This window comes from Hemiscyllium ocellatum (assembly GCF_020745735.1).
Source record: "Hemiscyllium ocellatum isolate sHemOce1 chromosome 27 unlocalized genomic scaffold, sHemOce1.pat.X.cur. SUPER_27_unloc_1, whole genome shotgun sequence".
Lineage (NCBI taxonomy): Eukaryota > Metazoa > Chordata > Chondrichthyes > Orectolobiformes > Hemiscylliidae > Hemiscyllium > Hemiscyllium ocellatum.
In genome coordinates this window covers 920386-1064564 of record NW_026867476.1, presented here as the reverse complement: position 1 = coordinate 1064564, position 144179 = coordinate 920386, and the positions used below count along the sequence as shown (strand labels likewise).

Genomic DNA, 144179 nt, shown 5'->3' with positions numbered 1-144179 from the left:
CCTGCACGCTGTCCAATCGGAGTCAATGAGGGGGCGTGGCTGGAAGGCAGGCCAGTCCTATTGTCCAATCGGAGTCAATGAGGAGGCGTGGCTGGAAGGCAGGCCAGTCCTCTTGTCCAATCGGAGTCAATGAGGGGGCGCGGTTGGAAGGCAGCTGAATCCTCCGTCCAATCGGAATCAATGAGGAGGCGTGGCTGGAGGACTCACCGAACGGAAGTCAGTAAGAGGCGTAGCTGGAGGACCGAGCAGGTCCTCCAACCACCCCAGGTGAATCATCCTGTTGTCTTTCAGAAGGCCAGAGGTGACAGACAAGCCCCCTAATTCAATAGGCCCATGCCACCCATTGTGTAAGTGCTGACCCTATTTGTTTCACCAAAATGCAACACATTGTATTCATCCAAATTCTTACTGGAGATGGTCATTGCCTGGCCATTTGTGTGGCATGAATGTTCCCCAGCCATTTATTGGCGGAAGCCAGTGTTTTGTCTAGATCTTGTTGCATTTGGACGTCTCACTTTGAGCCACTTTTTAAAACACCACGCGCGGGCCTTCACATCATTCAGTACAAAGCGAGCCAATGGCTTGGCGGCACATCCACCGTCACCGCCACCAATTCCAGTCGTTATGGGGGATTTCAATGTGCAGATGGATTGGGAGAATCAGGATGGTATTGGACCTCAAGAAAGAGACTTTGTGGAGTGCCTCAGAGATGGATTCTTAGAACAGCTGGTGCTGGAGCCGACCAGGGCGAAAGGCAATTCTGGATCTGATAGATTAGATTAGACTTTTAGATTAGACTTACAGTGTGGAAACAGGCCCTTCAGCCCAACAAGTCCACACCGACCCGCCGAAGCGAAACCCACCCATACCCCTACATTTACCCCTTACCTAACACTACGGGCAATTTAGCATGGCCAATTCACCTGACCCGCACATCTTTGGACTGTGGGAGGAAACCGGAGCACCCGGAGGAAACCCACGCAAACACGGGGAGAACGTGCAAACTCCACACAGTCAGCCGCCTGAGTCGGGAATTGAACCCGGGTCTCAGGCGCTGTGAGGCAGCAGTGCTAACCACTGTGCCACCGTGCCGCCCACAACGGTGCAACGGTGATATTGTGCAACGAACCAGAATTGGTCAGGGACCTCGAAGTGAAGAAGTGAAGTGACCATAATACAATAAGCTTCAATCTGCAATTTGAGAGGGAGAGGGTACAATTGGAAGTGACAATTTTTCAGTTGATTAAAGGGAACTATTGGAGCTATGAGGGAGGAGGAGCTGGCCAAAGTTCAATGGTGCAAGACCTTAGCAGGGATGACCGTGGAGGAACAATGGCGGATATTTCTGTGTATAATGCAGAAGTTGCAGGATCAGTTCATTCCAAAAAGGAAGAAAGATCCCAGGAGGAGGCATGGGTGGCCGTGGCTGACGAGGGAAGTTAAGAAACATATAAAGTTAAAAGAGAAAAAGTATAATATAGCAAAGATAAGTGGGAAAACAGAGGACTGGGAAGCTTTTAAAGAACAACAGAGGATTACTAAGAAGGAAATATGCAGAGAAAAAATGAGGTACGAAGGTAAACTGGCCAATGATATAAAGGAGGATAGTAAATGTTTTTTAGGTATGTGAAAGGCAAAAAAATGGTTAAGACTAAAATTGGGCCCTTGAAGACAGAAACAGGGGAATATATTACAGGGAACAAAGAAATGGCAGAAGAATTGAATTGGTACTTCAGATCTGTGTTCACTGGGGAAGACACAAGCAATCGCCCTGAGGTAACAGTGGCTGAAGGACCTGAACTGAAGGGAATCTATATTTGCTAGGAATTGGTGTTGGAGAGACTGTTAGGTCTGAAGGTTGATAAGTCCCCGGGGCCTGATGGTCCACATCCCAGGGTACTGAAGGAGGTGGCTCGGGAAATCGTGGATGCGTTGGTGATTATTTTCCAGAGTTTGATAGATTCGGGATCAGTCCCTGCGGATTGGAGGGTGGCTAATGTTGTACCACTTTTTAAGAAAGGTGGGAGAGAGAAAGCAGGAAATTATAGACAGTTAGTCTGACCTCAGTGATGGGAAAGATGCTGGAGTCTATTATAAAGGATGAAATTACCACACATCTGGATAGCAGTAACAGGATAGGTCAGAGTCAGCATGGATTTATGAAGGGGAAATCATGCTTGACTAATCTTCTGGAATTTTTTGGTCCATATCCGGCCATTCCTTGCAAGATCATGCGCTTCTGTAAAAGTCCCTTAAAGGCGCCCATCGTATCTGCCTGTACCACCTTCCCCCTGCAGTGCATTCCAGACCCTTACCACACTTTGTGGAATCCAAACACTGCTCCTTTGAATGCCCCACTCCACCTTTTAAATATGCACGTAGGAGATATTTCAAATCTAGGGAGGAAAGATTCCAATCTTTGACCTTATCTCTGCGTCTCATAATTTTATTGACTTCTTTCAACTCTCTCCCCTCTTCTTCTGACACTCCGGAGAAAACAACCTGAGTTTTTTTTTCCCCTAGCCTCTCCTTACAGCTCGTACCCTCAAATCCAGGCAGTACCTCTGCACCCTCTCCAAAGCCTTCACATCCTTCCTGGAATGGGGCTGACCGGAATTGAATGCAATACGCTAATGTGCGGCCTAACCAAAGTCTTATCAACCTGCACTCGGCCACTGCGGAGATTGCAAAAATACACTAGACTTCCCGTATTTCCGGTACGGAGGAACCTCGGTTATCTGAAGGCTGAGGCGGGGAGGGGAGTACTTTGTTCAGAAAACCGATGGATCGGATAACCCATCGCTGGATAACACATTTAGCCAATCATCAGGACCTTGCAATCTTGTCCAGATAAACCGAAATTTGGATAACCGAATCCCGCATAATCGAAGTTCCTCTGTACATAATTTTTACTGGTTTACTCAGAGTGCATGTTCAATAAGATATCAGTTAAAACAGAGTTCCCACACTCGAAGGTGTGTAACGAAGCAGATCAATGGCAAAAGATGGTCCTCAGTATTTGGCACTATTTACAACGAGATAAAACCAATCTCTCCTGAATTTCTATTCTGTAATTAGGATGATGATTTTTGTAAACTGTGTTTAAAAAGGATCAGAGCAAGACGATTTGCAGATTTTCCTAAATCCCTTCACGAGATCTGGGTGTTACCTGACAAAGAAAGGACACAGCTCCTACACACCACATTAACACACTGACACAGAAAGGACACAGCTCCTACACACCACATTAACACACTGACACAGAAAGGACACAGCTCTTACACACCACATTAACACACTGACACAGAAAGGACACAGCTCCTCCACACCACATTAACACACTGACACAGAAAGGACACAGCTCCTACACATCACATTAACACACTGACACAGAAAGGACACTGCCCCTACACACCACATTAACACACTGACACAGAAAGGACACAGCTCCTACACACCACGTTAACACACTGACACAGAAAGGACACAGCTCCTACACACCACATTAACACACTGACAAAGAAAGGACACAGCTCCTACCCACCACATTAACACACTGACACAGAAAGGACACAGCCCCTACACACCACATTAACACACTGACACAGAAAGGACACAGCTCCTACACACCACATTAACACACTGACCCAGAAAGGGCACGGCTCCTACACACCACATTAACACACTGACACAGAAAGGACACAGCACCTACACACCACATTAACACACGGACACAGAAAGGACACGGCTCCTACACACCACATTAACACACTGACACAGAAAGGACACAGCTCCTACACACCACATTAACACACTGACACAGAAAGGACACAGCTCCTACACACCACATTAACACACTGACACAGAAAGGACACAGCACCTACACACCACATTAACACACTGACACAGAAAGGACGCAGCTCCTACACACCACATTAACACACTGACACAGAAAGGACACGGCTCCTACACACCACACTAACACACTGACACAGAAAGGACACGGCTCCTACACACCACATTAACACACTGACACAGAAAGGTCACGGCTCCTACACACCACATTAACACACTGACACAGAAAGGACACAGCTCCTACACACCACATTAACACACTGACACAGAAAGGACACAGCTCCTACACACCACACGAACACACTGACACAGAAAGGACACAGCTCCTCCACACAACATTAACACACTGACACAGAAAGGACACAGCTCCTACACACCACATTAACACACTGACACAGAAAGGACACGGCTCCTACACACCACATTAACACACTGACACAGAAAGGACACAGCTCCTACACACCACACTAACACACTGACACAGAAAGGACACAGCTCCTACACACCACATTAACACACTGACACAGAAAGGACACAGCTCCGACACACCACATTAACACACTGACACAGAAAGGACACAGCTCCTACACACCACATTAACACACTGACACAGAAAGGACACAGCTCCTACACACCACACTAACACACTGACACAGAAAGGACACAGCTCCTACACACCACATTAACACACTGACACAGAAAGGACACGGCTCCTACACACCACATTAACACACTGACACAGAAAGGACACAGCTCCTACACACCACATTAACACACTGACACGGAAAGGACACAGCTCCTACACATCACATTAACACACTGACACAGAAAGGACACAGCTCCTACACACCACATTAACACACTGACACAGAAAGGACACGGCTCCTACACACCACATTAACACACTGACAAAGAAAGGACACGGCTCCTACACACCACATTAACGCACTGACACAGATAGGACACAGCTCCTACACGCCACATTAACACACAGACACAGAAAAGACACGGCTCCTACACAACACATTAACACACTGACACAGAAAGGACACAGCTCCGACACACCACATTAACACACTGACACAGAAAGGACACAGCACCTACACACCACATTAACACACTGACACAGAAAGGACACAGCTCCTACACACCACATTAACACACTGACAAAGAATGGACACGGCTCCTACACACCACATTAACACACTGACACAGAAAGGACACGGCTCCTATACACCACGTTAACACATTGACAAAGAAAGGACACGGTTCCTACACACCACGTTAACACACTGACACAGAAAGGACACGGCTCCTACACACCACATTAACACACTGACACAGAAAGGACACGGCTCCTATACACCACGTTAACACACTGACAAAGAAAGGACACGGTTCCTACACACCACGTTAACACACTGACACAGAAAGGACACAGCTCCTACACAACACGTTAACACACTGACACAGAAAGGACACAGCTCCTACACACCACATTAACACACTGACACAGAAAGGACACGGCTCCTACACACCACATTAACACACTGACAAATAAAGGACACAGCTCCTACACACCACATTAACACACTGACACAGAAAGGACACAGCTCCTACACACCACACTAACACACTGACACAGAAAGGACACAGCTCCTACACACCACATTAACACACTGACACAGAAAGGACACGGCTCCTACACACCACATTAACACACTGACACAGAAAGGACACAGCTCCTACACACCACATTAACACACTGACACGGAAAGGACACAGCTCCTACACATCACATTAACACACTGACACAGAAAGGACACAGCTCCTACACACCACATTAACACACTGACACAGAAAGGACACGGCTCCTACACACCACATTAACACACTGACAAAGAAAGGACACGGCTCCTACACACCACATTAACGCACTGACACAGATAGGACACAGCTCCTACACGCCACATTAACACACAGACACAGAAAAGACACGGCTCCTACACAACACATTAACACACTGACACAGAAAGGACACAGCTCCGACACACCACATTAACACACTGACACAGAAAGGACACAGCACCTACACACCACATTAACACACTGACACAGAAAGGACACAGCTCCTACACACCACATTAACACACTGACAAAGAATGGACACGGCTCCTACACACCACATTAACACACTGACACAGAAAGGACACGGCTCCTATACACCACGTTAACACATTGACAAAGAAAGGACACGGTTCCTACACACCACGTTAACACACTGACACAGAAAGGACACGGCTCCTACACACCACATTAACACACTGACACAGAAAGGACACGGCTCCTACACACCACGTTAACACACTGACAAAGAAAGGACACGGTTCCTACACACCACGTTAACACACTGACACAGAAAGGACACAGCTCCTACACAACACGTTAACACACTGACACAGAAAGGACACAGCTCCTACACACCACATTAACACACTGACACAGAAAGGACACGGCTCCTACACACCACATTAACACACTGACAAATAAAGGACACAGCTCCTACACACCACATTAACACACTGACACAGAAAGGGCACAGCACCTACACACCACGTTAACACACTGACACAGAAAGGACACAGCTCCTACACACCACATTAACACACTGACAAAGAAAGGACACAGCTCCTACACACCACATTAACACACTGACACAGAAAGGACACAGCTCCTACACACCACATTAACACACTGACCCAGAAAGGGCACGGCTCCTACACACCACATTAACACACTGACACAGAAAGGACACAGCACCTACACACCACATTAACACACGGACACAGAAAGGACACGGCTCCTACACACCACATTAACACACTGACACAGAAAGGACACAGCTCCTACACACCACATTAACACACTGACACAGAAAGGACACAGCTCCTACACACCACATTAACACACTGACACAGAAAGGACACAGCACCTACACACCACATTAACACACTGACACAGAAAGGACGCAGCTCCTACACACCACATTAACACACTGACACAGAAAGGACACGGCTCCTACACACCACACTAACACACTGACACAGAAAGGACACGGCTCCTACACACCACATTAACACACTGACACAGAAAGGTCACGGCTCCTACACACCACATTAACACACTGACACAGAAAGGACACGGCTCCTACACACCACATTAACACACTGACACAGAAAGGACACGGCTCCTACACACCACATTAACACACTGACACAGAAAGGACACGGCTCCTACACACCACATTAACGCACTGACACAGAAAGGACACAGCTCCTACACACCACATTAACACACTGACAAAGAAAGGACACGGCTCCTACACACCACATTAACGCACTGACACAGAAAGGACACAGCTCCTACACACCACATTAACACACTGACAAAGAAAGGACACGGCTCCTACACGCCACATTAACACACAGACACAGAAAAGACACGGCTCCTACACAACACATTAACACACTGACACAGAAAGGACACAGCTCCGACATACCACATTAACACACTGACACAGAAAGGACACAGCTCCTACACACCACATTAACACACTGACACAGAAAGGACACGGCTCCTATACACCACGTTAACACATTGACAAAGAAAGGACACGGTTCCTACACACCACGTTAACACACTGACACAGAAAGGACACGGCTCCTACACACCACATTAACACACTGACACAGAAAGGACACGGCTCCTATACACCACGTTAACACACTGACAAAGAAAGGACACGGTTCCTACACACCACGTTAACACACTGACACAGAAAGGACACAGCTCCTACACAACACGTTAACACACTGACACAGAAAGGACACGGCTCCTACACACCACGTTAACACACTGACACAGAAAGGACACAGCTCCTACACACCACATTAACACACTGACACAGAAAGGACACGGCTCCTACACACCACATTAACACACTGACAAATAAAGGACACGGCTCCTACACACCACATTAACACACTGACACAGAAAGAACACGGCTCCTACACACCACATTAACACACTGACACAGAAAGGACACAGCTCCTACACACCACATTAACACACTGACACAGAAAGGACACAGCTCCTACACACCACATTAACACACTGACAAAGAAATGACACAGCTCCTACACACCACATTAACACACTGACACAGAAAGGACACAGCTCCTACACACCACGTTAACACACTGACACAGAAAGGACACAGCTCCTACACACCACGTTAACACACTTACACAGAAAGGACACGGCTCCTACACACCACGTTAACACACTGACACAGAAAGGACACGGCTCCTACACACCACGTTAACACACTGACACAGAAAGGACACGGCTCCTACACACCACATTAACGCACTGACACAGAAAGGACACGGCTCCTACACACCACATTAACACACTGACACAGAAAGGACACGGCTCCTACACACCACATTAACACACTGACACAGAAAGGACACAGCTCCTACACACCACATTAACACACTGACACAGAAAGGACACGGCTCCTACACACCACATTAACACACTGACACAGAAAGGACACAGCTCCTACACACCACATTAACACACTGACACAGAAAGGACACGGCTCCTACACACCACATTAACACACTGACACAGAAAGGACACAGCTCCTACACACCACACTAACACACTGACACAGAAAGGACACAGCTCCTACACACCACATTAACACACTGACACAGAAAGGACACAGCTCCGACACACCACACTAACACACTGACACAGAAAGGACACAGCTCCTACACACCACCTTAACGCACTGACACAGAAAGGACACGGCTCCTACACACCACATTAACACACTGACACAGAAAGGACACAGCTCCTACACACCACATTAACCCACTGACATAGACAGGACCCAGCTCCTACACACCACATTAAAACACTGACACAGAAAGGACACGGCTCCTACACACCACATTAACACACTGACACAGAAAGAACACAGCTCCTACACACCAAATTAACACACTGACAACACATTAACACACTGACACAGAAAGGACACAGCTCCTACACACCACATTAACACACTGACACGGAAAGCACACAGCTCCTACACACCACATTAACACACTGACACAGAAAGGACACGGCTCCTACACACCACATTAACACACTGACATAGAAAGGACACAGCACCTACACACCACATTAACACACTGACACAGAAAGGACACAGCTCCTGCACACCACATTAACACACTGACACAGAAAGGACACGGCTCCTACACACCACATTAACACACTGACACAGAAAGGACACGGCTCCTACACACCACATTAACACACTGACACAGAAAGGACACAGCTCCTACACACCACATTAACACACTGACACAGAAAGGACACGGCTCCCACACACCACATTAACACACTGACACAGAAAGGACACGGCTCCTACACACCAAATTAACACACTGACACAGAAAGGACACGGCTCCTACACACCACATTAACACACTGACACAGAAAGGACACAGCTCCTACACACCACATTAACACACTGACACAGAAAGGACACAGCTCCTACACACCACATTAACACACTGACACAGAATGGACACAGCTCCTACACACCACATTAACACACTGACACAGAAAGGACACAGCCCCTACACACCACATTAACACACTGACACAGAAAGGACACAGCTCCTACACACCACATTAACACACTGACACAGAAAGGACACGGCTCCTACACACCACATTAACACACTGACAGAGAAAGGACACAGCTCCTACACACCACATTAACACACTGACACAGAAAGGACACGGCTCCTACACACCACATTAACACACTGACACAGAAAGGACACGGCTCCTACACACCACATTAACACACTGACACAGAAAGGACACAGCTCCTACACACCACATTAACACACTGACAGAGAAAGGACACAGCTCCTACACACCACATTAACCCACTGACACAGAAATGACACGGCTCCTACACACCACATTAACCCACTGACACAGAAATGACACGGCTCCTACACACCACATTAACACACTGACAAAGAAAGGACACAGATCCTACACACCACATTAACACACTGACACAGAAAGGACACAGCTCCTACACACCACATTAACACACTGACACAGAAAGGACACAGCTCCTACACACCACATTAACACACTGACACAGAAAGGACACAGCTCCTACACACCACATTAACACACTGACAAAGAAAGGACACGGCTCCTACACACCACATTAACACACTGACACAGAAAGGACACAGCTCCTACACACCACATTAACACACTGACACAGAAAGGACACGGCTCCTACACACCACATTAACACACTGACACAGAAAGGACACAGCTCCTACACACCACATTAACACACTGACACAGAAAGGACACAGCTCCTACACACCACATTAACACACTGACACAGAAAGGACACGGCTCCTACACACCACATTAACATACTGACACAGAAAGGACACAGCTCCTACACACCACATTAACACACTGACACAGAAAGGACACAGCTCCTACACACCACATTAACACACTGACACAGAAAGGACACAGCTCCTACACAACACATTAACACACTAACACAGAAAGGACACGGCTCCTACACACCACATTAACGCACTGACACAGAAAGGACACAGCTCCTACACACCACATTAACACACTGACAAGAAAGGACACGGCTCCTACACGCCACATTAACACACAGACACAGAAAAGACACGGCTCCTACACAACACATTAACACACTGACACAGAAAGGACACAGCTCCGACATACCACATTAACACACTGACACAGAAAGGACACAGCTCCTACACACCACATTAACACACTGACACAGAAAGGACACGGCTCCTATACACCACGTTAACACATTGACAAAGAAAGGACACGGTTCCTACACACCACGTTAACACACTGACACAGAAAGGACACGGCTCCTACACACCACATTAACACACTGACACAGAAAGGACACGGCTCCTATACACCACGTTAACACACTGACAAAGAAAGGACACGGTTCCTACACACCACGTTAACACACTGACACAGAAAGGACACAGCTCCTACACACCACGTTAACACACTGACACAGAAAGGACACGGCTCCTACACACCACGTTAACACACTGACACAGAAAGGACACAGCTCCTACACACCACATTAACACACTGACACAGAAAGGACACGGCTCCTACACACCACATTAACACACTGACAAATAAAGGACACGGCTCCTACACACCACATTAACACACTGACACAGAAAGAACACGGCTCCTACACACCACATTAACACACTGACACAGAAAGGACACAGCTCCTACACACCACATTAACACACTGACACAGAAAGGACACAGCTCCTACACACCACATTAACACACTGACAAAGAAAGGACACAGCTCCTACACACCACATTAACACACTGACACAGAAAGGACACAGCTCCTACACACCACGTTAACACACTGACACAGAAAGGACACAGCTCCTACACACCACGTTAACACACTTACACAGAAAGGACACGGCTCCTACACACCACGTTAACACACTGACACAGAAAGGACACGGCTCCTACACACCACGTTAACACACTGACACAGAAAGGACACGGCTCCTACACACCACATTAACGCACTGACACAGAAAGGACACGGCTCCTACACACCACATTAACACACTGACACAGAAAGGACACGGCTCCTACACACCACATTAACACACTGACACAGAAAGGACACAGCTCCTACACACCACATTAACACACTGACACAGAAAGGACACGGCTCCTACACACCACATTAACACACTGACACAGAAAGGACACAGCTCCTACACACCACATTTACACACTGACACAGAAAGGACACGGCTCCTACACACCACATTAACACACTGACACAGAAAGGACACAGCTCCGACACACCACACTAACACACTGACACAGAAAGGACACAGCTCCTACACACCACATTAACACACTGACACAGAAAGGACACAGCTCCGACACACCACACTAACACACTGACACAGAAAGGACACAGCTCCTACACACCACCTTAACGCACTGACACAGAAAGGACACGGCTCCTACACACCACATTAACACACTGACACAGAAAGGACACAGCTCCTACACACCACATTAACCCACTGACATAGACAGGACCCAGCTCCTACACACCACATTAAAACACTGACACAGAAAGGACACGGCTCCTACACACCACATTAACACACTGACACAGAAAGAACACAGCTCCTACACACCAAATTAACACACTGACAACACATTAACACACTGACACAGAAAGGACACAGCTCCTACACACCACATTAACACACTGACACAGAAAGCACACAGCTCCTACACACCACGTTAACACACTGACACAGAAAGGACACAGCTCCTACACACCACATTAACACACTGACACAGAAAGGACACGGCTCCTACACACCACATTAACACACTGACAAATAAAGGACACGGCTCCTACACACCACATTAACACACTGACACAGAAAGAACACGGCTCCTACACACCACATTAACACACTGACACAGAAAGGACACAGCTCCTACACACCACATTAACACACTGACACAGAAAGGACACAGCTCCTACACACCACATTAACACACTGACAAAGAAATGACACAGCTCCTACACACCACATTAACACACTGACACAGAAAGGACACAGCTCCTACACACCACGTTAACACACTGACACAGAAAGGACACAGCTCCTACACACCACGTTAACACACTTACACAGAAAGGACACGGCTCCTACACACCACGTTAACACACTGACACAGAAAGGACACGGCTCCTACACACCACGTTAACACACTGACACAGAAAGGACACGGCTCCTACACACCACATTAACGCACTGACACAGAAAGGACACGGCTCCTACACACCACATTAACACACTGACACAGAAAGGACACGGCTCCTACACACCACATTAACACACTGACACAGAAAGGACACAGCTCCTACACACCACATTAACACACTGACACAGAAAGGACACGGCTCCTACACACCACATTAACACACTGACACAGAAAGGACACAGCTCCTACACACCACATTTACACACTGACACAGAAAGGACACGGCTCCTACACACCACATTAACACACTGACACAGAAAGGACACAGCTCCGACACACCACACTAACACACTGACACAGAAAGGACACAGCTCCTACACACCACATTAACACACTGACACAGAAAGGACACAGCTCCGACACACCACACTAACACACTGACACAGAAAGGACACAGCTCCTACACACCACCTTAACGCACTGACACAGAAAGGACACGGCTCCTACACACCACATTAACACACTGACACAGAAAGGACACAGCTCCTACACACCACATTAACCCACTGACATAGACAGGACCCAGCTCCTACACACCACATTAAAACACTGACACAGAAAGGACACGGCTCCTACACACCACATTAACACACTGACACAGAAAGAACACAGCTCCTACACACCAAATTAACACACTGACAACACATTAACACACTGACACAGAAAGGACACAGCTCCTACACACCACATTAACACACTGACACGGAAAGCACACAGCTCCTACACACCACATTAACACACTGACACAGAAAGGACACGGCTCCTACACACCAAATTAACACACTGACATAGAAAGGACACAGCACCTACACACCACATTAACACACTGACACAGAAAGGACACAGCTCCTGCACACCACATTAACACACTGACACAGAAAGGACACGGCTCCTACACACCACATTAACACACTGACACAGAAAGGACACGGCTCCTACACACCACATTAACACACTGACACAGAAAGGACACAGCTCCTACACACCACATTAACACACTGACACAGAAAGGACACGGCTCCCACACACCACATTAACACACTGACACAGAAAGGACACGGCTCCTACACACCAAATTAACACACTGACACAGAAAGGACACGGCTCCTACACACCACATTAACACACTGACACAGAAAGGACACAGCTCCTACACACCACATTAACACACTGACACAGAAAGGACACAGCTCCTACACACCACATTAACACACTGACACAGAAAGGACACAGCTCCTACACACCACATTAATACACTGACACAGAAATGACACAGCCCCTACACACCACATTAACACACTGACACAGAAAGGACACAGCTCCTACACACCACATTAACACACTGACACAGAAAGGACACAGCTCCTACACACCACATTAACACACTGACACAGAAAGGACACGGCTCCTACACACCACATTAACACACTGACAGAGAAAGGTCACAGCTCCTACACACCACATTAACACACTGACACAGAAATGACACGGCTCCTACACACCACATTAACACACTGACACAGAAAGGACACGGCTCCTACACACCACATTAACACACTGACACAGAAAGGACACAGCTCCTACACACCACATTAACACACTGACACAGAAAGGACACAGCTCCTACACACCACATTAACCCACTGACACAGAAATGACACGGCTCCTACACACCACATTAACCCACTGACACAGAAATGACACGGCTCCTACACACCACATTAACACACTGACAAAGAAAGGACACAGATCCTACACACCACATTAACACACTGACACAGAAAGGACACAGCTCCTACACACCACATTAACACACTGACACAGAAAGGACACAGCTCCTACACACCACATTAACACACTGACACAGAAAGGACACAGCTCCTACACACCACATTAACACACTGACAAGAAAGGACACGGCTCCTACACACCACATTAACACACTGACACAGAAAGGACACAGCTCCTACACACCACATTAACACACTGACACAGAAAGGACACGGCTCCTACACACCACATTAACACACTGACACAGAAAGGACACAGCTCCTACACACCACATTAACACACTGACACAGAAAGGACACAGCTCCTACACACCACATTAACACACTGACACAGAAATGACACGGCTCCTACACACCACATTAACATACTGACACAGAAAGGACACAGCTCCTACACACCACATTAACACACTGACACAGAAAGGACACAGCTCCTACACACCACATTAACACACTGACACAGAAAGGACACGGCTCCTACACACCACATTAACACACTGACACAGAAATGACACGGCTCCTACACACCACATTAACACACTGACACAGAAAGGACACAGCTCCTACACACCACATTAACACACTGACACAGAAAGGACACAGATCCTACACACCACATTAACACACTGACACAGAAAGGACACAGCTCCTACACACCACATTAACACACTGACACAGAAAGGACACAGCTCCTACACACCACATTAACACACTGACAAAGAAAGGACACGGCTCCTACACACCACATTAACACACTGACACAGAAAGGACACAGCTCCTACACACCACATTAACACACTGACACAGAAATGACACGGCTCCTACACACCAAATTAACACACTGACACAGAAAGGACACGGCTCCTACACACCACATTAACACACTGACACAGAAAGGACACAGCTCCTACACACCACATTAACACACTGACACAGAAAGGACACGGCTCCTACACACCACATTAAACACTGACACAGAAAGGACACGGCTCCTACACACCACATTAACACACTGACACAGAAAGGACACAGCTCCTACACACCACATTAACACACTGACACAGAAATGACACGGCTCCTACACACCACATTAACACACTGACACAGAAAGGACACGGCTCCTACACACCACATTAACACACTGACACAGAAAGGACACAGCTCCTACACACCACATTAACACACTGACACAGAAAGGACACAGCTCCTACACACCACATTAACACACTGACACAGAAAGGACACGGCTCCTACACACCACATTAACACACTGACACAGAAAGGACACAGCTCCTACACACCACATTAACACACTGACACAGAAAGGACACAGCTCCAACACACCACATTAACACACTGACACAGAAACGACACAGGTCCTACACACCACATTAACACACTGACACAGAAAGGACACAGCTCCTACACACCACATTAACACACTGACACAGAAAGGACACAGCTCCTACACACCACATTAACACACTGACACAGAAAGGACACGGGTCCTACACACCACATTAACCCACTGACACAGAAAGGACACAGCTCCTACACACCACATTAACACACTGACACAGAAAGGACACAGCTCCTACACACCACATTAACACACTGACACAGAAAGGACACGGCTCCTACACACCACATTAAACACTGACACAGAAAGGACACGGCTCCTACACACCACATTAACACACTGACAAAGAAAGGACACAGCTCCTACACACCACATTAACACACTGACACAGAAATGACACGGCTCCTACACACCACATTAACACACTGACACAGAAAGGACACGGCTCCTACACACCACATTAACACACTGACACAGAAAGGACACAGCTCCTACACACCACATTAACACACTGACACAGAAAGGACACAGCTCCTACACACCACATTAACACACTGACACAGAAAGGACACGGCTCCTACACACCACATTAACACACTGACACAGAAAGGACACAGCTCCTACACACCACATTAACACACTGACACAGAAAGGACACAGCTCCAACACACCACATTAACACACTGACACAGAAACGACACAGGTCCTACACACCACATTAACACACTGACACAGAAAGGACACAGCTCCTACACACCACATTAACACACTGACACAGAAAGGACACAGCTCCTACACACCACATTAACACACTGACACAGAAAGGACACGGGTCCTACACACCACATTAACCCACTGACACAGAAAGGACACAGCTCCTACACACCACATTAACACACTGACACAGAAAGGACACAGCTCCTACACACCACATTAACACACTGACACAGAAAGGACACAGCTCCTACACACCACATTAACACACTGACACAGAAAGGACACAGCCCCTACACACCACATTAACACACTGACACAGAAAGGACACAGCTCCTACACACCACATTAACACACTGACACAGAAAGGACACAGCTCCTACACACCACATTAACGCACTGACACAGAAATGACACAGCTCCTACACATCACATTAACACACTGACAAAGAAAGGACACGGCTCCTACACACCACATTAACACACTGACACAGAAATGACACGGCTCCTACACACCACATTAACACACTGACACAGAAAGGACACGGCTCCTACACACCACATTAACACACTGACACAGAAAGGACACAGCTCCTACACACCACATTAACACACTGACACAGAAAGGACACAGCTCCTACACACCACATTAACACACTGACACAGAAAGGACACAGCTCCTACACACCACATTAACACACTGACACAGAAATGACACGGCTCCTACACACCAAATTAACACACTGACACAGAAAGGACACGGCTCCTACACACCACATTAACACACTGACAAAGAAAGGACACAGCTCCTACACACCACATTAACACACTGACACAGAAATGACACGGCTCCTACACACCACATTAACACACTGACACAGAAAGGACACGGCTCCTACACACCACATTAACCCACTGATACAGAAAGGACACAGCTCCTACACACCACATTAACACACTGACACAGAAAGGACACAATGCCTTCAGGCTATGTTAACACTGACAAAGAACACAGCACCTACAGTCTATGTTAACATTGACAAAGAAAGAACACACCTCCTACAGGCTATGATAATACTGACAAAGAACACAGCACCTACAGGCTATGTTAACATTGAAGAAGAAACAGCACTGACAGGCTGTTAATACTGACAAAGAACACAGAACTGACAGGCTATGTTAACACTGACAAAGAACACAGCACCTACAGGCTATGTTAACACTGACAAAGAAAGAACACAGCACCTACAGGCTATGTTAGCACTGACAAAGAAAGGACATAACTCCTACCGACTATATTAGCACATGAAGAAGCAGCAGTATTTTACACACCCGGAACTTGATGCTCCCTTATCCACCTCCACCTCAGCGCCATTGACGTGCCCTCCACTCCGCTCCCTGAAGTCGATGACCAGCTCATTTGTTTTCCTGAGGATGAGAAGAGGTTCTTGGGTTTGAGGCTGAGCATCAGGTCAGCTATACTTTTTGCTGCATACGTCCATCTCCACTGAGGGGCTTTCAAACCAGTCCATGTCATGCAATCCGTCCCTCCCCAAATGTTGCTGCTGCTCTGTCAGAAATAGTTGAACACAGTGACTTCCAAACCCTTCATCACCATCACATTTCACAATGTCACACTCCTCGATAATTTAGTTTCAGAATGTAGTGGTCACAGTGGAAAATGCGCGAGAATTTGGTCTATCATTTTATTGCACTTTGGGGCCAGTGGCCATACTTCTATTAGTCTTAAATAGTGATGCTAAAGGATCGACCAGATCTAAAATTTGAAGTTCTAAATTGGAGGAAGGCTAATTTTGATGGGATTAGACAAGGACTTTCGAAAGCTGATTGGAGGGGGCAGATGTTCACAGGTAAAGGGACGGCTGGAAAGTGGGAAGCCTTCAGAAATGAGATAACGAGAGTCCAGAGAAAGTATATTCCTGTCAAGATGAAAGGCTGTTAGCTCGAGGGAATGCTGAATGACTAGAGAAATTGAGGTTTGGATTCAGAAAAAGAAGGAAGCATATGTCAGGTACAGACAGAAGAGAGCAAATGATTCCTTAGAAGAATATAAAGGCAAAAGGGGTATATCTAAGAGGGAAATCAGAAGAGCAAAAAGGGGACATGAGATAGCTTTGGCAAATAGGATTAAGGAGAATCCAAAGGATTTTTATAAATAAATAAAGGACAGAAGGGTAACAATCGAGAGAAAAGGGGCCCCTCAAACATCAGCAAGGCAGCTGAGACGTGGAGCCACAGGAGATGGGAGAGATACTAATTGAGTATTTTACAGCAGTGTTTACTGTGGAGAAAGACATGGAAGATACAGAATGTGCAAAAATAGATGGTGACATCTTGAAAAATGTCCATATTACAGGGGAGGTGGTGCTGAATGTCTTGAAATAGATTAAAATGAATAAATCCCCAGGACTTGATCAGGTATACCCTCGAACTCTGTGGGAAGCTAGAGAAGTGATTGCTGGGCCTCTTGCTGAGATATTTGTATCATCAATAGTCACAGGTGAGGTGCCGGACAACTGGAAGTTGGCTAACGTGGTGCCACGGTTTAAGAAAGGTGGTAAGGAAAATCCAGGGAACAATAGACCTGTGAGCCTGACATCAGTGGTGGGCAAGTTGTTGGAGGGAATCCTGAGGGACAGGATGTACATGTATTTGGAAAGGCAAGGACTGATTAGGGATAATCAACATGGCTTTGTGGTTGGGGAATCATGTCTCATGAACTTGATTGAGTTTTCAAAAGAAGCAACAATGAGGATTGATGAGGGCAGAGCGGTAGATGTGATCTATATGGACTTCAGTAAGGTGTTCGACAAGGTTCCTCATGGTAGACTGGTGAGCAAGGTTAGATCTCATGGAATACAGGGAGAACTAGCCATTTGGATACAGAACTGGCTCAAAAGTATGAGGTGGTGGTGGAGGGTTGTTTTTCAGACTGGAGGCCTGTGACCAATGGAGTGCCATAAGGATCGGTGCTGGGTCCTCTATTTTTTGTCATTTATGTAAATGATTTGGATGTGAACATAAGACATATAGTTAGTAAATTAGCAGTTGATACCAAAATTGGAGGTGTAGTGGACAGCGAAGAAGGTTACCTCAGATTACAACAGGATCTTGATCAGATGGGCCAATGGGCTGAGGAGTGGCAGGTGGAGTTTAATTCAGATAAATGCGAGGTGCCGGATTTTGGGAAAGCAAATCTTAGCAGGATGCACTTAATGGTAAGGTCCTAGGGAGTGTTGCTGAACAAAGAGACCTTGGAGTGCAGGTTCATAGTTTCTTGAGAGTCACAGATAGATAGGGTAGTGAAGAAGGTGTTTCGTATGTTTTCCTTTATTGGTCAGAGCATTGAGTACAGGAGTTGGGAGGTCATGCTGCGGCCACTGTTGGAATATTGCGAGCAGTTCTGGTCTCCTTCCTATCGGAAAGATGTTGTGAAACTTGAAAGGGTTCCGAAAAGATTTACAAGGATGTTGCCAGGGTTGGAGGGTTTGAGCTATTGGGAGAGGCTGCACAGGCTGGGGCTGTTTTCCCTGGAGTGTTGGAGGCTGAGGGGTGATGTTATACAGGTCTATCAAATCATGAGGGGCATGGATAGGATAAATAGGCAAAGTATTTTCCTGGCATGGGGGAGTCCAGAACTAGAGGTCATAAGTTTTGAGTGAGAGGGTAAAGATTTAAAAGGGACCTAAGGGGCAACTCTTTCACACAGAGGGTGGTGCGTGTATGGAATGAGCTGCCAGAGGAAGTGGTGGAGGCTGGTACAACACTTAAAAGACATCTGGACGGGTATATGAATAGGAACAGTTCGAGGGATGGGGGTCAAATGGGACTAGATTGGGTTAGGATAACTGGTCAGCATGGACGAGTTAGACCAAATTGTCTGTTTCTGTGCTCTACATCTCTCTGACTCGACGATTCTAATTGCCGGTGAGAATTCAAATGATATGTTCATTGGTGGAACTGAATTTTTCACCCAAGATCCATTCAGGTTTGAGGTAAATGGTCTTCATTTTATTGCAAATGAGTTCCTGGTGACAGCTCTTCAGTGAAGGAAACAAATTGCACTTTTACAAAATAAAACACTGCAGCCCCGAGCAATGGACAGAACATTAAACCCTGGCTTGTTATTGGGACTGTTAATGACTGGACCTCGTCTATCTGATCGAACCTCTCCCCGCACACGAAGCAGGCGAACGGCTTCTGCCCCGTGTGAATCCGCTGGTGCTCGGTGAGCAGGGAGGAAGACTTGAACCCGTGCCCGCAGGTCGTGCAGCTGAACGGCTTCTCCACGGTGTGAACCCGCTGGTGCAGGGAAAGCCCGGACGACTGAGTGAACCTCCTCCCGCACTCGGAGCAGGTGAACGGCCTCTCCCCGGTGTGACTGCGCCGGTGTATATCCAGCCGGGACGAACAAGTGAACATTTTACCGCAGCCCTCACACCTCCACGGTGCGCGTGGCCCGTTAGACCAACGGTTGAAGCCACCCTCAATCTCTATCCTCTGTGACTGATGCGTTGCTGTGTCACTGGTCAGAGCTTTTTCCAGGAGAAAGTGAGGACTGCAGGTGCTGTAGATCAGAGCTGAAAATGTGTTGCTGGAAAAGCGCAGCGGGTCGGGCAGCATCCAAGGAGCAGGAGAATCGACGTTTCGGGCATAAGCCTTTCTTCAGGGCTTTTGCCCGAAACATCGCTTCTCCTGCTCCTTGGATGCTGCCCGACCTGCTGCGCTTTTCCAGCGACACATTTTCAGCTCGGAGCTTTTTCCAGACTGGAATACGCTCACTCAGGTCATGTATTTTCAGTCTCAGCGAAGTTTGAAATCATTTCCCCCGCAGGCAGAACCGAGAAATGATTCTCTTTCCACGTTCCGAAGCCTTTGACCTTCACCTCTTGATGAATGCAGCCACTCTGAAAGGTGTTAATGTGGACGATGGGGGTTGACCTCCCCATCTCCAGTGCCCTGCCAAAGGAGTTTATAAACAGTCCTCACTTCCAGCACAAATCTTACTCTTACACACTCGCCCTTGCCCTCTGGGGTGGATTGAAGACAACAAAGTGTTGGATAATTCCTCTGCTTTGAACAGACTGGTGCACTTGGAAGACAATAAAGATGGTGTTGGTACCATAACATCCATCAACACAAGGATGGGGATCGCGCATGCGCCCTGTGGGGCAGCCTTCGCATTGCTTCTGCTCCCGCGTCGTACGGGGACATCACAATCGGTGGGTGCGGCTCCCCACAGCCCCCAACCAATCAGAGTGAATGGAGGCGGCCGAAAGTTGGGGGGGGGGGGGGGGAGGTCCTCCAACCAATGAGAATAAAGGTGGGCCGGTCCTCCAACCAATCGAAGCAAAGCGGCGGGATAAAAGGAGAGGGGCGGGGTGGGAAGAAACTGGTCCGCCAACCAATCCAAGTAAATCGGGCTGGTCCTCCAGCCAGTAGCAGGCAACGGGGCGGGGCTGGATGACAGCGCGGGGCTGGTCCTCCAACCAATGGGAATGAATCAGGAAGCAAAGCCGGAAGTTACAAATCACCCAACACCAGGCCATAGTCCAACAGGTTTATTTGGAAGCGCTAGCTTTCGGAGCGCTGCCCCTTCATCAGGTGGTTGTGGAGGACACATTTATAAGACACAGAATTTATAGCAAGTTTACAGTGTGATGCAAGCGAAATTATACATTGAAAAATACCTTGATTGTTTGTTAAGTCCCTCATCTGTTAGAATGACCATGATAGTTTCACTTCTTTGATATGTATATCACAAAATTTTTTTTAGAAGTTACATTCTCAGGTAAACTTTAACAATTGGTGTCAGCCCAGATAAGATCTTAGGGTGTTGAAGGTGTCTGTCCCCTGTGTTTTGTTGTCTGTGCCGTAATGTTTAGACTGATTCTAATCTAGGAAGTGAGTTGATGGAGTCTGACATGGATTCATGCAGTTTTTGAGCAAAGTACAATGTAACTCTGCAAGCACAAATTCACCCCACAAACGTATATGTGTACATGTGGGTTTTTAGGTTTTCTTTTCAACCAAACCCATACTCGCTGATCAGAACTCTAAATTAACCGAGCCCCATCTGCCAGCACTTGGCTCACGTCTCCCTCAACCCTTCCCATTCATATAGCCATCCAGCTGCCTTTTAAACAGGGGAGGCTATAGCCAGGTGGTATTATCATTGGACTGTTTATCCAGAGACCCAGCTAATGTTCTGGGGAATCCAGGTTCAAATCCCGCTAGGGCAGGTGGTGGAATTTGAATTCAATGAAACAAGATCTGGAATTAAGGGTCTAACAATGACCATGAATCCAACGTCGATTGTCAGGAAAACCCATTTGGTTCACTCATGTCCTTAAGGGAAGGAAACTGCCAACCTTACCTTGTCTGACCTACATGTGACTCCAGACCCAAAGCAATGTGGTTGACTCTTCACTGCCCTCTGGGCAATTAGGGATGGGCAGTAAATGCTGTGCCCAGCCAGTAGTGCCCTCATCCCATGAATGAATAAAGAAAGCAGAAATAATTGTAATTGTATCAGCCTCCACCACTTTTTCTGGCAGTCCATTCCATACATGCACCACTCTCTGCATGAAAGAGTCACTCCTCATGTCCCTTTTATATCTTTCCCCTCTCACCCTGAACTTATAGCCCTCTAGCTCTGGACTCCCCCACCCCAGGGAAAAGACCTTGTCTATTTACCCTATCCATGCCCCCTCATGATTTTACAAACCTCTATAAGGTCACCGCTCAGCCTCCGATGCTCCAGGGAAAACAGCGCCAGCCTCTCCCCGTAGCTCAAACCCTCCAACCTTGGCAACATCCTTGTAAATCTTTTCTGAACCCTTTCAAGTTTCACAACATCATTCGGAGAGAAGGGAGACCAGAATTGCACACAGTGTTCCGGAAGTGGCTTAACCAATGTCCTATACAGCCGCAATATGACCTCCCAACTTCTATACTCAGTGCGCTGACTAATAAAGACAAGCGTACCAAATGCCTTCTTGACTATGCTGTATACCTGTGACTCCACTTTCAAGGAACTACGGTCTCGCGCTCCAAGATCTTTTCGTTTCAGATGTACCTTAAATGACGATTGAGCAATTAAGGACTGACAATAATACGAGCCAGCAATGCCCTTCAGAATCTGATCCCAGTTGTCTCAGCCTGTGGATCCATAGCAATGTGCTTGAATCTGAATCTACGGTCTGCCCCAATTAGAGAAGGGCAATGAATCCCATGAACGAATAAAAATCAAGTCATCATAACACAAATTCCTCAACCACTTCACAATCCACTGCTCTGTCTCTGATCTCCCGACGTCATTCCAAAATCCTAAAACATTTGATCACCTCACAACACTAGCTCGGGTACTAGTTTTGCTGCCTCAGCGCCAGGGACCCGGGTTTGATTCCAGCCTCGGGCAACTGTCTGTATGGAGTTTGCATATTCGCCCCACGTCTGCGTGGGTTTCCTCCGGGTGCTCTGGTACCCTCCCACAATCCAAAGAGGTGCAGGTTAGGGTGGAATGGCCGTGCTAAATTACCCATAGTGCCCAGGGATGTGCAGGTTAGAGTGGATTGGCCATGCTAAATTGCCCATAGTGCCCAGGGATGTGTAGGTTCGGGTGGATTGGCTGCGCTAAATTACCCATAGTGCCCAGGGATGTGCAGGTTAGGGTGGATTGGCTGCGCTAAATTACCCATAGTGCCCAGGGATGTGCAGGTTAGGGTGGATTGGCCATGCTAAATTACCCATAGTGCCCAGGGATGTGCAGGTTAGGGTGGATTGGCCACGGTAAATTACCCATAGTGCCCAGGGATGTGCAGGTTAGGGTGGATTGGCCACGGTAAATTACCCATAGTGCCCAGGGATGTGCAGGTGAGGTGCATTTGTCAGGGATAAATGTAGAGTAATGGGGAATGGGTCTGGGTGGGTTACTCTTCGGAGGGTCAGTGTGGACTTGTTGGGCTGAAGGGCAGGTTTCCACATGGTAGGGATTCTAAGATCATAAGAATGACTGTCTGACCGAATGAATACAACAGTTGATTCATTGAATGAATGAATGAATGAATTAATTAATTAATAAATACCATGAAACTCCTAAATGCATAGCCATCTTTCCTTAGAATGCCTCCAATCCGCCCCGCGACAGTTCTCCAACCGATGTCTTGTCGTGAGTGACATTCTCCGGGACGGTGACACAGGTAAAGCCCCCCTCCCCGTTCTTCCCGATGTCTCTGCAGCCTTCGATGAGGTTGAGCGCACCACCCACCCAATGCACCTCATCCAGTGGCTCCCACTTCAGCATTCTCGACAATGGCGCTCCGTTTTGAATCAACTTTAACGAGGCCAAGTCACAGAGCACAGAAACCAGTCCGTGCTGACCCTAATCCCACCTAAACTAGTCCCACCTGCTTGCTCCGGGTCCATATCCCTTTGAAATGTTGTAAGTCTACCCGCATCCACCACTTCCTCCGGCAGATCGTTCCACATGCAAACCACTCTATGTTAAAAAAAAAGTTGCCTCACGTCTTTTTGAAATCTCTCTCCTCTCGCCATCTAAATATACCCCTCTGTCTTGAAAGCCCCCAACCTCAGGAATTCATTCACCTTATCTGCACCCCTCATGACTTTATAAACCTCTGCTCTCCGGTGAAAAAACTCCCAGCCTCTCCTTATAACTCAAACCCCAGCAATATCCCGGTAACTCTCTTCTGAACCCTCTCCAGCTTAATAATATCCTCCCTATAACATGCACACAGTACTCCAGGAGCGGCCTCACCAGTTGTCCGGTACAAGTCAGGACAAGCTTATCGACCCTGAAGCAAACGACAGCAACAAACCCAGGCAATTGATTTACAGATTAACCCAGTCTATATTGACTTTCCTTTGCTACCGGTGAGGAGAACGAGAGCAGGACTTCCATCAGTTTTCACAGCATCAACCCCTGGTCTTTAATCTCTGTCTGGTTCCTGACCATCGCGTAACCTCACGCTGTGTCCTCGTGAACAATGCTCACCTCACTGAACAGTGAGTTCTCTCGCCCGTTTCCCCTTTTTAGCCCAAAGCTGCGACATTCAGTTCGGAATTCTTTCGAACAGAGGCTCCGGCGCGAGCAGTTTCGAGGCTTCCCTCGGCTGCGACGAGCCTTTCGTAGCAGACTTGATTAACTCCCCACGTTACCCGGGGGGGGGGGGGCAGAAGCCATTCGCCGCTTCACTCGTGAACCTGTTGGTGTTTCCGCAGGTGGGAGAGCTGAGCGAATCCCTTCCTGCACACGGCACAGGTGAACGGCCGCTCCCCGGTGTGGAGCCGCTGGTGGATCAGCAGGTTGCACGACTGCGAGAATCCCTTCCCGCACACGGAGCAGGCGAACGGCCTCTCGCCGGTGTGAGTGCGCCCGTGTGCCTCGAGGTGCTGCGAGCGGGTGAACCCCTTCCCACACTCGGGGCAGACGAAGGGACTTTCCCGGGCGTGGGTCCGCTGGTGTCTGTGCAGGTGGGATGAATCGGCGAACCCTTTGCCACACTCGGCGCAGGTGAACGGCCTCTCCCCGGTGTGACTGCGTCGATGGATCTCAACCTCAGATGGAGTTCTGAACCCCATGCCACAGTCCCCACATTTCCACGGTTTCTCCATGGTGTGAGGACTGGGCAGTCGGCTGATGCTGGTCGTCTACATAAAGAACACACACATCAGTTCCCCCCCCCCACACTATGAATGATACAAATATTCTTCAGCCTGGGTAAGCCTTTTCATCCAGTTCCCTCTCACTCAGGATTGTAACTGGTTCAAAGGCCCTTCCACAGTCAGTGTGCTGAAACATGCTTACTCCTGAGTGTACGGGCATCTTGGTACTCTTTCAGTCTCATCAATGTTTGAAATCTTTCCCACAAACAGTACAGACAAAGGTACTCCTCCCAAAGACTGATGATACTCAGGTCCGTCTCAACCGAGTGACTCCGCCAGATCTTAAAGTGATGTTCAACTTGCATTTCCAGTCTGGGAATACTCTCATTTTAAGATTCTGCAAATGGAGATTACAAACCCTGTCAGTACAGGATAGAAATGCGTGAACAGACATCTCGTGTTTCTGCAGAACGTGGTTTCCCCTTCTACCCGAGAGCTGAAAATGTCCCGTCCCACACACCCACTCCCTCTGCCTCCACCCATCGCTTTCCATCAGTCCATTTCCCCATCTCTCTCTCTCTCTCTCTTTCTATCTCTCTCTCTCTACTTGGGATGGGTTCAACTCTCCAGCCCTTCTTATGCTGAATGGAAGTTAAACCAATCATTTTCCCTTCTGATTCCAGTGACCCTAAAACTCACAGTGAATCAAAATGGGTCATTTTATGTGTCTTGGGAACTGACTTGCTCACAAATGCTATCATAGAATCCCTACAGTGTGGAAGCGGGCTATTTGACCCATCAAGTCTACACCGCCCCTCTACCTATCTCCTGTAACCTTGCACTTCCCATGGCTAATACACCTAATCTACACATCTTTCCACTGTGGGGGGAACATGGAAAATAGACTTCACACCTAATGTTTAAAAACCTGAGCTACCTTGAGAATGTAATTTAAAAACAGTTCTGGGATTTATATATCAAAGAACAGAAACCAGCAGATCCCATTATAAAAGATGAAATTAGGAGAAAGTGAGGTCTTGCAGATGCTGGAGATCAGAGCTGAAAAATGTGTTGCTGGAAAAGCGTAGCAGGTCAGGCAGCATCCAAGGAGCAGGAGAATCGATGTTTCGGGCATAAGCCCTTTTTCAGGGCTTATGTTTGAAACATCGATTCTCGTGCTCTTTGGATGCTGCCTGACCTGCTGCGCTTTTCCAGCAACACATTTTTCAGTAAAAGATGAAATTCTCAATCTAAGATTGTTTATAGTACATGACCCTGGACTCCTTTGGCTATATATTCTGTGATCATGATCTTAACCTCCATAACCACCCGATGAAGGAGCAGTGCTCTGAAAGCTAGTGCTTCCAAATAATCCGGTTGGACTATAACCCGATGTCGTGTGATTTTTAACATAGAACATTGCAGCACAGTACAGGACCTTCGGCCCTTGATATGGTACTGACTCAGTGAAAAGGGGGAGAACGTGCAAACTCCACCCAGACAGTCGCCCGAGGGTGAGATCAAACCCAAGTCCCCAGCTCTGCAAAGCAGCTGTGCTAACCACTGTGCTGCAATGTTATTGCCCACCTCTGGACCAGGTGGGATTTGAACCCCAGGTCTTCCTACCCTAGAGGTAGAGACATTATCACCGCAGAAGCCTACCTGTAGCTTTGGGGCCTCCAACTTGCAGGGGAATCTTCCCCATCCACCTTCCAGGGTTTCCGTCCTGATCAGAGCTTTCCTGATTCCCACACCCCTCCCAAAGTGTTACTCCTTATTTATTATTTCCCTCTCCCCTCCCTCCTCGAATTGCACGGCTGGAGTTGACTGCAGTGTCTCTCTCTGCCCCTACTCCCCCAACATCCCAGCGCCTCTGACTCCAGTAGCCATCACTCCCTGTACCATCTCAGCACAGCTTCCGGGAACAGTGTCGCGCACGCTCAGTCAGGCCTCCTGGGACCCGGGGATTGACGCACTTGCGCGGCACAACCGCAGCGATGGAGATAGGCCGTATTCGCGCGCGCGGGGCGTGCTGGGTAACCTTCCCTCCATGCGTTACATTAGAAATGCAACAATCTCTGGCCGGGCTGGGGAGCAAGAGATTCCTGAATTTTTTTTAAACCAGTTCCGAAGTTCGAGGGTGTGGAGTTTGAGACGATCAATCAGCACAGCCCGTGCGAAACCCGCAGCAAATAATTTATCTCTTGGCAAACATTTTGTGTCGTCCTCTGAATCGTTCAACAGTGTCAGCGTTTTGGTTCAAAGACAGAATTAGCTGGAGAAACGCAGACGGTCTGCCAACATCTGTGTAGAGGAAGCAGAGTTAACGTTTCGAGTTCAGTGACCCTTCTTCAGAACTTCATCCACAGATGATGCCAGAACCCCCCCCCCCCCCCCCCCCCCCGAGTTCCTCCAGCAATTTCTATTTTGCTTTCAAATCTTCAGCAGCCAAAGTTCTTTGTTTTACTTCAGTATTTTGGTTTCCTGGAGCCGCTATCACGCAGTTCATGGATCAGTTGTTCAAAAGGTTATACATTATCACGGACACTGAATTAACCACAAGGACAAATACAAAATGGAGAACCATGGGTCCGTAACATGTGATAAAATTCTTGTGAAGTTATCACCATCACTCCTCCTAATTGACCTGTCCCTCAATTTACCCCGAGGTATACTTCTTACAAAGATTTCTGACACCATTTAGCTAGAACAGGAATAAATATCCATTACTGGCTGGACTCAAGAGTATTTGAATCTCAGACTAACAGATTGTGTTACACCACTCTGAGCAGTTCTCTGACAGTTTGGTGAGAAAAACACACTGAAAACGTTGAACACTGAGTTGGGTTGGATGCTTCTTGTGGGCAGTTTCCTCATGGATTTTATAGTTTAACTGACTTTATATATACTTTGCTTTACGACCTGTGCGGAGGACTAGGTGAAAGACTTCTATCAGTTTCCATAACATTCACTTTAGATTCTCTAAACTCTGTCTGGGTCCTTAGGTTCTAATTCTGGCTCCTCCCCACGGCACAACCTGTCTCTGTGTCCATGAAAACAATGCTTACCTCATTGAACAATGCATCCATCACTGAAGGCGCCACTGAATGGTCTATTCTGACTCCTATTTTCTATGCTAACATGTAAGGGGCTCTTCTGCTAACAAAAATATATAAGTTCAAAAAATCACACAGCACCAGGTTACAGTCCAACAGGTTTATTTGAAAATACAAGCTTTTGGAGCGTTGCTCCTTTGTCAGGTAGCTAGTGGGGCAAGATCATAGGACAAAGAGTTTACAGTAAAAGATCAAAGTGTCATACAACTGATACGACGGAATGAACAAACCAAGATTACTGTTAAGTCTTCAATCACTTAGAATGGGGACGCAGGATTCAATGGACTAATATGTAAATCCCAAAACTTGTGGGTGGCACGATGGCATGGTGGTTAGCACTGCTGCCTCACAGCGCCAGAGACCCGGGTTCAATTCCCAACTCAGGCGACTGACTGTGTGGAGTTTGCACATTCTCCCCATGTCTGCTGTGGGTTTCCTCCCACAGTCCAAAGATGTTAAGGTCAGGTGAATTGACCATGGTAAATTGCCTGAAGTGTTAGATAAGGGGTAAATGTAGGGGCATGGGTCGGTGTGGACTTGTTGGGCCAAAGGGCCTGTTTCCACATTGTAAGTAATCTAATCTTAAAAAAAACTTCTTCTGACTCAGCGACACTGAAGGAACAGCCGATATATTTCCAAGTCGGCTCAGGGGGAAACTTGTATTTGCTGCCCTTTGTCCTAAATGCAAAAGGTCATGCATTTGAAAGGTGGTGTCTAAGATCTTTAGTGGATTTCCGAAGTGGGTCTTGTTGTCACTGCTGCCTTCCAGCGTCAGGGAAACCTTAAGTTATCTCGGCACTGTGATTTGGAAGTGTCAGTTGTCTGACACGATGATCTTTTACTTATAAATTCTGTGTCCTATGATCCTACCCCTCTAGCTAACTGACGGAGGAGCGGTGCTCCGAAAGCTTGCAGTTTCAAATAAACCTGTTGGACTATAACCCAGACCAGGACACCCGCGCCAATCAACCCACCGCCCAACATTTCAACTCCTCCTCCCACTCTGCCAAGAACATGCAGGCCCTGGGCCTCCTCCATTGCCACTCCCTCACCACCCGATGCCTGGAGGAAGAACGCCTCATCTTCCGCCTTGGGTCCTTCCAACCCCAGGGCATCAATGTGGACTTGGCCAGTTTCCTCATTTCCCCTCCGCCTCGCTTTACCCCAGTTCCAACCTTCCACCTCATGACCTGGCCCACCTGTCAATCTTCCTTCCCACCTATTCACTCGGCCCGATCATCTTCACCCCCACCTCTATCCACCTACTGCTCTGTCTCAGCTACCTTCTCCCTAGCCCCACCCCCACCCCCTCTCATTTATCTCTCCACTCCGCAGGCACCCTGTCTTTATTGCTGATGAAGGGCTTTTGCCCGAAATGTCAATTTTCCTGCTCCTCCGATACTACCTGACCTGCTGTACTTTTCCAGCGCCACTCTAATCTTGACTGTTAGGGAAGGCAGTTCCAAGATTCTGACCCAGAGACAGCCGGTATACTTCCAAGTCGGGACAGTGAGTGGTCCGGATGGGGAGCTTGCGTGGGCTGGCGTTCTCATCTGTCTGCTGCCCCCCCCGTCTTTCTAAATGCAAGCAGTCAGCAGGTTGGAAGGCGCCGCTTAAGATCTTCAGTGAATTTCCAGAGTGTGTTTTGTTAGCGCCTGACAGCGCCAGGGACCCCCCCCCCCCCAGTTCGATGCCAGCCTTGGGCAACTGTCAGTGCGGAGTTTACACGTTCTCCCACAGAGTCCAGACACGTGCCGGCTCAGCGGAGTAGGCAATGCGGGCAGGGTGTGGGTCTGGATCGGATGCCTCCCGAGTCTGTGCAGACTGTAAGGGCCGAATGGCCTTTATCTGGACAGTAGGCATCCTCGGATCCTAGATAGCATATATTGCTGTTTCAAGGCATCAGTGGTTGAGAGATTGCATTGCATGTGCATGTTATTTTGTCCTGGATGGTTATAGAGTGACAGAGGTCTCCAGCACGAGAAGGAGGCCTTTTGGCCCATTGAGTCAAAAACAAGCAACTATTCTTCTCCTATTTACCTGCACTTGGCTCACAGCCTTGTTTGGCTTGACATTGTTAGTGCATATCTAAATACTTCTTAAATGTGACAAGGATTTCTGCCTCTACCCCCCTTAGAAGCAGTGGGAGCTGAGACGACTGGGCTCCAACAACCAACTTAATTCGGGCCAAGTTTGAGTCCTACAAGTGAAGCGTTTTCATTCCCCAATTCCTCAGTTTTGACAGGGATCCTTGATGCTGCACTCAGTCATTCCCACCTCACCTCTGGAATTCAGCTCTCTTGGCCCTGTTCGAACTGAGCTCGTAATGAAGTCAGGAACTGAGTGGCCCTGGCAGAGTCCAAACTGGTTGTCACTGAGCAGGTTATTGCTGAGCCAGAGCTGCTTGATAGCACTGTTGGTAACAACTTCCGTCACTTTCCTGATGGTGGAGGGTAGGCTGATGGAGTGTCCAGTTTAGTTTGTCCTGCTGTTTGTGTACAGGACACATTTGGAGCAGAGATATATCTGGGGGCAGAATCCTTCAGCGTTGGGTAAATTCCTTTTACCAAGCGGAAAGGGGGAGGAATGGAGGATTTGTAAACACCAAACTCACACCCACAAAAAGGTCTTTGTCTCTTTTTGAATTTCTAACCTAAATTTGTCTGCAATCTTACGGCAGAGTGGAACCCGAAGATTGACAGATGGGAAGGTGAAGTCAAACACCACATTGAGATTTGACTGGGATTTCTTCAGGATCTGAATGTCATCAGTCTTGGAACATTTAAGGACAAAAAGGTTTGTCTGTTCTGCCTACGGGGTGGGGATTTCAAGTCTTAGTTTGAATGGAAAAGCGCTGTGATTCACAAACGTGGTTAGGTCAACTCCTGTTCGATTCTGAGCAATCAGCCTCAGTCGAGGTCACTTTAGAGGGAGTGTAACAGGTTCACCTGGTGACCTCCCAACTGCAAGTGCTAAAATACAAAGGGACTTTTCACAAACATGTCGTTGCGGCACAGAAGGGGTTTACCTTAAAACATGCATACCAACAGATTCCAGAACAGCTTCTTCCCTGCTCTTGTTGGACTTCTGAATGGACCTCTCAAATTACAAGCGTACTGCTGACCTTACTCTTTATGCACCGCCTCTGAAGCTGTAATATCGTATTCCTCCCTCTGATCTATTACTCTAATTATCTCTGTATGGTATAATCTGCCTGTACTATATGCAAAACAAAACATTTCACTGTACCTAGGTATGTGGGGCAACACTGCATCAAATTAAAAGTTCAGCCCAAGTACTGGGGACAGAGAGACTGAGTGTGATGGGGTTTTACAGCTTTGGGAGGGGATAAATATTCATAACAATTAGATTGGTTGGTAAATTACTAACTCGGTCTGACCGTGATGATTTCTGTAATGTCCTTCTACAGGGAATTCAAAAGGTGACATTCAGAAAGCTCGAATCAAACAACCCAGCAAGTCACTTGAGACATTAGGACCTGAATATCATCAGTCATTGCTTATGGAAGGGGAAGTGTGTTATCTCTTTGTCCTGACTTTGAGGATGCATTTTAAGGGTCAGTGTACTGAGGGACGGTCTCACACACACACACACACACATGTGAGAGTGTTCCAGTGCAGCAGTGAACATGGAAGGACCTTTAACCGGATTCAGTTATCACTACCTGCTGGAAACCCATCAACGCAGTCACACTGGGGAAGAGGCCGGACGCGTGCTCCGGGTGCGGGAAGGCATTCGCTCAGTCGGCCTGCCTGATGTCAGCCGCACCCTTCTGAAAGCAGCTCTCAAATTTCAAACCTGTTGTTGAGCGCGCCCCCTGTGTGTGCACCTTCTCCACTGCTGTAACATGGCCTCCCTCGCTCTGTTCTATCACCCTCTGATCTCTGTGCAGCACGGTCCGCCTGGACTGAAAACCTTTCACTGGCCTCTCAGGTGTCTTGATCATTAAGCAACAGGACTCAGATTATGCATATAACAGGGAGCTGGTTATTAATGTAATTGGCCTCTGGGCACTGGCGTGACAGGATCCTCCATTAATGGCGACACAAAAGTGGTTGGAAAGGCTAGACCTAGCTAGGGTTAACCCAAGGAGTCCACAGAGGGTAGAGACAGTGGATGTGGGAATACTGCGTGCGAAAACAGGCTTTGGCTATACACAGAGAGGAAAGAAAATGGGGTATTTTACCATGGAAGCCAAAGGAGTGCAGAGGAGTCGTGATAAGAATTCAAAGTCATAAACGATTCCGAGCAGAGGCTGATAGCTAAGTTCGGTCCCCACAGGGAGGGCCTCAACCGGGACCTTGGGTTCATGTCACATTACAGGTGATCACCATCGCACTACACACACACATTCTCACATACACACGGACACAGGTACACACAGATGCGCACACACACACCCACACACACCCTTATAGACATACACACTCACACATGCGCCCCCTCACAGACTTAAGACACTCTGCACTCACTACACACACACTTTCTCACACTCACAACCCCCACCCCGGACAGACAGACACACACACAGACAGACAAAGACCCACATGCACACATATATTTTGTGGGGTGAATTTGTACTTGCAGAGTTATATTGCACTTTGCTCAAAAGCTGCATACATTCACGTTGAACTCTGAGCTCAAAAACTGCATGAATCTATGTAAAACTCTGTTATCTCACTTTTTGGATTAGAATCAATCTAAACATCAGGTCATAGACAGAGAACACAGGGGGCTAACACCTTCAACATATTGTCCAGCTATCACCATTGTTAACAGCTAACCCGAGAATGCAACTTTAAAAAATGGGTTTTGTGATTTACACATGAAAGAAGTGAAACTATCACTTATTCTAACAGATGAAAGGCTTAACAGACTGTCAATTTTTCAATGTATCATTTCAGTTACATCACACTGCAAATTTTTGCTATAAATTCTGTGTTACGATCAAGCCCTCCATATCCCCTGATGAAGGAGCGTCGCTCCGAAAGCTGGTGTGCTTCCAGTTAAACCTGTTGGATTATAACCTGGTGTTGTGTGATTTTTAACTATACACGATTCCGACAGAGTAAGTGAGGAGAAAGTGTCTCCGGTGTGACACCGAGGTATCGAAGGCTATAGGCTAAGTGCTGGAACTTGGGATTAGAATACAGAGGAATCTCGATATTCTGAATATTAATTGCCCGAATTTTGGATTATCTGAGGAAGATCTCAAGGTCCCATAAAAGCGTTTCACCAAGGAGGTGTCACCAACACTGGTGCGACAATCACGTCTTCCGTTGACAATGATTAAAAGTGAAGTCGGCTTACCGAAATGCTGCCAAGAAAAGTCCTGGACATTGTTGGGAGCCCAGGCACCACTTCCAAATGACTGACCTCCCTCCCCTTCCCCTCCCCCCCCCCCCCCCACCCCCCCCCACCCCCCTCTCTCTCTCTCCAAACAAAGACAGACAGAATGACGATCTGGGCAAATTCAGAGCACTGAATATTCTCAAATACAGACCCCTGACCATCTCCCCAACAATTGTCCTGTACAAGGCAGAGAGGGACCTTGTTGACTGGCCCGCTGTGCTGCTGCCTACTCTCCTGAATGGGGAGCGGACTTGCTCTGTCAATCCCATTGACGGGAAGCAGCAGTGCTGCAGGTCCCTTGCACACGTGTGTGTGTGTGTGTGTGTGTGTCTGTCTGCTCAGGAACAAACCCTGAGATGGGGGGGGGGGGAAGCAAGGCAAGGTGGAGTGAGGAAAAAGGAGACTTCAGAAAACTCCCGAGTCCCAGTCATCTGGATAATAGTGCCCACCCATCTCGTGCAGATAATCGAGCTTCCTCTGCAGTTAGGTGCTTGCTTTTGACTGGCACGGACCCCCCCAATGGGCTGAAGAGCCTTTATCTGTGCTGTAGATCTCCATGGCTCTGAATAGGAGGGGACTTTGCAGAAGAAAGGAAGATGAGAGAAAGGGGCAGTATTTGTGTAACAGTGGGGTTGACAGTTTTGTTTTTCACCCCCCACCACCCTCCCTCCTCAGGTCAGGGGGGAAGACGGTGAATGTGAAGATGAAAGAGCGAGACAACCACAAACATTGCCTGTGAGTGTGGGGGTTCACACAGTCATTGGTTCTGTAGGAGTAAGGTTGGATGGCCTCAAGGTAGTCTTAGTGACACATTTCATGAGCTCCTGACACCTGTGATAGGGACCAGCCCACCCCCTCAAAACATATTAAGAAGACAGCCTAGACCCAAACCTTTTCTTATTTTAAAGGCATCGCATTCCAGATGCATTTCGATTGGTCAAACTACCAGGCTTGATGCGAAACACATTTTATTCTTATACTATAAGAAAACATTGGAATAACGTAACTCAATTAGAAAACTCAACAGAATAATGGAGTACTTTACAACTGAATAGTCACGGTTCCAGGATAGTATAACGTTTCATAAACACACCCTTGGCAACTTAGTAAAATAGATTGTCTTGATTAGATTAGCTTAGAATCCCTGCGGTGTGGAAACAGGCCCCTCGGCCTGACCAGTCCACACCGACCCTCCGAAGAGTAACCCACCCCGACCCATTTCCCTCTGACTAATGCAACTAACACTACGGGCAAATTAACGTGACCAATTCACCTGACCTGCACACCTTGGGACTGTGGGAGGAAACCGGAGCACCCGGAGGAAACCCACACAGACACGGGGAAAATGAGCAAACTCCACACGGACCGTCGCCCTTGGCTAGATTTGAACCTGGGTCCCTGGTGCTGTGAGGCAGCAGTGCTAACCACTGAGCCACCATGCCGCCCCAAGTGTGTAGTGCAGTGTATTATCTCCCCCTCCAACTCTATTTTGATTGAATCCCTGCCCTCCCCTTCACTGTTTGATCACCCAGCACTGCCCTTTGATGTGAAGGGCACCGCTGGTCACTGGCCACTCTTTTCACAGTGGTGGAAGTTGAAGAAAGATTTGTATACCCGTTGTCTTTTCCCTGTGTCTCTCTCACTCCTGCGTACACACAACATGGGTGCTGGGGGAAAAAAAATAGAAACAACAACAAAAAAAATTCCCAAAGCTTCCTGAACAGCAAGGTTACTAATTGCTCGTTCTCATTACATAATATGAAATCCAAAATGCTCGACTCCAGAAACCTATCTCACACAAACTGCAGAAATTTGCCCTGCGCGGTATTGGGACTGGATAGGTTTACCCAGTCTATCGGGAAACTGAAGTCAGCCCTTGTTACCAATGGGACAGGCACAGCAGTTCAGATTAGGCGTTCAGACAATCTACGCTAGGTTGTCACATCTCCCTGAGTGCAACTGTCTCATTCTCAACCTGGACTTTAATTTTTGTTGTTGTCAATGATTTTAAAAACCGTGTTCTGTGGTTAGAGGACAACTTGAGAAACTGATGAGAGGAGACAGAGGAGTCCAGCCTACGATGGTTTATTTCTTGCATGTGCAGCGAGACCTGGTCTTATTACAGTGAAGTGTAAAACCTCTTCGGGTGGGTTACAGGAACCTCAGATTCTTACACAGAACATCACAACGTTCATACACTACTCACCACACTGCTCTGCCTGGGTGTCTCACATTATCTGCTGTTTTATACAAGGTCAACGCTCTGCTAGTATGGCTTCTAGTCTACGCGTCTCGACTGTCTGTGTGACCTGGTTGTTATGTACATTTGTTACGGGTCCCAGTTGCTTTGCTATTACTAACGACAGGACGAAAGCTTTAACCCTTGGCTCATTCAACCCCTTCGGCGTCCCCCACTCGGCCTAGCCCAAGGGCGCGAACTTACTGGTCATGCATTTCCCTTTCCGTTGCCCATTGGCCAGCTATCAAGTGTAGGGGCTCTTCGGTATGCCATCTGTACAGAATGGACCAGTGCGATAAGCCCCTGCGTTCTCCAACTCTCAACTCCTTGCCATTCTCCTGTGTGTCCTGTCGGTGCTTCCGCCCAAGTAGTTCAGGTATACGACCAATACCAGCTGAGCAGGAATCAGAACAGGCGATCCTAACACATGGATAGATCTGTCCATTTGATCCCCAGTGACAGAGCAGTATGGCAGGGGAAACAGACCCTTGGGTCCAACCAGTCTAGGCTGAGCATAATCCCAAAGTAAAGTAGTCCCATCTGCTTGCCTATCTCCCTCCAAACGTTTCTGCTGTCAATGGCTTTTATATCGTTGTAACTGCGCACACATCCACTTCCTCTGGACTCGCAATCCATTTTCCATGTGAAAAACAATTGCTCTCGTGTCTTTTTAAAAAATGTCTCCCCTCACCTTAAACAATGTCCCCCCCCCAATCTTGAAATGCCCCACCCTAGGGAAAAGACTCTTGAGATTCACCTCCCACGCTGCAGTGAAAAAGATCCCAGCTCATTCAGCGTCTCCTTATAGCTCAAAACTCTCTGTCCCCGGCAACATCCTGACACATCTCTTCAACTGAATAATATCCTTCCGATAACAGGGGCGATAACTGGACACAGTACGGCAGAGGAGACCTCACCAACGTCCTGTACAACTGCAACGTGACGTTCCCAACTCCTACACTCAAAGGAGTGCTAAGTGCCTTCTTAACCACCCTGTCTATGTGTGATGCAAAGAGTTATGTACCTGAACCCCTCGGTCTCTCAGTTCTACAACACCACCCAGTCCCTCCCTGCCAAATGGGGATATTATCCATTTGCTCTCACTTGATGCTGCAGGCTGGTCTTACTGGAAGGCTGTCGTCACTTGTGTTTCATCGCAAATACCCACACACTGCTCAGGCAGCAGTGGGATTACACAGGGAGAACGGGCTCACACACTCTGTCAGGTTATATGCCATCACCTGAAGTGTCAATTGTTTCTCAACTTGAACCTAGCCCCCCTCTGGCTGTAAGGCAGGACTGAAGAGGCTTCTACACTGCATCTGCTAGTAGTTCCTGAGTAGTCTGACCTCTCTGCCCTTATTTTCTGGCTTTTTTCTCCTCCTACCTCACCAGCAGGTTCCACACCTGGTTCCTCCTGCCTGAGTCCTTCAGGTCCTCGAGCCTCATCCACACCTGTCCCACACTGCTCTGACCACAGTTGGGAAAGTAAAATGTGACTCGTTTGTTGCCGTATCCCATTAACACGACATTACAGCAAGGACGACAGTTATAGAGTCACAGAGAGGTACAGCATGGAAACAGACCTTTCGGTCCAACCCGTCCATGCTGACCCAGATATCCCAACCCAATCTAGTCCCACCTGCCAGCACCCGACCCATATCCCTCCAACCCCTTCCTATTCAAAAACCACATTCAGATGCCTTTTAAATGTTGCAGCCTCCACCACTTCCTCTGGCGGCTCACTCCACCACCCTCTGTGTGAAAAAGTTCCCCCTTGGGTCCCTTTTATATCTTTCCCTCTCTCACCCTAAACCTATGCCCCTCTAGTTCTGGACTCCCCCACCCCAAGGAAAAGACTTTTGACTATTTATCCTATCCATGCCCCTCATAATTTTGTAAACCTCTACAAGGTCATCCCTCAGCCTCCGACGCTCCAGTTGCTCCACTCAAATACACAACGTACAAGTTGGAAACAGTCGTCACACTTAATACACGGCAACATTTTAATCATAGCGGTGATTAACCGTCGAAGGAACAGGCCCCATAGTCCAGTCTTGAATACCATTGATAGGAAGAATCACTCGTGAACTTGCTGGTGTCTCAGCAGATGAGAGGACTGAGTGAATCCCTTCCCACACTCAGAGCAGATAAAAGGCCTCTCCCCGGTGTGAACCCGTCGGTGTCTCAGCAGTTCAAACGACTGAATGAATCCCTTCCCGCATTCCGAACAGATGAACGGCCTCGCGGCCGTGTGAATTCGCTGGTGCCTCAGCAGTTGGAACAGCTCAGTGAACCCCTTCCCGCACTCCGAGCAGACAAACGGGTTCCGCGCGGTGTGAATTTGTTGGTGTCTCTGCAGGGTACAGGACCGGGTGAACCTTTTCCCACACGTCACGCAGGGGAAAGGCCGCTCCTCGGTGTGGACCCGCTGGTGTCTGACCAGGCTGGACGACCGAGTAAAGCCCTTCCCGCAGACGGAGCAGCAGAACGGCCTCTGACTGGAGTGGACGTACCGATGTCTCAGGAGGTCCCTCGTGCTCTTGAAGCTCTTCTCACAGTCAGGACATTTATAAAGCCTCGTCTCGGTGTGAACCAGTTGGTGCGAAGTGAGGTTACTCAAACAAGTGAATCCCTTCCCACAGCCGGTGCAGGTGAATGGCTTCTCCCCAGTGTGAACCCGCTGGTGTTCAGTCAGTTGAGATAACCGGGAGAATCCCTTCCCACACTCAAAGCAGGCGAATGGCTTCTCGCCGGTGTGACTGCGCCGATGAATCTCCAGCTCGGACGGAGTTCGGAATCCCTTCCCACAGTCCCCACATTTCCACGGTTTCTCCAGGATGGGGGCGCCCTCGGGTCTCTCCATGCTGGAGCAGTTGAGAGTCCTCGCCCAGGCACACGGGATAGTTCTCTTCACGGGGAATGGTGTGATGTATTTTTCAGACTAGTTGAAGCTAGTCCATCGGAACAGTCTCAGCGGAACGTGCATGTCTCGGTGCTTTTCCAATCATACTGACGTTTGAAATGCTCCCACGGGGAAGACAAATGGTCCCCCTTCCATGTTCAAAAGCTGACGATATTCGGTAACTGATGAACTGAATGACTCTCCAAGATCTTGGCTCGATGTTTGGGTTGTATTTTGTGATAAGATTTTGAAATATCACCACTGTGAACACAGGATAGAATTTCAGAATGGGCAATTCAAATTACTATTAAAATATTTTTCTCCTCTGGCCCCACGAAAGCTGTAAATTCCCATCTCACTGTGGCCTAGAGGTATCATCACGAGACTATTGATCCAGAGACCCAAGTCGTGAGCCAGGGACCAAGGATTGAATCAGCCATGGCAAATAGTCAAACTCTGAATTCAGTAATGAAAATAAGCTGCAATTAATGAGTCAAGTGGTGACCATTTGTCAGAAAAATGCATGTAGTTCACTAATCTCCTTAAGGGAAGGAGATCGCTGTTCTTACTTGGAATGGGCTACATGTGAGGAAAGATTCTACAGCAATAATGATTGACTCAGAGTCACCCAGCATGGAAATACACCCTTTGGTCTAACCAGTCCATGCCAATCATAACCTCAAACTAAACTGGTCCCACCTGCCTGCTCCTAGTCCATATCCCTCCAAACCTTGCCTATCCATGTACTAATCCAAATGTCTTTTAAAAGTTGGAATTGTAACCACACCCACCCACTGCCTCAGGAAGGTCATACCACACACGAACCACCCTCTGTCTTTTTTTCAATCTCTCTCCTCTCACCTTACAAACGTGCCTCTTGGTCTTCAAACCCCCTGTCCTAACTATTAGACGTTCGCAATACATGATGGACTGGCCAGAGAAAACCTCGTCCCAGGCGTGATGAAGGAAAGAAAAGGCACTCGCCTTTCTGTTTGTACCAAAAGTTTTGCCGAAGCACACTCCAGGCACGCTTCCGCTATTTCTTAATAATCTGGTTACTAACTTTACTGATTGCGAAGCCCGTCCCGCTCTCTGAACCATAAATTTCGTTTTTTCAAGGGTGTGTGTGTGTGTGTGTGTGTGTGGTTGTGGGGGTGTGTGTGTGTGTGTGTGGGGGGGGGTGGGGGTGTGGGGTGTGGGGTGTGTGTGTGTGTGTGTGTGTGTGGGTGTGGGTGTGGGTGTGGGTGTGGGTGTGGGGGTGTGTGTGGGTGTGTGTGTCTCTCTCAGGCGAGAGCAATGGCAGCGCCTTTACCCACCATCCCTCGCGGTGGGGAAAGCCCCCTATTCAGTCCACGGGAGAGCAGGTGCGCAGGCGCGGTACCACCCAAGCGGTCGGAGCATGCGCACTGACCGCCCAGCACCACGGGGGCAGAGACGCCGTGTTTTCTTCCCCCTCTTCCCTCTCATCCGCCGGCGGTGAGGATGCGGGACCGCGGGGGGGAGGGCGGAGGGACCGGAAGGGTTTATAAACACTTACTGAGCGCCCCGAGCCTCGATTGGCCGCTTGCGGGTTGGGGGAGGGGGGCGGCGGCCGCGGGGCCTTTTCACGGGATCAGCTCCCGCCGATCGTCCGCCATCTTGGATCCGTTGGGGGAGTGGGAGCGGTGCGCATGCGCGGCCGGGCGGGTGACGTAACAGATAGGGGGCGGGGACTCCGGCCGAGTCCTGCTGCCCCGCGTTGGGTCCTAGTGCCCGCCCTCATCCTCCTCCTATTGTCCCCAGAGGAGAACGTGAGGTCTGCAGATGCTGGAGATCAGAGCTGAAAATGTGTTGCTGGAAAAGCGCAGCAGGTCAGGCAGCATCCAAGGAGCAGGAGAATCGACGTTTCGGGCATGAGCCCCTCTTCAGGAATCTCCTGTTCCTTGGATGCTGCCTGACCTGCTGCGCTTTTCCAGCAACACATTTTCAGCTGGGGATCAGAGTCAAGCTTAAAAAGTGGTGCTGGAAAAGCGCAGCAGGTCAGGCAGCATCGGAGGAGCAGGAAAATCGACGTTTTTGGGCAAAAGCCCCTCACCCTTCCCCATTCCTTTATCTCCAGGATTTGGAGACGCCGGTGTTGGACTGGGGCGTACAAAGTTAAAAACCACACAACACCTGGTTATCGTCCGACAGGTTTAATTGGAAGCACACTAGCTTACGGAGCGACGCTCCTTCATCAGGTGACAGTGAAGGGCTCAGTTGTAAGACAAGATGACAATGACATTTTGATCGATAGATTCGATGGGCTCTAAGGTGGCAGATGGAGTTTAATTTGGGTAAATGGGAGATATTGAACTTTGCCGAAACCAACAAGGGCAAGGCTGATACCATTAAAAGCAGGGCCTTGGTTAGTGTTGTAGAACAGAGAGAGACCTAGCGGTTCAGGGACATACTGTACTTAATCGAGTTAAAAATCACACAACACCAGGTTATAGTCCAACAGGTTTAATTGGAAGCACACTAGCTTTCGGAGCGACGATCACCTGATGGAGGAGCATCGCTCCGAAAGCTAGTGTGCTTCCAGTCAAACCTGTTGGACTGTAACCTGGTGTTGTGTGATTTTTAACTTTTATCGGCCAGGGCATTGAATACAGGAGTTGGGAGGTTGTGTTGCGGCCAAATGGGACGGCGCTTAGGCCACTTCGAGAACGGTCGGGTCGTCACTGATGGACCTGGAGAGATCCAGGAAGGGGGAGGGAGGTGTCAGCGATGGTCCAGGTGAACTTAAGGTCGGGGTGGAACGTGTTGGTGAAGTTGATGAACTGCTCAACCTCCTCGCGGGAGCACGAGGTGGCGCCGACACAGTCATCAGCGTAGCGGAGGAAGGGGAGGGGGAGTGGTGCTGGTGTAATGTAACCTTCCCATCTCCGTCTATAACGACCCGACTAAACACAGACTTTTTTTTTAATAAAGCCACCGACTCCCACAGCTACCTGGATTACACCTCTTCCCACCCTACCTCCTGCACAAATGCCACCCCGTACTCCCAATTCCTCCGTATCTGCTTCCAGGAGGACCAGTTCCACCACAGAACACACCAGATGGCCTCCTTCTTTTAAAGGCCATAATTTCCCTCCCCACGTGCCCTCCAATGCATCTCATCCACGTCCCGCACCTCCACCCTCGAACCTTACCCCTCCAACTGCAATAAAGACAGAAACCATCCCCACCCCAGTCCTCACTTTCCACCCTACCAACCGCCACATAAACTGTGGGCGGCACTGTGGCACAGTGGTTAGCACTGCTGCCTCACAGCGCCAGAGACCCAGGTTCAATTCCCGCCTCAGGCGACTGTCTGTGTGGAGTTTGCACATTTTTTCCCCCAGGTGCTCCGGTTTCCTCCCACAGTCCAATAGCGTGCGGGTTAGGTGAATTGGCCACGCTAAATTGCCCGTAGTGTTAGGTGAAGGGGTAAATGTAGGAGAATGCTTATGGGTGGGTTGCTCTTCGGAGGGTGGGTGTGGACTTGTTGGGCCGAAGGGCCTCTTTCCACACTGTAAGTAAGCTAATCTAATCTGAACCGCATCATCCGCTGATGTTTCCGCCACCTACAAACGGACCCCACCACCAGAGATATCGTTCCCTCCCCACCCCTATCTGCCTTCCGCAAAGACCGTTCCCTCCTGGTCAGGTCCACCCCCCCACCAAACAACACCTTCCCCGACCCATTCCCCAGTGGTAGTTGTGCCCTCTAGTGGATTCAGGGAGGCGTCAATACGGCCAGTTCTGTGACAACGCAGTAGTCCCGCTCTCGTGGTTATCAGAAACTCGTGTAATAACAGAACATCGAAACTAATGGGGCTGGAATCGCATTATAACCCACACGCACTTTAAAACTCACGTTATAGCGAATTTGTGGTACCGAGGCGTGCGTTATAGCAAGACGACCCGCGTAATGCATTCACTGCGACAGTCCCAGTGGAGGCCTCCCCTCCATATTTGACTATAAGGCCCTTAAGCGAGCGATGACAAAGTTTAAAAGACACTTGGATCTGGACGTGAATGGGAAAGGCTTGGAGGGGTGCGGGCCAGGAGCCGCCAAGCAGCTGGGCATAACTTAGTTTGGGATTATGTTTGGCGTGGGAGAGAGTGAAGGCCGCGGCTGCTGGAGGGTCAAGAGTTGAAAGGTGGGGCGCTGGAAAAAGCTGAACAAAGCCAGGCAGCATCCGAGGAGCGGGAGAGTCGACGTTTCGGGATTCCGGGTCATCCAAGATGGAGGAACGGGAAAAACATTGTGGCTGTAAGAGCTGCTCCCTTTTCCTTTCCGTTTGAGGTATTTTAGGTGATTTCCTTGGATTCCAGGGGTTACAGTTTTAGATGCAGAACTCTGGGGAGAAAAGGGTCAAAAACGACACTTTTAAAAGCAGGGAGACAGACAAAAGGCAGCGACCGCACGGTCCGTGAGGGGGAGAGAGAAGAAAGCTTACACTTTTAACGGGCACGACAGTGAATCTTCACTGTCACTGCCTTTGCTGTTTGAGTTCATGTATCTCTGGTTGTTGGAGTGTGAAAAGGAGGAATTACCAAACAGCAAAATTCATAGCTGACCTTGGAGGAGCCTGTGTGGGAGGGCTCGCAGCAGAGGAACAGATAAGTGCATCGTTTTTTGATGTGTAACCTTGTTTAAGTCTGCAGTAGTGAGTAGGGTGGGTTCTTTCTTGATTGTGTGTTTTATTGAGACCTGTCTCTTCGAGTCGTAGAGAGGTACAGCACGGAAACAGACCCTTCGGTCCAACCCGTCCACGCCGACCAGATATCCCAACCCCAATTCTAGTCCCCCCTGCCAGCACCCGGCCCATATCCCTCCAAACGCTTTCTATTCATATACCCATCCAAATGCCTCTTAAATGTTGCATTTGTACCAGCCTCCACCACTTCCTCTGGCAGCTCATTCCATACACATACCACCCTCTGCGTGAAAAAGTTGCCCAGCCAGTGGTGCCCTCATCCCATGAATGAATAAAGAAAGCAGAAATAATTGTAATTGTATCAGCCTCCACCATGTTTTCTGGCAATCCATTCCATACATGCACCACTCTCTGCATGAAAGAGTCACTCCTCATGTCCCTTTTATATTTTTCCCCTCTCACCCTAAACCTATGCCCCTTTCGTTCTGGACTCCCCCAGCCCAGGGAAAAGACCTTGTCTATTTATCCTATCCATGACTCTCATAATTTTGTAAACCTCTATAAGGTCACCCCTCAGCCTCCGACGCCCCAGGGAAAACAGCCCCAGCCTGTTCAGCCTCTCCCTGTAGCTCAAACCCTCCCACATCCTTGTAAATCTTTTCTAAACCCTTTCACAACATCTTTCCGATAGGAAGGAGACCAGAACTGCACGTAATGTTCCAACGGTGGCCTTAACCAATGTCCTGTACAGCCGCAACATGACCTCCCAACTCCTGTACTCAATACTCTGACCAGTAAAGGAAAGCATACCAAACGCCTTCTTCACTATCCTATCTACCTGCGAGTCTACTTTCAATTTGATTAAATTTTAAAAATACAGTGGCCCCCTGTATCTGCAGAACCTCGAAACAGCGGAGAGGTGCGATCCCCTTAACCTAAATGGGAAACTTAACTTCCCGGCAGCCTCATGGTCCCTGGTTCTGGAACCTTCCTTGTAATATGTTTGGGCTGCAGTAAGCCGCAAGTAACTGAAACCATGGTAACTGGACTCGCGGATACAGTGGGTGTGTGGGGGGAGGGGGGGGGCGGGGTCGCCCTATATAAACCATATGTGCTAAGTTAGCCCTGGAGCACAGTTTATTTTGAGCAAACAGGCAGGGCTATATTTTGGGTCTGTAGACTGGGAAGGAGCAGAGATGGCCTTGAATAGAGTGATATGCTCTTCCTGTGGTCATTTAGGGAGAGTTTTCACATTTCTGACGCTCATGTCTGCAGGATTCTGTCCGTTGGTTGTGAATCCTATCGGATTGCAGGGATAGCTTGGAGCGGCAGTGCTCAGTTTACGGGAGCCGGGGGATGTGGTGGATGGCAGTTATAGCAAGGGAGAAGAGCGGCAGATAAAGCCCGATAGATGGGTTGGTTCCAGGAAAGGTAGGAGATGGAGGTAGGTAGTGCAGGGGTCTTCTGTGGCTGTCCCCATTTCAAACAAGTGTGCTGTTTTGGAAAATGTTGGGGGTGATGGACTCTCAGGGGAATTCAAAGCTTGGGAGAAGATTTGTAGCTCGGGTGCTCGTTGTTGTGGTTCTGTTCGCCGAGCTGGGAGTTTTTGTTGCAAACGTTTCGTCCCCCTGTCTAGGTGACGTCCTCAGTGCTTGGGAGCCTCCTGTGAAGTGCTTCTGTGATGTTTTCTCCGGCATTTATAGTGGCTTGTCTCTGCCGCTTCCGGTTGTCAGTTGCTGTCCGCTGCAGTGGCCGGTATATTGGGTCCAGGTCGATGTGTTTGTTGATAGAATCTGTGGATGAGTGCCATGCCTCTAGGAATTCCCTGGCTGTTCTCTGTTTGGTTTGTCCTATAATAGTAGTGTTGTCCCAGTCGAATTCATGTTGTTTGTCGTCTGTGTGTGTGGCTACTAAGGATAGCTGGTCGTGTCGTTTTGTGGCTAGTTGGTGTTCATGGATGCGGATCGTTAGCTGTCTTCCTGTTTGTCCTATGTAGTGTTTTGTGCAGTCCTTGCATGGGATTTTGTACACTACGTTGGTTTTGCTCATGAGAAGACAGCTAACAACCCGCATCCACGAACACCAACTAGCCACGAAACGACACGACCAGCTATCCTTAGTAGCCACACACACACAGACGACAAACAACATGAATTCAACTGGGACATCACTACTATTATAGGACAAGCCAAACAAAGAACAGCCAGGGAATTCCTAGAAGCATGGCACTCATCCACAGATTCTATCAACAAACACATCGAGCTGGACCCAATATACCGGCCACTGCAGCGGACAGCAACTGACAACCGGAAGCGGCAGAGACACAAGCCACTATAAATGCCGAAAGAAACATGACAGAAGCGCTTCACAGGAGGCTCCCAAGCACTGAGGATGTCACCTAGACAGGGGACGAAACGTTTGCAACAAAAACTCCCAGCTCGGCGAACAGAATCTCAGGGGAATGCAGCACAAACAGCCAGGTTTCTGGTATCGAGACAGGCTGTAATGCAGTGAGGGGTTCCAAGTGATTGATTGATTGTAATAGGGGACTCTCTAGCCAGAGGCACGGACAGCCAGCAGCGAAAAATCAGAATGACGTGATGCCTGCCCGGTGCCAGGATTAAGGAGGGTGCAGAATGTTCTCAAGGGGGAGAGGGACCAACAGGAGGTCATTGTACACGTTGGAACTAACGACATAGGAAGGGAAAAGGATGAGATTCTGAAGGGAGAATATAGAAAAGTAGGCAGGAATTTAAAAAGGAACTCCTGGAGGATTGTAACATCTGGATTACTCCCGGTGCTACGAGCTAGTGAGGCTAGGAATGGGATGATAGAGCAGGTGAATGTCAAAGGGTGAGGTGCTGGAAGAGCACGGCCTGTCAGTCAGCGTCCGAGGAGCAGGGGAATCGACGTTTCGAGTTTAAACCCTTCATCAGGAATGTTGAGGGGTGCCCAAGGGGGCTGAGGGATAAATGGGAGGGGGGGGGGGGCACAGAGGCTGGGGCGAAGGTGGCCAGGAATGTGATGGCTGGATAGAGGTCGGGCGGTGATGGTGATAAGTCAGAGCGGAGAGCTGGGAAGGAAGATGGGCAGGTGGGCTAGTTCAAGAGGGCGGTGCCGAGTTGGAGGTCGGATCTGAGATAACGTGGGGGGGAGGGGATCCGAAAGTGGATAAATCCCCAGGACCTGATCAGGTGTACCCGAGAACTCTGTGGGAAGCTAGAGAAGTGATTGCTGGGCCTCTTCCTGAGATATTTGGATCATCGATAGTCACAGGTGAGGTGCCGGAAGACTGGAGGTTGGCTAACGTGGTGCCACTGTTTAAGAAGGGTGGTAACGACAAGCCAGGGAACTATAGACCGGTGAGCCTGACCTCGGTGGGCAAGTTGTTGGAGGGAATCCTGAGGGACAGGATGTACATGTATTTGGAAAGGCAAGGACTGATTCGGGATAGTCAACATGGCTTTGTGTGTGGGAAATCATGTCTCACAAACTTGATTGAGTTTTTAAAAGAAGCAACAATGAGGATTGATGAGGGCAGAGCGGTAGATGTGATCGATATGGACTTCAGTAAGGCGTTAAACAAGGTTCCCCATGGGAGACTGATTAGCAAGGTCAGATCTCATGGAATACAGGGAGAACTAGCCATTTGGATACAGAACTGGCTCAAAGGTAGAAGACAGAGGGTGGTAGTGGAGGGTAGTTTTTCAGACTGGAGGCCTGTGACCAGTGGAGTGCCACAAGGATCGGTGCTGGGTCCTCTACTTTTTGTCATTTACATAAATGATTTGGATGCGAGCATAAGAGGTACAGTTAGTAAGTTTGCAGATGACCCTAAAATTGGAGGTGTAGTGGACAGCGAAGAGGGTTACCTCAGATTACTACAGGATCTTGACCAGATGGGCCAATGGGCTGAGAAGTGACAGATGGAGTTTAATTCAGATAAATGCGAGGTGCTGCATTTTGGAAAAGCAAATCTTAGCAGGACGTATACACTTAATGGTAAGGTCCTAGGGTGTGTTGCTGAACAAAGAGACCTTGGAGTGCAGGTTCATAGCTCCTTGAAAGTGGAGTCGCAGGTAGATAGGATAGTGAAGGAGGCGTTTGGTATGCTTTCCTTTATTGGTCAGAGTATTGAGTACAGGAGTTGGGAGGTCATGTTGCGGCTGGACAGGACATTGGTTAGGGCCACTGTTGGGATATTGCGTGCAATTCTGGTCTCCTTCCTATCGGAAGGATGTTGTGAAACTTGAAAGGGTTCAGAAAAGATTTACAAGGATGTTGTCAGGTTTGGAGGATTTGAGTTACTGGAAGAGGCTGAACAGGCTGGGGCTGTTTTCCCTGGAGCGTCGGAGGCTGAGGGGTGACATTATAGAGGTTTATAAAATCATGAGGGGCATGGATAGGGTAAATCGACAAGGTCTTTACCCTGGAGTGGGGGAGTCCAGAACTAGAGGGGCATAGATTTAGGGTGAGAGGGGAAAGATAGTGGTTGGCACTGCTGCCTCACAGCGCCAGAGACCCGGGTTCAATTCCTGCCTCAGGCGACTGACTGTGTTTGCATATTCTCCCCGTGTCTGCGTGGATTTCCTCCTGGTGCTCCGGTTTCCTCCCACAATCCAAAGATGTGCAGGTGAATTGGCCGTGCTAAATTGCCCGTAGTGTTAGGTATGGGGTAAATGTAGGGGTATGGGTGGGTTGCGCTTCAGCGGGTCGGTGTGGACTTGTTGAGCTGAAGGGCCTGTTTCCACACTGTAAGTAATCTAATCTTAAAAAAAGTACATAAAAGGGAGCTAAGGGGCAACTTATTCACCCAGAGGGTGGTGCGTGTATGGAATGAGCTGCCAGAGGAAGTGGTGGAGGCCGGTACAATTGCAACATCTAAAACGCAACTAAATGGGGACATGAATAGGAAGGGTTTGGAGGGATATGGGACAAGTGCTGGCAAATGGGACTAGATTCAGTTCGGGATAAGTGGGTGGGCACGGATGATTTGGATCAAAGGGTTTGTTTCCATGCTGTATGAACCCATCAGGAATGGTAAAGAGCCCGCAACATCGACTCTCCTGCTTCTAGGATGCTGCCTGACCTCCCTCCTGTGCTCTTTCCAGCTCTTTCGACTCCGTTCCGGTTTGGCACAGACCGGTTGGACCGAAGGGTCTTTCTCCGCGCTGTCTGACTCTGCGGCGATTTTAACCCGAGGGTCGCCACACCTCGGGGGAGGGGAAGAGTCCTTGGTGGGACGTTGTCCTCTGCCCGTTCGAGTGTGGCTGGGAGGAGCCCCTTTGGGGTTCGGCGCTCACCGAAGCGCTGGTTTCTGGGACCTGGGTGAGTGGGCGAATGCTGGGTGGGGGGGCGTTGAGAATGCGGCGCGAGGTGGGTCACTCCGGCTGGAGTAGGGTTTGGTTGGTGCGCTTAATTCCAGGATCCCTGTCCTGTGTGCGTGTGTGTCGGGTTTGGTGCGGAGGTGTTCGACTGAGGTGTGTAAAGTCAGAAATCACACGACAGCAGGTTACCGTCCAACAGGTTTATTTGAATCCGTCAGAGTTTGGTAGCCCCGCCCCACCCCACCCCACCCCCCCACCCAGCTCCTTCCTCAGACAGCTGACAGAGGCTCGGAAAACTTGCAGTTTCAAATGACCGTGTTGGAGTGTAACTCAGTGTCATATGGTTTGTGACCTTGTATCGAGATTGCAATTTCTCCCCAAGTTTGCGTGGGTTTCCTCGGGTGACTCCCACAACCCAAAGATGCGTAGGTTCAGGTGGATTGGCCATGCTAAATTACCCATAGTGCTCAGGGATGTGCAGGTTCGGGTGGATTGGCTGTGCTAAATTACCCATAGTGCCCAGGGATGTGCAGGTTAGGGTGGATTGGCCGTGCTACATTACCCACAGTGCCCAGGGATGTGCAGGTTAGGGTGGATTGGCCATGCTAAATTACCCATAGTGCCCAGGGATGTGCAGGTTAGGGTGGATTTGCCGTGCTACATTACCCATAGTGCCCAGGGATGTGCAGGTTAGGGTGGAATGGCCGTTCTAAATTACCCATAGTGCCCAGGGATGTGCAGGTTAGGGTGGAATGGCCGTGCTAAATTACCCATAGTGCCCAGGGATGTGCAGGTTAGGGTGGAATGGCCGTGCTAAATTACCCATAGTGCACAGGGATGTGCAGGTTAGGGTGGATTGGCCGTGCTAAATTACCCATAGTGCCCAGGGATTTGCAGGTCAGGGTGGGTTAACCATGGGAAATGCAGGGCTAGGATGGGGTGGCGGGTCGCTCTCCGCAGGGTCAGTGTTGACTCAATGGAGCGAATGGCCTGTTTCCGCCCACACAGCGTTCCGTGATAATGCCTCCTGGATTCCCGACCGGTGCTGGCAGTGATCTTGACCCTTCCGTCTCCTTTTGCAGGTTGAGAAGGAGCTGGGGACCTTGACCAGGAAAGTGAAGCCACACCAGATGAAGAGCTGACGGTGACGGGGGGGTGGGGTGGGGGCGGTCAGAGCACCGTTGACCCGCGGCAGGCGGCTGCACCAGCGCGAGAAGCCATCGCCGGGCACGGTCCCAGCCCGCCCGGCCCCTGGCCATGGAGAAGCCCTGGAAGTGCGGCGACTGCGGCAAGGGCTTCAGCTACCCGTCGCTGCTGGAGATCCACCGGCGCAGCCACACCGGGGAGCGGCCATTCACCTGCGGCGCCTGCGGCAAGGGCTTCAGCCAGTCCTCCCACCTGCTGACCCACCAGCGGGTCCACGCCGGGGAGCGGCTGCCGGACGGCGAGGCCGGAGGTCCGGACGAGCCGCCCCAGGCTGAGAGCCAGTTCTGCTGCTCCCACTGCGGCAAGGTGTTCAGGCGCTCGCAGAACCTGGTCGAGCACGAGCGCACGCACACGGGCGAGCGGCCGTTCGTCTGCTCGGCCTGCGGCAAGGGCTTCACCCGGTCCTCGCACCTGGCCACCCACCGGCTGGTGCACACCGACCGGCGGCCCTTCCGGTGCTCCCAGTGCGAGAAGAGCTACAAGACCACCAGCGACCTGCTGATCCACCAGCGGGTCCACAACGAGGAGCGGCCCTTCCGCTGCGCCGCCTGCGGGAAAGGGTTCACCCTGCTGTCCAGCCTCCAGAAGCACCAGCGCTCGCACACCGGCGAGCGGCCCTTCTCCTGCCCGCTGTGCGGCAAGTCCTTCATCTACCTGACCAGCCTCAGCTCGCACCAGCTCGTCCACTCGGACCGGCGGCCCTTCCGGTGCCCGGAGTGCGGCAAGGGCTTCAAGACCACCAGCGACCTGCTGCGGCACCAGCGGGTGCACACCGGCGAGAAGCCCTTCGCCTGCGCCGACTGCGGCAAGCGCTTCACCCGCTCGTCCCACCTGCTGGCCCACCGCCACACCCACACCGGGGAGCGGCCCTTCGCCTGCCCGGAGTGCGGCCGGGGCTTCGCCCACTCCGCCCACCTGCTGCGGCACCGGCAGCTCCACAGGCAGGGGCCGGGCCCCGGCCTGGCACCCCCTGCCCGTCCTGCCCAGGACTGAGCCCGGGCAAGAAGAGAAAGCAGAACAGATTCAACCTGATGATTTACTGGACCCCTCCACCCTTCCCTCATCTACTCTTAGCCCATCTACAAACCGATGGAAGGGATCAGCAATAGCGCTACCTAGCTGTATGTCGTAACGGAGGGATGCGCTCTTGACGTCTTTATGGCCCCCGTCCAAGCCCGGACAAAAGGGCTGCACTCCCGTGGTTTGCCAAGTGACCGCCTTAGCCCCAGGGCGAGGACTCTGAGCAAAACCAGAGTGAATGGAATTCCGAGCGGTGGGTGGGGAGGAGGGGGCAGAAGAAAACACTCCACTGGAGTTGAAGTCGCACCTGACAACGTAGGCAGATGGGCGTGGTTGCTGGAGGTCAGTCAAGCTCAACTCCAGGACATCTCCGCAGGGGTTCCTCGGGGTCATAGAGTCATGGAGACGGACAGCGCGGAAACAGACCCTTCGGTCTCACCCGTCCATGCCAACCCAATCTAGTCCCACCTGCCAGCACCCGGCCCATATCCCTCCAAACCCTTCCTACTCATGTACCCATCCAAATGCCTCTCAAATGTTACAATTGTACCAGCCTCCACCACTTCCTGTGGCAGCTCATTCCATACACGTACCACCCTCTGCGTGAAAAAGTTGCCCCTTAGGTCTCTCTTACATCTTTCCCCTCTTACCCCAAACCTCTAGTTCTGGACTCCCCGACCCCAGGGAAAAGTCTTTGTCTATTTATCCTGTCCATGCCCCCTCATAATTTTGTAAACCTCTATAAGGTCGCCCCCTCAGCCTCCGACGCTCCGGGGAAAACAGTCCCAGCCTGTCCAGCCTCTCCCTGTAGCTCAAACCCTCCAACATCCTTGTAACTCTTTTCTGAATCCTTCCACAACATCTTTCCGATAGGAAGGAGACCAGACGTTCCAATAGTGGACCTAACCAATGTCCTGTGCAGCCGCAACGCAACCTTCCAACTCCTGTGCTCAGTACTCTGACCGGTAAAGGAAAGCATACCAAACGCCTCCTTCACTATCCTATCCACCTGCGACTCCACTTTCAAGAAGCCCCAGGCCCGACCATCCTCAACTGCTTCACTGCTGACCTTCCCACCATCAGAAGGTTCGAAGTGGGGATTTGACTGCACAATGTTCAGCACCATTCTTGAATCCTGAAGTGGTTGTGTGTAACGTCTTTAGCTTGAGCAGATAATTGCAAAATAAACATTCTCACCACACAAAATGCGGGCAGTTGGCCGTCATCAATAAGCGAGAATCTAACCAGCATCGCTTGATGTTTAATGGCGTTTCTATCGCTGAATTCCCCCTCCCCCACTACCAACGTCCTGGGGTTTACCATTGACCAGAACCTGAAATGGGCCATCTCCAATAAGAGAGAATCTAACTACTCCCCCTTGATGTTCAATGGTGTTACCGTCACTGAACCCTCACACTATCCAACATCCAGGGGGTTCCCATTCAGAGAGAATCTAACTACTGCTCCTTGATGTTCAATGGTGTTACCGTCACTGAACCCTCACACTATCCACCATCCAGGGGGTTCCCATTCAGAGAGAATCTAACTACTGCTCCTTGATGTTCAATGGTGTTACCGTCACTGAACCCTCACACTATCCACCATCCTGGGGGTTCCCATTCAGAGAGAATCTAACTACTGCTCCTTGATGTTCAATGGCGTTACCGTCACTGAATCCCCCTTCCCCCCTCCAACTATCAACATCCTGGGGGTTACCATTGACCAGAAACTGAACACGGACCAGCCCCACATAAACACACAGCGGCTACAAGAGCAGGTCCGAGGCTGGGAATCCTGCAGCGAGTCGCTCCCCTCCTGACTCTTGACCCCTCCCCCCCCCCCCCCCCAAAAAACCCTGTCACACCATCGACAAAGCACAAGTCAGGAGGGTGAGGGAATACTCCCCATTTGCCCTGGACGTGTGCAGCTCTGACAACAAAGCTCGACACCATCCAGGGACAAAGCAGCTCCCCCCCCCTCCCCCTCCCACTTTGATTGGACCCCATCACCTATCCACCTTCACCACTGACACACAGTGGTAGCAGTGTGTACCATCCACAATAGGCACTGTGTAACTCAGCAAGGCCTATTTGGCTTCACCCTTAAGTGCTGGGGTGAAGGATTGGGGCACTAAGTAGACGGGAATGCCAATCCCTGCGAATCTCCCTCCCAGCCACGTCCCGTCCCGATTTGGAAATATGTCAGCTGTTCCCTCAGTGTTGCTGGTTCAGAATCCTGGAATTCCCTCCCTAAGGGATATTGTGAGTCTACCTTCAGCACCTGGCTAAGGAGGCAGTTCACCCCCATCTTCTCAAGGAGGGGCGGTTCAATAACTGCTGGGCCCAGCCAGATTCCAGGGATTAACTTATTAAAAGGACCTGGTACTACGAAAGCATCAGCGGGTTGCTTGATACTCGGTTCCCCCGTCTCCTGAGAGACGGACAGCCAACTTCCATGTCCGTTAGATAGACCTGCACTGCAAACAGTGTGAAAAGACACTCGCTTCTTCGTTCCAAGGCTGGAGCTCGGGTCAGGTTTAATCTCCGTTCGAGCGATCTCGCCCTGGCGTGAAACTAGTGGAAGAAACCGGAGTGGCCCTTGTGCTGAGGAGGTATTGGCAAGTAAGGAGAACAAGGGAGTGCGGTACCCACAGTCTCAAGACGGAAAATAAGCCTTCATCTCTGGAAAGAATTGGACCTGGAGATACTCGGTCTCCAAAGACTGCAGCAGGCACAAGGGTTATCCCTGCAGAAAGTAAATAATTTGTAGCGGTCGACGTGTTTTGTAAGAAAATGTTTGGGGAAAGTAAGGAGTAAATCTGAGTACGTGCGTTGTTCCCAAACTGTGTTATTTAATCGTGCTTGCTTTGCTTAATTCACTTGTGTGCAATCATTTTTTTGTGTGTGTTTAAAAAAATGTGTAATCTTGTGCTGTAGTCCGAATGGTTGCAATAGCTGCCATGTGTTAAGTGTCACAGATTCCCGACAGTCTGCAATCAGGTCATTTGGACCTTTCAGTCCACCCCAACCCACCAAAGAGCATCCCACCCAGACCCACCCTACCCCGTGACCCTGCATTTCCCTTTGGCTAACCCAGCTTGATCAGCTGCTACTCCGAAACTCGTGGTGGTGAACATTCAAGGCCCCCTACCACTGTGCCCTTGCCAGCACCAGTTGGCGTCCAATAACCATGAGCGCACACAAGTATGGGCTCATCAACTGATGGGAGGCAGTTGTGGCTAAACAGTAGATTTCCTGACCCATTTTTCACCTGATGGCACAGGGTCAGAGGTTGATGTCGAGAACTTCCAGGGGCAACTCTCCCTTTGACTGGATAACGCCGTGCCAATGCCCTCCAGTGGGTCAGTCTTGTCGACAGCAGGGGCGATGAAGTAGACGTAATTATCAGGTAAGACTGCTTGAGCTGAAAATGTGTTGCTGGTTAAAGCACAGCAGGTTAGGCAGCATCCCAGGAATAGGAAATTCGATGTTTCGGGCATAAGCCCTTCATCAGGAATGAGAGAGAGTAGCCAAGCAGGCTAAGATAAAAGGTAGGGAGGAGGGACTTGGGGGAAAGGCGATGGAGATGTGATAGGTGGAAGGAGGTCAAGGTGAGGGTGATAGGCCGGAGTGGGGTGGGGGCGGAGAGGTCAGGAAGAAGATTGCAGGTTAGGAAGGCGGTGCTGAGTTGAGGGAACCGACTGAGACAAGGTGGGGGATGGGGAAATGAGGAAACTGGAGAAATCTGAGTTCATTCCTTGTGGTTGGAGGGTTCCCAGGCGGAAGATGAGGCGCTCCTCCTCCAGCCATCGTGTTGTTATGTTCTGCCGGTGGAGGAGTCCAAGGACCTGCATGTCCTCGGTGGAGTGGGAGGGAGAGTTAAAGTGTTGAGCCACGGGGTGGTTGGGTTGGTTGGTCCGGGCGTCCCAGAGGTGTTCTCTGAAGCGTTCTGCAAGTAAGCGGCCCGTCTCCCCAATATAGAGGAGGCCACATTGGGTGCAGCAGATGCAATAGATGATGTGTGTGGAGGTGCAGGTGAACTTGTGGCGGATATGGAAGGATCCCTTGGGGCCTTGGAGGGAAGTGAGGGAGGAGGTGTGGGCGCAAGTTTTACATTTCCTGCGGTTGCAGGGGAAGGTGCCGGGAGTGGAGGTTGGGTTGGTGGGAGGTGTGCACCTGATGAGGGAATGAACTCAGATTTCTCCAGTTTCCTCATTTCCCCTCCCCCCACCTTGTCTCAGTCCAATCCCTCGAACTCAGCACCGCCCTCCTAACCTGCAATCTCCTTCCTAACCTCTCCGCCCCCACCCCACTCCGGCCTATCACCCTCACCTTGACCTCCTTCCACCTATCACATCGCCATCGCCCCTCCCCCAAGTCCCTCCTCCCTACCTTTTATCTTAGCCTGCCTGGCACCCTCTCCTCATTCCTGATGAAGGGCTTATGCCCAAAACGTCGAATTTCCTGCTCCTTGGATGCTGCCTGACCTGCTGTGCTTTAACCAGCAACACATTTTCAGCTGTGATCTCCAGCATCTGCAGACCTCACTTTTTACCCTAAGATTGCTTGAGTACAATTGGTGCTCAACTCATCTGCGGGACAGTGTTCCCAGTTTTACAACAAGCCCACATGAGTGAGTTGCCTGGCCATTGCAGAGAGCAGTTAGGAATCAACGGCGTTATTGTGATTCAGGGATCACACCTTGGCCAGAAGGATGGTGCATTTCCTTCTCTAAAGGTTATTAGTGAACTAGATGGATTTTTGCAAAACCCAAATAGACTAGTCGTGTCACTGAGATTCCATTAGATTCCCTACAGTATGGAAACAGGCCCCTTCAGCCAACACTCCGAAGAGTAACCCACCCAGACCCATTTCCCTCTGACGAATGCACCCAGCACGATGGGCAATTTAGCACGGCCAATCCACCTGACCTGCACACCTTTGGACTGTGGGAGGAAACCGGAGCGCACACCCACGCAGACACGGGGAGAATGTGCAAACTCCACACGGGCAGTCACCGGAGGCTGGAATCGAACCTGCTGTGAGGCAGCGGTGCTAACCACTGAGCCACCAAGGAGGCCTTGCCAGAGTTGACTGGGACTGTGCCATCGTCGTTTTGGGGACCTGGGTTACGGCAGAGTTCATCTGCGCAAACGTGTTCCCAGAAGAGGGTGTGATTGTCATCACAGCAGAAAGAAACATCAACTGCAAAGTGGAGAGAGGTGGTTCACCTGACTCCTGTGTGGAAGCAGGGGACCTGGGAGCCCTGGCGAATCATTACAAGCGGTTGCCGCGAGAAAGCTGAACGTACTCGTCATTTTAATGGAACTTTCTGCACCCTGGCCATTTGTAAACAAGCTGAGATACCAGGACACAATGAGACATCGGCTAATGTGTTTTTAATTCTATCACACGACCCACGGTAAACGGGGACCATTGGATTACCGGAGCAATTGACTTCAGTTGCTGGAATCTGAACGGAAGACTGAACAAACGCTGGAGGTCACAGCGGGTCGGGCAGCATCCATAGAAAGAGACGGCAACATTTCCGGGCTGGGTGACTCTTCATCAGAGCTGAATGAAGTGCACAGAGGCAGCCCCCACTACAGGGGAACCTCAATCATCTGGACGAGATGGGCAGGCACTATTTTGTTCGGATAATTGGTATTTGGATAATCGAGGTTCCTCTGTGTAGCATGAATGCCAACCCCTCCATGGCAGCTCGGATAAAAGATTCATCCCGACTTGAGACCTCAGCTTGCTGCCTGACCCGCTGCGATCTCCAGCATTTGTTGTTTCCATCAGTTCGTAGAATGATCAGGGGAGAACGCATGGGACAAGAGTTTTGAGTGCATAGTTCTAACGTCAAACTCAAAGGCCAGCGAGGGTTTGGGGTTTATTTTTGGTTTGAGCTACGTGTTGCTAACGTAATAGCATGTTGGCAAGTTTCTTTTATTCAAAGTGGAACGCATTAAACCACGAACTAATTTTGTAAATTACGCTGGAAAGTGACTCTGTGTTGTACCGATGTTGTTTCTCCAGTGGCTGGGTATCTGAATATTTCATCCCGATGGGAAAGATTGGAAACGTCGTTCTTTTCAGTTCATGGGCCGGACCTTCTGCTAAGAGCGAGCCATTGTCCTTTCGGATCATGAAGATATGGTGTCCGGTCACGGGCACTAATCGTCAAGCTCTAATTACTTACCACAGGGCCTTTGTTTTACAATCAGGATAGGTGCCGATCTGGGAAACCCGACACCATCCAGGAGAAAGCAGCCCCCCCTCCCCGCACTCGTTGGCACTGTGAGAAACGAACCCCCCCACTTAATTGATAATTTTCAGTCCGAGTCAAAGAGTTCCAAAGCAGCACATTTATTCGAACATCTTTAAAGATGGATGGCTGTACGAGGAGAGACACAGCCGACAGTAGAATACAGAGCTTTTTATACTTTTCTGAAGGGTCTCTCTCGACACCCCTACACTGAGCAATAAACCGATCATTCGTGTCTATTTCATTCTATCCCCTTATTTGATTATTACTTGCGCCCGTTATTCCTTCATTTGGTAATTCCCTGCACCCAAGCCTAAGCCGATCATACTTATTAATTACCCTCACTTGTTTTTCTTTAAATCTGCCTTATTTGGCTGTCCTTGTTCGTGTAAAAAATGAGGTCTGCAGATGCTGGAGATCAGAGCTAAAAATGTGTTGCTGGTCAAAGCACAGCAGGCCAGGCAGCATCTCAGGAATAGGGAATTCGACGTTTCGAGCATAAGCCCTTCATGAAGGGCTTATGCTCGAAACGTCGAATTCCCTATTCCTGAGATGCTGCCTGGCCTGCTGTGCTTTGACCAGCAACACATTTTCAGCTCTGTCCGTGTTCGTTACAGCCCTCCTGTTATTTTGTCCAGTTCCTCTTATCTAACCTTCTGAGATCATCCTTTCCTATCTTGGTAGTCCAAATAACAGACCTACAAACTATGCGCTGATTGCAAAATCCCCCTCCTGCTTCATTTTTTTCTTTTGTGGTCAGCTGCAACACTCAAACTAATTTCTTAGCTTCAAACTATTTCTGAAAAGACCCTCTATATTCGCTAAAATCAACATACACCTGACAACCTGAAATTTCTCTCTCTCAGCACCACATCCGCTCCCTCCACCTCCAAGTCGCAGCAGTGTGTACCGTCCACAAGATGCATTGCGGGAATTCACCAAACCCACACCCTCTACCATCTAGAAGGATAAAGGGCAGCAGGTACCCGTCTGGGAGCACTATCTCCCTGCAAGATCCCCTTCGAAGCCCCAACCACTCAGATAGTAATCCACCTTCTTGTTTTTACCACCAACCCCAATATCTATCCAGTCTACACTTTATCACTCACTAAATTTAGCAAATCACGCTGAAGCATTGCTACTCCATTCTAACAGGACAGCCTCCCATCCAACTTAGAGATATTACGACACAAAAGCTTGATGGAAGGCTTGTGCACAGAACTTCTGAACGTTCCGCAAGTTGGCATCCCGTCTCCCCAGTGTAGAGGAGACCACCTCGGGAGCAACAGGCCACACGTAGATGGTGTGTTTGGAGTTACAGGTGAATCTCTGACGGATGTGGAAGGATTCCGAAGGGACATCTCCGGGACACGTGCACGAAACAACCTCAACGCCCCATGGCCAAACACTCTTCACACCCCAGCCGCTCTGCCAAGGACGTGCAAGCCCTGGGCCTCCTCCGCAGCTTGAACCCGAAGCACATGACGTCTGGAGGAAGGACGCCTTTCTCATCTTCTGCCTTTGGGGTCCTCCAACCCGCATTAATGTGGATTTCACCAGTTTCCTCCCCACCCACCCCGAAGCTGGTTCCAGAGCCAACCGCCCTCTTGACCTGTCCTACCTGTCTACCTTCCTTCCCATCTATCTGCTCCACAACCCAACCCCCTCCCCCCCAAACTCATCTGCCTGTTGCATTCCTGGCTACCTACCCTCCCCATTTGTCTCTCAGCAGCCCCTTGGGGGCCAACAAGCCTCATTTCCTGATGTATGCCCGAAACGTCGGCTCTCCTGCCCCTCGGATGCTGCCCTGACCTGCTGTGCTTTTGCAGCCCCACACTCTGGACCCTTGATCTCCAGCATCTGCAGTGGGTCCTGTTGGAGGACCACCCTGGCTCGCGAGGTCCTCCAGCCCCGCCCCGCAGCCCCAACTCCGCCCCCCCGTTTGACTCCGATTGGTTGGAGGATCGCCCAGCCCCGCCGTTTGGCTCCGATTGGTTGGAGGACCGCTCAGCCCCGCCGTTTGACTCCGATTGGTTGGAGGACCACCCAACCTCGCCCTCTGTTTGACTCCGATTGGTTGGAGGACCACCCAACCTCGCCCTCTGTTTGACTCCGATTGGTTGGAGGACCGCCCAGCCCCGCCCCCCTGTTTGACTCCGATTGGTTGGAGGACCGTCCAGCTCCGCCCCCTGTTTGACTCCGATTGGTTGGAGGACCGTCCAGCTTCCAAGGGTGGTGCTGGTAGGGGACGAGGCGCGCGCGCGGCGACACCTCCTCTTCCTATTGGTCGGGGCCGACGTCAATCACGCTCCTCACATCCGGTGGCTCACGGCGGCAGCGCGGGCGGGACGGAAGCGGAGCGCAGTGGCGCCGAAACACGTCGGCGGGTGAGTGAAACGGTTTCCGCGGAGAAATAAACAGAAGTCCGGCGCGGAGCGGTAAACCCCGAGTTACCCCCTCACCCCCATCCCCTCCCCCTCCTCCTTCCCAAAGCTCGCAGCGATGCCGCGTTTCCCTTCGGGTTTGCCCGCTACGTTAAAATGGCCGCCGTCGGCCTCAGCGGCCGTTGGCGCCGCGCCCTCCGATTGGTGGGAGGACCGGGTGACGTCGGCCTCGCTTGACGTTGGCGCCGCGCCCTCTGATTGGTGGGAGGACCGAGTGACGTCGGGCGGGCGGTGGGTCGGTCAAAGACTCCTCCAAGCCCGCCCCCGCCTCGTCCCGATTGGCCCGAACGCGCGTCTGTCGCGACCCGACAATGGAATGACGTGTCTTGACCTCCAGGTGACCTTTCCTGGCGCTTGGCCCCATGTCTCCTATCAGCCTGCCCTTATTCCTGTCCCATAGAGCCATGAGAGATGGGGGAAGCATGGAAACAGACCCTTCGGTCCAACCCGTCCGTGCTGACCCAGATATCCCAACCCAATCCAGTCCTACCTGCCAGCACCCAAGCCCACACCCCTCCAAACCCCCCCCACTCCACCATTCATACACCCATCCAAATACCTCCCAAATGCTGCAACTGTACCAGCCTCCACCACTACCCCCCCCCCCCCTCCGGGCAGCCCACTCCACACACGCACCACCCTCTGTGTGAAAAAGCTGCCCGCCCCTCCCCCCGGTCCTTCCCCTCTCACCCCAAACCCATGCCTTCCAGCTCTGGAGCCTCCCCTCTCCTCCCTCCAAGGAAAAGACCCCATCCACTTATCCCATCCATGCCCCTCACAAACCTCTGTAAGGTCATCCCTCGCCCAACTCCCCCACCCTCCCTTCCCCGACGCTCCAGGGAAACCAGCCCCCCGCCACCCGGATCCTCCAACCCTGGCAACATCCATGCAGATCTTCTCCGAGCCCTCTCGAGTCTCACGTCGTCTTTCCGTGTCAATGCTGTCCTGGCACCAGCCCCCACCACTTCCACTGGCACTTCATTCCGCAAGATGCTTGCGTGAAAAGTGCTACCCCTCAGGTCCCCCTTTCCCCACTCACCTCAAACCTATGCCTCTCCAGTTTTCACCCTATCCATGCCCCCTTGTGATTTGACACGCCTCACAGAGTCATAATTGGTATGATATTCCCCCGGTCCCAAGTTCCTAACCATGCCCTGAGTTCATCTGCCTCACCTGTTAGGCACCTTGCATTGAAGTAAACGCAGAGTTGAAAAGCGTGGTGCTGGAAAAGCGCAGCGGGCCAGGCAGCATCCAAGGAGCAGGAGGGTCGACGTTTCGGGCATGAGCCCTTCTTCAGGAATGAGGCTGGTGTGCCCAGCGGGCTGAGATTAAAAAGTGGGGGGAGGGGTGCTGGGAATACGATAGGTGGAAGGAGGTGAGGGTGATAGGCCGGAGAGGGGTTGGGGGCAGAGAGGTAGGGAAGAAGATTGCAGGTCAAGAGGGCGGTGCTGAATCTGGGGGTTGGGGCTGAGATAAGGTGGGGGGAGGGGTTCAGCCCCTCTTGACCTGCAATCATCTTCTCCTCCCCCCCCCCCTCCCTGGCCTATCGCCCTCACCTCGTTCCACCTATCGTATTCCCAGCGCCCCTCCCCCAAATTTCCCCCCACCCCCCAACCTTTTATCTCAGCCCGCTTGGCACACCAGCCTCATTCCTGAAGAAGGGCTTATTTCCGAAACGTCAATTCTCCTGCTGCTCGGATGCTGCCTGGCCTGCTGTGCGTTTCCAGCACCGCACCTTTCAACTCTGGTCCTCCAACATCTGCACTCCTCACTTTCTCCTTTAGTTTACTTTGTCCCTGCCTGCCCTGACTGTGTGACTCGATAAGGTCATCCCCTCTACCTCTGACACTCCAGGCTAAATACCCCTCAGCCTTGCCCTGTAGCTCTGTTAAAGCTCTCTTGGCTTTCCTACTAATAACCAGAAACAAGCAAAATATACTAAAGCATGAACTTTGAGACAAAGTAATTAAGTAAGTTCGTGAGTTAGACACAGTAAGTTTAGGTTTAAACCGAGGCTGCTTATGTCAATGGAGTGAAATGTGTCACTCTGGAAGTCTGTTACTGTCCGCACTACTGTCTGAGATGACCACACGTGCAGGAAGTGCTTCCAGCTGCAGAAATTTGAGCTTTAAGATTCAGAGTTTGAGCAATGGCTGGACACTGGTACCTTCTCAATGCTGATGGTTGCATGCTTTCCTTTATTGGTCAGAGTATTGAGTACAGGAGTTGGGAGGTCATGTTGCGGCTGGACAGGACATTGGTTAGGGCCACTGTTGGAATATTGCATGTAATTCTGGTCTCCTTCCTATCGGAAAGACGTTGTGAAACTTGAAAGGGTTCAGAAAAGATTTACAAGGATGTTGCCAGGGTTGGAGGATTTGAGCTACAGGGAGAGGCTGAACAGGCTGGGGCTGTTTTCCCTGGCGTGTCGGAGGCTGAGGGGTGACATTATAGAGGTTTACAAAATTATGAGGGGGCATGGATAGGATAAATAGGCAAAGTCTTTTCCCTGGGGTTGGGAGTCAGAACTAGAGGGTATAGGTTTAGGGTGAGAGGGGAAAGATTTAAAAGAGACCTAAGGGGCAGCTTTTTCACGCAGAGGGTGGTACATGTATGGAATGAGCTGCCAGAGGATGTGGTGGAGGCTGGTACAGTTGCAACATTTAAAAGGTATCTGGGTGGGGTCGTGAATAGGAAGGGTTTGGAGGGATATGGGCCGGGAGCTGGCAGGTGGGACTAGATCGGGTTGGGATATCTGGGTCAGCATGGACGGGTTGGATTGAAGGGTCTGTTTCCGTGCTGTACGTCTCTGTGACTCTATTAACGACCCTTTATTGGTTGCTGCTCACCGTGTGGCAGGAGAGCCCAGCTATCCTGAGTGTGTGCTTGCACACTGAGGCAGTGCTGCAAACGCTCTCCCACGTGTTAGAAACAAAATAAAATTTAGCTGAGACCACCAAAAGCTGGAAACAAGGCAATTTATTGATGAACTTGCAAGTAAGGGCATCAAATGCATTAAGCAAATGAGCATTGGAACATGTACACAGTTATATCCCTGGTGCTGCATGAGATCACCTCTCCCACCCCCTTACCCTACCTAACAGCTTAATGGCCGCTACGTGACTCCTCTTTATCTAAATTAAAACCCCCTTCCGTTTCCTGGAACAGAGGCTGTAACCGCCTTGCAAAACCACGATCATGTGTCTGCAGGTGCAAGAAGCCAGTTTTAACTATCACTCATGTTAGCACATCTGAATTTTTATAGCGCCCATATCCAGCAACTCCATTCTTTGCAGAAACAACACTTTTTACAGACATCTCTCACAACTTCCCCTTTTTCTTTTTCTTTAACTGTTGTTTCTGCACTTATTAAGTACCCTTTTAATTCATTTTTCCAGGCTCTGCCCTCTTACGCCTTTTGGCGATGAGGTTCACAATCTTATCCGTTTTTCAAACTCCTGGAGCAGTCTTTGACTTTCCCTTCGCTCCCCATCCTCCACATCCTTAGTTATTATAGCCTGTTCTTTAAGGGGGCCCATTCCCTTGCCGTTCGGGAGATGGAGTCCCTCAACTTGCTTTCCTCTCAGGGTCATTTGTTTAGCTAAGGCCGTTGGGTTAATCCTCGTATACAAGGTATAACACAACAACCAACTACAGTTAGTAGCCCTGCCACTATTACCAAGGGTGTGAGAACGGAGACTACCACCCCAAACCACACTACCACCCTGTGAGTGACGTGTCCACTCCTGAATTCCTCCGAGAGGGTGGTCAATCCTCACAATGCGCGAGTGATTGACCCATCAGGTGCTGTGGTATTCGGAATAAAGGTACAGCAGCTTTCCCCCCTAACATCACACATACGCCACCTTTTTCAACTAGAATCATGTCCAGGGCTAGTCTGTTTTCCCCAGCCATCCTGCTAGTGGCATCAAGCTGTTCAGCAGCTCCCTTGACTGCATCTCTAGTATAGTTTATAAATCTTTGTTGGTTATATAAAAATGTAGTTTACCCAAGCTACATTTTTTGTTAGTTGTGACCCACCAAAATAGGGATGATTCAAAACCTGCTGCAATCTGGTTGCCGTCCTTAAACTCGTCAGGCACCCCTCTCGGAACCCCTATGGAGTCAAAATAAATCCTGTCATCAAAGGAAGTCCCCAGTACCGATCTCTTACTTCGCTCATCCGCCTTCCTTACTCCCTTCTCCTCTTTCTCAAATGCCAAGGTAAATGGAATTGCCAATTGTACACGTGCCTGGCCAGCTCGAGGGCATAGCGGGTCTTCAGATCTTCCCGCCACAGTACCACCACAAATCCGCTCGGGGTACCTTTTAAGGCTGAATAGTTCCTTCCCCACTCTGTCCCGGAAACGGATTCAATTTCCGAGCATAGCGTCGGGTCTCCTAGAAACCGGGACTGGTCTGTTCCATTCCTCTGCACACAGGAGGTATGATTCCCAACCACATTCGCAAACATACGGGGAGTATTTAATTCTCCCCCCTCTCTTTAGGGAAGGAAACATTGACAGCAATGACCGGGGTTTCCCCCGCGCCGTCTCATCCTGGTACAGGGCTATCATACCGGCCCTGTCTTGCTTCCACCTGAGCGGAAAGGGAACCACCCATGCCACCGGTCTACCTGAGGCACATGCATCACAATTGTTTTTATTTATGCTTTTTACCGTGTATTTTACCCATTCCACCCAGGCTTTTGTGTCCCTGTTTCCAGTTTCTATTTCAAGGGTCTGTCTTAAGTCTTTGACCTCGATACCTTTTACCAGTTTCGGGTCACTGTCAGGGATATACGGTTCTTGCTCTTCTCGCTTTCCCTTTTCTCCCATTATTCGAAAACAGCAGCCTACAGAACACTTCCCAGGGTATCTCCCAGTCACCACACCCCTACGTATTTTCCGGGGGTCCTCAGGAGCTTCCATTAAGATCATAAAGTTGCTGCTGAGGGGGTCGACTCCCACCTTCACGGGGAGGGAGAAAGCGAGCAGGAAAGGAGTCTTCAGAGGAGGTATTTTTAACAGTGGGATATATCGGGTTGCATTTCTCATCAGTACATTCCAGGGACGGGCGGAAGGGATCTCTGTGAATAGCGATGCCGGGTGGCAACCCTTGTACACCAAATGTTTCCTGCATCTGCGTCGGGAGACTGATTGTAAAGGAACTATATTCTCTCTGATCCTTTACATCTCCGCAATCTACCAGGCTGCAAACATTGCTCTTTATTACCTGCGGGTATCCAGATTCGGGGACTTTTAACAGTTTCGAACGTGCCACCCCTATTTCGTAAAGTCTTAACACCAAGAGGATGAAGTTGGTCACTCTATTCATGGTACCTATTTTATATTATTATCCCCGTCCTCACCCACCCCTTTCTCTCGTGTCTGGGAAAGGTGAGCCCACACAGCACTTACAGTCAATGGCAGCGGTTATCTTTAAACCAATAGCAGCAGCTTTAAAAGTCTCTTATTTCAGTTCAGTCTTCCTGCTCAGCTTGATTTTCAGAGGGTCCTCTGTAGGATTAGCCTGCCACTCCGCCGAGAAAGAAGGAGCGCCTGAGCACGAGCGTGATGGCTCCACCCTTTTCCTGCAGTCCGTACTGCCGTTTCGATCGTCAGGAGGGTGAGGAACGGCCCCTCCCAGTCTGGGTGCAGTCTAGTATCTTTCCAGGTTTTCACCAGAACCCAATTTCCCGGTTTTATCTGGTGTGCCGTGAACTCCGAAGGTGGTGTCTGCGCCAGGAGACCCTTATTCCTAAGAAAAGACAACGAAGAGCCGAGAGCCGCAATATAATTTTTCAGAAACCTATCAGTAAGTTCGGCCGTCGGTACTTCCCCTCTTCCTCCCAGGATGGGTAGTCCAAACATCGTTTCGTAAGGCGAGAGACTTCTGTCACGCCTAGGTGCAGTCCAAATTCTTGGCAATGCTATTGGCAGACATTTTGTCCATGGTAATCGAGTCTCTAATATTAGTTTAGACGACCCCGTTTTTAAGGTTTGGTTCATTTGTTCCACCCGTCCTGAAGAGGGAGGAGTGTGAAATCCCCATGAAATTTCCAATGCTGCCATTACATTCTGTAATAGTTTAGATGTGAAATGAGCGCCTTGGTCTGAATCTATATTTTCTGCTACTCCGTATCGTGGGATTATATGTTCAAGGAGGACTTTTACCTCCCCTCTGTAGGTGGCTGAGGACATCGGGAAGGCCTCCACCCACCCAGTCACGTGGTCTACTGTGACCAACGAGTACTTTTGCTTCCCAACAGGAAGTAATTCAGTGTAATCTACCTGTATACTCTGAAAGGGTCTCACCCCAGGATTTCTTCCTCCCCCCACCCCCTTTTCTCTCCTTCTTATTACTTTCTTATTAATCTTTTGGCGAGTCGGACATCCTGCACACATTTGTTTGGCTACGGTACAGGCTCCCTTACATCCATACTTTCTGTGTCACACAGAGCTTGGGAGCCCCAGTGACTGCCTTGGTGCAGGGTATTCAGGATGTTCCTCATTACTGGTTTATTCAGCATTTCTCTCCCATCAGGGAGAATCCATCTTCCCTCACTCGTCTGATTTCTTGGAATTCTTGCTCCTCTTCCTCCACGTACACAGGGTCTACGGAAGAAGAGTTTACAAGGGGTGTAAGAATTTGTACCTTTGTCACTGTAAGGTTCATACCTGCCTCTCTGGCTGCTTCATCTGCTCGTCTATTTCCTCCTGCTTCTAGACTATTCCCCTCTTGGTGCCCCAGTCCATGAACAATCGCTATTTCTTGCGGTAATTTCAAACTTTCTAATACGTGTCCTATCAATTCTTCACGGACTAATTCCTTTCCTTGGCTATTGATTAGCCCACGTCGTTGCCATATTTTACCGAAGGTATGGGCCACCCCATAGGCATACTTAGAGTCGGTGTAAATTATCCCATCCCGATTATCTAGCCGTTTTAAGGTCTGGTTTAAAGCATACAATTTGCAAGTTTGGGCTGACCACGTGTTCGGTAACCGGTCAGCCTCAACTGTGCGGTTTTCACTACCGTCTACCACTGCATATCCGTTGTGTCTTTTTCCTTGGACTACCCTTGACGACCCGTCTATAAACAGCCTATCTCCTTCATGTAAGGGACTATCCTTTAAGTCTGCTCTCGTTCTGGTCTGATACTCCATAATATCTGAACAATCATGTTCCACTTCTTGCGTATCTAAGGGTTCTCCCTTCCACACAAAGGTGGCTGGGTTCAAACAACTGGTGTTGTCAACACCAGGCCGTCCCTCTCTCCTTAAGAATGGCTTCGTATTTTAGAATTCTTGAATCTGTCAACCATCTTCCTGCCTTTTGGTTCCACACTGTTCTGACTTGATGGGGAGTGCTAGCGACCAGCGCCCCCTCCGAAGGTTAGTTTGCGGCTCTCCTCTACCAGGGTGGCAGTGATCGCCACCGCCTGTATGTACTGTAACCTCTCGAGACAGGGTGTAAAATTTTGGACAGGAAGGCTATGGGTTGTTCCTTTCCTCCTGTTTTCGTGGTTAGCACTCCTATTGCTGCTCCATTATTTACTGTCATAAAAAGGTGGAAGGGAGGGCTAACACGGGAACTTGTATTAAGCTTTGTTTTAATTCCTGTAACCCTTCCTTCTCCTTTTTCTGCCCATTGTAGTTTTTCATGTCCAGATTCTGTCACCTTGGAATACGGTCCCTTTCGTTTTCTGAGCCTATCCATCTGTTATTAACCTGCAATAGCCCACCAACCCCAATAATATCCGTATATCTCTTTTTTGGTGGTCGGTAGGGGTAGTTCAGTTATTCCTTTAATCCTTTCGGGGTTCACTAATGAGGTGTCCCAAATATTTTACCTCTTTTTCCACACATTGTAACTTATTCCTAGATACTTTTAGACCCTGTTTCCCCAGGAATTCTAACCGTCTATCGGTAGCCTTGCTCACCTCACTTCTCTTTACAAGTAGGTCATCCACACATTGTAACAACATCCTCCCCCTGGGCATTGTAAACTGTTCAAGGACTTGCTCCAGTACTTGTCCAAACAAATGAGGTGATTCCGTGAATCCCTGGGGAAGTACCGTCCAGCGGAACTGCCGTTCTCTACCCGCGTCCGGATCCTCCCATTCCAAGGCAAACATGTCACGGCTTTCTGTGGCTAAGGGACAAGCCTAGGATGCATCTTTTAAATCTTATCACACTAAACCAGCGATGGTCACATGGTATTTTACTTCGCACAGTGTCTGGATTAGGTACCACTGGGTGTGGTGTTCAAACCAACTGATTCACTGCTCTAAGATCCTGCACCATTCGATAGGTTCCGTCTGGTTTGCAGACAGGCAATATCGGAGTATTAAAGGGTGACATGCATGATTCCAGTAACCCAGTTTTTATCAACGAACCTATAACTGGTTGTAGACCTCTGCGGCCATTTAGGGATATCGGGTATTGTTTTACATGAACTATCCTATTTTCTTGTTTTAACGTAATCCTTATCGGATCAATATTTAACCCACCTGGATTACCATCTTTTGCCCGTACATCAGGATGGATTTGCTTTTCATCGCTCAGTGTTAACATGGCCATTTTTACGGTCGTGTTACAATTGTCTACCTCTAGGCCTAATTTAATAATCAAATCCCTACCCTATAAATTGCTCCCGAGGTCAGGGATATATAAGAACTGTCCTGTTATTTCCTCTTTACTTCCCTTAATTAAAGTCAGCTCAAAAATGGGTACGAAGAAATCTTCGTCCTTTACTCCAGAAACCCTGATCCTTTGGTTAGTCCATTCAGCGCCAGTAAATCTAAAAATTAGAGATGGCCAGGCCGCTCCCGTATCTACCAGAAATACTGTCTCCTCCCCTTTAGGTCCCACCTGTAGATTTACCAAGGGCTCCCGGTGGGTCTCAGGAGGAAGGAACCCCTGACCCCCAGCCCCACTATTCTCCTTCGAAAGCCATTAGGGAGACTGTTTCCTTTTCTCTTCGGAAATCTGGACAGTCTCGTTTGAAATGTCCTACTTTTGCCACAATAATAACATCCTGCCTGTTGCTTACTTTCCCTAATTACTGGGTTTTGTTTTTCGTATTTCCCCCCTTTCTTCCTGTCGTCCCTATTGGGAGAAACTAAGCTCTCGCACTTCAATAATTCCAGTCCGAGACAAGATCTGAATCAGTAGTGTCATTTATTTTACTCTTGCAAGAGGGTGTGGTGTCCACTGTCTGTCTCCAAGGCAAGGGACTCTCACACCGAATTCAACAAATACTCGATATTTATATGATTTGGTTTCTATATTTTTTTTTATTTCATTGCTCCTCCCCTGTTTACATCCTCCCCTTCCCTAAGACCGGTACCCATTACTCCTGTTTATCTCTTGCCTTATCCGGCCTGGTCTGTGACAAAATGCTTATTTCTGGCCTCACAAGGCCGTTTGACCTCATCCCGCTGTGGGTCATTGTTAGGCATATCCTTTCCTTACCATTATCTACTCCCTCTATCTGTGCCTCCCCTCTCAGCATCTTATCGTTCAGACCCTTTTAATTGGGGTTTGTTCTTGTGTTTCTGTAAAAGTGGGAAACAGATGTTTATACCTACTGTTTGTACAGGCGTATCTAGCTTAACTGCCTCCCCTCACAGCATCTTATCTAGTCGTCTGTAATATCTACCATTGTTTTGCAGTCCCGTTTCTATCTTGCATACACTTTTAGCTAATACAAAAAAACAATTATGTATTTCCTCCATATAGTTCCCATTCTTGTTGACTCAGCTCCTGGCTGAAACAATTACACACTGGTGTGAGTTCATTTACTTTGTATAAGTAATTTATAATTGCAGAAGTAACACTACTTTACCTATATCCCACAATTTCCCCTTTTTTCTTTAATTACCATTTGTTATCTTCTGCATTTTTCTTTTAAGCATCGCCCCCGAAATTCGCAAGCATCATTCCGGAGATTTCATCCACCTTGGTCTCACTCATCCCCTCATTATTTAGTTGATAACGTTCCTCTGCCTGATTCCCGTGTAGGGACATCTGTTTCATTAAGGCTGTCTCAATCAGTCTTTGGGTGAGCCCACGTGTACAGGGTATGATCCAACAGCCAATGGCCACCAATACCCCGGCTACTACTATCAGGGAAGTAAGGATGGAAACCACCACCCCCTTCCATCTTCCAAACCAGGATTCAAGCCATCCCGTGAGAGATGTGTCTCCTCCTGGATTCTCAGCCAGTTCCTCTGCTAAGGTAGTCAAGCCCCTTAAGGCCCGAGTAATTGAACCATCAGATGCGGTGTTATTAGGAATAAAGGTACAACAGCTTCCTCCTAACATCACACACACACACCCCCTTTTTCTTTAATTATATCAAGGGCCATTCCGTTCTCCCATGCCATCCTACTTGTCGCATCAAGCTGTTCTGGTATTCCTTTAACCGCATCTCTTGTATAATTTATAAATCGCTGTTGATTATAGAAAATGTAATTTATCCAATCTACATTTTTATTAATTGTTACCCACCAAAAGAGAGCTGACTCAAAGCCTGCTGCAATCTGGTTACGAACCTTAAACTCATCAGGTACCCTCCCTAGGGACTCCTACCGAATCGAGATAAATCCTGTCATCGAAAGAAGTGTCTAACAGTGATCTCTTATCCCTTCCCTGTTTCCCTACTATCTTTTCCTTCTCAAATGCCAGGGTAAATGGAATTGCCAATTGTACAATTGCACATATCCCTCTCCAATCCGGAGGTAGGGTGGGTCTCAATATTTTGCCTCCACAGTACCACCACAGATCCGCTCGGGGAACCTTTAGTGCTGAGTAGTTCCCTCCTCTGTTTCGGTAACGTTTTTAATCTCTGTATATAATTTCAGCTCCCTCCAAATCTCTAGACCGACTTGTACCTTGTCTACGCACACACGACTTGTGGTTTCCAAGTGCGGCGGAAAACGTGGGGGGAACTTTTGCATCTTTCTTCTCCAAGGGAGGGAACATCAGAGATAGGAAGGTACAATTCCTATCATTCCATGCAGTCTCATCCTGATACAGGGCTATCGCACATTCCATGCCCTGCCTGTCTCGCTTCCACCTCAGCGGAAAGGGAACCACCTGGGCCACTGGCCTACCGGAGGCACATGCATAGCAATTGCTTTTGTTCAGACTTTTTACAGTATACTTTACCCGTTCAACCCAGGCATTTGCATCCCCGTACCCAGTTTCAATTTCGATAGTCTGTTTCAAGTCCTTTACCTCTCTAATTTTTACTACTTCAGGATCAGCGGGAGGGGTGAAAGGTTGTATCTTATGATCCAGTAGTTCCACCCGTTTTCCCTGTCCTACACTAATTCGAAAACAACAGCCCGAGAAATCCTTCCCGTTTGGTTTCATTTCTATCCCAAATGTTTCATTTAATTGTATCTCATAGGTGCCGTGCACCCTCTCCCCACCCCCCCCCCAGAATTGCTTCGTGCCATGTGGCTTTCTTTATTGTTAGGGATACTGGGTTACACTTTTTATCGGGACAATCGCGAGCTGGTTGGAAGGGGGTCCGGTGTACTGTGACGAGACTATTATACCAAGTACCATCCCCATAGGACTTGAGATGTATCGCAGAGCTGCGGTACTGTCTCTGATTATCTACATCCCCACAATTTACTAAGCTGCACGCATCAGCGTCTATTACTTGTAGATTATCAGACTCAGGAACCGTTAATAATACATATGAACGTGATATTTGACAAAATCCCAATACTAAGAGGGCTAGCATCATAACTCTGAGCATCCCCAGTATTCTAAACATCATACTGAAGCACAAAAAGACTTAATATGCAATCTTAAAGAAATAATCCTGCGCTTGCGTTGCCAGTGTATAATCAGTTATTCAAAGTCTCATTAGCCTGAGTTGCAGTGGGTCTTGCGTTGATTCAGCTGTCCAGTTGTCTTCCTCAACTGGAGATTCCACTGGCCCTTTGACCCGAGTGTAGTGAGTCCAGCCTTTCTCCGCCGTCCTTATTGCCGTTCCGGTCGTCAAAAGATACGCCCCTTCCCAGTCCGGCTGCAATTTAGTCTCTGTCCATGATTTTACTAAGACCCAATCTCCCGGCTGGATGGGATGAACGGTGAATTCAAGGGGCAGAGTCTGTGCCAATAAACCCTGTTTCCTGAGGAAAGACAAAGAGGCGGACAAGCCCAGTGTATACTTCTTTTAAGAACAAATGTTTAGTTTCGGGAATTGGCAATTCTCCATGCGTTCCCAGATAAGGTAATCCAAATAAGATCTCATAGAGGGATAGTCCCAAATCTGTCCTTGGGGCTGTTCGTACTTGCAAGAAAGCTATAGGTAAACATTTAGTCCAAGGGAGTCTGGTTTCTATTATCAATTTAGAGAGCTGTCGTTTGAGTGTTTTGGCTCATTCTCGCAAACCTTTCCTGATGATGGCGGGTGCCATGGAGTATGGAACTCCCAGGAAATTCCCAACCCTTTCATTACCCCCTGTAACACTTTAGAGGTAAAATGAGTTCCTTGGTCAGAATCTATACGGTTCACATATCCCATATCGGGGAATTATGTGCTCTAATATTGTTTTAAACACCCCACTCGCAGTGGCAGTCACAGCCTGCACACACTCAGGCCATCCCTGGGATACTGGATCCAATAGCTTCGAAAGATATGCTACTATCTGTTTCATTCCTCCCCACCTCTGGGTTAATATTCCCAAAGCTGCTCCCTTATCTACAGTAGCAAAGAGGTGGAAAGGTTTATCTAGGGAAGGTAAGGCTAACACGGGGGCATGGATCAGATCTCTTGAGTTCCTCAGCTAGTTCTTTTTCCTCATCATCCCAATTTAGACATGTTGGTTCCTCCTCTAATAGTTTGCGATATAATTTCTTAGTTTTTGAGCATGGGAATCAATCCACAATCTGCAATATCCCGTTAAACCCAAAAATTGACGTAACTCTCCCGTTTAGTCCTGGGCAGCGGCATCCCCACTATTCCCTCTATCCATTCCGGGCTTATCTTTCCCTTTCCCTCACTAACTAAATGTCCCGTGTATTTCACTTCTCGCTCCACATATTGTAGTTTGTTTTTAGATCCTCGCAGTCCCTGCTGGCCCAGGAAATTCACTAATTTGCTAGTGGCTTCTACTACTCTTTCTCTCTTTTTTTCCTGTTACTAAGAGGTCGTCTACATACTGCAACAGGATAGTCCCCTTGGGGCTGCTAAATTTCTCCAATATTTGTTCTAACATCAGCCCAAATAACTTCAGGGATTCCGTAAACCCCTGGAGGAGCACAGCCCACCGGTATTGCTGTTTCCGTCCTGTCCTGGGGTCTTCCCATTCAAAGGCGAACAAATTCCTACTTTCCTCCGCCAAGGGACAAGCCCAAAAGGCATCCTTTAAATCTATCACACTAAACCATTTGTGGTCATGGGGGATCTTACTCAATAACGTATAGGGGTTTGGCACCACTGGGTGTCTAATCTGTACTATACGATTTAATGTTCTCGATTCCTGCACCAATCGATAAGTTCCATCGGATTTCCGCACGGGTAGGATTGGGGTATTATAAGGAGACCTACGTGGCTCCAACAATCCATCTCTAATCAGTCCCTCAATTACTGGCTGCAGTCCTCGTTTACCTGCGATGGAAATGGGATATTGTCGCTCACAGACAACGTCCCCTATCCTTTTTAAACTTACTTCAAGGGGAGGGGTCTGTAGTCCTCCACGATTCCCTTCCCTAGCCCATACAATCGGGTCGATCTCTCTCCCCACATCCTCTCTGCCCTACGTGCTGTCACCCACCACTCCCGGGTGCTCAATATTGGTTCCATTCTTTTCTTAACCATCTCATCAACCGTAGCTACCATCATTTTCACCTTCTGTTTTTGTCTCTCATCCTCTCTCTTTTTTTCAAACACTTTCTGTGCCTCTCAGGTCTTTCAATTCCCTCATTTCTTCTCTATGCTCCGGGTTTTGATTTTCCCACTGGGGCTCTCTGAGGGGAAACTTCATCTCACCCTGTCCAGCATCCCCTTCTCCAATCGGGTGTTCCCTGTCCCATATTTTAATGGCTGCTCCTCGTATAAGTCCCCTTTCTTTCCCAGTAAATAGTATATTCAAAATAGACATTACCTCAGCCCACGTATACAGACTGGGCCCCAAACATTGATCAATTTGTTCAGACAACCCTACCGGATCCTCAACCAGGACCTTCATCTCCCTTTTAAATGTTCTGACCTCCCCACTGGTGAGGGGGTCACACACAAACCCGATCTCTTTGTCCCCTATTGGTACCTTCCGAAGGGGATAAGTCGTTACGTTCTTCCCTTTTTTTTAAGAAATATTGCAATATTTCTAGCTCCCCATAACTTCAAACACCAATTCATGCTTGACTAACTTTAAAGCCTGTCCCTAACTTGTAAATATATTTATATTCATTTATTCAGTATTTAATATTAAAAATGTAAAATGCATACAGTTCCCAACTTTGAAATCCACTGTAATTACCCAGTTTTAGTCCCTTAATTTAAATCCAAAACTAGTTTTCTTAAGTAGTCCTGACCAATCATTGCTCGATTACAATGCTATAGGTCGTGAAGTAATCAGAGCTGCCTTAAAAGAATTTGTCTATTCAAGTTTTTAAAAAAAACTTCTAATGCATGAACAATGGCCGAATCCAAGGTCACAGATAATAACCATAGATTGTAGTAAAAACAAAATCCTAATGTTGAACTGAAACTTCAACTGTCCTCCATAAATCGCTTCTATGTAAAGGTAAAAGAGATTAGTTAGAAACTGATAGTAAGGCCGTCATGACCTGTAAAAAAGAACAGGAGTTATCATTTTTTTTCATAATCTCTATAGAATCCTTAACCTTAAAAGACATCATGTTAAGTTTCCCTAATAAAAATCAGGTTCAAAACAGTCCTGGAACTCAAGCTCCAGGGAATAAAGCACAAACATTCAATCACCAACAAACAAATGTGCATTCAAACCAGATCACAAAGGGTTAAACTTTCTATCAGCTGTACAGCTCTTTTCATTCTCTCTCTCTCTCTCTCACACATTGACATATAAATTCAGATATTTACAAACCCAGTCTCCGTCCGACCTGTACTTTGGCCAGAAGACGGCGAGACGAAGAATGAATTCCTTAGTCCATGCAAAGCAACAATACTTAATCACCTTTTTCCCTTGTACAAGTATTATTTGTCTAATTCCACAACATCCTGCCCAACGGACTTTCTGGAGGTATGTTGTAAGGGACCCTGCCTCCATTGCCATTGCCTTTTTTCTTTTGTTTTCCCGGAGGCTTTTTTCCTTACCCACGGCACAACCCATATTGAGTTCCTTCGTTAGTCCTTTATTAACTACTAAAACTCAATCCCGGCCACCAAGGCAGTACTTAAAAGTCAATTTTCTTACCCTGGTCTGTGCACAGAGTTGCCTGGCCCCTTTTCGCCGTATTTTCTATCGACCTCCTTTCACTATCTGATTCAGATGTCTCTCTTGTGAGATTCGTACCAGTCACCCAAGGGAGCAGACCAAACCGGGACACGAGACCGCTCCTCAATTGGGAACGGGACGCGTCTTCCCAGTGTCCAGGGCCAGCCACTCCCCCCGGTGATGGAAGAACATCCCGAACAGCCCCCAATTGTGAGAAACTAAGCTCACACACTTCAATAATTTCAGTCCGAGACAAGATCTGAATCAGTAGTGTCATTTTTTTACTCTTGCAAGAGGGTGTGGTGTCCACTGTCTGTCTACAAGGCAAGGGACTCACACACCAAATTCAACGAATACTCAATATTTATATAATTTGGTTTCTATATTTTTTTTATTTCGTTGCTCCTCCCCTGTTTACATCCTCCCCTTCCCTAAGACCAGTACCCATTACTCATGTTTATCTCTTGCCTTATCCGGCCTGGTCTGTGACAAAATGCTTATTTCTGGCCTCACAAGGCCGTTTGACCTCATCCCACTGTGGGTCATTGTTAGGCATATCCTTTCCTTACCATTATCTACTCCCTCCATCTGTGCCTCCCCTCTCATACAGATCGTTCAGACCCTTTTAATTGGGGTTTGTTCCTGTGTTTCTGTAAAAGTGGGAAACAGATGTTTGTACCTACTGTTTGTACAGGCGTATCTAGCTTAACTGCCTCCCCTCATAGCACCGATCTAGTCGCCTGCATTGTTTTGCCGTCCCGTTTCTATCTTGCATACATTTTTAGCTAATACAAAAAAAAGTATGCATTTCCTCCACATAGTTTCCATTCTTGTTGACTCAGCTCCTGGCTGAAACAAATACACACTGGTGTGAGTTCATTTACTTTGTATAAGTAATTATAATTGCAGAAGTAACACTACCTATATCCCACACTATATTCCTGCTGTCGTTTTGTTATTTCTTCCACTGTTGCCGCCATCATTTTGGCTTTCTGTTTCTGCTTCTCGTCTTCCCTTTTCACATACACTTTCTGTGCCTCACGTAACATCTCTTCCATCTGTCTATCACTCCATCCCTCTCATTTCTGTAATTTCTTTTGTAGGTCCGGCCATGATTTAGTCACCAACTTTTAAAAGTCCCAGTCATCGGGATTCATTCCCGAATACTTCCTTGTAGCCTCCTTAAGCCTTTGAAGGAATGCAGAAGGTGTTTCATCCTTCTCTCGTTGTACTTCAAAGGCCTTAACAAAGTTTTTTTGTGATTTTGCTGCCGCCTCTTTGATTCCCATTAATGTCATTTCTCGTGGATCTCGCATTGAGTTCCTATCGATCGCCTCATTATTATCCCAGTGAGGATCAGTGCCGGACTACGCCAGCTCCAACTGGATGTCTCTTTTCCCATTCCTGTAAGGCCGCCCTCCTGATCAAACCTCGCTCTTTCCCCGCGAACAATGTTCCCAGAATTGCCATCGTTTCTCCCCAAGTACGCAAACTGGGTCCCAGGAACCGATCTAACTGCTCGGCCAATCCGACTGGATCCTCAAGCAAATCCTTTCATTTCCTCCTTGGAGGCCCTGACCTCACTACTAGTTAAAGGGACATTTACAATACCAATTTTCTTTATCCCTCTCTCAAGGGGCATACTTTTGTATTTTCAATGATCTCCCCTTTACACGTGGCAGATCGAGTTCTGGGCCCCCCGACTTCTGAATCTTTTCGTTCAGAGTCTGTTCCTCTTTTTTTTTGTGCTACCTCGGAAGAGGATGTTGCAAGGGGGAGGGGGAGCTGTAGGCTCGTCCCTTGGAGGATAATTTGGGGGAGGCGGCAAACACGTTAAGGGATCCCATTGTGGCTTCCCCCCTTCATTTCTCTGTTCCACCTTTCCCACCTCCTCCGTATTTACGGGATATAAATTTATTCCCGCGCTCCCCAACCAACGAGCTGCATAATCTGACTCTCCCTGGCCTTGATGTTTTCTATTCACGTATAGATTTAAGTCTTGACGCAGCCAATCTTCATCGGGCCCATATTTAGACCAAAATACATTTGGTGATTTTATACTTTCACGAGTTCAAACAAAACAACAATAATTTATCATCACAGTTCTAGCTTTTCCCCGCGTCCGGGGATTGTTTTCCCAGTTTATCACCATCCTCCCCAAGGGCGTGTCTGGTGGTATATACTCAGACTTGGTGCTGTTTATTGATCCTTAGTCAGGCAACTTCCTTTGCCTCCCATTTTAATTGATCTTACAGAGGTCCGGTGTCACCTTCTTCCACACCCACTTCAGGGTCCTTACCTTCGCGTGGGGGATTTCCCCTCTTAACAACCGGTCTAAGGCTGGGCGGTCGAATCAGGTAGACACCTTACTCGTCCGGTCAATTTGGCCAACTATACACTCTTAATTTTACTTTGCCAATTCCCCGCACCTTCCTTGCGTTCCCGACCACCAAGGCAATACTTAAAGGTCCTTTTCTTACCTTGGTCTGTGCACAGAGTTACCTGGTCATGCCGGCTCCTAACCTGCTGCAGCAATATCTGCAGCACTTATTGGTCGCTGCAAACCCTGGTCACCCGGATACGTCTTTTTTATTTCAGAACTTAAGACCTTTTTTAAGACCCGGGTCTCGTGCACGAGAGTTGCCCAACCAAACCCGCCATGTCTCCCTTATCACCTTGTTCCACGGTCTCTCCATCTAGATCATGCACGCTCAAAGCCGCTGTGGCAACAAGGGAAACTAGAGACCGCTGAAATCGGCGAGGTGCACTTGCTCCATTTTCCCTAAGAGAGATTGCCGGAGCGTGGGATCCTGGACGAGCCCCCAAACTCTAAAATTTAGCTGAGACCACCAAAAGCTGGAAACAAGGCAATTTATTGATGAACTTGCAAGTAAGGGCATCAAATGCATTAAGCAAATGAGCTCTGAGCATTGGAACATGTACACAGTTATATCCCTGGGAGATAACCTCTCCCACCCCCTTACCCTACCTAACAGCTTAATGGCCGCTACGTGATTTCTCTTCATCTAAATTAAAACCCCCTTCCGTTTCCTGGAACATATGCTGTAACCGCCTTGCAAAACCACTACCACATGTCTGCAGATGCAAGAAGCCAGTTTTAACTATCACTCATGATAACACATCTGAATTTTTATAGCGCCCTTGTCCAGCAACTCCATTCTTTGCAGCAACAACACTTTTTACAGGCATCTCTCACACGTGATTACACAAGCCAAGGCTTTTTATATTTTTTTTCCCCAAAAAAAGAGGCATTTCCTGCAGTTTCGCGCACAACTGCCCTCAATTCAGTTACTGCTGGGACATGTTGGGATAAGACTTTTGTCACATGCACTCGTTATCTTGCGGTTCATAGTCGCTTCTCCGTTTTCTTTGTGTACACTCGGCCGTGCCCAAGCTAACCCACCCTGCCCCGACAGCATTTTGTTTAACATATCAATTTCAAGCAAGCTAAAATGTACCATTCTTTCACCTCCAACCCCAGCAACATCTTTCCTGCACACTTTCAAGTTTTGCAACACCCTTCTCGTTGCGGGGAGACCGGAATTGAACACAGTATTCCAAAACCAGCCCAAACTAACGTTCCGTGCAGCCGCAGCAGGATCTCCCAACTCCTAAGCTCTGTACGCTGACCAACAAAGGCAAGCGTACCAAACGCTGCCCTTCCCTACCCAGTCATTCCCGACGAAGGGCTCCTGCCCGAAAACGTCTGGGATGCTGCCTGACCTGCTGTGCTTTTCCAGCGCCACTCTAATCTTGACTCTGACCTCCAGCATCTGCGATCCTCACTTCCTCCTCCTTCACCACCCTTGCCTACCTGTGACTCCACTTTCAAGGAACAGTGAACCTCAAAGACATAAGAACAGAAATTAGGCCATTCAGTCATTCAGTCATGCCTGATATGTTTCTCAACCCCCCATTCTCCTGCTTTCTCCCCATAACCCTTGATCCTCCAGCATCTTTTTATCTCCGTCTTAAATATACTCAATAATCTGGCCTTCATAGCCTTTTGTAGCAACGAATTCCTTAGATTCCCCACTCTCTGATTGAAGAAGTTTCTCCTTACCTCTGTTCTAAAAGGTCTTCCCTTTACTCTAAGGCTGTGCCCTCAGGTTCTAATCTCTTCTACCAATGGAAACATCTTCCCAACATCTACGCTATCCAGGCCATTCAGTATTCTGTATGTTTTAATTAGATCCCCTCTCATCCTTCTAAACTCCATAAAGTGTGAACCCAGATTCTTCAAGCATTCCTCAAATGCGAAACCTTTCTTTCTTGGGACCATTCTCATGAACCTCCTCTGATCAGGCTCCAGGGCCAGTACATCCTTCCTGAGAAACGGGGCCCAAAACTCTGCACAATACTCCAACCTGCGCTTCAGGGTCTCTTTGCTTGGTAACCCTTCCCAGGGCCTTACCACGAAGTGTATAAGCCCTGCCAGTTTTGCTTTTCCAAGCTGCAGGACCTCATTCCATCTGCCACTCCTCGGCCCCGTTGTCCTGTCTGATCAAGGTCCCGTTGTTCTCCGAGGTGACCTTCTTGGCTGTGTCGGCTACAACACCAATGTCGGTGTCATGCACAAGCTTAATAACCACACCTCCTCCAAAATATTTCAAGCAAGTAGTTGCCGTGGAAATTAAATCAACTCGACTCGCATGCTAGCAAGAGCAAAGAAAAAGTTTATTTTGGACCTCTGCGAAGGGACCCGATACATTTGCAAAACTCCTCACATATGGGGCGCCAGATAGCTTTTCCATATTTCCTTTATACTATAATTCACTTCTCCTTATCAACACCTCAAGGCCAGGAGCCTGGAACATTTGAGTTCCTTTCCGTATATGGAGTTGTTTTTCTCATTCCTTGACTGTTGATATGGTAGTTTACTGGCCTTGTGAGTCTGCTGGGCATTACACCACTTTATTGTAACGTTAGGCATCTCCAATCACGCAGTATTGTATCTGAGCCGACGTGGTGCCGACATATGTGTGCTCTCTTGCCCCGCAAGCAGTAAGGTTCCTGCATGTGGGACCGGTAGGGTTAATTCACCATCGCCGACCGTGTCCCGGGGCGCCGCAACAGCCTTTTCAGCTGCGGCCCCGGCTCGCAGGCATTTAGAGACAATCCTGCCACTACGGGGTCTATCTAGTTTAGCCGAAAAGTAAGCTACCGGCCTCGATCTCTCTCCCCCCCCCCCACCCCCACCATGATCCTGCAGCAGCACAGATGTCATGCAGCCACGCTTTACATCTTTACCATTTGACTATCTGGGTGCACCGGTACACCAAAGAAAGCATTTGCTAAATCCACCCTTTACTGTCCGGTGGAATTTGAGCCAGTATAGTATAGGGGTTGGGAATATTTGGGGCACTTGGGACAACAGCGTTGTTGACTGCCTGCAGGTTTTGAACAAACCTCCAGTTCACCGGGAATGTTTGCCTCTTTGACCAGGAAAAATGGGGGGGTTCTCACCGGTGAGTTTTCACAGGGGATTATCACTCCAGCCTTGAGGAGGGATTCAAAGACTCCTTCCACAGTCTCGGGTTTTAACGGGTGTTGTGTTCTGCGAGGACGATATTCAGACTTTGGGGTGATGTGTATGGGTTCGCAGCCTCGTATGAGCCCCACGTCATGTTTGCCCTTTTGCCCACAACTCAGTAGGGGACCCTTCTTAATCTTGCGTCCGAGACTCCTACCTGAGGAAAGTGCCAGGCTACCCTCCTAAGGCTCTTCACGGCTAGCAGGTGGGTTACCTGGGCTGTCCTATCTGCCTGAGTTAGCCAATTTAGTTTATTCCTATATGTCCGCGTATTTGCTTTGAACCAGATGCCCACCTCATCCCCGAAGACTCAACCTTTCGTTCTTTGTGCCGTTAGTACCCATGGTCCCCAAACCTGCCGCCTGTCACTGGACGCCTTCGCCTGTGACACGTGCAGAAAAGAGCTTTCCACGTCAAAACGATAGGGTCTACTTGCTGTCACAGACACTTCAGATCAGTTCACACTGTCTGTGTACGTCTGTGATCACTCCAATAAAATTCGTACAATAACAACTGACCTGGTTTAGACAATCCTCCTGAAGCAATCCTTCCCATATGATTCGTCAGGGCCATCGCGGTGTATGTGTGCTGTGCAGTGCAGCCTATCCCCAGCGGGAAGGTCGGTGTTAAAAGGATTAACGTGGTTACTCGCTTCCAGGCGAGCGAATCGCTCAGTGAACGTATCACCTTCTGGCTTAATCACCACTCATAGACATACAGCGGGGTGGCGGGTTGTATTTTACAGCACGCACTGGTCAATCTTCTTTTGGTATGACCTGCAAGCAAGGGTACTGAACAAATCCATCCCCAGTCTCACTATGAGATCCCTCTCATAGTTTAAAGGATAGAATTCCGATAACAGAAATGAGAATTGGAATGTTTCCCCGTTACTGGTTTCACACAATAGGGGTGCGGTTAATCTCTCTCGTATCATGACTCCTGATGCGCCCGTTGAGTTCAGGAACCCTCCCACTCCTCTATTGGCATCGACTCTCTGAACTGGCTTGGTTTAAGGACTGAATAATGTATCAACCGAAAGGGTAACTGGCATACCTTCCACATAGGGGGCGGCACGGTGGCTCAGTGGTTAGCACTGCTGCCTGACAGTGCCAGGGACCCAGGTTCGATTCCAGCCTTGGGCTGCTGTCTGTGTGGAGTTTGCACGTTCTCTCCCACAATCCAAAGATCCAAACATACTAAATTGCCCATAGTGTTAGGTGCATTAGTCAGGGGTAAGAATAGGTTTGGGTGGGTTACTCTTCGGAGGGGTGGTATGGACTTGTTGGGCTGAAGGGCCTGTTTCCAAACTGTAGAGAATCTAATCTACTCTAATCAAACATAGGCGTTGACTCGTACGCATCATCAGTTATACTGAACATATGGTCCATAAGTCTCAGTGCCAGTAGAAGAGATTAGCGTAAGCGAGTCTTCATTGCTAGGCATAAAGGAACGAGGCTTACCTGTACCTGTACCTGTACCTCCACCTCAGCTTTCCCCCGTCAGTCACCCTGCTGTCCAGCCTCCAGGGCTGACTGAGGCTGTCTGTGCGAGCACTGTCTCGCCCGGTGGTCCATTGCTTCCACGAACAAAGCATCCGCCAGATCTACCTCTGCCAGCCCCTCTTCCTCTTGCGCGACCTCCACCTCTGCTTCTCTCTTTTCCCTCCCTCTAACGGCCCCCACGTTTACCGTCATGGAAATTAAATCGACTGGACTCAAATGCTAGCAAGAGCAAAGAAAAGGCTTTATTGTAACCTGTGCAGGGGGCCCAATACACTTGGCAAAAACGCCTTATGGAAGGGGCCTGAACAACTTGCACATATTCTCTTTCACTTATTTCACTTATCCTTATCACACGCTCAAGGACAAGAACTGGGAACATTCAACCTTCTTTCCACATATGGTGTTGTTTTTCTCATTCCTTTGCTGTTGATATATTTGCTTACTGCCCTTTATGTTTTCCCTGACTCTTGCTGAATCTGACTGTTTGCGAGACTTGCAAAGCCAAGCTGTCTGCTTCCAAACTTCAGCAAAGTCAGGCTGTCTACTTAAAACCTTTAGCAAAGTATTCTCTTTCAGGTTTCACAGTAAATGTTAATTTTCCACTCCACGTCCTTTCAGCATTTACCCTGTCCAGCCCCTTAGGAATTTTTGTGTTTCTTCTAAATGTCTTTTAAGCGTTAGTGACTGTGTACCTGCATCCGCCACTTTCTCAAGACGTTCATTCCACCGTTTCCTGTGTTAAAAATAAATTTGCCCTTCAGCTCTTTTTAAAATCTTTCTCCTCTCACCTTGAAAATACGCCCTCACATCTTGAAAATCCCCCACTTTAGGGAGAAGACATCTGCCATTCACCTTATTTAAACCAGATCTCTCCCCCCAACACCGACTATTTTATAAATCTCAGTAAGGTGACCTCCCCTTGGCTCAACCTCTGCATTCCGGACAAAATCATGGTAAATCTGCTCTGAGCCCTCGCCTCATGGACTACCGTTTTGAATACTAACTCAACAGATTAGTTGCCAATCATTCTATTGAGGCAGAATGCAAGTGGTAGGAGATGGACGTTCATATTGTGCGCACACTCTCTCTGCAAGCAGGAATCTTTCACTGGGACTTGGTGAGGAATGACGGCCAGGTTACCCGCAATCCCCTGCGACTCTGAAACTGCTGTCTCTGCCACTCTGGGGTTGGGTGACCCTTGATACGTGTGTGTATTCATCAATGATATATACACGTGTGTGTGTGTATTATATATATCTCTGCAGGTTCAAGAAAGCAGCTTACTGCTATCATCTTAAGGGCACCTAGAAACGGGCAGTGAATTCCCTGCACAGCGATATCCACGTCCGTGAGTCCGGCAGTGAGCTGTTTTCTTGTACGTCGGCCCACTGTTCTATTCAGGAGGGAGCTTTTGACCCACAGGCAGAGAGGGGACGGCAGGTCAGGGTGGTGGGTGGCTCGGAGGGGAACCTGAAGGTGGCAGTGTTCCAGTGTGCCTGCTGCCCTTGGTGGAAGTGGGTTTCGGACAGTGCTCTCGAAGCATCAGGCTCTGGATGGCCCCGAGGCCCAGGCACACCACACACTCTGTGTGGACCAGCAAGATTTTATTCAGCACGGTACAGCGGCAGCTTTGGGGAAACACCGAACGCTCCTCGCCAGGCTGGCGAGGGCGTGTCCAGGGAAGCTCCAAAGAAAAGGTCCTTCCTTTAGACTAAATCTTTACATCACAGTCAGTGAAGCCCCTAAGATTACCCCTCAGTCACATGTCACTCGTGACACAATGCAGTGACCACCTGACCTCCAGAAACAATGTCACGCAAAGCATCCCTCCATGGCCAGATCTGGTGTGAATTTTTATATATAAATATATTTTAAACTCCAGGGTGTAACCAGAATTCCAGCTCTAATGTTGTTACTGCCTTCCGATTGGAGGATGAAAATGTAAATAGGGTTTTGAATGATATGGAGTTGGCCATGTAAATGGCTCTGCATAGGAGATGATAATGCAATTTCTTACAGTCCATCTGTAAGCCAAAGGCATCCCAACCTAGCGTCAGGACATCCCCACGTCCTCCGGTCGCCACAGCAAGTGAACTCGTTCATATCACATTAGTGCGTCTTGTAGACGGTACACACTGGTGAAGGGAGTGGATGTTTTGCGGACGTGTGTTTGACGTTCATAGGAACCCTTACAGTGGGGGAGAGTAGGCCGTTCAGCCCATGGAGACCACCCGACCCTGCGAAGATCATCACGCACAGGCCCAATCCCCCACCCCACCCCCTCCCCCGACTCTGTGTCCCTGCAACCCTGCACTTCCCACAAGCTGACCTGCCCCTCCCGTGGGCGAGTTAGCGCAGCCAGGTCCGCCTAGCGTGCACCGCTTTGGAGGGAGTTTTGCGTGCGTGTGGAATTGTCGGTTCGGAATTTTCATCGCGCACTGACTGTGATTCCTGTAACACCCCCCCACCTTTTGCAGAGGATGACAAGGAGAGGACGGACAGGCAGCGGCGTGACCCGGTCACTCGGATGTGTGTTCAGGAGCTGCGTATCACTGAGCGAGGCGGGCGCATTGCCTCTCTCTGGGAAGCCATTCCAACCACCAGCTGGTCCGGAAACCCACCGCCCGGAGTGAGCCTGCCGGGTCGCTGACCGCTACCACCGCCTGGGAAGACGTCGCCACCTTCCAGGGCCAACAGGGGGAGGAACGCCACCTGTCACCTCTGTCCGAGCAGGGCTCCGCCTGGTCGGCGAGGGGTGACCGTCCACCCCGGGGAGTGAGCACGCTAACCGCTGGCTGGTTGTCTTCCCCCCCCTCCACCCAAGTCAAGGCAGAAGTGCCAAGAGAGACCCACCACCCACCAAGTCAAGGCAGAAGTGCCAAGAGAGACCCCCCACCCACCAAGTCAAGGCAGAAGTGCCAAGAGAGACCCCCCACCCATCCAAGTCAAGGCAGAAGTGCCAAGAGAGACCCCCCACCCACCAAGTCAAGGCAGAAGTGCCAAGAGAGACCACCCACCCACCAAGTCACGGCAGAAGTGCCAAGAGAGACCACCCACCCACCTGCCCCCCACCATGAAGAAGCCGTGGAAGTGTGAGGACTGTGGGAAAGGTTTCCGAGCCCCGTCTGAGCTGGAAGTCCACCGGCGCATTCACACCGGGGAGAGACCCTTCACCTGCCCCGGGTGTGGGAAGGGCTTCATCCGGCTCGCCAACCTGCAGTCACACCAGCGGGTTCACGCCAGCGGGAGGCGCCCCCGCTGCCCCCGCTGCGGCGGGAAGCGCTTGGAGCCGTCCGCCGGGCGGGCTTCGCCGACGAACGCGGAGGCCTGCCCTCGCTGCAGGGCTGAGCCGAGCCGGCCGCCCGGCCCCGCTCCCGCTCCCGCCGCGCGTCCCGGCGCCACGGGGCGGCCGCACGTCTGCCGGCAGTGCGGCAAGGCGTTCACCTGCTCGTCCAACCTCGCCCGGCACCAGCACCTGCACTCCGGCCGGCGGGCCTTCCGCTGCCCCGACTGCGGCGGGAGCTTCCGGCGCAGCACCGACCTGGCCCGGCACCGGCGGGCCCACACCGGCGAGCGGCCCTTCGTCTGCTCCAGCTGCGGCCGGGGCTTCGCCGACGCCGGCAACCTGATGAAGCATGAGCAGAGCCACACCGGCGAGCGGCCCTTCCCCTGCCCCGAGTGCGGCAAGCGCTTCCCCCGCTCGGCCACCCTGCTGCAGCACCGGCGCACGCACACCGGCGAGCGGCCCTTCGCCTGCCCCGACTGCGGCCGGGCTTTCACCTGGTCGTCGCACTTGCAGCGGCACCGGCGCACCCACGCCGGGGAGCGGCCGTTCGCCTGCTCCAAGTGCGGCAAGCGGTTTACCCGGTCGGCCCACTTGCTGCGGCACCAGCGAGTTCACGACTGAATTCCCAAACCCCCTGCCCCATCCCTCCCCCCCCCCCCCCCCCCCCCCCTGCTCATCCCCCTCTTGAGGTCTGGCGTTCGTCAGATTGAATCCCGATGGCTCCTGGTTAGATATTCACCTCCTGCGGGGGGTGGGTGTGTGGAAGGGGGAGGGTCTGTTGGCTATCACTGGGCCAGGCCAGTCTGTATTGCTCCACAGGGCAGTTCAGAATCCACCGCCTTGCTGTGGGAGTCTGGACCCTTCCCCCCCCGTCAGCCTGACCAGTGAGGTCTGCCAGTTTCCTTTCAACAGTTGGCAGCAGGTTCGTGGTCATTTTTATCGACCTCCCAATGTCACGGCAGGATTTGAACCCCCCCCCCCCCGGTCCTCAGAATTATCACTGGGGTCTCTCAACTACACTGGCACCACCCCCCACCTTTTCCTCCACTACATCGATGAACAGTTCATCAACTGCGCCTTCACTTTTTATCCCCACGTCAAATTGACCTGGACCATCTGGGACACTTCCCTCCCCTTCCTGGACCTCTCCCCATCTCCACCTCCGGTGACCGACCAACCGAGGACACCTCCTACAAACCCACCGACTCCCACAGCGACCTGGACTGCACCTCCTCTCACCCCGCCCCCCTGTAATGCAACAAGGGCAGAACCCCACCACGGTCCTCACCTCCTACCCTAGCAACCTCCATATACATAAGCATCAGCCCCCCTCCACCATTAGGGGGGATATATTTCCCTCCCCATCCCTATCAGCGTTTCGGAGAGACCATTCCCTCTGCAACTTCCTTGTCAGATCCATGTACCCCCCCCCCCCCACACCAGCCCGCACCCGGTACCTGCCCCAGCCACCACAAGAAGTGCAAAACTTGTGCCCAGACCTCCCCCCCCAAACCCCCACCTCACCTCCGTCCAAGGCCCCAGAGGATCCTTCCACATCTGACAGAAATTTACCTGCACATCCACAAATGTTACCTACTGCACCCGTTGACATCTGATGTGGTCTCCTGTACAGTGGGGAGACAGGACGCCGACTTGTGCATCGTTTCAGAGAACATCTCTGGGACACCTGCACCAGCCAACCCCACCGCCCCCGTGGCTCTGCACACTTCCCCCTCCCACTCCACCGAGGACATGCAGGTTCTGGGCTTCCTCCATCACCAAACCCTAACCACCTGACACCTGGAGGAAGGACGCCCCCATCTTCTGCCCCTGATCCCGTGTGGTTGCAGGGTCCCATGTGGATTTCACCAATTTCCCCTCCCTCCCACCTTTTATACCAGTTCCAACCCGGCACCACCCCCCTTGACCTGTCCACCGTCCTTCCCATCTGTCGGCTCCACCCTCTTCTATCTATCGCCTTCCCCCCCCCCCCCCCAAAACTCATCAACCTCTCGCATTCTCGGCTACCTTCCCCTTCCCCCCATCCCATTTCTCTCTCAGCCCCGGCCCACAAGCCTCATTCCTGATGAAGGGCTTATGCCCGAAACGTCGATTCTCCTGCTCCTCGGATGCTGCCTGACCTGCTACGCTTCTCCAGCGCCACACCTTTGTCTTTGGATTAACAGTCCACTGGGCCATCGTCTCGTCCTAACTGTTTTATATTTGGGCCTGTACCTCATTTCCTTGTCTTTTTTTAACATTTGTTTGGGACAGTAGTTTGTGCTGCCCGTTCCCAGTTGTCGCCCAGAGTGTATCACCTTCTCAAACTGCTGCAGTAGAATGTGACATTGACCACTCGGGGTTGAATCCAGGCAGCCCCTGAACAATGTACAACTTAGTTTCATACCTGGAGACGGACCAACAGGAGAATCGAGTGAGGTTCTTTCTGGGATTGGAGGAACCTTGGGGGAAAAAAAAAACTCAGTTGAAATTGAGGAGATCCACGCCGATTAAGGCAAGGTGCTTCACGTTTCAGCCTGGAACGCAGTGACCTTGGCATGTTAGAAAGTGCACCCGGTTTAATCTACTGACAACTGGACGTCTCTGTGTGTCGTTAGTTTCAAAAGCCAAACGTCCTCTGGATTCTGCGTTGATGACGAGAAATGATGCAGTGATGAAGACAGCTTCCTGCCTGAGTAATCCGATTGTATTGATCGGGGTTGGCTGTGCTTCATCCCTGATCAAGATGGATGCACGGAAGCAATCTGGCAAGGACTGTTCTGGCGATATCGGCCTCTAAGCCAAACGGAATGACATAAAAATCGTGTCACACTTCGGGTGTTTAAAGTGCTTCAGCTATTTTCCAAAGACTCGCGGACCAAGTCTTAACTCGTGTTCTGACCTGTGTAGTTTACTTGGATTAGGCATTAATGTACAGCAGTGCCTGGGAGGAACATGTAAGTGTTTAACTAAAGGCTTCCAGCTGTGCTCATTTGATGATGAATCTTATCAAGAGTGAGTTTGTAAACCTGTTGTCATTGGGTGAGGGCAGGTATTGGCAAGGTCAGTAAAATAAATGGCTTTGACAGAGTTCCTCGGACCTAAAACTGACTGGAAGTCACGAGATACTTTGGCAAGCGTGGTTTTGACTAAACATTACAGCTATCCACTCTAACAGAGCGATTGCCGTTGCCTATAGTGCAGGATGTGTGCCCTTTTGCCTGTTCCCGGCCCACTGCAGTGCTCCAGCGCATCAGAGCGCAAACCAGGGCAGCAACACCTCGCCTTTGGACTCGGCTCTTTCACCGCCTTCCGGCCTTCATATTGAGTTCCAACGCTTTCAAATCGAGAACCAACTCCTGTTCCTTCCCTTCCTTTTTAAGCTTTACTTGTTACATTCTCCCACTTCTTCCCTGTCCTTTTCACTCAAAACTCACACAACACTAGGTTATCGTCCAACAGGTTTATTTGAAAGCACTAGCTTTCGAAGTATCGGTCCTTTCTCTGGTATCACGGGGGAGGAGGTATCAGAGACCGAATTATCGAAGCAAAGGGTCAGACAACTCAGATGAACATTCCAAGGATACAAATGCTCTAGGAAGGATAGAAAGGGGGGGGTCAGGAAAGGAGGCGGTGTGGCCTTTTTGATCAGGGATCACATTATAACTGTACTTAGGGAGGTTATTCCTGGGAATACACCTCTGGAAGTTATTTGGGTGGGACTGAGTTATAAGAAAGGGGCGTTCTCTTTCTTCGGATTGTATTCTAGAACTTCCCTCCAATCCTCAGTGGAAAACTGAGAAACAAACTTGTAAGGAGATCTCCGCTATCTGCGAGAATAATAGGGTAGTCATGGCAGGGGATGTTACTTTCCAAACAGAGACCGGGACTGCCATAATGTTAAGAGTTTAGATGGAGAGGAATTTATTAAGTGTGTGGAAGATAATTTTCTGATTCAGTATGTGGATGCACCAACTAGAGAAGGTGCAAAACTTGACCTACTCTTGGGAAATAAGGCAAGGCAGGTGACTGAGGTGTCAGTGGGGGAGCAGTTTGGGGCCCCCAACCATAATTCTCTTAGTTTTAAAATACTGATGGAAAAGGATAGACCTTTGATCTAACTTTTGAAATTCTAGATTGGAGGAAGGCCGACTTTGACAGTATTAGGCAAGAAGTGTCAAAGGTTGAGTGGGGGCAGATGCTCGCAGGTAAAGGGTCGGCTGGAAAATGGGAAGTCTTCAGAAATGGGATAACTGTACATTCCTGTTAAGATGAAAGGAAAGACTGGTAGTGGAGGGAATGCTGGATGACTAGAGAAATTGAGGTTTTGATTAGGAAAAAGAAGGAGGCATCTCTCAGGTACAGAGCAGAGATCCAGTGAATTCTTAAAAGACTGTAAAGGCAGTAGGTGTGTACTTAAGAGGGAAATCAAGCGGGCAAAACAAGGGGACATGAGATAGCTTTGGCCGTAGGGTTAAGGAGAATCCAATGGGATTCTGTAAATGCATTAAGGACAAAAAGGTAGCTAGGGAGAGAATAAGGCCCCTCCGAGATCGGCAAGACAGCCTCCATGTGCAACCGCAGGAGAATGGGGAGACACTAAGTTGGTATTTTGCACCATTGTTTACTGTGGAGAAAGACATGAAAGATATAGAATGTGGGGAAATCGATGGTGGCATCTTGAAAAATATCCATGTTACAGGGGAGGAGGTGCTGGATGTCTTGAAATGAATAAAGGTGGATAAATCCCCAGGACCTGATCAGGTGTACCCTAGAACTCTGTGGGATGCTATGGAAATGACTGCTGGGCCCTTTACTGAGATTGATGGTCACAGGTCATGTGCTAGAAGACTTTAAGAAAAGTGGTGAGGAAAAGCCAGAGAACTGTGGACCGGTGAGCCTGACATCAGTGGTAGGCAAGTTGTTGGAGGGAATCCTGAGGGACAGGATGTACATGTATTCGGAAAGGCAAGGACTGATTCGGGATAGTCAACATGGCTTTGTGTGTGGGAAATCATGTCTCACAAACTTGATTGAGTGTTTTGAAGAAGCAACAAAGAGGATTGATGAAGGCAAAGTGGTAGATGTGATCTATATGGACTTCAGGAAGGCATTCAACAAGGTTCCCTATGGGAGACTGATTAGCAAGGTTAGATCTCATGGAATACAAGGAGAACTAGCCATTTGGATACAGAACTGGCTCAAAGGTAGAAGACAGAGGGTGTTGATGGAGGGTTGTTTTTCAGACTGGAGGCCTGTGACCAGTGGAGTGCCACAAGGATCGGTGCTGGGTCCACTACCTTTTGTCATTTATATAAATAATCTGGATGTGAACATAGGAGGTATAGTTTATAAGTTTGCAGATGACCCCAAAATTGGAGGTGTAGTGGACAGCAAAGGAGGTTACCTCAGATTACAACAGGATCTTGATCAGATGGGCCAATGGACTGAGAAGTGGCAGATGGAGTTTAATTCAGATAAATGTGAGATGCTGCATTTTGGAAAGGCAACTCAGTGCAGGACTTACAATTAATTGTATAAGATTCCAGGGATTGTTGCTGAGCAAAGAGACCTTGGAGTGCAGGGTCATAGCTCCTTGAAAGTGGAGTTGCAGGTAGATAGGATAGTGAAGGCGGCGTTTGGTATGCTTTCCTTTATTGGTCAGAGTATTAAGTACAGGAGTTGGGAGGTCATGTTGTGGTCATACAGGGCATTGGTTAGGGCCACTGTTGGGATATTGTGTGCAATTCTGGTCTCCTTCCTATCGGAAGGATGTTGTGAAACTTGAAAGGGTTCAGAAAAGATTTACAAGGATGTTGTCAGGTTTGGAGGATTTGAGTTACTGGGAGAGGCTGAACAGGCTGGGGCTGTTTTCCCTGGAGCGTCAGAGGCTGAGGGGTGACCTTATAGAGGTTTATAAAATCATGAGGGTATGGATTGGATAAATAGACAAAATATTGCCCTGGATTTGCAGAGTCCAGAATTAGTGGCCAAGGTTTAGGGTGAGAGGGGAAAGATATAAAAGGGACCTAAGGGGCAACATTTTCACACAGAGGGTGGTACGTGTATGGAATGAGCTGTCAGTGGAAGTGGTGGAGGCTGGTACAATTGCAACATTTAAAAGGCATCTGGATGGGGACATGAATACGATGGGTTTAGTGGGGTATGGGGCAAATCGGACCAAATTAGGTTGGAATATCCATCTGACCGCCATGGATGAGTTGGGCCGAAGGGTCTGTTTCCGTGCTGTGCATCTCTAGGATTCTATGACCTGATGTGAATGTATTGAACAAACCTTAAAATGGTTCCTTCCCGTTAAAACATTTAATCCGTTAGAAAGGAGATGCAGGTTTTGATTGACTAAATGCAATCTTCTTGCAAAACACTGCCCTGAGATAACTAAAGATTTTATTTTTATGTATACAAAGGATGACATCTATGCTTGTTGCATTCTCTGTCACCATGTCCTCTCTTCCCCTCCCGTCACCCAGGTCTGGCAGGGAGACAGACCCCCTTGTTCTGTTATTCTCACATTTCCCATCACTTAACCTGAACTATCAGCAGTTTTTTTGTTCTCCTCCAGCTGTCGTATAACTGCTGTAACCCTCCACACTCGACCAGCTCTGAAGAAGAATCCGCGAGACTCGAAACTTGCTCTCTCTCTCTCTCTCCACGGATGCTGTCTGACCCGCTGTGAGCTCCAGCGTTTGTTATTGTTCAGTGCAGATGCCAACAATTCTGCAGTGATTTGTTGTTGCAACAGTAGGACCGTGCTCTGGATAGGAACGAGTTTGCCCGCTGTCTTGACCAGGAATGCAAGCCGGTGCAGCATCAGCTGTGAGCAGGGTCAGACCTCGAAGGGAGGGAGGGAGGTTTATGGCCTGGTTTTAAAAGGAAGAGGGACATCTAGACCACTGGTTGCTTACCAACCCTCCCTGGAGTCAGTCTTTACATTGCCTAAGTTTTAGTGAGCAAAACGCCTCCAAAAGTTGCAAGGCTTTTCCTTTACTCCAAAAAAAAGGTTCAGGTTGCGTGAGGTCAAACCAAGTTCATCCTTCAGTCGTGAAACACTGAAAGTTGGCACATTGGAGGCAACAGGTAATCAGAGTCGATTAAAGTGTAATGCTGGAAAAAGCACGGTCGGTACTTTTTCCAGTGCCACACTTTATCGACTCTTGATTTCTCCAACATCTGCAGTCCTCACTATCTCCTAGTTGTAACAGGTAATCAGGCATGCAAGTGATAGATACTGGACCGTTATTTCAAGGAGATGTGAGCACAGGAGTCAGGAAGTCTTGCTGTAACTGTCTCTGAAGTACTGTGAGCAGTTCTCTTTATTTCAGGACAGATATTTTTTTACCGGGGGGGTGCGGGGCAGTTCCGAGAAGGATTATTAGGACCATCCCTGGTGTGGATAATTGTCCTGTGACTGTGCTGTACACCTCTGTAACTCTCTGACCGAATAGGTGCTGTTTCCCCGCATCGTCTCACAAACACAGAGGTCCCAATTTAAGACTGAACCAACGAACTAACTATTCTTTCATAGTCACAAAGTCCGACAGCACGAAAACAGATCCTTCGGTTTAACCAGTCCAGGCCGACCATATTCCCAAGCTAAACTTAGTCCCTCCTGACTTCTTCTGGCCCCTATCCCTCCAAACCTTATTTATCCAAATATCTTTTAAATGTTGTAACTGTGCCCGCAATCCTCTACCTCCTCTGGAAGTTCATTCCACACACAAACCACTCTCTGGGTAAAACAGAATTGACCCCTCATGTCTGTTTTAAATCTTCCTTGGCGTACTTTAAAAATATGCCCTCTAGTTTTGAAAGGCCCCACTCAAAGGCCTTTCCCTTATCTGTATCCCACGTGATTTTGCAAAACTCTTTATCAGGTCACCCTTCAACCCCCTACGTTCCAGTGAAAGAAAACTCCTGGCCTCTCCTTCCAACTCAAACTCTCCAGGCCCGGAAGCATCCTGGTAAGTCTTTTCTGAACCCCCCTCCCCCCTCCAATTTAATGATATCCTTCCTGTAGCAGGGTGACCTGAACTGGACACAGTACTCCAAAAGAGGCCTCACCAAAGTCCTGCACAGCCTGCTCCTCTTTTTTTATTGAAATATTATGATGACATTTTCCTGCTCCTTCAATCACCTCAATTTCAGAGCCTTAGCTTGTACTCCTGTGGCTTCTCTTTCACCCCCCCCCCCCTTAATTTTTCTCTGTTTTAAAAGAGTTTCACGGATTATTAGAAGACGGAGATTTGGAGTCGGGAAAACTCGAACGTCTCTCGGCAGCTGGGCAGGATCAGACTTGGAGATGGCGGTGAACGGCGCTGCCCGCACTGAGGAGAAACCTGCAAAAGCACCAGCGGACCCACACGGACAAACAAACCTCTGCAATGTTCCCCCCGCCCCAGTGCAGAAAATTCCGCAAAGCTTCGTGGGAACTGATGCCCTCACACGAGACTGTTTTGACTGCCCCAGTGGGTAGAGGCGATCAGGAGAGAATTTCCAATTAGCGCACACTATCAAGAAGCCAGCGGGTTCACAACAAGCTCGTAGAATTAGATTCTGCCATTAGTCACATATAGGACTGAACTATGGTTTATTGGAGTTGGTGGTCTGCCGATGTTAAGAAAAGTCTCATGCTTAGTTACAGGGGGTTAATATTATAGATTAAACCCAAATTAATTATCTTTATTCCCCCCAGCAATCTCTGTTTTAGCCTCTTTTGTTCACAAGGTTGAGACAATCTGACCAGCCTGCTCCTGTTGGGTGGTTTTCCCTTTTTAAGTTATACCAAAGGAGCCAGACTTGTGTCTGTGTATCCGTGTGTCTCTGTGTGTGTCTCTGTGTGTGTTATTTGCCAGTTTTAACATTGGAAAGAGAGCCAAAAGCAACGTCCTGCCCTGAACCTTCTGCATGTTCATTCATTGCAACCAGGGGTCATTTCTTGTTCTGATGGTTCAAGGTCACACACACCAGGTTGTGGTCCAACAGGTTGACTTATGGAATAAACAGGTTTACTTGGAGGAAGCAGCTTTCGGAGCACTGTCCCTGGGTCAGGGAGCTGGGACTGGGGTTAATGGTGATGTGACTCCATTGCAGCCTCACACTTTGTTACAATGCGCTGGCACGCCATTCCATCCCTGTTCATCCCGATTGGTCGGAGGACAGGTCACTCATCTTTCTCCTCGCTCCGATTGGTTGGAGGGCCGGCCGCTCATTTACACTCCGATTGGTCGGAAGACAATGGAGGACAGGTCTCTCTCACACACGCACCTTTCTCTTCGCTCCGATTGGTCGGAGGACAGGTCACTCATCTTCCTCTTCGGTCCTCCAGGCCCGCCCACTGAAGATAGACAAGAGATGGGGAAGACTTTGTATGTTTGCAATGTGGAGTTGCCACTGTTGGAGTAGGGGCTGGACAAAGTTAAAAATCAGGCCTCTTTGCAAGAGGTTTTGCAGTAGGGTTAAAATCAATGACTGCAGACCATGCTGGAAACCAGAGTCTGGATTAGAGTGGTGCTGGAAGAGCACAGCAGTTCAGGCAGCATCCAAAGTGCAGCGAATTCGACGTTTCAGGATTAAAAATCACACGACGCCCAGGTTGTAGTGCCAGTTATATTACTGTCCGGCACGGTAGCGCAGTGGTTAGCACTGCTGCCTCATAGTGCCAGAGGACCCCGGGTTCAATTCCCGACTCAGGCGACTAACTGTGTGGAGTTTGCACATTCTCCCCCGTGGGTTTCCTCTGGGTGCTCTGGGTTTCCCTCCCACAGTCCAAAGATGTGCGGGTCAGGCTAAATTGCCCGTAGTGTTAGGTAAGGGGTAAATGTAGGGGTATGGGAGGGTGTGGACTTGTTGGGCCGAAGGGCCTGTTTCCACACTGTAAGTAATCTAATCTAACCTGCAAGCTTTCGAAAGGTAGCTAGCGGGGGAGGGGGGCAGGAACATAGGACACGGAATTAGCCACTGTCCAGTCATTCAGCACCTCTCCCATAGTGATATATGACACATGTCCAAAGCTAAAAAATCAAAGTGTCAGACAGCATTACGCAATGTCTTGAACAAACCTAGATTGCTATTACGTCTTTAATCACTTAGAACGGGATGCAGGTTTTGATGCATTAATATGTAAATCCCACAATTTCTTTGAAGTCATATCCCTGAGATAAAGGTGACATCTCAGCTCAGACAATGCATTAAAGGTGCGATGTTAGAGTCTGTCTGTATCCCAGTCTCGAGTCGGACTGAGCTGCCGGTGTTGGACTGGGGTGGACAAAGTTGAAAATCGCACGGTACGAGGTTATAGTCCAACAGGTTTATTTGCAAGTGCCAGCTTTCGGAGCGCCTGACAACCACAGGATGACGGAGCGGCACTCCCAAAGCTAGTACTTCCAAATAAAACTTGTTGGGCTATAACCTGGTGATGTGTGATTTGTAATTGGAGTCAGACTGGTTCTATTTCCAAAGTAGGAATTTACAAAAATGCCACATATTGTGTGCTCTTTGAACAAAATGGAATGTATCTGCAAATCTTATCTGTATGTGTGTGTGTATATCTGTGGGACAGAGAGAGACCTGCGTACCCATTCTAAAGACTTAACAGCAATCTCGGTTTGTTCAATACATTGCATCAGTTGTATGACACTTTGGTCTTGTACAATAAACTCTGTGTCCTCTGATCCTGCCCCTACCTGAAGAAGAAGCAGCGCTCCGAAAGCTTGTACTTTCAATTAAACCTGTTCGGCAAAAATATCTGGCGTTGTGATTTTTAACTTTGTAAATTTGCGTTATCTATAACTGTGGCTGAGGTGCTGAATGAGTGGAGAGTGGCTAATGTTGCGTCTTTTTATAAAGAAAGGTTATCAGGAGTAGCCTTGGAACTCTAGTCCTGCGAGTCTAACCTTGGTGGTGGGTAAGATGTTGAGTCTGAAAGAGAGGATTTATATGCATTTGGAGAAGCGAGTAACGATTGGAGATAGCATGGTTTTGTGTGAGGGAAACCGTGTCTCACAAACTTGATTGAGCTTTTTGAGGAAGTTATCAAAGGTTACCCAAGATGACAATGAGATCTTGATCAACTGGGTCAACAGGCTCAGGAGGAGTTTAATTTGGATAAGCGCGAGGTGTTGCATTTTGGTAAAATAAGAGCAAGACTTATACGATTAAAAGCAGGGCCTTGAGCAGTGTTGTAGAACACAGAGACCCAGGCATTCAGGTATACAATTCTTCGAAGTTTGATTCAAATGTAGACAGCTGAAAATGTGTTGCTGGTCAAAGCACAGCAGGCCAGGCAGCATCTCAGGAACAGGGAATTCGACGTTTCGAGCATAAGCCCTTCATCAGGTATGCTCAAAACGTCGAATTCCCTATTCCTGAGATGCTGCCTGGCCTGCTGTGCTTTAACCAGCAACACATTTTCAGCTGTGATCTCCAGCATCTGCAGACCTCATTTTTTATTCAAATGTAGACAGGGCAGTTAAGAAGGCGTTTAGCACACTTGCCTTAATTGCTCAGAGCTTTGAGTATAGGAGTTGGGGACGTCACGTTGGGGTTGTACAGGACATGAGTGAGGCCTCTTCTGCAGTACTGCATCCAGTTCTGGTCGTCCTGTCACGGGGAAGGGTATTATTAAACTGGAGCGGGTTCAGAGACGATTTATCAGAATGTTGCCAGGAACAGAGGGTTTGAGTTAGAAGGAGAGGCTTGGGACCTTTTTGACTTTAGCATAGGAACTTGAGGGGTGACCTTCCAGAGGTTTACAAAAGGGTCTCTTCTCAAGGGTGGGGGATTTCAAGACGAGGGGGCATATTTTTAAGGTGAGAGAGGAAAGATTTCAAAAGAATACGAGGGGCAATGTTATTACGCAGAGCGTGGATCGAGTGTGGAATGAACTTCCCTGTGGATGTGGGGACAGTGACAATGTTTAAAAGACATTTGGATGGAAATGTGAATAAGAAACGTTTGGGGGGATATGGGCCAGGAGCAGGCAGGTGGGGACTAGTTTAGTTTGGGATTAGGGTCAGCATAGACTGGTTGGACCAAAGGGGAAGTATGACTCTTTGTCTCTCTCTCTCTGTCTGTCTTTCCTTCTCTCTCTCTCCCCTAATCTATACTTCTCTTCCTGTGGAAGCCTATGTGTTATTTGTAGGCAAAAGTGAGGACTGCAGATGCTGGAAACCAGAGTCTAGATGTGAGTGGTGCTGGAAAAGCACAGCAGGTCAGGCAGCATCCGAGGAGCAGGAAAATCGACGTTTCGGGCAAAAGCCCTTCATCAGGAATAGAGGCAGGAAACCTCCAGGGTGGAGAGATAAATTGGGGGGTGGGGGGAAGCGAGGGGAAGGTACAAAGAGTAGAAGAGGTGAATGGGGGTGGGGATGGAGGTGATAGGTCAGACAGGAGGGTGGAGTGGATAGGTGGGAAGGAAGATAGGCAGGTAGGACAGGTCATGGGGACAGTGCTGAGCTGGAAGGCTTGAGTTGGGGGGAAGGGGAAATGAGGAAACTGTTGAAGTCCACGTTGATGCCCTGGGGTTGAAGTGGTCCGAGGCGGAAGATGAGGCGTTCTTCCTCCAGGCGTCTGGTGGTGAGGGAGCGGCGGTGAAGGAGGCCCAGGACCTCCATGTCCTCGGCAGAGTGGGAGAGGGGAGTTGAAATGTTGGGCCACGGGGCGATGTGGTGGGTCTCCCGGAGATGTTCCCTAAAGCGCTCTGCTAGGAGGTACCCGGTCTCCCCAATGTAGAGGAGACCGCATCGGGAGCAACGGATACAATAAATGATATTGGTGGATGTGCAGGGAAAACTTTGATGGATGTGGAAGGCTCCTTTAGGGCCTTGGATGGAGGTGAGGGAATGGGGGCCGTCAGAGAAGGTCAAGAAAATCAGGCAGAGTGGCCATTGATCAGGAAGTGAAATTGGATTTTATTGTCATGTGTACTCAAGTGCAGGAGTACGGTGAAAAGTTGCCATCCTGCGGTGCCATCTTACACTACAAAACCAGAATAAAAAGAAACAGAGCCGAAAGGAAAGGGGGAAGCATCCAGCTCTTCGAAGTCCTTATCCAAAAGGAAACGAAAATGTCCAGAGGCCCTCAGGATCACTTTTTGTCCAGTCTGTGTTTCTATCTGCGTGTTTGTCTATGCATGTGTCTGAGTGCGTTGTCTGTATGTGTCAGTGTGTATCTATCTCTGCATGCAATGAGAGGTGCTTTGGCTGGGAGGTTGAATGACTTAAAACTGTTGAAGCCTCTCTCCCTGGTGATCGCTTTGTTGATTAAAAATGATGCAACACCACCATCTACTGGCGAATCAATGCTACTGTACTAGTGGCAGACATTTGCAAAGGCCATGAAATTCTTTTTTCTTCTTCATGACTACCTTCTGGAGTTCGGGGGTCTAATTTCATTCTCATTAACTCCTTTGCTTGGCAAAGCCATCAGCAAGTAACGACACCCTCTGCATGCTAACAATGATTTATTGTATTAGTTAGCCAAATCCTCTATCCAGCACCATGGCCTCTGACCTGATTATTGATGCATCAAACACCATCTGGAAATCCAAACCGACATCTTGTTCCCTTTTATCCTACTCGTTATCTCCTCAAAGAATTCCACTAAAAGTTGTCGGACATGATTTCCCCCTTGACCAGGGTGGCTCAGTGGTTAGCGCTGCTGCCTCACAGCACCAGGGACCTGGGTTCGATTCCAGCCTCAGGCGACTGGCTGTGTGGAGTTGGTACATTCTGCCCCTGTGTCTGCCTGGGTTTTGTCCCACAATCCAAAAGACGTGCAGGTTATGTACACTGGCTATGCTTAAAAAGTTGCCTGTAGTGTTAGTTGCATTAGTCAGGGGTAAATGTGGGTGGGGTTACTCTTCGAAGAGTTGGTGTGGACTTGTTGGGCCGAAGGGCCTGTCCCTATGTACAGTAGGGAATCTAATCATGACAGCCTTTCTCATAGTGTCCTGATGACCGATGTTAAGCTAACTGGCCTAGAGTTACCTGTTTCTCGTCACTCTCTCCCTTTTCAGTAAAAGTCCTGAGACTGAGTACAAGGAAGGTGAGAGATGCCAGTAAGGGTGATAGTCAGAGGTGCAACTACATGGGAGAAGTTGTGAATGAATACAGTGATACGGAGTAAAAGTAATTCAGGGCAGAATGTGAAGTTTTAAGTTGAGGTGGTGAGATTGCACAGGCCTGTGTTCTCTCTGCTTTGCCAGGAGTAATGACACAGGTTTGCAAACTGTTAAATACACAAAGCTGAAACAAAGCTGTTTTGTTTTTCAGTTTCTCAGTATACCAACATTTGAAATGCTCCCACGTGATGTGGATGTACTGAAAATAATCTTATTTATCAATCTTTCTGTCCATGATTCTACCTGTCTGTCGATTTAGAGTCTTGGAGATGTACAGCATGGAAACAGACCCTTCGGTCCAACCCCTCCATGCCGGCCCAGAGATCCCAACCCAATCTAGTCCCACCTGCCAGCACCCAGCCCATATCCCTCCAAACCCTTCCTATTCATATACCCATCCAATTGCCTCTTAAATGTTGCAATTGTACCAGCCTCCACCACTTCCTCTGGCAGCTCATTCCACACACGTACCACCCTCTGTGTGAAAAATATTGCCCCGTAGGTCTCTTTTATATTTTTCCCCTCTCACCCTAAACCTATGCCCCTCTAGTTCTGGACTCCCCGACTCCAGGGAAAAGACTTTGCCTATTTTCCCTATCCATGCCCCTCATATTTTTGTAAACCTCCATAAAGTCACCCCTCAGCCTCCGATGCTCCAGGGAAAACAACCCCAGCCTGTTCAGCCTCTCCCTGTAGCTCAAATCCTCCAACCCTGGCAACATCCTTGCAAATCTTTTCTGAACCCTTTCAAGTTTCACAACATCTTTCTGATAGGAAGGAGTCCAGAATTGCACGCAATATTCCAACAGTGGCCCTAACCAATGTCCTGTACAGCCACAACATGACCTCCCAACTCCTGTACTCAATACTCTGACCAATAAAGGAAAGCATACCAAACGCCTCCTTCACTATCCTATCTACCTGCGACTCCACTTCCAAGGAGCTATGAACCTGCACTCCAAGGACTCTTTGATCAGCAACACTCCCCAGGACCTTACCATTAAGTGTATAAGTCCTGCTAAGATTTGCTTTCCCAAAATACAGCCCCTCGCATTTATCTGAATTAAACTCCATCTGCCACTTCTCAGCCCATTGGCCCATCTGGTCAAGGTCCTGTTGTAATCTGAGATTTACCTGACTTTTTATTCTCTAGGGTGTAGGTTTGCTCGCTGAGCTGTAGGTTTGATATCCAGACGTTTCATTACCTGGCTAGGTAACATCATCAGTGGCCACCTCCAAGTGAAGCGAAGCTGTTGTCACCTGCTTTCTATTTATATCTTTCTCCAGGATGGGGTTCCTGGGGTTTGTGGTGATGTCATTTCCTGTTCGTTTTCTGAGGGGTTGATAGATGGCATCTCGATCTATGTGTTTGTTTATGGCGTTGTGGTGGGAGTGTCAGGCCTCTAGGAATTCTCTGGCATGTCTTTGCTTAGCCTGTCCCAGGATAGATGTGTTGTCCCAGTCGAAATGGTGTTTTTTTTTCATCCGTGTGTAGGGCTACGAGGGAGAGAGGGTCGTGTCTTTTTGTGGCTAGCTGGTGTTCGTGTAGCTTGGTGGCTAACTTTCTTCCTGTTTGTCCTCCATAGTGTTGGTGGCAGTCCTTGCATGGTTTTGTCCATGGGTTGTACTCTCTGTCTTTTTAATCTCTGTCTTTCCTTCTGTTTAGCCCATCAATCGTTGTTTAGAGTCATCGAATCATACAGCATGGAAATAGACCCTTCGGCTGAAGGACTTTTGCGATTTTCTTGCTCCTCGGATGCTGCCTGACCTGCTGTGCTTTTCCAGCACCACTCTAGTCTAGAATCTGGTTTCCAGCATCTGCAGCCCTTCTTTTTACCTTTGGCTGAACCAGTCCACGCTGAATATAACCCTACACTACACTAGTCCCCCCGACTGGTCCTGGCCCAGAGCCCTCCAAATATTTCTTATTCATGCGCTTATCTTAATGTCTTTTAAATGCTGTTAATTGTACCCATTCCCACCACTTCTGGATGTTCATTCTACTCACGAACCACTGTATAAAAAATTTCCCCCTGTTGGGTTCTTTAAATCTCTCTCCTCTCACTACAAAAATACTCCCCCCATCTCGAAATCCACCACCCTAGAGAGAAGACCCTTGTCTATATCTATTACCTATACCTATATCTATATTCTATACCTTATCTATATCCCTCATGATTTTATACATTTGTCTTTCCAATGACCATTTAAATGCCCTTAAAGTTGGCGAGTCTACTACTGTTGCAGGCAGTGTGTTCCAGTGAGTAAAGAAACTACCTCTATCACCCTTCAATTTAAAGCTACAGCCCGTCGTGCTAGCTATCACCATCCTAGGATAAAGGCTCTCACTGTCCAACCTATCTAATCCTCTGATTATCTTCTACATCTCAATTAAGTCAACTCTCGAATGAAAACAGCCTCAAGTCCCTTGGCCTTTCCTCATTAAGACCTCCCCTCCAGACCAGGCAACATCCTGGTAAATCCCCTCTCAACCTCTTCCAACCCTTCCACATCTTCCCTACAATGCAGTGACCAGAACTGTGCAAATACTCCAAGTGCGGCCGCGCCAGAGTTTTGTACAGCTGCAGCATGACCTTGTGGCTCCGAAACTCAGTCCCTCTCCCAATAAAAGCTAACACACCCATTTCCTGTTCCTCGGATGCTGCCTGACCTGCTGCGCTTTTTCAGCAACACATTTTCAGCTCTGATACTCCAGCATCTGCAAACCTCACTTTCTCCTCCTAACAGCTCTATCAACGTGGGTGGCAACTTTCAGGGATCTATGTACATGGACACTGAGACCTCTCTGTTCATCTCCACGACCAAGAACCTTACCATTAACCCAGTACTCTGCATTCCTGTTACTCCTTCCAAAGTGAATCATCTCACACTTTTCCACATTAAACTCCATTTGCCAACTCTCGGGCTAGCTCTGCAGCTTATCTCTCTCTCTCTCTAACCTACAACATCCTTCGTCACTATCCACAACTCCTTAGTGTCATCCGCATATTTACTAACCCAGCCTTCTATGCCCTCATCCAGGTCATTTATAAAAATGACAAACAGCAGTGGCCCCAAAACAGATCCTTGCAGTATACCACTAGCAATTGAACTCCAGGGTGAACATCTCCCATCAACTACCAACTTTCAGCTAGCCAATTTCTGATCCAAACCGCCAAATCACCCTCAATCCCATGCCTCGGTATTTTGTACAATAGCCTCCCGTGGGGAACCTCATCAAATGCCTTACCGAAATCCACATACACCACATCAACTGGTTTACCCTCATCCACCTTCTTAAATAACTCAATAAGGTTTGTGAGGCACAACCTACCCTTCACAAAACCTTGTTGACTATCCCTAATCAACTTATTCCTCTCTAGATGATTATAAATCCTACCTCTTATAAACCTTTCTAACACTTTACCCACAACTGAAGTAAGACTTACTGTCTGTAATTACCAGAGTTGCCTTTACTCCCCTTCTCGAACAAGGGGACAACATTTGCTATCCTCTGGCACTATTCCTGTAGACAATGACGATTTAAAGATCAAAGCCAAAGGCTCGGCAATCTCCTCCCTAGCTTCCCAGAGAATCCTAGGATAAATCCCATCCGGCCCAGGGGACTTATCTATTTTCACACTTCCCAGAATTGCTAACAACTCCTCCTCCTTGTGAACCCCAATCCCATCTAGCCCGTATCACGGGATTCTCCTCGACAACAATGTCTTTTTTCCAGTGTGAACACCGATGAATCCCGGAAAACAGCAGCGAGATCCTCATCGGGGAAAGGGACTGACCTCCCACTCCGTGTACGGGAAGGGACTCAGTCAATCGTCCAACCATTTCACTCCAGGTACAGAAAGTGTGGCATGTGTCATGGAGTCCAGTGGATGCGGACACAGTAACGCTTCAAGCAAGTTTCAGCAAACAATATTTGACACCTCGTCGGGTGGAGGGATGGTCAATGGCCAAACGCTTTGTTGAGGGGGAGGAGGGGGGGGAGGGAGGTCGTTTTTTTCACAAGTATTGTGAAAGGTAGAGAAGTCATCGACAGGCTGGAGGAAGGAATTTCAGGGGTTCACGTCCAGGAATATTCCCCCCCCCCGCCCCCTCCCCAACACCACCCTGAGGAGAAGTTCAGAAAATCAGGGATTGGAAGTGGGAGAATATGCTCTTCGGAAGAGGGAGCAAGCACAATGAATGGCAGGATTCATGAAGAAGCTCAGAAGGATCATGGGATGCTTGTCCACAGGCCCCTGAAGGTGACAGGACAGATTATAGGGTGGGAAAGGAGGAAAAGGGACCACTTGCACCTATTAGTAATTGGCATAGAATATGTGAGCAGGGAGATTCCCTACAGTGTGGAAACAGGCCCCTCGGCCCAACCAGTCCACACTGACCCTCCGAAGAGTAACCCACCCAGTCCCGTTTCCCTCTGACTAATGCGCCTAACACTATGGGCAATTTAACACGGCCAATTCACCTGACCTGCACAGCTTTGGACTGTGGGAGGAAACTGGAGCACCCGGAGGAAACCCACACAGACGCGGGGAGAATGTGCAAACTCCACATAGACAGTCGCCCGATGACGGACTCAACCCAGGTCCCTGGCACTGTGAGGCAGCATGTTAGAGCTGAACAGGCCTGTGACCGACCGTGTTCTGGGATCGGTGCTGGGTCCCCTTCTGTTTGTCATGTATATAAATGATTTGGAGGAGAATATAGGAGGCAAGGTTAGTCAGTTTGCCGTTGACACCAGGATTGGTGGTAATAGTGGACAGTGTAGAAGGTGATCTAAGATTACAAAGAGATCCTGATCAATTGGGTCAATGGGCTGCGAAGTGGCGGGTGGAGTTTAATTTGGACAAATGCGAGGTGCTGCATTTTGGGAAAACAGACAAGGGCAGAATTCTACAATTAAGTACAGCCTTGGGTCATGTTGTAGAACAGAGACCCCCTAGGGGTTCAAGCACATAATTCTTTGAAGTTTGCATTACAGATAGACAGGGGAGTTAGAAGGCGTTTAGCACGCTCGCCTTCATCGCTCAGACCTTTTTGAGTTGAAGAGTTGGGACGGTATGTTGGGGTTGTACAGGACACTGGTGAGGCTTCGTCTGGTGTACTGCGTCCCGTTCTGGTCGCCCTGTACCAGGAAGGATACAATTAAGCTGGACAGGGTTCGAAAGAGATTTACCAGGGTGTTGCCCGGAATGGAGTGTTTTGAATTCTAAGGAGAGGCTGGGAGTTTTTTTCACTGGCGTGTAGGAGGTTGAGGGGTGACCTTATAGGGGGGTTTATAAGATCATAAGGTGCATGCAGGTGTCTTTTCCCTCAGGTGGGGGATTTCAAGGCTGGGGGGGCATATTTTTAAGGTGAGAAGAGGAAGATTTAAAAAAAAGATGAGGGGCATTTTTCTTTCAACAGACAGTGGTTCATGGGTGGAATAAACTTCTAGAGAGTAGTTACAGTATTTAAAAGACACTTGGATAAGTAAATGAGTTAGAAATGTTTGGTGGGACATGGGCCAAGTGCATTCAAGCAGCACTAGTTGAACTTGGGATTATGTTTGGCATGGACTGGTTGGACTGAAGGGTCTGTTCCAATGCTGTATGACTCTGACTCTATGAGCGACTGAGTCCCTTCCCATAGCCAGTGCAGGTAAGGCACCTCTCCACTGTTCAAGAGCATTGGTATTCAGTGAGGCAATGACCTACTGGTAGTATTGCTAGACTATTAATCTAGAGACTGAGGTAACGTCCTGGGGACCCAAGTTAAACCCCATCTCTTTCAACCCCCCCCCCCCCCCCAACAGCTGATGGTGGAATTTGAATTCGATAGATTTAAAAAGGAATTATGTGTCTTAACGATGGCCGCAAAACCGGTTGTTGGAAAATCGCAACGGGTCTCCCATCTCGCCTCGTTCAGGGAAGGAAACTGCCGGCCATACCTGGTCTGGCTTTCAGGTCACTCCAGACCCACAGCAATGTGGTGGACTCTTACATCGTGCCCAGTAAGGGACGGGCAATAAATGCTGGCCCTGCCCTCACCCTGTGAATGATCTGAATCCGGTCCCACAGTCGGAGCACCTCGACGGACTCTCCTCAGAGCGAACGCTTCGAGTCCCAAGTCGCCGGGCGGGCTTTGAGAAAATGTCCCGCAGTTTGGGCGTTTGAATGGTCTCTCTCTGTGGTGTGAACTCTCTGGTGCCTGAGCAAGGCGGATGAACGGATCAACCTCTTCCCGCACTCAGGGTAGGAGAAAGGCCTCTCCCCTGTGTGGATGTGCTGGTGTTCGGTGAGGGCCAATGACCACCTGAACCCCGTGCTGCAGCGGAATGGCCTCTCCTCGGAGTGAATCTGCCAGTGGGTCATCAGATCGCAGGCAGCTATGAAGGACTTCCCGCAGTGTGAACACTCGAAAGGCCTCTCCCCGGTGTGAACCCGCATCAGTTCCCTGGACCTTTTGAAGCACTTCCCACAGTGCAGGCAACAGAACGGTCGGTGTGAACCCGCTAGTGAGACGCGAGGTCCCCAGAACTTTTGAAGCCCTTCCCGGAGTCCGGGCATCTGTAAGGCCGCTCTGCGGAGGGAGCGCGTCGTTGGGCTCCCAGATTGGTGGAACTAACGAAGCACTTGCCGCTGTCCAGGCATTTGAAAGGTCTCTCGCCGGTGTGGACACGTTGATGGCGTACGAGCTCCCCGGAACTTTGGTAGGCCTTCCCGCACTCTTGGCATTCGAAAGGCCTCCCCTCGGTGTGAAGCTGCCAGTGTACGTGCAGAGTGGACGGCCGAAAGAATCCCTTCCTGCACTCGGAGCAGGTGGACGGGCTCTCCCCTGGTGCAACTGTAGTGGTGAGTTCCTAGCTTCAGCGGGGACCTGGGTTAGACGGGGTTGGGGACAGGGTCTCGCACGCTGCGTGCGGCTGTTAGTCTCCTGAACGGGGAGAAGACTTTAAAGACTCTGAGCCCCAGAGGAAAGGCATTTAATCGATTAACCGAATAATCGATTATCCGAACGAAATAGTGCCTACCCATCTCGTTCAGATAATCGAGGTTCCCCAATGAAAAGTAGCGTTGTAAAACACAGAGACCTAGGCTTTTAGGTTCCTCAATCTTTGAAATGTGCATCACATATAGACAGGGTGGTTAAGGCGGCATTTAGCACACTTGTCTTCGTTGCTCAGACCTTTGCGTGTAGGACTTGAGACATCACATTGAGGTTGTTCGGAACGTGGGTGAGGTGGTTTCTGGAGAACGGTGTCCGGTTCTGGTCACCCCGTTACAGAAAGGATACTAAAGCTGGAGAGGATTGGGACAATGTTGACCAGGATGTTGCCGGGAATACAGGATTTGAGTTGTCAGGACAGGCTGAATAGGCTGCGACTTCTTTCACTGGAGCAAGGGAGGTCAAGAGATAGGTCTTTGGGGGTTGAGAAAATCATGAAGGGTACAGATTAGAATGGCAATGTCTTTTCCCTCAGGTGGGGGGATTTCAAGACTACGGGGCACATTTTTAAGGTGAGAGGAGACAGATTTCAAAAGGACACCAGAGGCAAATGTGTTTACAGAGGGTGGCTCGTGTGTGGAATGAAGTTGCAGAGGATGGGGTGGATGTTCCAACATTTTAAAAGACCTTTGGGTAAGTACATGGATAGAAAAGGTTTGGAGGGATATAGACCAGAGCAGAACAGAATGAGTCAGGCAAAGGAGACAAGTGGGGTGACGAGGGGTGGGCAAATACAAAGAGTGCAGCCGAGAGGGGGATGCAGAGGGTGACAGAGAAGAGGCAAGTTTCAAAGGTGAGGGGTGAAGCAGGCAAGTGAAACAAGGGAGCACAAGAGTGTGGGGTGGGGAAGAGAGTGAGGGGGGAGACACAATAGAGACACAGAGCAAGAGAGGGCAAGAGAAAGTCAGCACACGAGAAAGGATAGATGGAGAGTGGGTGATACAGAGGGAGCATGAAGAAGGAGATGGGGCAAAAGAGAGAGGGAGAGGAAAGAGAGAGAGTGTGTGTACATGTGTATTGGAGAGGGAAAAGAGAGAAGGGAAGGAACATATAAATGAGGTGCAGGATCAGGATAGTTGGCCGCTCTGTCTCTCATCTCAGAGTGAACAAATTGATATTATAACAGTTCCCCCACACTGAAAAGGTCACTATGAACACATTGATAAGGCATCGGAATTTTAACAGCTCTTTCCACAATCTAGATATTTAAAAGGTCTCTTCTCAGTGTGAACTTGCTGGTGTCTCAGCACAATGGATAAGCGAACGAACCCTCCCACACTGGTAACAAATGAATGCTGCTCCCGGACAGCACCGCGTCAATGAAACTGAATTCATCCCACAGACCTCACATTTCCACGGTGTCTCTTCAGTGAGGATATCCTTGTCACCAATCAGTTGAAGCCTCTTCAACACACACAACCCAGATGAGTTGTCCCCCACTGAACCACACTTCCTCTCCATGGCCTTACTCTGGGTTCTTACTTGTTCCCTTACATACCTCCTTAGACTTCACGATGCACTGACAATTATACTCAGATGTTGTGATATTAACCACACCCATTCAGGCTGCATGTATTGTTCCAACTTAAAGAAAAACCCAAGGCCTCAAGTTGTTTACTTTACAAGTTTGCAATAGATCTCTCCTCTCTAAATCATCTCTTAAAGCCACAGTATCATCACGATATTCTCCTACGACACTTAACCCACCTAATTCAAAAGAACTAGGTTGAGAGGTGCCCTATTCTCTCAATGGACAGAAACTCACCACTGTATCATATTTTTGTCCATCTACATTCCAGAACTATTGGCTTTTACACTACCGCTACTCCAGCGGAAGTCTGTGTGGATGTCAGATGGCTGGTTTGCGGTGCAGACTGGCGTCTACAGCACACGTCCAATTCCCTGCACCGGCTGAGGTAATTGTGAAGATCTCCATTGTCAAAACCACCCCCGCACCCTTGTCTGAGGTGCAGTGACCCTCACATTAATACCATCACCCATTCTCTCTCTCTCTCTCTCTCCCCCACCCACTCCCCCACTACCACCAAGGGGCGGCATGGTGCCCCAGTGACCTGGGTTCGATTTCAGCCTCGGGCAACTGTCTGTGTGGAGTTTGCACATTCTCCCACCCCCCCACTTGTCTGTGTGGGTTTCCTCCGGGTGCTCCGGTTTCCTCCCATACTCCAAAGATGTGCAGGTCAGGTGAATTAGCCATGGCCATAGTGTGAGGTGCATTAGTCAGGGGTAAATGTAGGGTAGGGGGATGGGTCTGGGTGGGTTACTCTTCGGGCTTGTTGGGCCAAATGGCCTGTTTCCACACTGTAGGCAATCTAAATCTAATCTAACGAGAGGGTAGTGCTCTGGACTCATGGCAACGTTACCTGTACAGTTCGGTTCCTAACTTTATTGACTGTTCCCCCTTCAACCCCCTCAAAAAACCCCTCGTCATCGCCAAATCGCAACAGAGGAGGAAAGGGCCAGAGCAATGGCAGCGCATTTACCCAACATGCCCCGCGGTGGTGAATGCCCCCGATGCAGGCGACGGGCAAAGCGGATGCGCAGGCGCAGTGACGTTAAGCGCTTGGGCATGCGCAGTGACGGCGACCAGCGAAGTTGGGGGGGTAGGGGGAGGAGACGCCGTGTTTTCTTCGGGTGGGGTGGGGCGGGGGAGAGCCGCACCTTGAGGGTTTATAACCACTTGCAGAACGCAAGGGACCTCGATGAACGGCCCGGCAGCTGCTCCCGCCGGTGGCCGCCGGAGCCTTTCCCCGGGATCAGCTCCCGCTGAGCGGCCGCCATCTTGGATCCGCGGGGTGGGCGGCAGCGGTGCGCATGCGTGTCCACCAGGGAGTGGGCGGGGCTTTGTGGGTATCCCCCGCCCCCGGGTCCTAGCGACCGAGAGCATTGATCCATCCTCTCATAGAGTGACAGAGGATGGAAACAGAGCCAACCTGTTATTCTGTATATAAACCCCCTGAACCCCCTGGATCAGATTCCAGTCTGTAACTCACTCCCAGGTATCTGTTATTCTGTATATAAACCACCCTGAACCCCTCGATTAGATTCCAGTCTGTAACTCCCTCCTGGGGTATCTGTTATTCTGTATATAAACCACCGCAAACCCCTCGATTAGATTCCAGTCTGTAACTCCCTCCTGGGTATCTGTTATTCTGTATATAAACCACCCCGAACCCCTCGATTAGATTCCAGTCTGTAACTCCCTCCTGGGGGTATCTGTTATTCTGTATATAAACCACCCCGAACCCCTCGATTAGATTCCAGTCTGTAACTTCCTCCCAGGTTACCTATTATTCTATATATTAACCACCCCCGCCCTCCAATTTTGGAGGTGCTCAAAACGTCCGACGCATGCTCCTCATGTTTTGACTGCCCCAATGCTGAGAGGGGTGGTCTCACATCCTCCGTCTTGGTGCAACGAGGTGCAGGGCGTGTGACGGGCTGTGTTTGTAACCTGGTGAGGAATGGATGAAAGTTCACAGTCTCCGCCCTTCCATGTCTATCTCCATGCTAAGCACTGATGAGAAATATTCGTTTCAGAGCATACCCATCTCCTGTGGAGTCACACGCGGACAGCCCCTGTGATCGTTAAGGCGCCCTATCCTCTCCCTCCCCTTCTGCCCTTAATGTACTCGTGGAATCTCTTTGGGTTCTCCTTTACCTTATCTGCCCAAGCTATCTCATGTCCCCTTGTCCTGTCCTGATTTCCTTCTTCAGTGCACTTCTACACTCGTCAAGGCACTCTGTTGAACCTGGCTGTCTGTCCCTGACATTTCCCTGCTCCTCTACCTTGACCAGAGCCTCAATGTTTCTCGTGTTCTCTACTCCCTGCCCTTCACGCTGACAGGAACGCGCTGGTCCTGACCTCCTGTAGCCTCACTTTCGAAAGCCTCCCACTTGCCAGACGGCCCTTTACCTGCGAGCAGCCTCCCCCCCCCCCCCCCCCCCCCCCCCCACTCCTAGTCAACTTTTGCAAGTTCCTGACTGATACCATCAGAACGTAGAGCTTTAATTTGTGGACCGGACCCATCCTTTCCCGTAACTATCTTACAGCTGGGAGAATCATGACCAGTAGCACCACCACCACCCCACCCCCAGCTCTTCAGTCATTTACCCTGCCTTGTTTCCCAAGAGGTCATCTGAGTTTTCCTCCTCCTCTTGGAGATCTGCTGAGCCCGACCTTGAAGATGTGATCCAAATGGACTTCAGGAAGGCGTTCGACAAGGTTCCCCATGGGATACTGGTTAGCAAGGTTAGATCTCATGGGATACAGGGAGAACTAGCCATTTGGATACAGGACTGGCTCAAAGGTAGAAGATAGAGGATGGTGGTGGAGGGTTGTTTTTCAGACTGGAGGCCTGTGACCAGTGGAGTGCCACAAGGATCGGTGCTGGGTCCACTACCTTTCATCGTTTACATACATGATTTGGATGTGAACATAAGAGGTACAGTTAGTAAGTTTGCAGATGACGCCAAAATTGGAGGGTGTAGTGGACAGCGAAGAGGGTTACCTCAGATTACAACAGGATCTTGGTCAGATGGACAAAAGTGAGGACTGCAGATGCTGGAAACCAGAGTTTAGATCAGAGTGGTGCTGGAAAAGCACAGCAGATCAGGCAGCAGCATCCTAGGTGCAGGAAAATCGACGTTTCGGGCAAAAGCCCTTTATCAGCCCTTCCTGATTAAGGACTTCTGCCCGAAACATCAATTTTCCTGCTACTCGGATGCTGCCTGACCTGCTGTGCTTTTCCAGCACCACTCTTAACCAGATGGGCCAATGGGCTGAGAAGTGGCAGATGGAGTTTAATTCCAATAAATGCGAGGTGCTGCATTTTGGGAAAGCAAATCTTAGCAGGACGTATACACTTAATGGTAAGGTCCTAGGGAGTGTTGCTGAACAAAGAGACCTTGGAGTGCAGGTTCATAGCTCCTTGAAAGTGAAGTCTCAGGTAGATAGGATAGTGAAGAAGGCGTTTGGTATGCTTTCCTTTATTGGTCAGAGTATTGAGTACAGGAGTTGGGAGGTCATGTTGCAGCTGTACAGGACATTGGTTAGGGCCACTGGTGGAATATTGCGTGTAATTCTGGTCTCCTTCCTATCGGAAAGATGTTGTGAAACTTGAAAGCGTTCAGAAAAGATTTACAAGGATGTTGCCAGGGTTGGAGGGTTTGAGCTATAGGGAGAGGCTGAACAGGCTGGGGCTGTTTTCCCTGGAGCATCAGAGGCTGAGGGGTGACCATATAGAGGATTATAAAATCATGAGGGGGCATTGATAGGATAAATAGACAAGGTCTTTTCCCTGGGGTCGGGGAGTCCAGAACTAGAGGTTTAGGGTGAGAGGGGAAAGCTATAAAAGAGACCTAAGGGGCAGCTTTTCCATGCAGAGGGTGGTACGTGTATGGAATGAGCTGCCAGAGGAAGTGGTGGAGGCTGGTACAATTGCAACATTTAAGAGGCATTTGGATGGGTATATGAATAGGAAGGGTTTGGAGGGATATGGGCCGGGTGCTGGCAGGTGGGACTAGATTGGGTTGGGATATCTGGGTCGGCATGGACGGGTTAGACCGAAGGGTCTATTTCTGTACTGTATATCTCTATGACTCTATGAATATATTAAATGACCTCTGCTCCTCATGACTAATGACGCTCAGAGAGAGGAGACGTCTCCGCATCTCACTGGTAAATGGGAGGCCTCTTGCTTCTGGTGCTGTGTCCAGGTCACTGCGAATCCCCTCAGACTCACCCGCTTTTCAGGATGGTCGCCCCCAAATCCGAAGGGTTTCGAGATTCCCTTCTCCAGGCGAGCCCCCTTCATCCCCTGGATGTATCCCAACTGACTTGCCTCCGAATCTGCTGAATGAATCCAGGAAACAGGAGGAAGGGCCTGTTGTAAAGTGGGCCGGGTTTTGCAGAGCCCTCCCACACAGCGTGGGAAGGAGTGGATTTTCCCCGCTCCCTCCAAGAGAAATGTTCACCTCTCCTGATGCTTAGCTGAGACGGTGTAAACTTCCTTTGCAGGTTCCACTAGTGAGGTTCAACCAGACTTTCCCCCTGGCTGCTGTGCTCCTGATGTCACTCCAGTGGCAGGATTTTCAACCTGGAAATGAAATGGGCTCAGAGGTGAGTATTAGGCGGCCTGTCCTCCTCCATTTTAGCGTCTGGTCCTTTTTGTGCTGTGGTTCTGCGACTTGCGGTCGCTGAAGCTGCCTCGGTACGGATCAGAGCTACCCCCGTCCTTTCATCTCAGTCCTGCAGGACTGTGTTGCCCCTCTAACCTCCTCTGCTGTTGACGTTTCCCTAACTTCTGCTGCCACACGTACATAAAGCTTCCCATTGGCGTTGTACAGTTGCGTCGGTATCTCGCTGTGCGGGCCAAGTGCAGGAAAACGGGATGCGAACCGTTCGGTGCTTGCACAGACGCAGTGGGCCGAAGGGCCGTCCTTCTGAGCTGTAGACCTCCCAGTTGATTTACCAGCTTCAGTCTTCCTGTACTCTGTGTTAGGGACCACTCTAGACTTCCTGAGAATGTATTAAGAAGGTAGCCCAGACCCTAACCTCTTCTGACATTAAAGGCAAACGTGAGGTGCTGTGTTCCAGATGCAACTCGATTGGTCAAAGTACCCAAACCTTAAGCAAAACTTAGCCAGTGTCAGCCAAACACAGGCTGCTTTCATCTTCGGCGCGAGTGAGGACCTCAAGAGTTGAGGGAGTGGTGCTGGAAAAACTCAGCAGGTCAGGCAGCATCTGAGGAGCAGGAGAACAGACGCTTCGAGCAAGTGCCCTTCATCAGGAATTTATTTCTCAAGTACTTTTCCACTTAATATTTCAACTGCTCACCCTCGTGTCCACCTAACTCTTCAACAACTACCAATCCCTGACACTCTTGTAGGAAAACCTCCCTGCACCCTCTCGGACTTTCAGAATTGAGAGGCGTGACTCTAGCAGAGTCCGAATCGGTGATTGAGAATGATCCACCACCGACTCCTTCCCTCTCCCACTCTCCGCTTTCACTGAGAAATCCATTAGATTTTATCTTTCAAACCGTCTGGTCAACTTGTCCCGTCGCACAGCACAGAGACAGACCCTTCGGCCCGACTCGTCCATGCTGACCTGGTTTACGAAATTAATCCAGTCCCATTTGCCAGCACTTGGCCCCTATCCTTCTAAGCCCTTCCTATTCATGTCCCCATCCACCTTTTCAGTGCTGTCATTGTACCAGCCTCCACCACTTCCTCTGGCAGCTCATTCCACACACACATCACCCTCTGAGTGAAAAAAGGCCCGTTTTAAATCTTTCCCCTCTCTCACCTACGCTGGGGAAAAACTCCTAGGCCATTCAGCCGATTATAAACCTCTATAAGGTCACCCTTCAGCTTCCGACATTCCAGGGGGAAAAAATAGTCCCAGCCTATCCAACGTCTCCTCGTAACTCAAACCCTCCAGTCTGAGTAACTTCCTTGTAAATGTCTTCTCCCCCCTGTCCACTTTAATAACATCCTTCCAATAATAGCAGGGTAACCAGATTTGTATACGGTACTCCAAATGCGGCCTTAACAATACTTTGTACAGCCGTAACATGACTTCCCCAACCCCTGTACCCCATCCTCTGTCCAATAAAGGTATCAAGCACTTTCTTAACCATCCTGTCTACCTGTGACACCATTTGCAAGGAACTATGACCTGTGCCCCCCTAGCTCTCTCTCTTCGCGTTGTCTATTTACACCCCCTGGTCACTCTGTTAATTTCTTGAGATTCTTATGCACTTGATGCAACACTTCTCGCGATACTTGCAGCTGCCTGAACTAAGGAACCAATTCTTCCTTTGTACGAAATCTGACATCACAGTCAGTAATGCCCACCAGATAACCCCCAACCATTCCTCCTATAGTCACATGCTACACAAGACACAATCCAGTGACCACCTCACCTCCAGGAGCAAATTACTTCAGATCATCTCTGAATGGCAAGATCTGGTGTAAATTTTTTTTTAACTGTAAGGAGTAGTCAGAATTTTAACTGCAGTGCTCGTATTGATTCTGAATCGGGGATGATAATGTAAACGTACTATGAATAATAGATGGTAATGTAAATTTACTCTGAACAACAGAAGATGGCAGTGTATTTTTTTAATCCGAATAACAGGAGATGACAATTTTTAAAAAATATTGTATCTGCAAGACAGAGAAACATACCACCCTACCCCTGGGGCATCCAATTTCTAGAAATTCAGCAGAGCAAATTAACCCCTTAACATCTCAACTCTGTTTAAAATTGTGACATGAGTTTATTCAGCCTCTCCTCCTCCTTCCAAAATCCATCACTGCGAACCACTCTGGGATGTCCTGAGGGCATGAAAGGTGCTAAATGAACGCAGGAACCTCCTCTTTTTGCGAATGACCCTCCACGGATTGATGCTCCAATATTCAAAGAGACAATTTCAGTTGGGAAGCGATGAATGAAGAGGGAAGATCCCAAAGCAGCGGTTCATTCAACTGTGACACCTTTGTGTCCCTGGGTCCACTTTTGTTCATGAGTTATAGGAAGAATGTGCAAACTCCACGGAGACAGTGTCCCCAGGCTGGAATCGAACCTGGGTCCCTGGCACTGTGCCAACCACTGAGCCCCTCCTAATATATGTTAAACAGACTCAGCTAATAAATTCACTTCATATCTAAGCACACGTGTCTTTTTGTAATGGTTTTGATCAGACCCAAAAGAACCCTTAGGCACTTGCAGTTTTCATGTGCATAGGGATAAGTGAATCACACTGCCAGGATGGTTAGTAAGCAGAGAGCTTTGAAATAATTGACAAAAAAAATCCAGAGTGAAGATGATCTTACTCAGTTGAGTTATGATGATCTGGAGGACAGTGCCTGGATCAAATCCAACAGCAACTTCCAACGATTACTCAACAAGGGAAAGATTTTCAGTGTCAGGGAGTGGGACAGATTGGCAGCACACTCGGAGAAACTAGAACAAAGGGGCAATAGCCTCAAAATAAGGAGGAGTGGATTGAGGACAGAGTTGAGGAGGAACTTCTTCACCCAGAGAGTTGTGAGTCTGCAATTCCCCACCAAGTCTCTGCTGTGGCCCATGCAATGGACTGATTGGCCCATCTCCTGAGCTCAATGATGGATTTTTGAAATTGTTATAGAATCTTATACTGCAGCGCCAATGGGGGCCATCTGGCTCGTGCAGAAGGTCAGCCAGTCAATCCCACTCCCTCCTTTCTCCCACATCTCCTTGAACAAGACGACAGCCCATCATCTGGCCAGTGCGAAGCAAGCAATGTGGAGGAAGGGGGGGCCACGCGGGAAGGGATTCCAATCCCCATCTGAGCTGGGAACCCACGCCCGCGTGTGCCAAGGAGGGGCCATGTGTGGGAAAGGATTCACCCGGTAATCCGGTTTCCAAACACACCAGCAAGCTCTTGAGAATAGAAGGACAAGGAATCGGCCATTTGCACCCACCCACCCCAAGCCTGCTCCGCCATCCAATAAGATCATGGCTGATCGTTTTGTGCGGACTCAGCTCCACTCACCCGCCCGCTCACTGTAACTCTTAATTCCTTTCGCTGTTCAAAAGTCTATCTGGGCTTTAAAAACACTCAGCCAGGTAAGCGTCAACCGCTTCAGTAGGCAGGGAATGGGATTGACTGGCTCTCCCTCTGCATGGGCCAGAGCAGAGACTTGGGGGGGAATTCCAGACTCACAACTCTCTGGGTGAAGAGGTTCCTCCTCAACTCTGTCCACAATCCACTCCTCCTCATTTTGAGGCTATGCGCCTTTGTTCTAGTTTCACCCCACAGCGAGAATAACCTCCCCACTTATATCTTATCCAGGCCCATCTTGATTTTTTTGGGGTTTCTATAAGATTCCCCCCATCCCCCCCCAATTCTTCGAAGTTCTGTTCAGTCCCAGTCTACCCAGTTAAGCCAATCCTCTCCAACTCCGGAATCAACCTTGTGAACCTCCCCTGCTCCCCCTTTCCAGTGCCAGTACGTCCTTTCTCAACTAAGGAGACCGGAACGATACACGTTACCCCAGGTGTGACCTCACTACTGGAGAGAGAGAAAAGGGGAGAGAGGATTTCAGTGTTCAGGCTGTGACAATCGCAAAACACAGCAGGAGTCACGGCTTTCCACACTGAGTGATGGGAATTCCAATGGGATTGTGAAGCAAAATCTTGGTGGGTACAAGCTCTCAGGGAGCCTGATAGCTGCAAGGTCCCTTAAAAAACATCTCCCTGGTGTCCCATCGCTGCTCCAAAACCAACCTGCGAAATCGAAGACCTTTTGTTGACTTTTCAGAGAGTCTTCAACAACCAGGATTCGTTTTGTGTCAGTATCCGTCGCCATGATGCATTCGTGCTTAAGCTTCAGTTATGTTTATAATCAGACTCCTGTGTCGGATCGGCGATCGATGCTCGGAGATGGTCATCAGCTTCCTCATATTCAGGAGATATGTGCATTCATAATCAGGGCACTACCACGTTAAATGTCTGCTGTCTCGAGGACCAAGATCTGACTGGGTGAATAAACAGTCACCTCAAGATTCTGAGGCATGACAGAGTCGCAGATACAGGTGGACAGACGGCCGATGGAGTTTAATCCAGGTAAGTGTGAGGGGCTGCAATTTGGGAGATCACTAGATTGGGGTGGGATATCTGATCGGCATGGACGGGTTGGATCGAAGGGTCTGTTTCCATGCTGTCCATCTCTATGACTCTATGTGAAGTGTGCAGTTAAAGGCAGAACGCTGAACAGTGTACAGAGGAATGTTGGGGTTCAAGTCCACCACTCCCTGAAAGTGCCCACGCAGGTGGGTAGGGTGGTAAAGAAGGCTTAGGGCACACTCGCAAATGTTGGCCGGGGGAATCGAGTGCCTGAGTCAGGATATCATGGTGCGGCTTTGTAAGACTTCGGCTCGGCCACACTTACAGAGTATTGCGTTCAATTCTGGCCACCGCATTACAAGAAGGACGTGGAGGCTTCGGAGAGGGTGCAGAGCAGGACGCTGCCTGGATTAGAGGGTCTGAGCTATAAGGAGGGGCGAGGAAAACGCGGAGTGCTTTCTCTGGAGCGGTGGAGGCTGATGGGAGGTAGAAGTCGAGAGAATTATGAGATGCATAGATAGAGCTGACCATCAGAAATTTTTTTTCCCTATAGTCTAAAACTAGGGAGCATGCATTTAAGGTGAGAGAGGAAAGCTCAAAGGAGATGTGAGGGGCGTGTTTTTTTTACACATGGAGTGATAGGAGCCTGGACGTGCTGCCAGGGGATGGTGGTGGAGGCAGATACAATAGGGGCATTTAAGGGACTTTTAGATACGTACATGAATATGGAAGGACTATGGACCAAGGACAGGCAGAAGGGATTAGTTTAATTTTCCATCACGTTGGGCACAACTGGTCCTTTCCTGTGCTGTACAGTTCAATTTTAATTGTGGTCAGGGAGAGGGGAGGTAATGGCTGAGTGCTGTTATCACTAGATTATTAATTCAGTGATACAGGTCGGGTTCTGGCGATCCTGAGTTCAAATCCTCCCACAGCAGACGGCGAAACGAGAAGTTGGTAAAAGAAGGAATGAAAAATCTAGAACTAAGAGCCGAATGATGGTCACGTAACTTGTCATCAATTCTGCTGACAATCTCCTTCTAGGTCATTCACACAGGAGGCATGGGTCAGTCAGTTTGGGAATGACGCCCAAGATTGATGGTGTAGTGGACAGTGAAGAAGGTTCCCGCAAAGTACAAAGAGGCCTCGAGCAATTGGGTCAGTGGGCTGAGGAGGGGCAGGGGGAGTTTCATTTGGATAAATGTGAGGTGTTGTAGTTTGGTAAACGGACAAGGGCATGGGACTTAAAGAGTTAATGGTAGGGCTTTGGCTGGTGCTGTAGAACAGAGAGAGAGAGAGAGAGAGAGAGACACCTAGCGGTTCAGGTATATCATTCAGGTATAGGCAGGGGTAGGTTAAGAAGGCATTTAGCACGCTTGCTCTCATCACTCAGAGCTTTGAGTATCGGAGTCGCAACGTCATGTGGAGGAAGTCAGTGAGGTCTCTTCTGGAGTACTGTATCCAGTTCTGCTCGCCCTGTTATAGGAAGGATATTATTAAGCTGGATTTACCAGGATGTTGCCAGGGTTGGAGGGTTTGAGTTATAAAGGAGAGGTTGGGGGCTCTGTTCACTGGAGCCTAAGAGGTTTATAAAGTCATGAGGGGGTAGAGATAAGACAGCTGTCTTTTCCCTGGGGGGTGGGGGGAGATTCAAGACCGAGGGACATATTGTTAAGGTGAAAGGAAAAAGATGGGAAAAAGACATGGGGGACAATTTTGTTTTTAAACACAAGGGGGTTTGGGTGTGGAATGAACTTGCAGAGGACGTTCACCGTGCATTTAATGTGCTTTCGTGAAGAAATTCTGCCATCCTTACTGGTCTGGTCCACACGTGACCCCAGACCTGCCGAAATACTGCCCTCTGGACAATTAAAAATGGGCAATAAATGTTGGCCTAGCCAACTGAACAGATCGGAAAAAAAAAGATTCATCAGGGTCCAAAGATGTGCGGGTCAGGTGAATTGGCCGTAGTGTTTGATCAGTCAGAGGGAAATAGGTCTGGGTGGGTTACCCTTTGGAGGGTCGGTGTGGACTGATTGGGCCGAAGGACCTGTTTCCACACCGTTGGGAATCTAATCTAATTAATGACATATTTTCTGTAGCAGAATGAATTAGTGGCCAATTGCATTAAGTCAGGAGGCGAATTGTTGTTTTTTAAAATCCCAATCGTTTCCATTAACACTCAAGAGTTGTATGACATCAATAATTTGCCAGTTTTGTTCCAGTTGTATTACACCAATAATTTGCCAGAATAAATCCGAAGGGTACCACATTCATAACCAGAGTCCAAGTTAATCCGTTGATAATCTCCCTGTCTGCTCGTTAGCTGAGGATTCATCACTCCGCTACCCATCAACAAGCCCCCCTCATGATTGCCCCCCTCCTTTGTTTGTGCCCCATCCCCCTCCAAAAAAAATTATTACTCTGGGGGGGGGGGGGTCATACACAGTCTGGAGCATTTTTGCACAGATGACTGGGTTTAGGTATGGGGAGGGGGGGGTGTGTGTGAAGGAGGTGAATCCCATCAGCTTGCAGAGAAGGGTGAGTTTCCAGCCAGGTTGAAGTCGATAAGCGCATTTCAAAACCTGACCCCCACCTCACGCTCAGTGAGATGCCCCCTGTAGCTGCTGCAGTTTTCCCGTAATCAATGAGGGCCTTTTGGATCCAGGCGACTGGAACTGATCCGTTCTCCCAGCTCTCCTCTGGCTGACCTAGATTGGTTCATCTTGCTTACTAGACCTTGTGTACTGTCAATGCTTGCTCTTAAGTGCTGAGAGTTGGACAGTACAGAAACAGACCCTTCCGTCCAACTCGTTGAAAAAGCAAGGCAAATTATTCTACCAATTCCAGATTGAGAAGAAATTGTGGTGGCGTGGAACCGTGCCTTGACATTAGAGACAGAATTGATTCAGAGTTCCGTTTCACAAGCACTGCTGAGTCAGAGATAACAAAGTTCATGAAAGCATTTTGTCCGGTGGTGTTTTAGTGCTCAAAACCTCGGTCAGTATTCATGTGAGCAAAGCCCCATCCAGTCCGACAGAAAATCGCAAAGGGGCAGTAGGAGAACGGGACCCTCTGTGTCGGATCCAAAGCAGCTACAAGGCTGTCATTACCCGCGACTGCTCAACAACCCAAGGCCCTCTTTAACATTCAGGGCTCCTTGTTCCAACTTAACAAGAAAGCCTTGGGAAAGTGTCAGATGCTGGGAGGAAGGCAGCACAGCCATGTCCGACACAACGGGACATACCTTTGCTCCTGACAGTGAGGGCTTTGCCAATTTTGGGACGACGGTGGGACTCCAAACATCCCATCGTACGTAGCACGTCAGTCCACACTGTCGAGAACAGGTTGGACGGCTTGACACGCAAACAGATGCAGTGTTTGTTTGCACAGTGTCTCTCCGCCTGTCGATGAGTCACTTGGGGGCGTTGTCCAGGTTTGGCAGGGTTCGAGATGCTGGAAATGACGTCATGCAGTTGGTCGGTTTTGCTTGTAACATCCGTGACCGACATCGCTGAAGGGAAGGTGATGGCCCAGTGGTTTTATCATTGGATTGTTAATCCAGAGACTCCGCTAATGTCCTGATAATGCAGCTTCAAATCCTCCCAGGGCAGCTGGGGGAATAGGAATTAAGAGACTAGTGGTGTTGATTGTTGGCGGGAAAATCCATGTGGTTCACTAGTGTCCGTTAGGGAAGGAAGCAGCCATCCTTACCTGGTCTGACCCACAGCCAATGTGGTTGACTCTTAACTGCCCCCTGGGCAATTAGGGATGGGCAGTAAGTGTTGGGCCTGGGCGATGATACGCTCATTCTTTGAATGTTTGTCTTTCATTGAGGCGGCACGGTGACTCAGTGGTTAGCACTGCTGCCTCAGAGCACCAGGGACGCAGGTTCGATTCCACCCTCGGATGACTGCGCGTGTGTGTGGAGTTTGCACATTCTCCCCGTGTCTGTGTGGGTTTCCTCCCACAGTCCAAAGATGTGCAGGTTAGGGTGGATTGGCCATGCCAAATAAGCCATAGGGCCCAGGGACGTGCAGGTTAGGGTGTATTGGCCACGCTAAATTACCCATAGTGCCCAGGGATGTGCAGGTTAGGGTAGATTGGCCATGCTAAATTACCCATAGTGCCCAGAGGTGTGCAGGTTAGGGTGGATTGGCTGTGCTAATTATCCATAGTGCCCAGGGATTAGATTAGATTAGATTAGATTAGACTTACAGTGTGGAAACAGGCCCTTCGGCCCAACAAGTCCACACCGACCCGCCGAAGCGCAACCCGATGTGCAGGTTAGGGTGGATTGGCCGTGCTAAATTACCCATAATGCCCAGGGATGTGCAGGTTAGGGTGGACTGGCCATGCTTAATTATCCATAGTGCCCGGGGATATGCGGGTCCGGGTGGATTGGCCATACTTTACTACCCATAATGCCCAGGGATGTGCAGGTTAGGGTGGACTGGCCATGCTTAATTATCCACAGTGCCCGGGGATATGCAGGTTCGGGTGGATTGGCCATACTTTACTACCCATAGTGCCCAGGGATGTGCAGGTTAGGGTGGACTGGCTGTGCTAAATTACCCATAGTGTCCAGGGATGTATAGGTTAGGGTAGATTGGCCAGGCTAAATTACCCATAGTGCCCAGGGATGTGCAGGTTAGGGTGGATTGGCCAGGCTAAATTACCCATAGTGCCCAGGGATGTGCAGGTTAGGGTGGATTGGCTGTGCTAATTACCCATAATGCCCAGGGATGTGCAGGTTAGGGTGGATTGACCATGCTTATTTATCATAGTGCCCGGGGATGTGCAGGTTAGGGTGGATTGACCGTACTTAATTACCCATAGTGCCCAGGGATGTGCAGGTTAGGGTGGACTGGCCATGCTTAATTATCCACAGTGCCCGGGGATATGCAGGTTCGGGTGGATTGGCCATACTTTACTACCCATAGTGCCCAGGGATGTGCAGGTTAGGGTGGATTGGCTGTAGGAAAGGCAGGGTAACAGGGCTAGGGAGGGAGGGTGGGTCTGGGTGGAATGCTGTCCGGATGGTCGGCGCAGACTCAACGGACCGAACGGCCTCTTCCTGCACCATTGGGATTCTGTCATCCGGACGTGACCGGGCCATCCTGCTGCGGTCACTTGTGGATTCGCTGGTGCGACAGAAGATGCTGCGGCTGAGTGAAGGCCTTCCCGCAGACCGAGCAGGCGAAGGGCCTCTCCCCGGTGTGGATGCGCCGGTGGGTCTGCAGGTGGGATGAGCGGGTGAAGCCCTTGCCGCAGACTGAGCAGGCGAAGGGCCGCTCGCCGCTGTGGATGCGCTGGTGCGCCCGCAGGTTCCACGCGTGGGTGAAGCCGCTGCCGCAGACCGGGCAGGAGAAGGGCCGCTCGCCGGCGTGCCCGCGCTGGTGCCGCAGCAAGTTGTTGGACTGGGCGAAGCCTTTGCCGCAGGCGGGGCAGGTGAAGGGCCGCTCGCCCGTGTGCACCCGCTGGTGCTTGAGCAGCTGCGACGAGTTGGTGAATCCCTTCCCGCACTCGGAGCAGGCGAAGGGCCTCTCCCCGGTGTGCACCCGCTGGTGCGTCTGCAGCGTGGTGGACTGGGTGAAGCCCTTCCCGCACACCGAGCAGGTGAAGGGCCGCTCGCCGGTGTGGACCCGCCGGTGAGCCGTCAAGTTGGACGAGCACCGGAACCGCTTCCCACAGTACGTGCAGCTGAACGGCCTCTCCTCGGTGTGAGCCCGCTGGTGCGACTGCAGGCAGAAGGACTGCGCAAAGCCCTTGCCGCACACGGAGCAGATGAACGGCCGCTCCCCGGTGTGGCTGCGGTGGTGGTTTTCCAACTGCGACGGGTAGCTGAACGCCTTGCCGCAGTCCCCGCATTTCCACGGTTTCTCCATGGCCTGGTCTCTCCCTCCGGGTTCGGATAACCAGCTAAGCATTCATCCACGTCCACACGCACACCCAGGTCACGCCTACCACTGTGGATGGTGCGATGTCACTGACGGCTGCGTAACTGGGTGATGGCAGTGGAAGACTTGCACTCGGATGAGTGCCCGCCGTTGCGGTGACACAGATTTTCTCTTTCCTTCCCACCTTCAAAGGCCAGATGCCCGTCAAAACTTAACATACTGCTGGGTTTGAGTGTTCCATCTGTGAATCCTCTTCCTCAACACCCTGTCAAAAGGAGAGTTCGCAAACATTGCTTCTGGCAGTACGGCAAGGGACTCCAGAAGGTCTACAGTGTCGGCGCAGGCCCTCCGGAGGGTCTCCGCCATATCCACCCCTCTTCCCTCTCACCCTGCATGGCTCATCCTCCCAACCTGGACGCTATGGGGCAACACGGCATAGGCAAACCACCCGAAGCCTTTGGACCGGAGGGGGAAGAAACCGGTGCACCCGAAGGAAGCTCGCAGTCACGGGGAAGGGAACGTGCAAACTCCGCACGGAGAGACAGGCGCCCCACCCCCCACAAGACGAGGGTGGAATCGAACCCGGGTCCCGGCCGACCGTGAGCCAGCGACGCTAACCACTGAGTCACCGCGCCATCATCGTTCCCACCGACCGCCAACCGAATGTCAAAAGCAACGCGGGAGATTTTAAAGAGGGGCGTGCAATCGTACGTGGAGGGGGGGGGGGGCGAATGAGCGGAGGTCTCAGCGGAGAGAAGGGCCCCGACGATGCAGCCCTTGGGGGGTTGGGGGCCCAGTGACCTTGGGTAATGGGAGCAATGGAGCATCCATCCCCTTCACCAAGATGGCGCCCCCCTCAGTCCACTTTCCCTGACCAAAATGGCCGCTGGTGTAACAAAGGAAGTGGTGGGGGGGGGTGGAGTCGCGCCCGGTTATTTCCCCTCACCAAGATGGCGCCCGGAGCAACCTGGGGAAAGGACAAGACCCCTCACCAAGATGGCGGCCGCAGCCACGCTGAGAGGGAGCCCCGCCCCCATCCCCTCCCTTACCAAGATGGCGGCCGAAGCCACGCTGAGAGGCAGCCCCGCCCCCATCCCCTCCCTTACCAAGATGGCGGCCGAAGCCACGCTGAGAGGCAGCCCCGCCCCCATCCCCTCCCTTACCAAGATGGCGGCCGAAGCCACGCTGAGGGGGAGCCCCGTCCCTCACCAAGATGGCGGCGACATCTCGCCTCCACCTCAGCCGCCGCCCTTCGGGGGGGGGGGGGGCCCTCGGGGCAAATATCGAAATCTTTTACTCAGGCCCTCCCCCGGGTGTTCATAAACAAACCCTGAGGTTAATTCACACCCCCCCTCTCATTCCCGCCGGCTCACCGCCATCCCCGGAAACCCGGGACCGTCCGCCGACGTCCACCTTCCCCCCCCCGCCGGCCGGCACCGCGCATGCCCGGACGGGGGCCGCCGGTCGGCGGGAAGACGGGCTGCGCCTGCGCGGCGCCGGCACGGCCGGCCGGGCATGCGCGTTGCCGGCGCCGCTCCTCTTGCTCCTCCTCCTCCTCCTCCAACCTTCCGAATCCCACCGTGCCTTACCAAGCCCCACCGCTGGAGGGCGCGGCGCCTCGCTTTTCCCGCCTCCGCCTGCCCAGGGACCCTTCGGCCCATCCAGTCCATGGCGACCCTCATCCCAAGTTCAAAACCAGTCCCACCTACCTCACCGGCATTTCAATGGGGACGAACGGCCGGAGCGAGCGGTGGATGCAGGTTGAGTCACCGCATTCGAAAGGCATCGGCGCCTGAAAAGCCAAAGTTATCCTGATGGTAAACGGGGCACGTGGGACCAGTTGGGTCTGAGCAAGTTTTGACGCCAAGGTCGCGGGCAGTGAGGAATTGCCCCAAGAGCGCAATGGGATCTTGATCGACTGGGGAACCAAGTGAGCCGAGAAATGGGAGATGGGAGTTGGCACAGCGGTTAGCACTGCTGCCTCACAGCGCCAGAGACCCGGGTTCAATTCCCGCCTCAGGCGACTGACTGTGTGGAGTTTGCACGTTCTCCCCGTGTCTGCGTGGGTTTCCTCCGGGTGCTCCGGTTTCCTCCCACAGTCACAAAGATGTGCAGGTCAGGGTGAATTGGCCACGCTAAATTGCCCGTAGTGTTAGGTAAGAGGGATGGGTGGGTTGCACTTTGGGGGGGGTCGGTGTGGACTTGTTGGGCCGAAGGGCCTGTTTCCACACTGTAAGTAATCTAATCTAAAGTGAGTTTAGCAATTTGGTAAGGTACACAGGGCCTTCAAGGCGGAGTCGCAGACAGTCAGGGTGGTGAAGTAGGCATTTGGCACTCTTGCCTGCGTTGGTCAGAGCACTGACCATCGGATGTTGGGACGCCACGTTGCGTCTGCACTGAGGCCACTTTTCGAGTTTTGCGGACAACTCTGGTCGCTGCGCTACAGGAAGGATGTCGTTAAACTGGGGAGGGTGTGTAAAAAGATTTGCCAGGATGTTGCTGGGACTGGGAATGTTTTGAGTTAGAGGGCGAGGCCAGATAGACTGCGGCCTCTTTCCCTGGAACATCAGAGGCTGATGGGGTGACTTATGGAGGGCTATAAAATCGTGAGGGGCTGAGGTAAGGTGGATAGGCGAGGTCTTGTTCTCCAGAGTAGAGGAGACCAAAACTAGAGGTTTAGGATGAGAGGGGAAAGATTTAAAAGGGACCTGAGGGGCGCGATTAGATTACTTACAGTGTGGAAACAGGCCCTTCGGCCCAACAAGTCCACACCGACCCGCCGAAGCGCATACATTTACCCCTTACCTAACACCACAGGCAATTTAGCATGGCCAATTCACCACTATGTTATGCAGAGGGTGGTGTGTGTGTGTATGGGATAAGGAAGTGGTAGAGGCTGGTACAATTCCAAAGTTTAAAAGGCATGGATACATAAATAGGCAGGGTTTTAAGGCAAATGGGGCTAGTTCAGTTTAAGGGCAATTTAGCCCCATCCTTATCCCTTACCCTGAACAAGTAACAACATGCCCACTTGAGATGTCCAACTCATGATTGGAAGTTGGGTCTCCTCCCACTGGGAATTCAGACAACATCGTCAAGAGACACCCACTGAGTAAAATAATCTCTCCCTGGCCTCAGATCTGGATTCCTTTCTTCTGTCCATCATTTCGGAGCTGCCACCCTTGCAGTGGCAATCATTTCCTCCTGCTGGCCGTCTAATAAGGTTCCACCTCCTCTGGTCTGAGGAACGTCTCCAGTTGCTCAGAAAGACATCTGGGGATTAAACAGGCGCCCCAAAGATCATGGAGCCAAGCCCCAGACAGATCCCAGGGAGCGGGACAGACTTGAGGGTCTTACCAATGTTCCTGCCCCCAAGGACATGGGTGAACCAGACGGGTGTTCTTCCCTCCCCTCCACCCCTTCCCTCAAGCCCGTGGCACCCGTGCCCAGGTGCGGGTGGTTTGGCCGTGCTAAATCGCCCCATGGTGTCCAGGGAGGTGCAGGTTAAGGTAGGGAAACGCAGGGATGGGGGGGAGTTCTGGGTGGGATGTGTGTTCGAGGTGGGCCGATGCGGAGCTGACAGGCTGTGGGGGGTGGGTGGGTGGGTGGGTGTTCTGCGGAATGGGAACAGGGTGGAGGGGGGGGCTCACAAACCGAGTGGAGGGCTTTTGCCCTGAACTCCCACTCTTGCCCTGCGCCTCGCACGCGCTGCCTGACCCTCTCCCGCGCCCCCCGGCTCTGAGCTGGACTCCGACCTGCAGCACCCGGACCTGCCCTCCCGCACAAAAGAATCCCGGGAGACCGGTGCCGGCTCGGGAGGTGCAGAGGAATCACGGCGGGCTGGACGGGGCGGATTTCGGATCGTCTCAACCCTCCCCGCTACCCGTTGAGAACGAATCGCACCGGCTCCCTGAGGTCACTGTGGTGCCGGGGGGGGACAGCCCTGATGGCTGGAATTACACGTGAACTCACTGGTGGTAGCACAGGGGGGCGAGCTGGGTGAATCCCATTCTCCATCCCCACCCCCCCCACACACACACACACACACACACACACACACACACACACGCACACACATACAGTCTCACCACCCCCTGGGGCACCAACTCTTCTTCTCTCCCAGAGCGGGCGTGGGGGGGGATGGGGTCTGTCCCCAGCATGAAGCCGCTGGCAAGGACGGTTGCCCCCCAGCCAAGAGGTTCCTCACCGGGTGGGCATGCTGGTGGGACACCAGGTCCCGGGACGTCCTGTAGCACCGACCGCAGTCCAGGCACTTGAAGGGCCAGTCTGCGGTGAGCACCATCCGGTGGGACACCAGGTCCCGGGACGTCCTGGAGCACCGGCTGCAGTCCGGGCTCTTGAAGGGCCGGTCTGCGGTGAGCACCATCCGGTGGGTCACCAGGTCCCGGGACGTCCTGTAGCACCGGTCGCAGTCCGGGCTCTTGAAGGGCCAGTCTGCGGTGAGCACCACCTGGAGCAGGTTGGACGTCTGGGTGAATCCCTTGCCGCACACCGGGCTGGCGGGCGAACGGCCGGCTCCCGCCATCGCACTTGCCCGGTTTCTCCCCAGCACTCCGCTGGTGACGCTGCGGACGGTTTCATCGGACGGCCCAGGGGGGGTTTGGGGGTTGTCGGAGTGGGTGGCGCGGGGATAGATCCGGTCGTCAAACCAAAAGGAAACAGGAGAGAGTGAGATGGAGTGAGATGGAGTGAGATAGGTGAAGATGGAGGAGGGCGGGAGGGGTGTGGGAGACAAAAGGGGAGGCAGAAGCTAAGGGAGGTTAGACTCCTACTTTCTAAAGACAAAAACAAGGGCTGTAGATGCTAGGAACCAGAGCCGAGATTAGAGTGGTGCTGGAAAAGCCCAGCAGGTCAGGCAGCCTCCGAGGAGCTGGAGAAATCAACATTTCGGGCAAAAGCCCCCCCCTACTTTCCGTATAGAATCCCCTACAGTACCGCAGTTAGGCGGTAGTGTTGGGGGGGAGAACAGAAATAAACAGATGTGCCAAAAAAAAAGCAGAAAAACTAATGCCTCATCTTCCGCCTCGGAACACTCCAGCCCCAGGGCATCAATGTGGACTTCAACAGTTTCCTCATTTTCCCTTCCCCCACCTCACCCTAGTTCCAAACTTCCAGCTCAGCACTGTCCCCATGACTTGTCCGGACTTGTCCTACCTGCCTAGCTCCTTTCCCACCTATCCACTCCACCCTCTCCTCCCTGACCTATCACCTTCATCCCCTCCCCCACTCACCCATTGTACTCTATGCTACTTTCTCCCCACCCCCACCCTCCTCTAGATTATCTCTCCACCCTTCAGGCTCTCGGCCTTTATTCCTGAGGAAGGGCTTTTGCCCGAGACGTCAATGACGCTGCTCCTCGGATGCTGCCTGACCTGCTGTGCTCTTCCAGCACCACTCATCCAGAATCTGGTTTCCAGCGTCTGCAGTCTACCTCGATAAATAGGAGTGTCAGGCGTGTTGTTCACTCCGAGAGCTGGTTCGGAGGGAGCTGGCCCAGCATTCACGGACTCTCCTCTCGATTTCTTCAGGAGAAGGGGGAACTGATTCTGGGATTAGCTGGCCCACGGCCAGGGCGAGAGGAGGAAGAAGAGACAAGATGTAGAATCCCGACAGTGTCGGCGACTGGCCCTTCGGCCCGACAGGTCCATACCGACCCATTCCCCACCCCTATGACTCGACATTCACCCCCGACGCCGACCTGTTGGGAGGGATTCTGAAACGGAGGATTCGGAGAGGTGAGGAATGATTAGGGATAGTCGGCACGGTGGGTGGGAACCGTGTCCCGCCAACCAGGGCTGAGGCACCCGCTGGGAAGCAACGGTGGGGGTGGGGGTTTCGTGAGCGGGTGTGGGCACCGCCGACTCCAACGCTCCCCTTCCCAAACCTGTCGGCCATCCCAGTCCAGGAGGGGCCGGCCCCGGTGAAGCCAGGGCACGAAGCTGATGCCCCTGGGGTCTCTGAAAGCCAACTCCGCTGCCTCACCATGGACTGCCTGGGCATCTCAGACTGAATCAAACAGGCCACAGCCATGGGGGAAGAGAGTCATAGGGATGGGCAGCTCGGAAACAGACCCTTCGGTTCAACCCGTCCGTGCCGACCCAGATATCACAACCCAATCGAGTCCCACCCGGCCCATAACCCTCCAAACCCTTCCTATTCATCTACCCATCCAAATGCCTCTTAAATGTTGCAATTGTACCAGCCTCCACCACATCCTCTGGCAGCTCATTCCATACACGTACCACCCTCAGTGTGAAAACGTTGCCCCTTAGCGCTCTTTTATATTTTTCCCCTCTCACCCTAAACCTATGCCCCTCTAGTTCTGGACTCCCCCTGCCCAGGGAGAAGACCTTGTCTATTGACCCTATCCATGCCCTCTCATGATTTTGTAAACCTCTATAAGGTCACTCCTCAGCCTCCGACGCTCCGGGGAAAACAGCCCCAGCCTGTTCAACCTCTCCCAATAGCTAAATCCTTCAATCCTGACAACATCCTTGTAAATCTTTTCTGAACCCTTTCAAGTTTCACAACATCCTTCTGATAGCAGGAAGACCAGAATTGTACGCGATATTCCGACAGTGGCCTAACCAATGTCCTGTCCAGCCGCAACATGACCTCCCAACTCCTGTACTCAATACTCTAACCAATAAAGGAAAGCATACCAAACGCCTCCTTCACTATCCTATCTACCTGCGACTCCACTTTCAAGGAGCTATGAACCTGCACTCCAAGGTCTCTTTGTTCAGCAACACTCCCCAGGACCTTACCATAAAGTGTATAAGTCCTGCTAAGATTTGCTTTCCCAAAATGCAGCACCTCACATTGATCTGAATTAAACTCCATCTGCCACTTCTCAGCCCATTGGCCCATCTGGTCCCCATCCTGTTGTAATCTGAGGGAACCGTCTTTGCTGTCCCCCTACACCTCCAATTTTGGGGTCACCTGCAAACTGACTAACTGTACCTCTTATGCTCACATCCAAATCATTTATGTAAATGACAAAAAGTAGAGAGCCCAGCACCGATCCTTGTGGCACTCCACTGGTCACAGGCCTCCAGTCTGAAAAACAACCCTCCACCACTACCCTCTGTCTTCTACCTTTGAGCCAGTTCTGTATCCAAATGGCTAGTTCTCCCTGTATTCCATTGAGATCTAACCTTGCTAACCAGTCTCCCATAGGGAACCTTGTCGAACGCCTTCCTGAAGTCCTATGGATCACATCTACCGCTCTGCCCTCATCAATCCTCTTTGTTACTTCCCCAAAAAACTCCATCAAGTTTGTGAGACATGATTTCCCACGCACAAAGCCATGTTGACTATCCCGAATCAGTCCTTGCCTTTCCAAATATATGTACATCCTTCAGGATTCCCTCCAACAACTTGCCCACCACCGACGTCAGGCTCACGGGTCTATAGTTCCCTGGCTTGTCGTTACCGCCCTTCTTAAACAGTGGCACCACGTTTGCCAACCTCCAGTCTTCCAGCACCTCACCTGTGACTATCGATGATACAAATATCTCAGCAAGAGGCCCAGCAATCACTTCTCTAGCTTCCCACAGAGTTCTCGGGTACACCTGATCAGGTCCTGGGGATTTATCCACCTTTAACCGTTTCAAGACACCCAGCACTTCCTCCTCTGTAATCTGGACATTTTGCAAGACGTCACCATCTATCTCCCTACAGTCTATAGCTTCCATATCCTTGATCTAACCTTGCTAACCAGCCTCCCATGGGGAACCTTGTCGAACGCCTTACTTGAAGTCCGTATAGATAGTCCATCCCGGGATGAAAAATCTGTCCCCATCATCACCCCGACTGCCCACTTCCCCACACCGTGTTTTTTTAGATTCTCTACAGTGTGGAAACAGGCCCTTTGGCCCAACAAGTCCCCACCGCCCCTCTAAAGAGAAACCCAGCCAAACCCATTCCCCAACTCTGTATTTACCCCTGACTAACACACCTAACACTGTGGGCAATTTAGCACGGCCAATTCACCCTGACCTGCACATCTCTGGATTGTGGGAGGAAACCGGAGCACCCGGAGGAAACCCACGCAGACACGGGGAGAATGTGCAAACTCCACACGGACAGGCGGGAATCGAACCCAGGACCCTGGTGCTGTGGGGCAGCAGTTGCTAACCACTGAGCCACTGCGCTGCCCCTAACGTTCTGCCAGCGTTCTCAGCCGCGGCCGCGACTCTCGCCCGTTCCCTTTGGCTTTTCCGGTTTCGATTTACTCTCTGGACCAGGGCCACCACATTCGAGGCCAGCATCTACTGTGCCCATCCCTTATTACCCGGGGGGGGGGGTCTCTAATGTTCACTGCCCTCACCTCACTGTTCCCACAGTCCTCTCCACGTCCTTGGAGCTTCCTTGAGTTGAGCTCTGTTCCATTTCTACTCATCTAAATGAGACCACTGCTGCTGTCCATTCCCCCAACCATGCGTAGCTCCCTTGGAAATGTCATATTGCTCCCCACCCCCACACCCCACTGGCTCCCACAGTGCTGCAAGGGAAGGAGTTACAGGTTATTCACCCACTGATGTCCCTCAAATCTCTTTTGCCCCCGTGCAGAATCGCGCCAAGTCTCGGAATCGTGGAACGTCCACGAGATTGATTCGTGGCAGAGCCCACGAGGGAACAGGGCAATATCTGGGGTTTCGCGTTGTGCGAAGAGATAGGGAGCTCAAGGCGAAGGAACCCTTCGTGATCACAATATGATGGAATGGCACTCTGCAACTTGAGAGAGAGAGAGAGAAGATAGCATCAGAAGGGACGGTACTGCCGCTGAATAAAGGCAGCCTCAGAGGCATGAGCTGGGTAGAATTGACTGGGAGAGGGGGTCTGGCAGGAAAGACGGTGGGACAGCAATGGCAGGAATTTCTGGGAGTAATTCAGGAGGCACAGCACAGATGCACCCTGAGGAAAAAGCAGCAAGGTACAGGGAGGATGAGGCAAACATGGCTGACTAGGGAAGTCAGAGACAACATAAAAGCAAAAGAGAGAGCGTACATTGTGGGAAGGGCAGTGGGAAGCCAGAGGATTGGGAGGCTTACAAAGACCAACAGAGGACAAAACAAGAAGAAATAAGGAGGGAGAAGATTAAATATGAGGGTAAGCTAGCTAGTAATATGAAGGAAGACTGTAAGAGTTTCTATAGATTTACTAAGGGCAAACGAGAGGCCAAAGTGGACATTGGGCTGCTGGAAAATGGCGCTGGAAGGATAGCAGTGGGGAACAAGGAAATAGCTAAGGAGCTGAATATTTCCTCCGTGTCAGTCTTCATGGTGGAAGACATGAGTAATACCCCAAAACTTCAAGAGAGTGAGGGGGGCAGGAGTGAGCATGGTGGCCATCAGCAAGGAGAACGAGCTAGAAAAACTGCACGGCTGAAAGGTGGATCAACCCCCTGGACCAGATGGACTACAGCCCAGTGTTCGAAGGGAGAGAGCTGAAGAAATAGTGGAGGTGTTAGTGGTTAGCACTGCTGCCTCACAGCGCCTGAGACCCGGGTTCAATTCCCCACCTCAGGTGACTGACTGTGTGGAGTTTGCACGTTCTCCCCGTGTCTGCGTGGGTTTCCTCCGGGTGCTCCGGTTTCCTCCCACAGTCACAAAGACGTGCGGGTCAGGGTGAATTGGCCATGCTAAATTACCCGTAGTGTTAGGTAAGGGGTAAATGTGTGGGTTGTGCTTCGGCAGGTCAGTGTGGACTTGTTGGGCCGAAGGGCCTGTTTCCACACTGTAAGTAATCTAATCTAATCTAATAATCTTTCAGGAATCGCTAGAATCGCTTAAAAAGGGAGTAAGGCAAAAGATTACAGACCGGTTAGCCGAACCTCAGTTGTGGGTAAGATCCTGGAATTCATTGTGAGGGATGAGATTTCTGAATCCTTGAAAGTGTACGGTAAAATAGGGCCGATTCAGCTGGGCTTCACCCAGGGGAGGTCATGCCTGACAAATCCGCCAGACGTCTTTGAGGAAGTAACGAGGAGGTTAGACCGAGGAGAGGCAGCGGATGTTGCCTACCTGGACCTCACAAGGGCCTTTGACATGGTGCCGCACAGGAGGCTACTGAGTGGGATAAGGGCCGTTGGTGTCAGAGGCAGGGTGCAGGCATGGGCTGTCTGGCAGAAAGCGGAAATTGAGGATAAAAGGGTCCTTTCTCAGGACGGCAGTCGGTGACAAGTGGTTTCCTGCAATGTTGGGACCGAAACCTTTCATTTTATGCATTAATGATCAAACTAGAGGAACTCACTCTCTGGAATTTTTGGGATATTCCTCATGTCTTCCACCATGAGAGTTGTACATGGGTGGCCTCTTCTGCGTCCAGTCCTGTTACAGGAAGATTATTATTAAGCTGGAGAGGGTTCAGAAAAGATTTAGCTTGTGAGGGGGTGATTTTACAATCACACACAAACCCAGAGCACATGGTTCTGAGGAGACCGGTGATCACCACATATTGTGAACGATCTGAAAGGGTGTGCAGGGCAGACTCAACGGAAATGGTTCAAGGAATGAGGAATTTCAATTTTAAGGTTGGGTTCAAAAAAAAACTGAGTACGTCCTCTGCATTGCAAAGGGGATTGTGTTATACAAGTTTACGACAGGGTTAGATAAGGCAGGAAACGATCCGCTGCTCCCATTGGCTGGTCGTAAAAAGGATTATGATTGGATTAGATTCCCTGCAGCGTGGAAACAGGCCCTTGGGCCCAACAAGTCCTCACCCACCCTCCGAAGAGCAACCCACCCAAATCCGTCCCCCCTCTAACTAATGCACCTTGACACTACGGGCAGTTTAGCACGGTCAATTCACCTGACCGGCACATCTTTGGACTGTGGGAGGAAACCCACGCAGACACAGGGAGAACGTGCAAACTCCACACACACTCACCCGAGGCTGGAATCGAACCTGGGTCCCTGGTGCTGGGTTAGCACTGCTGCCACCCTAAGTGAGACTCTGAGCAAGAACGACGGTGAGATAGTTGTTTTGTGCAGCCCATGGGATGGCCTGGAAATCTATGCTCGCGTTCAAAGGTCGATAATGTCGAAAAACAGATCAAGTGACTGCCAGACCTGGATGTGGTTCACGTTTCGAGTTACCCGTCTGCAAACCCTCTTCTCGTGTCCCGTTTTCAAAAAAAAAGGGTTGACAAATCAACACTGATCACCAACTCAGAAAAGACAAGTATTTCTCTCAAGTAATAGCAGGAACTGTGGGGAAAATCCCAGCAGGTCTAGGGGGGAGAGAGCGTGGGGTGACGCTTGCTCAGAATGTTCATTTCAGTTAGCCCTCACTGTGCGTAAGTCCTCCCCTTCGAACGTCGCACCCCACCCCCACTCGTAACAAAAAAAATGGCGTATGGTTTAGAAAGCCCATCCTGTCAGGCCCAGGAGATACACCCGTGACATCGCCTCTTCTGCCCTCGGAGTGCCCTCCCGCACGTTCGCGGCAGCGGTGGATACCCGTCGGGTGTGTGGACTGCTGGAAAAGCACAGCAGGTCAGGCGGCATCCGAGGAGCGGGGGGGGGGGCATGGCCCTTACGCCACAGTACTCCCCTAGCCCCTGCTCGTGGTCGGCTGCCCCTCAACCCAAGGGCGATGCCTACTCAGGGTCAGGTCATAGTCGTGTACAGCACGGAAACAGACCCTTCGGTCCAACCCGTCCGTGCCGACCCAGATATCCGAAATTAATCTAGTCCTATTTGCCAGCACTTGGCCCTCCAAACCCTTCCTATTCATGTCCCCATCCAGATGCCTCTTAAATGTTGCAACTGTACCAGCCTCCACCACATCCTCTGGCAGCTCATTCCATACACGTACCACCCTCTGCGTGAAAAAGTTGCTCCATAGGTCTGTTTTATATCTTTCCCCTCTCACCCTAAACCTATACCCTCTCGTTCTGGACTCCCCCACCCCAGGGAGTCAATTCATCGTAACATTTAGCCCATATCCCTCTAAACCCTTCTCATTCAACAGCAGATTCAATAAATGGGCTGCAGCTCATTCACCAGGCTCAGATTTCCTCCCGGACGGAAACAGGCCCTCCGGCCTAACAAGTCCACAGCAATTCTCTGAAGAGGAACCCACCCATTCCCATATTTACCCCTGGCTCATGCATCTAACACTATGGGCAATTGAGCATAGCCAATTCACTTGGCGTGCATATCTTTGGATTGGGGGAGGAAACCCACGCAGACATGGGGAGAACGTGCAAACTCCACACAGACAGTTGCCTGAGGCGCGAACCGAACCTGGGTCCCTGGTGTTGTACGGCAGCAGTGCTAACCACTGGGCCGCCCCGGGGAGATTGTGTCCTGTTCTTCAGGACAGAATTTACGCAATATTTTGCCTGATGCAGCTTGTCGAAAATTCGTTTCCTCTCTCATGATCGGGGCTTAAGTACTTCTGAGTTTCGGTGAATATATTCTCAGACTCTTTGCAGCGTTCTTTCATCAAATCCTGAAAATACCATCCACGAAATGAGAAGTGACCAATTTCGCGACACGCAGAACTAAGGAAGCCACGAAAGTATTGACTGTGACCTTCCCGTCGGCAACAATAGTGAATGAGTTTGCTGAAATGGATGAACATGCATGGCTGAGAATATGGGATCCTCAAAGGTGAGGGGAATTTACTTTTAAATATTAGTATTGGACATTTGGGCGGCACGGTGGCACAGTGGTTAGCACTGCTGCCTCACAGTGCCAGGGACCTGGGTTCAATTCCCGCCTCAGGCGACTGACTGTGTGGAGTTTGCACGTTCTCCCCGTGTCTGCGTGGGTTTCCTCCGGGTGCTCCGGTTTCCTCCCACAGTCCAAAGATGTGCGGGTCAGGTGAATTGGCCATGCTAAATTGCCCGTAGTGTTAGGTAAGGGGTAAATGTAGGGGTATGGGTGGGTTGTCGCTTCGGCGGGTCGGTGTGGACTTGTTGGGCCGAAGGGCCTGTTTCCACACTGTAAGTAATCTAATAAAAAAATTAAATCCCGGCAAAATGACCGAAGATGGGTTGCTCGGAGCTGCAGCTGTAGAAGGGGAAACGTGTATGGTGACCAAGAGCAACCTTGGGAGTTTTTTTTAACGCCAATGGACTTTTCGGCTTGGCGTTCAGAATAAGCCTAGACACCAGCTTGAATCGAACATTTTGTCTGTCTCTGTTGTGGGACACGAAGCACTGTTTAGTGCTCTCAAATCTCAGGGCCGTGGTTTCAAATACCACGTTAGGGAAGCATTCTTTTTTTTCAACTTCCTGTTTACAAACTGAGTCTTAGTCCTGGAATTTTTAAAAAATTCTTTTGGAATAGAGGCTGGTAAGGTAGTCAAAATACTTGGAGTGTTTTAAAGAGACAGTTTTAGCTGTACAAACTCAACGTTGTTATTGGAACAGCGAAGCTGTTACATTATTGAGTCCGAGTTGCGCCAGGAATCTTTTGGGATACGGAAAAACTGTCCGATGACAGGCCTCTGACTCGGTTGGGCCTCCATTTTGTTATAGACTTGAGGTCAGTGCAGCCAGAAACAACCAGATGCAGTGAATGGCGAATATCTGTCTCCCTTCTCAATTAGATTAGATTACTTACAGTGTGGAAACAGGCCCTTCGGCCCAACAAGTCCACACCGACCCGCCACCCACCCATACCCCTACATTTACCCCTTAACTAACACTACGGGCAATTTAGCATGGCCAATTCACCTGACCCGCACATCTTTGGACTGTGGGAGGAAACCGGAGCACCCGGAGGAAACCCACGCAGACACGGGGAGAACGTGCAAACCCCACTTTTGTTGGGGCAGCGGACGGCAGGGAGCATGCGTGGGAAGGCACCGCCATCTTAGTAGGGGGCGGCGGATGGCAGGGCGCATGCGCGGGTGGGTCCCCGCCATCTTTGTTGGGGGCGGTAGGTTTGGTGGGGGGGTATAAAGCCAGGAGCCTTCCCCTTCTGGTCAATCAGTCAGGTCGTGGCTGTTCTTTGATGTGGACTCAGCTCCACTTACCCGCCCCTCTCACCGTAGCCCTTAATTCCTTTACTGTGTGCAAAACAAAATTAACTAACTTAGCTTTAAGAACATTTACTGTGGAAACCTCAGCTGCTTCACTGGGTGGGGACTCTCAGCCCCCTGGGTGCAGTCCACTCCCAGCTCCCAGCCCTGCTGAGTTTTTACCATCCCTCCATCCCTCCCCCCTCACTGAGGACGAACGATCGGTCCTCATCCCCCTCCGTCCGCGCATCAATGAACTTAAGACACGCCGTGACGTCGAACACTTCTTCCACCGCCTCTGAGGTTACTCTCACAATCAGGTCCCCCCCGCCTGCCTTGCGAGGACCCCTTCGCCCGCCTCCAACACACTGCATCCACCTGGACACCCCGCGCTGACCCATTACCCGCCCTCGGCCTCTTCATTTCCAACTGCCGCCAGGACATTAACCGCCTCAACCTGTCTACCCCCCCTCCCCCACTCCAACCTCTCACCCTCATAACGCGCAGCCCTCCAATCCCGACCTCACCGTCAAGCCAGCGGGTGAAGTGGGTGCAGTGGTAGTCTGGCGCACTGACCTCTACACCGCTGAAGCCAGACGCCAACTCAAGGACACCTCTTCCTACTAGCCCCTCAACCATGACCCCACCCCCACCATCACCAAAACCATCATCTCCCAGACCATACAGAACCTCATCACCTCAGGAGATCTCCCACCCACAGCTTCCAACCTCATAGTCCGGGAACCCCGCACTGCCCGGTTCTATCTCCTTTCCAAGATCCACAAGCCTGACCACCCTGGCCGACCCATTGTCTCGTGTAAAAAATGAGGTCTGCAGATGCTGGAGATCACAGCTGCAAATGTGTTGCTGGTCAAAGCACAGCAGGTTAGGCAGCATCTCAGGAATAGAGAATTCGACGTTTCGAGCATAAGGAAGGGCTTATGCTCGAAACGTCGAATTCTCTATTCCTGAGATGCTGCCTAACCTGCTGTGCTTTGACCAGCGACCCATTGTCTCAGCATGCTCCTGCCCCACTGAACTCATCTCTACCTACCTCAACACTGTCTTATCCCCCTAGTCCAGGAACTCCCCACATACGTTCGAGACATCACCCACGCCCTCCACCTCCTCCAAGACTTCCATTTCCCCTGCCCCCAACGCCTCATCTTCACCATGGATATCCAATCCCTCTACACCTCCATCCGCCATGACCAGGGCCTCCAAGCCCTCCGTTTTTCCCTCTCCTGATGTCCCCAACAGTACCCTTCCACCGACACTCATTCCTTTGGCTGAACTGGCCCTCACCCTTAACAATTTCTCCTTCGAATCCTCCCATTTCCTCCAGACCAAAGGGGGTAGCCATGGGCACCCGTATGGGCCCCAGCTATGCATCATTTTGTTGACTACGTAGAACAGTCCATCTTCCGTAGTTACACCGGCACCACTCCTCTTCCTCCGTTACATTGATGACTGTGTTGGTGCCACCTCATGCTCCCGCGAGGAGGTTGAGCAATTCATCAACTTCACCAACACATTCCACCCTGACCTTAAGTTTACCTGGACCATCTCTGACACCTCCCTCCCCTTCCTGGACCTCTCCATCTCCATTAATGGACTTGACACCGACATTTTTTACAAACCCACCGACTCCCACAGCTCCCTGGATTACACCTCTTCCCACCCTACCTCCTGCAAAAATGCCATCCCGTATTCCCAATTCCTCCATCTCCGCTGCATCTGCTCCCAGGAGGACCAGTTCCACCACAGAACATACCAGATGGCCTCCTTCTTTAGAGACCGCAATTTCCCTTCCCACGTGGTTAAAGATGCCCTCCAACACATCTCATCCACATCCTGCACCTCCGCCCTCAGACCCCACCCCTCCAACCGTAACAAGGGCAGAACGCCCCTGGTGCTCACCTTCCACTCTACCAACCTTTGCATAAACCAAATCATCCGCCAACATTTCCGCCACCTCCAAACGGAGCCCACCCCCAGGGATATATTTCCCTCCCCACCCATTTCCACCTTCCGAAAAGACCGTTCCCTCCGTGACTACCTGGTCAGGTCCACACAGCCCCCTACAACCCACCCTCCCATCCTGGCACCTTCCCCTGCCATGGCAAAACCTGCACTCACACCTCCTCCTCACCTCCATCCAAGGCCCTAAAGGAGCCTTCCACATCCATCAAAGTTTTACCGGCACATCCACCAATATCATTTATTGTATCCGTTGCTCCCGATGCGGTCTCCTCTACATTGGGGAGACTGGGCGCCTCCTAGCAGAGCGCTTTAGGGAACATCTCCGGGACACCCACCACACCGCCCCGTGGCCCAACATTTCAACTCCCCTCTCCCACTCTGCCGAGGACATGGAGATCCAGGGCCTCCTTCACCGCAGCTCCCTCACCACCAGACGCCTGGAGGAAGAACACCTCATCTTCCACCTCGGAACACTCCAACCCCAGGGCATCAATGTGGACTTCAACAGCTTCCTCATTTTCCCTTCCCCCACCTCACCCTAGTTCCAAACTTCCAGCTCAGCACTGTCCCCATGACTAGTCCGGACTTGTCCGACCTGCCTAGCTCCTTTTCCACCTATCCACTCCACCCTCTCCTCCCTGACCTATCACCTTCGTCCCCTCCCCCACTCACCTACTGTACTCTATGCTACTTTCTCCCCATCCCCACCCTCCCCTCATTTATCTCTCCACCCTTCAGGCACTCTGCCTGTATTCCTGATGAAGGGCTTTTGCCTGAACCGTCGATTTTACTGCTCCTCGGATGCTGCCTGAACCGCTGTGCGTTTCTCTCTGGTGCCAGTATATCCTTTCTTAAGTAAGGAAACCAAAACTGCTCCGAGTGGGCGGCACGGTGGCCCAGTGGTTAGCACTGCTGCCTCACAGCGCCAGAGACCTGGGTTCAATTCCCGCCCCGGGCGACTGACTGTGTGTAGTTTGCACGTTCTCCCCGTGTCTGCGTGGGTTTCCTCCGGGTGCTCCGGTTTCCTCCCACAGTCACAAAGATGTGCAGGTCAGGTGAATTGGCCATGCTAAATTACCCATAGTGCTCAGGGATGTGCAGGTTAGGGTGAATTGGCCGTGCTAAATTACCCATAGTGCTCAGGGATGTGCAGGTTAGGGTGAATTGACCATGCTAAATTGCCCGTAGTGTTAGGTAAGAGGTAAATGTAGGGGTATGGGTGGGTTGCGCTTCGGAGGGTCAGTGTGGGCCGAAGGGCCTGTTTCCACACTGCAAGTAATGGAAAGTGGTGGCCTCACCAAACACCCCATGCAGTTGCAACCTAACCTCCCTGCTTTTAAACTCAGTCCCGTTGGCAGTGAAGGTCCGTATTCCATCTGCCTTCCTAACTACCCATTCTCCCAGCAGACCAACCCTCTGTGACTCATGTACAAGGACACCCAGGTCCCTCTACGTGGTAGCATGCTGCGATTTTTATTTTTACGGTTCAAGTAATCGTCTTTTTTTTACTGTTGTAGCTACCAAAATGGACGACTTCACATTTATTAACGTTGGACTCCATCTCCATCTGTCTATTGTCCCTTTGCAAAGTTTCGTAGTCCTCTTGCACGTTTTGCTGTGTCAGTCATCTACCTGTCATCCGCAAACTGACGTGACAATGAGGGCAACCTGTCCGTCAAAAGTGCTCCGGGTTCTGCGTCCCAACGCCTCAATGCAGAGGCAGAGCCGTTTCGAAGGAGGGGGTCAGAGAAAGAGAGAGAGAGAGAGAGAGATGATTGCAATTCCTGTACCCTGCAACCACACCACCTCCCGCAGTCACATCCTGCCCCCGCGGAACGACCCACGTTACAGATCCAGGACTGAACGCGGTATCCCAAAAGTGGCCCGACCACCATCCAGCCCGAGAATTCTCCAATCACAAATGGGGGCCACACGCGGGAAATTGACAGACAAACACTGATTTATTTCTCACGGTATCCTGGGGAAGAGACGTTGACCAGATTGATGCAAAGCAGGCACTTGGTGCAGCTAAGTCTCCTCCCTGAGCAGTCAGTTTTATCGGGCTACAGCAGTGTCATGTTAATTACGAGACAATGCAGGTTCGATTACTGTTAATGGTCGATGATTGCTCAGTATCCATCAGTTAACAATTGAAACAGGAGATGTAGCTGATCTGTAGAAAAGGGGTGCTAAGGGCTAGCACCCTGGCTTCAACAGGTCCCGAAGGTAGTGTCCATTCAGGTATCTTGTTGCCACCTGGTCCAGGTGGGTTTTGTGGGGATCGAACACCTGGGGAGACAGGGAATACCCTCAGGAGCTATTGTGAGGTCGGAAAACCACTCAGCAGATCGTCTAGGTAGTGTATTCCTTCAGTTCGGGACGGGGAACTGCTTAGGTAATGTCTCATTTCGCTTAGTTCCTGTGGGTCAAGTTGAGGTGCCAGTGGTATTATGAGTAGGCTCCCTTTGACTAAGAAGAGAGCTGGTTTCCCACACCTCCCATGCTCAATGCACTGACCAGCAAAGGCAAGCATATCGCACGCCTCCTGCACTGCCCTGTCTCCCAGGGACTGAGCACCTGCACACCAAAGTCTCTTCATTCCCCAGGACCCTCCCGTCAAGGATATAAATCCTGCCCTGAAATGCCCGCCCAGGATGGATCATTTCGCAAACGGTTTCCTTGGTCGACTGTGGCCCAACCCTGACTACTGTCCTGCTGGTTTTCCAGCTTTTTCATCCCACGGGATCTTCCGGGAACTCTCTTCCCTGCACTGTAGACCATCTCTCTTCCATGTTTATCCATTCCTGTCTGGCATTTATTGCCCGTTCCGAAAATTCCTGAAGGAATTCCTGAAGAAGGGCTCCTGCCCGCAACGTCGATTCTCCTGCTCCTCGGATGCTGCCTGACCTGCATCTGCGCTTTTCCAGCACCACGTTTTCAGCTCTGATCTCCAGCATCTGCAGTCCTCACTTTCTCCTGGCAATCGTGTGCACCAACGCCCCTCGCTCGTAGAATTCCCGCAGCGTGGAAACGGGCCCAACAAGATCACGCCGGCCCTCCGAAGAGTAACCCACCCAGACCCCATTCCCTGACCCCGTTATCCGATATCTACCCCTGGTGAATGCGCCTCACCGACACACCCCTGAACACGATGGGCGATTTAGCGAGGCCGATTCACCTGACCTGCTCGTAAAGTCAGGGAGACTTCCAGCACAGAAACAGTCCCTTCAGTCCAACTCGTCCATGCCGACCAGTTATCCCAACCTAATCTAGTCCCACTTGGCCCACATCCCTCTAAACCCTTTCTTATTCGTATACCCATCCAGTGCATTTTAAATGTTGCAATTGTACCGGCCCCCAACACTTCCTCTGGCAGCTCATTCCGCACACGCTCCACCCTCTGTGTGAAAAAGTTGCCCCTTTATATCTTCTCCCCTCTCACCCTCAACCTACGCCCCTCTAGTTCTGGACTCCCCCCACCCCAGGGAAAAGACCTTGTCTATTTACCCCTATCCATGCCCCCCTCATGATTTTATAAACCTCTATAAGGTCATCCCTCAGCCCCTGACGCTCCAGGGAAAGCAGCCCCAGCCTGTTCAGCCTCTCCCTGTAGCTCAGACCCTGACAACATCCTGGTAAATCTTTTCAGAAGCCTTTCGAGTTTCACAAAGTATCCTTGCTTTGGAAGGCCAGGATGTTCATTGAGTATATTTAAGACTGAGATAGATAGGTTTCTCAATCCTGTTCTCCTAGTAA

The 144179-nt window shown here is 50.0% G+C and overlaps 6 protein-coding genes and 1 long non-coding RNA gene across 8 annotated transcripts in view; 3 read left to right on the top strand and 4 right to left on the bottom strand.

Moving 5' to 3' along the window:
- LOC132807053 (adenylate cyclase type 4-like) overlaps positions 1–25081 on the bottom strand; it is a 38555-nt gene extending 13474 nt beyond the window's left edge. The window contains exons 1-2 of the mRNA XM_060821356.1: positions 24935–25081; positions 20926–21078 (exon numbers count right to left, since the gene is read on the bottom strand). Coding sequence (XP_060677339.1) covers positions 20926–21078; positions 24935–25081 — 300 coding nt within the window. The remainder of the gene's footprint in view (positions 1–20925; positions 21079–24934) is intronic.
- LOC132807015 (zinc finger protein 239-like) lies at positions 22336–28304 on the bottom strand. The gene is made up of 2 exons (XM_060821298.1): positions 28066–28304; positions 22336–26800 (listed from the first exon to the last, which is right to left on the bottom strand). Exon 2 carries the CDS (start codon positions 26410–26412, stop codon positions 25990–25992), a length of 423 nt encoding a protein of 140 aa, XP_060677281.1. The 5' UTR covers positions 26413–26800; positions 28066–28304; the 3' UTR covers positions 22336–25989.
- A 9556-nt stretch (positions 28305–37860) lies between these two features.
- LOC132807116 (zinc finger protein 3-like) lies at positions 37861–41683 on the bottom strand. The gene is made up of 2 exons (XM_060821420.1): positions 41574–41683; positions 37861–40297 (listed from the first exon to the last, which is right to left on the bottom strand). Exon 2 carries the CDS (start codon positions 39995–39997, stop codon positions 39212–39214), a length of 786 nt encoding a protein of 261 aa, XP_060677403.1. The 5' UTR covers positions 39998–40297; positions 41574–41683; the 3' UTR covers positions 37861–39211.
- On the top strand, positions 41445–55073 carry LOC132807115 (zinc finger protein 239-like). 2 transcript variants are annotated; one of them, XM_060821419.1, is made up of 3 exons: positions 41452–41512; positions 49815–50031; positions 51113–55073. In XM_060821419.1, the coding sequence occupies exon 3, from the start codon at positions 51288–51290 to the stop codon at positions 52227–52229; it is 942 nt and encodes a 313-aa protein (XP_060677402.1). In that variant the 5' UTR covers positions 41452–41512; positions 49815–50031; positions 51113–51287; the 3' UTR covers positions 52230–55073. The 2 variants fall into 2 exon arrangements, with proteins under 2 accessions (XP_060677400.1, XP_060677402.1); XM_060821417.1 differs by lacking the exon at positions 49815–50031 and having other exon boundaries at positions 41445–41512.
- Positions 55074–60748: 5675 nt separating this feature from the next.
- LOC132807031 (zinc finger protein 774-like) lies at positions 60749–89865 on the top strand. The gene is made up of 2 exons (XM_060821338.1): positions 60749–60913; positions 85950–89865. Exon 2 carries the CDS (start codon positions 86546–86548, stop codon positions 87377–87379), a length of 834 nt encoding a protein of 277 aa, XP_060677321.1. The 5' UTR covers positions 60749–60913; positions 85950–86545; the 3' UTR covers positions 87380–89865.
- A 3997-nt stretch (positions 89866–93862) lies between these two features.
- On the top strand, positions 93863–95474 carry LOC132807032 (uncharacterized). The gene is made up of 2 exons (XR_009641919.1): positions 93863–94740; positions 94994–95474. It is a non-coding gene; the product is annotated as an uncharacterized LOC132807032 (long non-coding RNA).
- A 22238-nt stretch (positions 95475–117712) lies between these two features.
- Positions 117713–125870, bottom strand: LOC132807124 (zinc finger protein 239-like). The gene is made up of 2 exons (XM_060821433.1): positions 125813–125870; positions 117713–124704 (listed from the first exon to the last, which is right to left on the bottom strand). Exon 2 carries the CDS (start codon positions 124467–124469, stop codon positions 123669–123671), a length of 801 nt encoding a protein of 266 aa, XP_060677416.1. The 5' UTR covers positions 124470–124704; positions 125813–125870; the 3' UTR covers positions 117713–123668.
- Positions 125871–144179: the final 18309 nt, after the last annotated feature.

Excerpts from the sequence above, each read along its gene's own strand:
- LOC132807116 (XM_060821420.1), bottom strand. The coding sequence starts at position 39,997 with ATGGAGAGACCCGAGGGCGCCCCCATCCTGGAGAAACCGTGGAAATGT.
- LOC132807124 (XM_060821433.1), bottom strand. The coding sequence starts at position 124,469 with ATGCTTAGCTGGTTATCCGAACCCGGAGGGAGAGACCAGGCCATGGAG.
- LOC132807015 (XM_060821298.1), bottom strand. The coding sequence starts at position 26,412 with ATGGAGAAACCGTGGAAATGTGGGGACTGTGGCATGGGGTTCAGAACT.
- LOC132807115 (XM_060821417.1), top strand. The coding sequence starts at position 51,288 with ATGGAGAAGCCCTGGAAGTGCGGCGACTGCGGCAAGGGCTTCAGCTAC.
- LOC132807031 (XM_060821338.1), top strand. The coding sequence starts at position 86,546 with ATGAAGAAGCCGTGGAAGTGTGAGGACTGTGGGAAAGGTTTCCGAGCC.